Consider the following 144179-nt stretch of genomic DNA (forward strand, 5'->3'; position numbering starts at 1 on the left):
CTCAAATTGTCTTGTTATCATCAATCTGTACTCACCATTTTGACTTAATCTTTTAATATCATACATTCCCAGCAAAGAGGGGTTTGGTCAGCAGAGCTGCTTTGCTGTGACTGCACCTGATAGACCCCGCAGAATGGTGCTGCTCCCAGAAAAGGGTGACCGCTTTGGCTACCATGATAACCATTGTCCTGTCAGGCAATAAATTTCCAACTCCTTTCAGTTTTAAAAAGTTTAAAAGGTGCCCCACTGCCCTATCTACTGTAACCTGTAAATTGGTGGTTAAGAAAATATTCTGAAGGACTACAGCCAGGGATAGGAGGGCTAAGAAGAATATTGAACCCAATACTTCTTTCTTTGCATATTCAACCTTTCGAATGTACATAAGAAGTAGGCAATACCACCAAACAGCTATCCTTTAGAAGAAAAGGCTAAGCCTTGCCCTGCTGTTAATGAATAATGTCAGACAGCTGCCCCAAGGAGATGACTGCACACAGGGTAACCAGAGAGAAGGGCCTCCACATAGGTATTTGTAAGGAGTCTGCTCTGGAACAGCAAGGCAGGACTTCAACATACAGCCCTCTTCCCAGCCCTTCTGGATAGCCAGGTTTAAACAACCCCTTGCTCAGTGCTTTAGTCATTTGGATCTTATTCTGACATGCCAGACGGTCCTCACACAATGATTATTATGACTGTGTACCTAACTGTGCTTTGGGATACTTTATCAGCAACAAAATCCAAATCACAGCATTACAGTATCTCAATATAGCACATCAATATTTAAGTCCTTTATTGGGTCTGTTCCTAATTTAGAGATATCTGGCTTAAAGCAAACTGATTCTACTTCTAGTATAATGCTATTGGCTTCCACAGAGAGCAGCTGTTCCATTTTATTCCAGTAATTTCCAAATTTTTCCTAAATAGCTGTCTAATTCCTAGATCCTTTTGTCATCTCATCTCAGATGCTGGTGAATGAAGAAGCAGCTGTGATAGCTGTGTGCCTTTGCATTTAGCACTTACTCCAGACATGTGGAGAAAACACTCTCTTTAACACGCAAAGCAAAGATAATACAAATTACTAGTGCTGCTGAGGCTGCAAAACCTCTTAGCAACTAGTACAGTTGCTCTTAGAAAAAACTCTTAGCAACGGGAGAGTAGAGGTAAAAGGAGTTGGACAAATTAAACATCCTGGGGGAAAATTTGGATTCCTGTTCCATTCCAATAATTCTCCATGAAACCCCAAAGAGAAGAAAAAGGAACCCTCAAACTCCACAATCAGTTCAGACAGAGTCATCTATCATGGCAAAAGCTTGCCTAGTGTCTTGCAGGCAATGGTGTAGAACAGCTGTCATACACCTGAGGGGGCCCTTCTTAGTTCTGTAAAAATAGGAATATAGGTTTAAGACAGTGTTTAAGCCATGGATCCCAAAGCAATGAATGAGTTAGGAGTGCTGAGCTTTCAGACGTTTATCTGCACCATTCCCCTGTTCATTTTATGCAGCTTTTCTCTCTTCTAACTTTCAGTTACTCCACACCCCACCTGCACGAATTTTAAAACTACATTCCCCTTGCACTGCACATGGGATCTAGCTGCCTAAATCTAGGTCTATTTTGAGTGGTGAGAACTTACAGAAACAACAGTGTTTTAATTTCATCTTTTATAGACCGATTCACTTTGTTATATCTCCTTCCCCACTAAGCTTTGCTCTTGTTAATGCATCTCAGCTGGATAAACTAGAAGGCTAGTCAATCAGAGGATACTATTATTCTTTTCTGCTGAGCACCTTGGTTAGGCTCTGGATCTCAGGCTCTCACTTTATTCTTAGAGCCCAATTATTAGAATACCTTGAGAGACTTTCATAGCTAACAAATGCTTTTCCTTCATATCATTTTTACTATGAGGAAGCCTATCCCCACCCTTGAAAACTTACCACAACTCATTCCTGCATTCCCATTGTCTGCTTTAACTGTCTCCTTGAACACTTTCAGACTTGAAGTCCTTCTCATCTTGACTGTTGCTCATCCTCTCCTAAAGCCTTCCCAGTAAGTACGCTGCATGTCAAGTGGCATATGTTCTATAATCTAGCAGCTGTACCTTATAAATCACTTTCCCTAGCCTTTGTGATATTTTTAAAACCAAATTAAAACTTTTCCTCCTTTTAAGGATCCCCAGTAGACTCTCTGACCTCTCTTCTACACTCTCCTCCGTGCTTATTCTACACCTCTGATCTTGCCCTCCCCCCTCGTCTCCTCTATTTGCACCATACTGTATATCCTGAAGACTTTCTCCCTATCTGAGGCTTTGGTTTATATTAGAAACCTGCTTTACAATTTAGCCTTTGACACTGAAACACATTTTACTTTCCCTTTTCTCTCTCATCATGCAAGTCCTCTCTCACTAGTTCGTTCCTCAAAGTTTCCACCGCTAACTCAGAAGTTGTTAAATTCCATCCTACTATTCTGCTCCTTGCTGTATCCATATAGTGCCAGAACATTTCTGCTGGCATAAGACTCCTATGGAGCACACTAACGTGTTGCTGTACACATACCACACAAGGGCATGGTGTAAAATACATCCCTAACAAAACATGAACTTTTTTCTTACTGCTCGGATAATTTTGTCTGAATTAGCCAGAATGAAAATCATAGCATGGGATAGTAAATCTTCCTACTCTGGCTACCAAAACAATGTGAATAAATCATCATGCTGGAACAAGTGACATCCACATAGAAAACCTGTATGAATTCTACATAATTCTGCAGAAAAAAAAAACAAAAACACGACTGTTTTCAGACCAGAAAAACTTATTTCTCTGCAGCAACTCTCCAATTTTACAGAAATGCAAGCTCTGTTTACTGTATTAGAGTTCCATGATACACTACATGGTGTACCCATTATTATTTTAAAACTCACCAGAGAGCCAATGGAAAAGTCCTTTGGGTCCAATGGCTATTTCTTAACCCATTTCCCCCTTCATTGAGAGTTTTAGTGCGAGTTTGGGATATGCAATAAACGTGAAGTGGGTCTTTTACAGCACAGTGATTTTGCACCTTGAAAATATGACAGTGAACTCTTAAACATAATTAGGTGAGCTCTTCTGCATGCATATTTCACTGTGACTTGCATGCATGCTTCATTACTGACTTCAGAGTTTTCATTACCACATAGGACAATATTTCTGTTATTAAACACTTTTTATGATTTAGAATACAAAACAAGCATCTTTTATAAATCTATTGACTTCTGTGCAGACACAATTAGAATGAAAAGCAGAGAAAATATTATCCAAGGAAACTGAGTTGTAAAATAATCCTGTTGGGGAAAGTATTCCAGTTTTAAGATCTGTGTTTTAAAAGGACATTAGTAGCACTTTTAAAAGTACAATTTTTTTGTCCTGTGGGAAAGGAAAGTTGTGGGGGTTTTGTTTCTTCTTTGATTTTGTTTTAAGGATAAATAGGAATTGTGAGAGATAATTACTGACCAATAGCTCTGCTTTTGTGAAATTACTATCTGATTGCATTCTTTCTCTGGTGTCAATTCACTAATGTGCCACACAGGGACAGAATACCCCAGCTCAGAGAAATATTAGACTCATTTAAGCCACATACAGTTGAACTACCTCCTGTGACTAACTAGTGGGCTTCAGAGATGCTTTCCAGAACAGTCTGTTCAGAGCCACTGCGAAGCCTGTGTAATCATAGATTAGAAAAATCAACATCACTTTCTTGCCAGTAACAGCAGATGCCATGTAGGGCAGGGCAGCTGAATTCAAGGGGCACTGGCAGACAAGCTCTTGCTGACTCCGCAGCAGGGGCTCAAGACAAAGCTGGCAGGCTGAGCTGCTCACTGCCCTCCTCTGCCAGAGGCAGCTCAGCTCATAGCAGGAGCAGCAGAAGGGTGCGCGTGCGGTCTGTCAAATTAGTGTACAATAGCCTATGACCTCTTTTTCCTCTACCATCAATAAACGGCTCGTTCTTCACATCTTTTCCTTGACTCAGAAGATGGTAACTAGCTGTGGTGATTTGCTGCAGCTTCTGGTGCTTTGCAAACTCCTCTTCCACACCTTGTCGTCAGATGTGAGAGCTGCTGCCTGCTCAGGTTCAATATAGGCCACAGCCATGTCCATTTCTTTTTTTTTTTTTTCCCCCTACAAATTTGCTGCAGCACTACCACATCTACTACCTCCAAGAGTCCTTCCTCCTCAATTTTTAAACTGCAACTCACACAGAGGCGTTAATGATAACAGAGAAGGAAATATGAGCTGACTCACTGGCACTAAGTCACAGACAAAACACAGAGCTAGCTAAATGGTAGTATTTAAAATTTGAGAACACAGTTACTAGAAAACTAAGACTATTGAAGTAGGGTTTCAATAATTATGAATCCTTAAAGAATTCTACCAAGACTTTCAAAATGAAGACCATGTTTATTTGCTTTCCTTTGTATGGCTGATCATATTTTATCTTCACCATTTTATATTAGACATCTTACATTAAAAAGGCAAACTGACAGAGTTTCCTGTGAAGAGACAGAAAGGGTAAATGAAATTAAATGAATAAATGAGTTCCACTATTGAATATCCCATAATTAACTTCATGGAAATAATGAAGTACTTTTATTCTTTTCAATTGTAGCACACTGTTGGAATGTAACAAAGGCAGAAATATATATAGGAGTAAGGCTGAGATTCTGTGCTGTATGGAAAGGTTTGGGGTTTTTTGTTGGTTTTCTTTGTTTGTTTTTAATACTTCCCCCTCTTCCCATGGTATTCAACCTATTCACTCAACCGCAAGACAGTTTTTCAGGTGACAAGCGTACTAGGTACACATTTAACGTAAGAGTGCAGATGATATTGACAGTAGTTGTGAATTCATTTCTGAAGTAATAAAACTTATTAAGCTACTCATCAGATATGAGTCTGTCCAGTTCTAAACTCCTGGGCTACTGCAGTTTATGACATCAGTCACGAAATCCACGTGACTCTTGCAAGGGATGTGAATAAAAGATTTATCAAAGTTTTTGTTTTGCAGTGTTTCCTAACATTCATATTTACATGAAGTGTAATTTAAGGGTTTTCTGCTTTTTGTCTCTTAGTTCAATGTATTCACCAACAGAACAGTTTCCCTGTAAAATGCTAACACCAGTTTGGCACCCGCTCTAAAGAGCACTTCATGCATAACGTTGTATAGAACAATTAGAAAAGCCTATTTGTTCTACCAAAAAACCTTTTTACTGCAGAAAGAAGGCAAATCGGTTAAGCTTTTGTGATTTCTGTCATTAAACTTGCTCCTATCAAAGTATGCTAAATAAAATATGTCAGTCTTTCAATGTGAATGAGTTTTGCTCCAATAATCACAACACATCCCAGGTGGCACAGGCTAGAAATGTTTGGAACCAAAAATTACCCAAACATTGTGGAGATTACTATTTTCCCTAGGTTTACTGCATAAAAGACTGAGAAACAAGATGTTGTTGACAGGTGTATTTTCCAAGACTAGGAAGAAAAAGGTTTTTAAGAGAAAGACTTTTCTTACTTCAGACTGAATTTTCTGAACTTAATTCAATATTATCAAGGAAAAAAATGCCCACAGATCCTTAGCCAGTGTAGGTCCTGTTCCCCAGCAATGACAAAAGGCATTATTTAGAAATAAATGCATGGGTTGACTATCATTGCTACACCAATAATCTTTAAAACTTACATTTACATCCTATTTTTAAATTCAGATGTTAGTTTTGAGAGCTGAAGGGAAAAATCTAAATTATCTTTTTTTTTTCTGAGTTTAACCACATAAAGTTATTTCAAACCCAGGCTAGTAGGAACAAATTTATGCAATTTAAATACAGTTTAAATCATACAATCTATTGCAAGCAAAAAAAAATATTGGATGTTTATGTAAAACTATTCCAAATCCCTCAACTATCACGCTATTAGAGAAACTTAATGCCTTACAATGTCTCCAGGGAACACTTAATTATTCCCTCCAGGTAGATAGCCATACTTACTCTCACAGAATACCCTGTACCAGAACATTCCTTCTTTTCCCAGGGCACAATTTTTGGCCTCAGCCTTCTGGAGATCTTTGTCTTCAATCAGATGGGCATCTGTAGTCTTTACTATTAATATTTTTTTTTATTATTTTCTGAGGCCCCTGGGGAGTTGCAGTGTTGTGTTTCACATCCCACTGACTGGTAGCCCCTTTTTAACATTAACGATCAGAGCTCTGTTTAAAATACATCATCACCAGATGACATTAGGAGGAGACAAGATGTACTTCTCATTTCCTATTATTTCACACGGAACATGAAATATATTGTTAATACATTTTTAATTGCATGACCTCCTATAACAGGTTTACAATCCACAAAACATAACACCTACAAAAAGTCCCAGTTGTCTACACGTAGCCCATACCCATCACCTGATGACCCTTCAACAGCCAGGAAAAGTAATTGGGATAAGGAGAGAAGACTCGTGGGTTGAAGTGGAAACAGATGTAATGAAACAGCACTAATAACAACAAAGGTACACAAAGTTATACTCAGGCATGTGAATATGCAGTGGTCACAATCAACAGGAAAGCAGGCCTCAGGAGCAGGGAGAAGCCAGGAGAGGAGCAGGGAAAGGGGGAAACCCCAGCCAGAACTCCAGCAAGAACCTCACAGGAGCTCCCATTAGCCAACCTTCCCCCTTTACAATGACCATGACATTATGGTGTGGGCTACCCCCGTGGCTAACTCAGGTTCAGCTGCCCTGGCTGACTCAAAACTGCTAACGGCCTGCCTGGCATGGCTGGGCTGGGATTCTCTCCCAGCCAAACCAGGACACCAGTACTTTAAATTCCCACATTTTTTTCATAAATACATTAGAGCATGATTGAAATACTAACAAGAAAATACCAAGGTTGAAAAAGGCTATACAATTGATACAACAGCAAAGGATCAAAGCACACATTAAAATAAAATTAAAATTGTGATCTCTCACTCATACCAAAATGCTATTTCATGCATAATTTCATGAAAATCCTATTTAATTTCACTGCATTTTTATGCATTCAGCAAATCTACCATGGAAAGGCAATAAATCAGAACATTTTACCTGAATGTTTCCAATATACTTGTCATATAAAGTCAGGAATAATATGCCTGAAGGATATCATAGAATTGCTCCAATGCTTGATATCATGTTAGACCAGGTCTCCAGATTTATTTGTTTTCTCAGAGGAAAAAAATATATATAATTAAGGGTTTCTCAAAAAGCATAAATAAGCAAATGTGCTTGCATAATAATAAGAAAAAAGTAGTTCATGTATTAATCAATTTGGGCTCCCATGATGTTTCTTTAAAGTGAAACCACATCTATTGATAATTGCCCTATCCAAATTAGAACTGTTGCAAAATGGTAATTAGGAACAGCATTATCTTTTTTGAATCACATATAGTAAAAGAAGCATAGTTATGTGCAGTCCAAATAAGCCATCAACACTTGCGTGGAAGAAAATTATAGCAGGTTGGAATAAAAGGACAGAGTTGGATTTTCACTGAAGTTTGCTTTCTGGACCAATCTTATCGTAGAGTGTAAGTATTTTCCATAGATAACGAAAAATTATAACAAAATCAGTGAACAAGAAACACAAAGTTGGGAAACATTGTCAAAATAGAAGAATGTACTAAAATGAATAGAACAGAGGAGGCTATATGCTTGGGAATAATGTGTTAAAAATGCAGCTAACCAGCTGAAAATCACAGAGGAGGGGTACTTTAAAGGCTTTTAAATCCATTATAGGATAAAGGAACCATCAGTGGGACACTGTTGTGGAAAAGCAAACATATATCAGGGAAAGTATTGCTAAAATAATATACCAGTACAGATTTCCAAGAAGAAACTAGTGAAACCACATCTGGACTGCTGTGTACATATCAGAGCATGTATGTTCAAGAAAGATGAGCTTCAGCTACATAAGTAAAAATAAAGGCTGTTAGGGTGATAGGAGGGAAGAGAGCTTTCCTGCAAGAGCTCAATGTTTGTGCTATTCGAGGCTTGTCTTAAGGTATCAAAAAAAAAAAAAAAAAGGCACATTTTGCACTTGGATCAAAGGGTAGTGAGGTTTTACAATGGTCACTAGCTCTGCTCAGTGAATTGATCCTGAATCAACCTCTGAGAAAGCCCAGTTTCTGTCACACAGAGAACCCCTTTCTGCCCGTTAAGTCATGGGCTTGCTCAGATGCTCAGGATGATCTTTAGATAGGTTGAGCCCAGGATATTCATAGGTGATGGCTTTCGTACTAAATTTGGAGGACAGTCCAAATGTTGAGTGTTCTACTTCCACAGCTTCCTCGCAGGGGGGTTGGACTAGATGGTCTTCAAGGTCCCTTCCAACCTAAACCAGTCTATGATTCTATGATTATCCCATGCCACTCAGAGGGCACTGGAGGACCCTGACTGGCACAGAGCCATGCTCTCTCTGATTTTGTATTTAATGGTATATCTTCTCCCCAAAACACACAACTCTCTTTTTTTTTTTGCTTTTCATTGCTGAATTTATAGCTCATTTGGGGGGACAAAAGTAGTAATTTAGAAAAATAGCTTAAGTAACTGAAGCTATTTGCTAAGTTATTGACAATCTTGGAGTTGATATAATTTGAAAGATCAGTACTCTTCTATGTGTAGGGATTATGATTAAAGGAAGAAGTGAATAACAATGTCTGGAGCTAAATTACGCTAAACTGTTCAGCAAATTAAAACCAAACAATGAATATTTCAAATCAAAAACTGAGTGAATCAACCAATGAATCGACAATAATTTGCTCCTGAATTCTGAAATTATCAAGTCACTGAATTAATACAGAGAGTAAATCATGAGACTGATATAATAATTTATTTTTTTTTTAAAAAAAAAACCCTCATGTATAGAGATACTGCCAGGAGTTGTATTACATGCATTGCTTCAGAAAACACAAAAGCCAAAAACGTGTCCATTCATCTCCTTCTTACCCAACAACTATTGCCCTGTCTGCTACTATGGCCTCAACTTAACAGCTGAAAAATCTGAATGTCCATTCTTAATGTAGCTCTTTGACTCAGTGAGTTCATTCAAAAAGGCAGTGAGATAAATTTTGCTAATTGCATAGAAACAATGAGACTAAATTAGATTGCCTGCGTTCAAATAGTAAAATCTTACTGTGGCTAAAATGAGTTTCTCCTTGTGCTTTTCTAACAGAAATTAACAGACACCTTAAAAATAGAGGCAACTATTGAAAAATTAACGAAGCCAATATTTCTTTCATCTTAAATAAATTATTTAGATAATAGTCTAAACTAAAAAAAAATAAATAAATAGGGGGTGGGGAGAGTTTTCAGGACAAGTAGATGTTTAAGGTCTGAGACCCTGCTTGAACAGTGCTGTTCTTGATGGGAAATATTAGGCACAAATGGGAGGAAGACTTTGAGGCCAAGCCAGGAGTGGAGCCAGAAGAGGCAAAGAACACAGGAGCTTCATGGTCAAGGACAAGCCAAGGCCAAGAAAATAGGAAAAGAAGTCACCAGCCTAAGGATCAAGACAAGAGAGGATTCAGAGGCTGAGATGATTGGCTGACTTTCCAGCAGTCTGCATGCTACTAGGAAAGAGGCTAGGCCAAAAACCAGACATGACTGCCGGAACAGGACCCAGGCATACACTGCCTAAAATAGTATCAGACAGCCTCATAGATGTGGGTAGTAAATTTCCTGAGAAATTTACTGTGATTATTGCTCAGAGATTGCCACTGCAAAATATAACCTCATTCAGACCGTGTTCTATCAGTCTATCAAAACTGCTTCTCCCTTAAAATCAGACTCAAGAAATACGTTGCTACTGGAGCTGTCCATAGAGATGCACATGCCTGTGGCCCCACTGTGAGTGCACTAATACTCACTCAGAAGTGATTTGGTTTTTAATTTTTATAGTATCTGTTAGGAAGAGCACAGAGGTGCGTGTGAGCGGGAATATGCTGAATAACCTTTTTGTTGTATCTTTGAGTCATTGCCTGTAGGCACACATACACTGTGGATGACTCAAAACTTGTCCCTGACATATAGAGCTCAGAGTCCAACCAAAAGAACCCCAGAAAGTACAGGCACAAAGTAGCCAGTGCTTATTTGTCACCCAAAGCACTGAGATATTGTAATGCCTGACAAATTGCGCTTGGGTAGAGGCAGCAGCTTGGGATGATACCTCCTGTATCATTAACACCTATAGCTATCTCTTGATGGAGACAGAGCTTTTATTGAATTCCAGGGAATGCTGAGGATAGTCTCCATCCTGGTGATCTCATATTAGACCTTGACACAACTCATTTATCCAGTTTAAGAGTCTCGAGCAGGAGTTAACAATACATTTAGCTTTCCCAGTTACCAGTGGAAACAACCTTGGGGACAGTTTACTGCGGTGAAAAGCAATACCCTTTTGACACAGAAAGCGTTTAAGAATGAATCTACTTTTGGGATATGAAGTTCTTGGTAGAACACAGGTAGACTAGTTCTCTGAATCAGATAAATCTCAGAAACTGCAAGGAACCCATACATATGTGTCTTTGCAGGGAGAGCATGAACAATAGAAGTCAAATCTTTTCTTCCTTCCTAGTGACACTATCAAAAGTAGAAAGACACTTAAAACCCAGATGCAATGTTGACATTGCCAGAGGATTGAAAAATGGGCTCTTAGACTCCCTTATCTCTTGAAAAAAAATCCCCAGAAAGGGGAATTCTGTGAGAGAGCAAAAGCAAAACACATATAACACAGTCTTAGGCCATGGGATTCATGAATTGATGGGATCATGTAGAAAAAAGCCCTTGCTACTGGGCTACCTAGAGAAACTGAAGGGGCTGGGATCTCCTGGTGCAAGTGGGGCTGGGTCCTCCTGGTGCAAGGTTATTAAGGGAATGACCTCTCAAGGGCTTTCAGGACTTGGAACTTTGCTGGTGCCCAAAGGTATGACACATTCCAGACAAGGAGCCGAAAACTTCCAGCCTCTAGCACTATGCAGGCAGAGGACAACTCCAGCAGCAATTTTTTGAGTTTAGTGTCATTTTCCTGAAATGTTCTTTGGCAAAATAGACACCTAATGTGGTGACTCTGTTCAGACACTATAGGTGGACATCGGTGGTTGATGACAACATAAAAAAAAAAACCCAAACAAAACAATGAAACTTCCATGGTCAAAGCAAACCAGTAAGTGATGAAAGTGAAGCTATATTGACAAGAACAGAAGTGCTAGATATAAAATGTTCCATTATCTTGTAGAATCATAGAACAGTTTTGGTTGGAAGAGACCTTCATCAAGTCCAACCTCTGTCCTAGCTCTACCAACACCACTAAACCATGTCCCCAGGTACAACATCTACCCGTCTCTTAAAACACCTCCAGGGATGGTGACTCCACCACCTCCCTGGGCAGCCTGTTCCAATGCCTGACAAGCCTTTCAGTAAAGAAATTCTTCCTGATATCCAGCCTGAACCTCCCCTGGTGCAGCTCCTGGTGCAGCTTAAGGCCATTTCCCCTTAGTCTTGAGCCACTGCTGACAAAAGGAAATGAGACTCCTCATACATTTTTGTGTGATGTTCTTCCACAGAGCATTAAAGACAGGAATGTTCGAGAAATAACCTACAAATATCACAAATGCAAACAAGCCTTCAGTCTGGAATGGTTTTGCACATGTATATCCAGAAATTCAATGAGTGTCGAGGGTACACCCCACAGAAATTAAAATGCCACTTTATATAACTTTAATATCAGAAAACTCCCAGATTTTTTAATTCTGAACATGGATTAATCCATCATATTTGCCCTCTGGACATTAACTCCTAAACTCAAAGCATTTTTAAGTTTAAGAGTCTGCAACAATAAACTATTTTATTATTCTGACAGATGCTGTTATAACTGTCCTTCTAACTAACTCTGGCTTACTGCTGTGTTAAATGTAATTTAAATTCAGATTTATTTATGGCAGAAACTTATCTTTTTGTTATTGTAAATTCCATGCTCACCTGTAACGCAGTCTAGCAACAGATGATGATACAATTGAGGAGAATGAATGGGCATTCTGAGTAAAATTGTGTGGAAGTCTATTACCCAAGTTATTAAGTATCTACTGACTTATTTGTTCCTCCTCTATTTCTATTTCTATCTTCAGTGGTTGAAGTGGTCTGTTTCACCCCAAACAGAAAACAGTATCAGACAAAAGAGTAGACTTTTCAGTTGAAGCCTGAAATGAGAAATTAAGCACAACCTTCAATGTGGACACCTGGGAATCCTGTATACTGCTGCAGAGATGAATTACTTGTGTTTTTCTCCAGAAGTGCTGGCAATAAAAAAAATTACACAACTGCTACCACTTTTGAACAGCCTATTAAGTAAACAGAGACGCCTCCTCTTCCTTACTTCATTTTCTCCCTAAAACATGAGCATGCCTTATACAAATAAATGGTTTGGACATTTTATCTTTGCTAAACAGACCTTACTCTCAGTTAATTTTTATCTGTTCTTACACCAATGGGTTAAACAGAATGAATGCTTCAAAATAATTTGGGCTTTCTTCTTGTTTATTTCAGTTGAAAGCTCAAGTTTCTGACAGAGAGCAAAGCATGACATAGTTCTGCCTATATTTTGAATGAATCCTTTTTGAGCAGTGTTTCAGCCAGAGGTGCTCCATCTGACAACTCTGTTCTGCCATGCTGATTGAGGCAAGCAACATGGTAAACTTCAAAATGTTACATATGAACCAGAAATTCAGAATCAGCTACAACATTTAAATACACCTTTTATGTACTTGAAATGTACTGTTAATGGGTCCCCTAAGTTTTCTCTTCATTAGCCTAAAGAATTCTAATTTTCCAGTGTTCCACCAAAAGTCATTGTTAGACGCCTAATCATGAAGAAGTTTAAAACACAAACAATCCCATCACCAATTCTCTGCTATTGGTCCTTATTCTTCTTGTGGTCTTCTCAGTATCAGGATGTAGAGAAGAACAATTTTATGTTTTGAAAGGTCACTCTACTTGCGCATTCCAGTCCCACGTTTACCAACTCTGCAACAGTAGTATTACGTTCAGCTCATTTTTCTCAAAAAGTGCTGAAGCTGGCAATGAATTCAGTTTTTATTTAGCATGTATGTTACTTTGAGTATACTTACACTTTTTAAACATTTTTTAAACAAGGATTACTGTTGAATTGGGGTGGAATTACACAAGCAGATATGCCTGATGTTATGGATGCATTTGTATGCTTTATTCAGGCAGTTCCCTGATGCACCTGCCAAAACATTATTTCACTTAAGAAATAAAATGTATAAGAAATGTCATTCTCTTGTGACAGTTGATCACGTGAATGGTCCACTGTTCAGAAGGATCTAAACAGACTGGAAAAACAGGCTAACAGAGACTTTATGAAATTCAGCAAAGGGTAAGACAATGTGCCCCATCGGGGAAGGAAGCACCCCTTGCAGCGGTACAGGCTGCGAGTGTCTGGAGGATGAGCTGAGTATAAGCCTGCAGTGGCCCTGGCAGCATGGAGCACCAACAGCATTCCTGGGCTATGTCAGCAGGAGCACAGATGGCTGGCCAAGGGAAGGGATTATTCTTTGCCCCATGCTCATTAGACCGCATCAAAGCCACTGCAGCCCGTAATGGGCCGCCCAGTGCAAGAAAAACTGGAGCGAGTTGTGGAGGCCACCAGGATGGTCAGGGCTGAAGCACTTGCCCTGTGAGAGAGGAGTTGTTCAGCCTGGAGAAGACATGGTTTTGCAGGGCAGGGGGCCTGACAGCACCCCAGTGCCTACAGAAAGGTTATCAAGGGGCCAGAGCCAGGCTCTTCAGAGTGATGCATGAAAAGAAGAAGAGTGATGCATGGAAAGAAGAAGAGTGATAACAAGGATAAGTGGACACAAAAGAGATTAAGAGTGAGTAAGGAGAAACATTTTCACCATGAGGCCAACGAGACAGAAGAACATGCTGCCCAGAGAGGTCATGCAGTCACCATCCTTGGAATTTTTCAAAACTCAACTAGATAGACTACTGAGCAACCTGGTTTGTCCTTCTAGTTGACACTGCTTTGAGAGGGAAGTTGGACTAGTCCTTTTGAGGTCCTTTTCTACCTGACTTTTCTTGCAGTTCTAAAAACCATACAGACACCTTTTGGGGATTGACTAAAACTCTGAAAAAACAGGGGAATGTCACAACACAGCACTGAATACTCAAGTTCAACATGTACTAATTTTTTACTTAACTATAACCTAGTATATTTACTACTTATGTATGAAGTTGCATTTAAAACTGTCAGCCAACTATATGGGCTTCAATAAGTTTTCTGAGCTCTTATTTTTATTCCAGCGAAGGCTAGAAAAACAAAAGCTGAGCACACAAAAAGTCCCACTCATAAAGAACTCCTTAGACATCTTATTTGTCCCTTAATCTGCCCTTTATTTCTTGCCAGTTGCATTTCTCTTTACATTTAACAAGCTCTACTTGCAAGGGCAAACAAGTTTCCTCCTAATGATGTTCTGATGGAAGAAACATAATTGCACACCATAAAATCTTAGTAGCTCTTTTAATTGCTCCACAAATTATCTTTAAGTGCTGTGCGTGATTTATAGCAGCAAACAGTTCCCCTCTCCAGTACCTAAATAGAGTTGACTGGGAACTTTCAAGAAAACATTTTTTTTGGTAGAAAAATATCCACCTGAAAGACAAGCCTTTTTTTTCAGGGAAGTTTCAATTAGGAAAAAAAAAAAAAAATTGCTGGGAAAGGTTTCTTAAATATTGGTAGAAGTTTGGATCAGATTTAAAATACCAGGTTAATTAGATCTTAACACAGCAAGAATGCCTGAGTTGTGAGAGACAGAGACAGTCAGTTTGTAAAACAAGGCAGACAAGGTGACAGAAACAGGTTCAAGATCTTTTCTGATCCAGATTGCTAAAGAGCAAAAACCTTGAACTTGAGTCTAGATGAGAGATCTGTCTTGGCTGAAGCTTTATCTTTTCTACTGTACTAGAAGGAATTTAATGTAAAACACTTAAAAAAAAATCAGTAAATGAAATTTTTGTTTGCTGATGAGCCCTATCTTTAAATAATAATTAGGCAGCTGTGAGACAATAAGTAACCACATATACTCGCATAATTACAGCAATTTCCACACCCCTTATCACCTCAGCATTTTATAATAGTAAATGAAGTGGCAACTTTGATGCAGTGCAATATCGGTTTTAGACAGACTACTGCTAAAAGTAGAAATATAAAAAGATTAACGTTTTAGAAAGTGAAAGCTGTTTCTCCACAGCAAGCTCTACACTAATTAGGCCATACTTTATCGAGTAGGAAATAGAAATCAGTGAGGCATTAGGAAAAGCTTTTAGAAAGAGACAAACTTTCTAGCTGTTCCATCAGAGGATTATATTCTGATATAATTGCAGCTTATTTATTCAAAGAGTTGTGTATTAATGGGTTCCAACTCATTAATGAATAACATTTGTTTCTATAGAATTAATTGTTGACATGTCTAAACAACTTTGAGCCGCACTTAATGGAATCTGATCTGCTGAATGAAATCCTTAATTATTAGTGCTTTATTGAGCCACTTGTACTCTAAAGCTGTTTTGAATACAAAGTACTGAAACAAACTTGCTCTATATTTAAGTTGGATATAATTATTTTCTGAATGAGACAACTTGACAGGGATGGAAAAAAAACACCTACAGAGTTAAAGCTGGAAATACATACAAATAGTAACACAAAACAGACCTGAGAGATAATAGACAATAGGAAGTATAGTAATTCAAGTAAGCTACGCAAACTTTGTGATCATACACTACATGTGAGAAGAAAGATTCATGGATACCAGACTAGCACTAAGTCCTACTCAAAAATCAAGCATAGAGACAGATACTCTTTTGCTCTTCTGTGCCATAGACCTCTCTTAGGAGACAGTGACTTTAGAAACCCCTCAAGTTTCAAACTAGAGGCACCAAAGACAAAATGGCAACACATTTCCAGCAGAACAAAACAACAGCTACTTACAAGTTTTAAAACAAAGATAAAATAACAAGTCAAACAATAGAAGTTTCAGTTGCTATGGTGTATAAATAGCAAAGTATGTTTGCATAATTTATGTACCAAATTATGGCATGTAAAAGAAATATGTCTAAAATAAAAGTAAATATACAAATAAAATATTGATAAAAATATAAAGGATATGTATAAATATATATACATGTATATTCAAAAAGAGAAATACAACAAATATATAATATACTAGTGAAATTCTGAGGTAAGATTCCAATAGGAATAAAAAAGAGAAACTGCAAAGTTGCAGAGACTATATTCCATGCAAAATAAGTATTATCAGAATTTCATTATAACTCTGAATTAAAGCAAATTTTGTATGTCAGCACTTTCAATTCACTGCATATTCATCATATGCTTTACATATTTTCTTTTAAATTATTCACAAGTCACATTAGTACGTTCACACTTTTTGTCTTTTTAAGTTATAGAGTTTCTGTGGTAGAGCAGGATTGTCCCTAAACTTCTGGGTGACCTGAAGCCTTAATGTGTAAAACTTGGTACTGAGCACAGCTGGCCTCAAGTTTTAGAAATTAAAAATAAGTAAGTTTCAAAATCTGCTTGCTTCTAAGTACTAAGAATCTTGGAAGTTAGTGGCTTTCAAAAAAAGAGATCTTATAAAAAAAATATAAAAACAGACATTGAATGACGATAAAGAAGTTCTAATAAAAGTATAGAATACTATAGCTTCATGGCTTCACTATGGGCAGATAGTGCCTGACAAATTTGGTGGCTTCTGTGAAGGGGTCACAATACTAGTGGATAAGGGAAGGGCAAGTAACATCATCTACCTGGACTTGTGGAAAGCTGTCCTGCACGACAGCTTTATCTCTAAATTGGAGAAACATGGATCTGATGGATGGACCACTCAGTGGATCAGGAATTGGCTCGATGGTTGCACTCAAAGAGTCATGGTCAACGGCTTGATGTCTGAGTGGAGACCAGTGACGAGTGGCGTCCTCAGGGGTTGTTATTGGGACCAGTGCTATTTAACATCTTTGTCAGCGACGTGGACAGTAGGATTGAGTGCACCCTTAGCAAGTTTGCCTGTGACACCAAGCTGTGTGGTGCAATCAACACACTGGAGGGAAGGGACAGCATCCAGCAGGATCTTGACAGGCTGGAGAGGTGGACCTGTGCAAACCTCATGAAGTTCAACAAGGTCAAGTGCAAGGTCCTGTACCTGGGTCAGGGCAATCCCAAGCACAGATACAGGCTGGGTGATGAGTGGATTGAGAGCAGCCCTGGGGAGAAGGACATGGGTGTGCTGATGGATGAAAAACTGAATGTGAGCCAGCAGTGTGCGTTCGCAGCCCAGAAAGCAAATCGCATCCTGGGCTGCACCAAGAGAAGTGTGGCCAGCAGGTCAAGGGAGGTGATTCTCTCCCTCTACTCTGCTCTCGTGAGACCCCACCTGCAGTGCTGCGTCCAGCTCCTGGAGCAGCCCCCCCTATGAGGACAGGCTGAGAGAGTTGGGGTTGTTCAGCCTGGAGAAGGGAAGGCTCCGGGGAGACCTTAGAGTGGCCTTCCAGTACTTCAAGGGGACGTACAGGAAAGGTGGGGAGGGACTCATTATCAGGGAGTGTAGCGATAGCAGAAGGAGTAATGGTTTCAAACTGAAAGAGGATAGATTTAGATTAGATATTAGGATCTCTGGGCAATCTGCTCCACCACTTAGTTCTTTCCTGTGGGTTTGAACTAGATAATCTTCAAAGTCCCTTCCAACCCAAACCATTCTATGATTACAAGAAATATAGACTACTAACTTTAATGTATCAACCTTGCTCTCAACATCTGTAAACGAGAATTTCCCTCTCCTGATTTCATGCTAACATAACAGCACTGTAAAGGTTAATCTTTAAAGTGCTCTGAACAGAAATCTCCAATAACATAAAATTCACAATAATCACAGTTTGAATATAATTGCTAATCAGCTTATTAAAGCTGAAGAATTCAATATTACTTGTATTACCTACTTTTTTTTTGGTTTATGTTTATTTGTCTTCTGGATTTCTTGCACACTATCGAGTGAATCCATCTTCACTTTCAGCTTCTTCCTTTAGTATTTCCACTGCAGCTATTTCAGGAGACAGACTTTATTGAAAAATAAGTTATCTTCTACTGTAACTTTTTCATTTATCATGATTTTTATAAAAGTTTCTTTTTTTCATGGTATACTTTGAGGCCTTGTTCCCACTAAAGTTGTCCTTTTGAAGGTCAAAACAAGATTATCTTCTTTTTCTGAGTGATTTCCCCTCCCTTGAGTCTTAATTCCTTTACTGTCAGCTGCTCCCACTTACAGTTACAATTTCCTTAAGGATGATAAACATCACAGTTGATGTGAGGATAAGATCAGTGGTGCCATCAAAGATTTAAACAGGTGAGGGAGATGGAATCTGAACATATAACGGGACTCCCAGCTTTGATGATCCCCTCTCTAAGCCTGGATCATTCTCCTCTGCCTTGGGAACATTATGATGGCTGTCATTTACATTTCTCCTTTGAAGTTTCCCCTGGGCTTATACCTGCTACAACTTGAGTAAACAAAAAACCAACATAAGTAGCATTAGCAAAAAGTAATGACAAATGTTCATGAATCGTCTGCAGATAGCTATCCTGGTGTGTATTTCAGGAGATGGTGTTAAGACTGACAGTGTTTGATATTGTCATAAGTGATCTGCAGGGAGTAAAGATTGTGTAAGTGATACTCCCAAACATAAGCAGGGCATAAGGCCAGAAATTACAAACCACAAACAAGGCAAAGAAATCAACAAGAAAGATTAACCAGAGGAATAAATAAAACACAGATTTTTTTCAGTTAAGAAAAAATAAAAATAATACCTCCAGGAAGAAAATAATCTTGAATACTTGAGGTTTCAGCCCAGGATGATCTCCTGACTCCAACTGCTGAATTGTGATCTAGCTCCCATATGCCATGTACTTCGGAAGCACAGACACTAGCTCTACTTCTCAGGAATCCTTTTACTCTGAGTTCCCTTCATTCTCCTTCCTGGGAGTTCAGCCCTCATGGCTTATCACCCACCTAAAGCTCTGCTCCCCTGCTTCCTCTAGGACTTTCCCTGACACTCTCTCCAGTCCTTCTGAGAACTTCTGATAACATTCCCTTCTAGACAGGATGACATTCAAAGGAAAGGGCACAAACCTTGTGATGGAATTTGTAAACACACACATAACTAAGTGTTAGGCAAAGCGTAACACATACGCACAAATTTTGGGCAACAGGCATGTCTGTGCAAAAGCCTGTTTCAATCTCTGACCTTAGAAACCTGAGGCTTGCACCAGTGAATTTGAGAGTGTCAGGGCAGAGAAGTTAAATCACCTGTTGCTGAAATGCCAGAACGGTCCCTGGTACCATTTTAGCACTGGTCATCTAGCACTTCCCCATGTGATTCCCTATGACTCAGCCCAAGTGCTGACACAGGCCGGGGACCATCCCTCACCAGCTGCTTTGGACATAGCAACCCCGATTAGGGGACTATGAGAATTTAAGTTTGCTTGATGGCTGGAGGAAGGCCCTGGCACTGGTGTCGTGGCTAGTATAGGTGCAGCCTTTGAATCTTGTATCTTGCACACATCTTGCACAGCTCAGAACAGGAACTGCAGCAGGCAGCACAGCAGGCAGGGAGCTGTCTAAAGCCAACACGCCTTACAAAATCCCACTCTGTGTTAGTCATTGGGAGAGGGGCGAGAAGGATGTGTCTTAAATGTAACCCTTTATGCAAAATGATAGGAAAGTATTTGGGAGCCACAGATTATACCACTTCTGAGAATATTTGTCCAGAAGCCTTTCTTTGTAAGACTGAGCAGGGATCATTGATTTCCCACACTGGGGTGAGTGACCCACCTGGATACAGCATAAGAAGAAAGAATGAATGCCCTTACCGTTGCATTCTGGGGCCATCTTTCAAAACACGGTACCCACAAATGCATTTTGTGAGAAGGCCTACAGATCATGTTGGCTTAGGATAATTTTTTGCACCTATGTGGTAGGTGGAGCAAATAATACAGGTATCTACCACAAGAAGACGATGAGGAAGGGGAAGGAGGGAAGAGAGAGAGGAAGTAAGTGCACAAAGAGGAAAGAAGAACCCAGGAATCAGTAAGGCTGCCAACACACTTATTTTTTCCTGATTGTAGCTGAACTGACTGAAAATGTTGCTTCTTAAAATTACTTCCGTCTGCTCATGACTGCCATTTCCTGGGATCACGATGGCCTACTGAACTGCTCTTGTTCACACCCAAACCCCATCTCAGTTGAAATGAGCTACCATAAAGAGCACATTTGTCCTAGACTGACCCATTTTAGCTGAAACACCTATTTCAGTGTGAAGTAGAAGGGTTTAGCCACTTCTTTCACTGAAAAAAAAAAAGGTGCACATCTAAATCTTAATGCACAAAAAACCCCAGTGGTGTTAGTGGACTTATGTGCCTAATGTATCCCATACAAGATACGGCGTTTCTGTACAAGCACTGGTAACATGCACAAGGAAAGCTGCAATCACACAAAGCAGAAAAGGTACATTGACATACTACTCTCCAAGCATAATAATGGTATTAGAAATTATTATCAAATCAGCTTACAGGATATCAACACAAATAATGCTGCCTGGAAAGACTGAATCTCAGGGGACAGTCAGGAGAGTTAAATGAAAGCAAATGAAGAATATAAGACCCGACCAGGGATACAAAAATGACGTATTCCTGTTTATCAACACTTGATAGCACATTACCAAGACAACATGTAAAATGATCTGCTGTTCATCAGTCTGGAAATTAGTAAGATATTTGTTCACTTATAATTTCTAATCTTCCTTTAAAGTACTGCTGACATGAATTCTGTCACTGAGCCTAAAAGTGGATTTGATGGTTTGGTTATGATAAGCACTTCTCTTCAAAATGTTTTTGAAAATAATGTGTCCATAAGAAATCTAGAAAAAAAGAAAAACTACGCAGGCTTCTTCATCAGTGTCATCTATAAGGTTTTTGTCTTTTCTGCTCTTTGGGGCAGGAGTGCTATGGGAGCTTAGGATTCATGCCTCTGCTTTTGTGTTAATTCCTGCATCATGTATGCATCCTGAAGTTAAAATAAATTACTAAACCAGCAACAGGAACAAGACACCCCCCCCCAAGTTACCCTGAGTAAGGAACGTAAAGTCTAACCCTTAGTTACGTCTGTGTGATTGCAGCAACCAAAATAAAAGTGAAACATCTCGCAAGAACAAAATAGGTAAGAAAACCTTGGCAATGTTTCACTTTAAAGGTGATCACACAATTTCAGTACTTCCTTTCTTGTTAATTGCCAAACGGGTGCAGATAACCTCCCACTGCAGGACTGCCTAACCAAAGCTGAAGGCATGAGGGAAGGCATTAACAGCTAACGGTAGATACGATATCTGTGCAGTCCAGTCACAGAATGCAGCAAAGCATTTCAGCTGTCAACATTTTCCCCTGTTAAAAATGAAAACCCTTAGTTTATTTCAAAATAACCATAAGGGCACTTTGTGTGGAACAGGATCATTACCTTAGCAGTGAAATTACTAGAGTGTAACCTCCATCTAGTGCCCTTTCCAACTTTACTAGAAAGTAATGAGTGAAAAAACAGTGTCAAAATTCCAGTGATATACATGACTGGAATGCATTTCTTTTTAACTTCTTTGTTCCGATTATTGCCTTAACTGATTTTCATACTACAGCATAAATTATTTTAAGCAGATTTTCTTTCTCATTTGTAACAAAAAACTAGAAATGTGAACAGAATCCTGAAGTTCATAGTCAGTTTACTTACAGTTTGGGATGTGAATTTTCATTTATATTATCATTAGGAGGAAAAAAGTGGAGTATGCTGCTCAACAGCACACATTAACACTACACAGAAATGCTTGCAACAATACCTTAGTGCAACAAGCGATTTGGAGTCCAGTGGTATCCATGTGGAACAGGTTTCTTTGAGCTTCTACTAGCTTCTAATATATGAATAGACTTCTAAAGGATCAAATAATACAATCTGTTTTCTCAATAGTAGACCAAATTGCTGCACCAAAAAGCTACAAAAGAATCTGTTATATTCTAATGGTGGCAGGCATTTAAAGTGTTGCATATTTTCTTATAAATTCTCTCTACTGAGAAGTCTTTTATACAAAAAGAGAAAAACAAGGTCTCCTTTGTCTTAAAAAATGAGCAATAATTAATAGGAAAAATTAACACTGAATGGGATTTTAGTAATCTTCATTACCCAGTTATGAGGAGTTGCTTTTATTTTTTTACAAAAACATATAAAAAACTGCAACTGGCTCTGTATTTAGGAAGCAGACTACGCTTAGTTTATTTTAAGAAGCCCAGTAGTGAACTGTCCTGCTAAGTGTCCAGGTGCCTGCCCTGGCCTTCCAAACCAGTTACTGCTGCAGATCCCAGAGGTGCATCGTGCTGAGGACACTGCACTAGGTTGTGGGAACTTTTTTCCTACTGCCCGTGCTAGCTCCTGCCTAATGGCAAGGACCCTGCAAGGCACGATTTGGTCATGCTTCTTGGACCCTTGAAAGAATGACACACTGCTGAAGGCTTTTAGAAAATTTCACTGAAGTTTGCACTTTCTGGGAGGTCTCATCAGGGTTTGTCTTTTTGTTTCTTTCTCTCATCTGTCTTTTTTCCCCTTGTATTGTGAGGGCAAGTCAGCCTCAGAGTAAGGTCTATGTGGAATTATCTCAGCCCTTAGAACTGTTTTTATGGATTGTTACTAAAATAAATGGAAAGATTAGCTGAAAGACACTCTGTTATCTCTAAGGCCTAAAGAACCTTGATCTTGATAGGACTCATTACCACATGAGTAACGAGTACCAGTGAGGTACCAGTGAGGCATTCAGACATCCTATAAAATTCAGGGTCCTGACAACAGGTACTGAGTCACCCTGTGGAGTTAGCCCTCTTCCCCTCACCATGCCCCCCTCCCTCCCCCCCCCCCCCCAAAAAAGTTCAAAGGATTCTGTCACTGAGAAAAATAGTAACCTACAAAATTAATGTTTCATTCTTTTTTTTTTTTTTTTTTTTCTGGCTTGACATATTTCCTCATCTCTGGTACAAAAGACAAAGCCCAGAATACCCAATGGCCAAAAGTAACAGCTTCCCAAAGGAAGACACAGTGAAGGGCTGTGAAGGTCAGAGATATCCCAGTATCTTCCTCAGGTAACAAAATGAGTAGTGTGTAAGTGTGTTCAAAGCCTTCTGCGGATCTAAACACTTCTTGTTAATTCTGTATGTCAGAAAGATAATAGAAAATTAGGCTGACACAGGTTTTACTTGCATTCAGCAGAAACATGAAGTAAATGCTTTACTAAATCAATGGAGCTCATTTACGTTAAATGAAAACAGATTAGGCTCTGTATTTCTCTTGTAGTAATACCTTCGCTTTCCATGTTTTATCTTCTTTCAGTACATAATAGTAATTTAGAGGAGTTTCAGTTTCTGTTGTTTTCTCCAGAGTTTTTACTTCATCATATTCCTCTGGGTGTATAAACTTGCCTGAATGTATCAGGGAGTACACTTATGGAATGTGTAGGTGTCATCATGCCAGGGTCAGGGGAGGACAGTTACTCAGGAGGGCAGTGAAGAATTTCAGTCTCCATAGGCTGGAAAGAAGGTCTTTGAAGAACATAACTAAATTCAACAATGACAACTGCAAAAAGCTATGCTTTGACCGAAGAAACATCAGAAACAGGAGCTGACAGAAGAGGCAAGAAATCACCAAAACTTCTTGGAGGAGTAACCAACATCAGTGCTAAAATCTGCAGTGTAGTTTCGCATGCTGTTGTGATGGAGAAAATACTGATGAATGCATTTGTGCTGCTTTTTAAGCCTCACATGCTGAACAGTTGTATTCTGTAAGGTGTCAGGACTGGCCTTCATCAAGTCATGTGAATCTCTGGCAATTACAGGAATAAGAAAGAAGACTACCCTTTTGAACAACCACAAACAAACACCTTGTCTTGCAACTATTTTTGTTCACTGGAGGACTTTCCTGGCTGGCAGAAACTGTTTCCTCATATATAATTTGAAAGAATTGTCTCAAACATGAATGCAAGCCTGGTAAGCAAGTGATATGAAAACAGTGCTCTTCTCAAGGATGAGCCTCTCTTTAGTGTAACTATTTTAATTATAGTTTTTGGGTCACAGCCCCAAAGACTTTGGGATGAATTTGAAATCACCAAGTTAGAAGAAACCATGTTGAAGGGATGGCTTAATTAAAGCAAGGATGAAAACTAACTTCGCTTAAAAATAACCTAATTTTGCCTCGTCTCTTCCCTCTTCTCGGTGAAAAGGTTAAATGATGTTTTTTACAGTACTGATCTCTCTGTACATTGTGTCTATTTGTTGCCCAGCCATGTGATATTCCCATACTCCTCGTATCAAGCACCCCCAGCAGTGGCAAAAGCTCCTGCTCATCTGTACCTCCTTTGTCTTCTCCCCAGTCTTTTTTTTTTGAGCAGGCTGTTTCTCCTCTTTTTGCAGGATGCTGAGGATAGCTAAAGGAATTACTACTGTGCAAGGGCGACAAAAGCTTCTGCATGTAAATACTGTGGTTTTAATACCCTTACTCAGAAGTCACTGCTATTTTACCTCACACACAAGGACAAGGAGCACTGCAGTGTTCCCTTGCAGTCGGGAATTTTGGAGAATGCCCTGCACTTCTGTGGTGTAAATCAAGTTATGAGTAGGGCTTTCCACCTCCGAGAAGTAAATGTTATTTTGGTCCGCTTAGTTGTCCCTGCAGGCCAGATGTGCCCATGGGTTGTGGAACTAATAAAAAAGCAGAAGCTGTAAGATATTTTCGGTTTGATGAAAACAGTCAGAAATTCTGAGTCGTCTGTTCCCATAACAGCAAAAGATCTAAAGACTAAATTCCCTTGTCTAGATCAATAAAATATGAACATATATTAACTACTCCCAAACCTATAGCTTTCAAAAACAGGCTAAGCTAAGTTGAATTTCAGACTAAATAATTTTACACAAATCTGATGTTAATTCTGAAATTTCAAACCTAGGTCTCTAGTAATTACAGTACTGATGATTTTCAAAGTTACTTACACCATGGTATTTCACAGATGGCTTTCAATCAAATCAAGGATTTACAAAGGATGAAACTTTTAGTGATAGCCGACACAGATAAGGCTGAGGAACTTGACCTCGCCTTTGCATCAGTCTTTAACATCACCTCCTAGGCCCTTCTGCTTAGTGAAAGCATTCAAGAAGAGGAACTATTAGGAGTAGCTGAAGATCAAGTTAGGGTTTTTCTTTGTGAGACTTAAGCCTGGGTATGTCCATGGGATCAAGTGGTCTACGTTCATGAGTGCTGTTAAGGATTGAAACAGTTTACTTGTAAAATATTAGAATTAATTGTATAATTACTTAAAATTAGGTTGAATTGAAACTTGTTTGCTTTGCTTAGCATGAGTGACTGGAGTGCCATGCAAACCGTAGCTGAACTTTAGCTGAATTTTTGCTTAGCCAAATGGAGAAGTACTGGAAGTTTAGAAAGCAAGGGGGTTCAGTCTGAACCTCGTGACTCGGCAGGAGGGTTGTCTTCTACTTCTCTGTAACAAGTGCTCACAGAATTGGTCAGTGTCCTTGCAAAGCAAGGGTAGGATGGGTCTGGATAGGTTAAAAACCAGGTGGGTAAAAAAATTATTTGATGATCAAGCTCACAGTGTAGTGGTTAATGGGTTGTACTTTACCTGGATGCCTGTCACAAGTGGAGTATCACAGGCAGCTATCCTGGGATGTGTCCTGTTTACATCTTTATCAGTGACCTGGAGGAGGACATAGAGTGCACCCTTATCAAATTTCCAGATGACACAGAATTGGTGGTCCTAGTTGATATGCTTGAGGGCAAAGCTGTCATTACAGGGACCGACGCTGGCTGAAAGAATGGGCTGATGGAGACTACGAAATTCAGGCAGAACAAGTGCAAAGTGTCAAAGCTGAGGAGGAAGAGCCTCTTGCAGTGATACAGGCTGTGAGTGCCTGGCTGGGGAGCAGCTCAGTGGGCAGTGAGTGGAGCGTGAGCCTGCAGTGGCCCTGGCAGCAGCAAGGGCCAACAGCATCCTGGGCTGTGTCAGCAGGAGCACAGATCAAGGGAAGGGATTAGGCCGCTCTACTCAGCACTTGTCATTCTGCATCTAAACTACTTCTGCCCACTTTGGGCCCCCAGTAAAAAAAGATGTCGATAAACTGAAGCATGTCCAGTGGAGGGCTACCAAGATGGCTGGGGTGGGAGCATCTGTGCTGTGAGGTGGGTTAAGGGAGGTGGACTTGTTCAGCGTGGGAAACAGATGGTTTCAGGGGGACCTAACAGCAGCCTCTGGTGCCTACAGCGAAGATATCAAGGGACAGATCCAGGCTCTGGGTAGTGGGAAGACTAACGACACTGATCATAAAATGAAACAGTGATTCAGACTATACGTAAGGGAAACATCTTCACCATGAAGACAGTCAAGCAGAAGAGCAGGTTATCCAGAGAAGTTGTGCAGTCTCTGTCCTTCAAGGTTTCCAATACCTGACTGAATATTGAACCAGCAACAGACAAATTGGTTTGACCCCACAGCTAACCTTGCTTCGAGCAGGAGACTGAACTGGAGACCCTGAAGTCCCCTCCAACCTGAATTCTCCTATGATCATGTGAACGTCAGCTGAATATTGTGCCACAGTAAACTATAAAGTGTTACTATGTATCAGCTAGTAATGCATAGATAACTGAAAGAAAAAATAAAATTACAGGATTAAAATATGGTACAATCTCATTTCCACTACCACCAACATATACAAGCAATAACCACCTCAAAAGTAACCAGGAAATCACAAACAGATTATAAAAAGATTCCAAATTAAGTTTACAAAAATATTCTGAGACAGTTCACTTCAAAATCCCACTCACTGCTGTCTACAGGCATATAAAATTCTTTAGCGAATAGAACAGTCAATGGAGCAGCACTAGAATAAACATTTATTTTCCTTGTCTCATAATTTTTCTATTCTTACAGAGAGACACTCTACTGTAAAATTTTTTAAAAATACATGGCGACAGGTACAAAACAGTCACCTGGGAAGCTAAGAATGTGGTAGAGTAACAAATAACAAAATCATAAATTGCTATTAGGCTACTAATTAATAAGCACTGCTAATTCAACCACATAAATATATAATTCAACCATATGTGTGTGTGTGTGTGTGTGTATACATACATAAAAGCCTGAAATTTTGCATTTGCAGAACATCAGCATTTTGCTAAATTCTAAAGTACATGTATTTACAAAAAGGAAATCAGCAAGACAAATGAAATACACTTGAACTGTTAATTCTGAAACTGTAAGGGTAATTCAGGTGAAACACTCCATGGAGCAATGAAATGTCAGACTAAGTTCTTTTTTTTAGTGTTTCCTATTCTTTATGTCTACAACATGTTATGTTCAGCACATGGGACTTTGAGATTGTTCTTCTGAGACATCTAACAGTCTCCACTCAGCAAGGACCATAGGTACTTTCTCTGGATATAGGACTCCTCTCTGGAGGCCAGATATGTAAAAGTTAGAAGCTGACATATCTATTTAGCAAGTACTTTAAAAGTTCAAGCTGCAGGAAGGTTTCTTGCAACCGGGTTGCAAATCCTCACTTGTAACAGCTAACTCCAGGGACCGGCTCAGTCATCCTGTTTTATTTCAAACCTAAAGACAGCAATGTTTACTTAAGTTACATCTAACAGTCAGTGGACAAGAGCAGAAACTGTCTGAAAACCGTGGACTTAAACCTAGGATTTCCTACTCTGAAAAACAGATATCACACAGGTGGGATTTAGTTCTCACATTAAGATACCTAAATGGATGTTCGTGTCAGTGAGCTACATATCTAAGCCCATGCTATCATCACTGCTTGATTCAGTTGCCTAAGGAGACACATTTAGCTACAGTGCCACCAAAGATGCTCCACGGTACCAGAGGCATCTACACGAAGAGAGAAAACGTGACACAGGACTTAGAAGATCTGCAGTCCTTTGGGGTAGCAGCTGGAGATCCAGCCCAAAACATTAGGGCACTTTGTAAGTGTTTCCTAGCTTAGACATCCCAACTACCTGCAGCCGTCTAAATGCACATGTCTACCTTCGCATATCTTCATCTGGAGGCAAGTCCGATCTTGGTGAAAAATTTCTTCAAGAAACACGAGACAACAATCTGTCTAATAACTATTCTGGTTGCAGAGGTTGTTGCTCCCACCAAAGCTGAGATATGCTCATTAACGTGGTTCAACTGCACTATTTAATTTTGCACTGAAACAGATAAGGAGAGCCCGCGTGACCAGTTAATAGCACTTTTACAGAGAGGTTAGTATGTGTCTAAATCACTGCAGTGGCATTACAAGGGGAACTCTCGCTACTCCAACACTTTCAATGCTGCATAATAAACTGTTTCAAATCCCTGTCAGAGCTTAAGTGCCATGTAGTTATTCTGTCTCTGGACACAATACCCCCTCTCTCTGTATGTTGTGAAAAAGATTTCAAAAATCATGTCACAAGTCAGCAGTTACTTCAGAACTTATCAAGGATGCATCTATTTCCCAAATATCCATTGCTCTTCCAGTGGCCTACAAGGCTTGCTGGTGAGAAAATGCTACAATCTGCAAATAAGAAAATATGCATCCCTTTGTGCCGAAATTGCTTTACTAATAAAAATATTTTGCCAATAGATCTGCAAACATGCAGTGGTGTGTAACCTAGTGTTGACACTGCTCTTTAGAACAATAACACATTCTGCTATTATACAGATTCCAGTATCCTCCTGTGTTTTGTACCTTTTCTTTACAAAACACTTTTGAACGATTTTTTTTTTTAAATGAAAATTATTTTATCAATTAGATACCAGTTCCTTTTATTTATTTCTTTCCTTGACCTTTTTATAATCATGCTTTTAGCACTGCGGAGGGAAGTGGAAGAACTGATTCTCTACCTCCATGAAACAAACAAAAACGTAAAGCAGCAATAAAGAGGGCACAGTAGTTCCTGAGTGGCTACCAAACTTACATACTTACATAACTTTATTTTTTTTAATTTGGCTAAATTTATCTGATTTCTAATGTGAATATTCAGTAACACTTGTTTTGCAAATCAAACATTTCTGTTGAAAGAGAGTTTGCTAAAAGAAAGCATTAAACAAATGTTACCATATGACATACCAAATACAAAGTTTAAGAAACAGAACAGTGGTCAGTGTCTGAACAAGAATCACCCTTTGGGGAGCCAATTCAATATCAAAGTAACTTGTTTTGTAAATATTAATATATTTTCCACATATAGAAAACAAAGGTTTATTACCTGAAATAAATGCATTCAAATTAACAAGAGAAATTATTTACAACATTAAAAGAAGTGGCATTCCAGAGAATTTTTCTGATATACATATTGTTCTGATGAAACAAGTGCAAGGGGAACGATAAGGACTAATGCTAAAAATGTTTTATATTTATGGTGAATGTACACCACTAGGTGACATAACAAAACTAAAATGTTGTTTATCTGTTAGACATAAATGCCATTCATCATAACAGTTACCCTCTGGATCAGTTAAGGTATTGTTGAACCCATACTTTAAAGGCCTTTTATGTTTTAAGATGGTTTCCGTTAAAATATGTTACTTTAACTATTACTATGAATATATCTCCTTCAGACAGAAATAATTTAAAAATCAAATAATACATTATAAATATACAGAGGGGATTTTATCAATATTCATTAATTTTGAACAGAAAGGTTTAAAGTAATCATTAAAGCAGTTAAATTTATTCAGATTAAATATTTGAAATCCTTAGTCAACTCTGAGCGAATTAGGCCTACTGTGCCTACGCTTGTGCATACACAAGTCAAGCCAAGCAGTATACGATGAATGTAAGAAAGTTGTAAAACTGAGAACCAGATTTTATTTTGCTCAGGTAATGACTCTTTAGATTAAATCAGAAACTAAGTATGTCCTATAAGAATTTGTAGTGATAAGTTACCAAGTTTAAAAATAAACATTTTTATTTCTGCCAAACAGCCATTGTCTCTAAAGCATGCAGAAGCTACACAACTCTTAAAATTAAGACAGGCATTAGTTTCCTAACTTGGAAGCTCTACATACACATTATGTCTGGACTTTAAAATCCATAGTGTTTATTTTAAACATCACCTGAAACAACTTTGTTGTCATTTTCACTGTGTACACAAACACCAACGTACTGTTTTTCATTATGAGAAACAGCCTTTATTCAAACCGGCACCTGGATTATTACATTTATTCTATATTTAAAATTGGAAATAAATTGCATTATTTCTGAAACGGCTGTGTAGCATAGTAGTTTAAAGTAAACGTTTTCCAATAACGACAATTTTCCTGTCTGGCTCAAAAATTTTCCAATGCAATCCCACAACAAATACATTGTTAAAAAGTAGGTTGCTTGTTTTAATCAATTTCAATTTGAGCTGAGTTCAAAAGAACGCTCACTCTCCATAAATATAAAGAAAACAAAGGGAATTCATCTGAGAGATGAAGAATAATTTGATCAAGGTTCTTCAGAAATTTGATTTTTTCTTCTCCATCATAGTCTGAGCTTGAAACATTACTTTCTTCTGTCTCATTTTGAAGAAGTTGTTCCAGAGTCATGCACAAAGGAAAAATATTCTCATACTGGGTAACATCATACATAGCCTGGGTCTGGGGAAAAAAGAAAAATCAGTCATAAGCACAGTGTGAAAATGTTTCTGCAGCCCACCATCTGAGATGACAGTTTAAGGAATAGTGTTAAAATCTGCAATTGTATTTATATAATCAGAACAGCTATATGCTCAGTATGATTACTTCTAAGAAGTGTTTTCCTTTTTGTAATAAAGCCAAACAACTAACTCTCCGCCATACTACCAAATGAAAAGTCAACATAGCCTCCTGTTCGCGACTCAAAGAGGGTTTTCTCTACCTAATTATCCACAGGCTGTGACATACAATAATGATCTACAGACAAACAATAAAAGCTTTGTTTTAGGCATATAAATAAAATTGACAGATTTCTGTTTTCTGAAGAATTAAAATAACAAGTGAAAAAAAGAACTTTTTTCTACTCTCAAATATAGACAATCGTCAATTCAAGTGACACCTCTAGAAAACAAATAAAAAGTCCAAATTCTCAATCTCAATAGAAAATACACAAGCCAGTATTGCTCACTTTGTCCTTCTGGGCTAGTAGTTCTTCAACCTAAAACCTGTGTTGAAGTTCCCCAGGGTAATGTCTTTCAGGTAACCTGCCACCTCAGGGACAACGCTAAGACACCACAGCCATCCTATTGCAAAGCCTCAATGTAGCAAAGCCATTTTGCTGATCTTGAAAATTAGGTTAATTACTGAAAAATATCATCCCTAGACTTGCATGCTCCAGCTCTTTCTCTCTGGATCCTGGTAAAAATAATCTGCAGTTCAAAAGCTGCTGCCAAGAATTTGTTATTATCATTCTTACCACAACAGACAGCAAAAAATATAAAACGCCAGTATTAAGTATTTGCATACTTGTAAAGTCCAATTAAATCAAATTGTATATTTAGGGAAAACCTCCTTCTAAAGTAGAGGTAATAAGACAGTCTGTTTCGTCAAATACCAAGCATCTGACTCTAGGACAACCATGCCTACATACTGACTGTTTTGACTGTTAACTAATAGTGATGAGATAAATGTATTTGTTTTGCTTACAGCTTTCTAAGTTGAGAAAACAACTGGTATTAATGATAGCCTGAATTTCTAGGGAACAGATGATTCTAAAGGCCTAAAAAGTCTGCTCTTAAGACTTTCAGTGTAGGAGCCTAGATATCTCTTGCCATTTTGGATATCTGAGGGTATCCAAGTCATGTGCATGACCAGAGCTTTACATAAGAGTCAGCAGCTGTAAGCCAGGAGTACCACCTTAGGGCACCCAGTGTGGTATTAGGTGTCTGAACTTTGGCAACTGAGTAGTTCCCAGGGTCTTTCAGGATGTCATCCATCCCATTCTAAATTAGATCCTCAGATGTACCATGTCCTGAAACTCTACAGTGATGAATTATAATTCTGCCCAGAAAAATGTCTGTGTAGGAACATAAATTGAAGTTCTATGCTTCTAGCTGCTGTAATTTGGATATCAGAAGTGTAATGTTAGAAGCGAAAACCTTTGTTTGAGTCTTAAGTGTTTTCCTTGTAAGTTCACTCAGATTTTCCTTTCGCTTGAGGAATCAATAGAAAATGTTTTAGAAAGGCAAATTATGCTGCTTCACTTACCCCAGTAACCTCAGGCTCTTCTAAGCAGTTAAGTAATTGTGTTACTTTCAGCGGGTCTTGAAAAGTGCAACTAATTGCAACTTAGTAAACTATCTAATTGATTATGGGCAATAAAAACCACAAGCTAACTAATTCTCTTTCCTCTGCAAATACTACTGCACTAGAGGAAAATTATTTTAGCCACACAGAAAGCATAAATCTGATGGCAAGGAGGAATTATTTTTTCAAGGTAATTGCTTTTCAGGGGACAAATGTACCTGGAAATAATTGTTTTATAAAACTAAGGAAAAAAAAAATAATAAAATCAGTCTAGAACATTTTCTGGCTCAAGGCTTATTAACCTTTCCAACCCATTTAATAATCTGAACAAAACATGTCTCCATTTCTTTTGTTAGATGTCTTTTGTAGCACTAATGGATGCAACTACTACCAATGCAAATTTATGCCACAGAATTTGTAGATGAATACCTTTACTGTTACCTAATGGTGCAGTCAGCTAACAGACCTATTCATCTTGCTCACCAGTGTGTGTAAGCGGGTAGCGGTGTACGTACATGTACACACACATACACACAGCTAGTCCACCCAGAAAGTTCAGAAGGTATGTCTGTAAAGCAAACCTTATATATAGGCTACAATTCCAGAATATATTAATACCAACTTTAAATAATTTTAACACTACCTCTGCTTTTCAGAAAGAATTTTAAGATAATCACTCTTTTTACAGATCAGATGGGTGTGCAATATGGAATTTAGACACACTTTCTTTTGTGACATCAGTCCTTGCTGATTTTTCCTCACCAGGTATTCGGAAATGTGTTTCTTAGCAGTAAGATCCATTTTGCACACACCTCAGTTTTGAGTTTAACTTCTGAAATTATTGTCTTATGATTTCTCATCCAAACAAACTTTTCAAAGTTAAACAATCTTTAAGAAATTATTAATTATATAAGATTGAGCTTTACATGAGATGGAAACAAGGGGTACAAGGATCTTCTGGCTGGATTTGATGATATGCTAGTCAGAATTCATACATTTACATCACCAAGTTCAGAATGCAGGAAATCTCTTAAGCTTTTGGCTGAAACTAATTCTCCAAGGTTCTCCTACATTACAGGTGGCCACCTAGAATAGCACACATATTTACTACATAATCTGAAAGCAGGGAATAAGTTCTCTGACCTGTCTTCTTCACAATGCTATCATAAAAAACTACTAATATGTTAAAAGGAACTGCTCAAAAATGTACATGGGATCCTTAAGGAGGATGGAGGACAGAACAGAACTGAATCTGTCATCTACCCATTTCCAGCAAAAATGCCCCATGGCCCATTCCCTCCTCAGGAAAACAAATGGAGCTCCTAGAAATTCTTTAGAGCAGGTAGAAGCAGGCAAAGAGCATAAATCTACCTTGAAATAAGTCTATCACCAACCAATGCACCATCTCAGCAAACAGTCCCAATAGTCCCCTTGCTTCCTTGCAGAAGACTGCTGGTACAGGCAGGTCACGTGCAGCCTGAATTCTTGGCAAGAGAATGAAGATTCATGGGCTAGGAGGCCACAGAGTGAATGTAAGATGATGACCCATAAAAAAGAGAACAGGAGACTTACCCAGACTACCTCAAACTGTTTGAAGTGGATCATGCCTGTTAGAAAACGTCTAAGCTTGATTTATGTGTTTTTAGAGATACACAATCCTAGGTATGCTGTTTTACAGTCAATTACCCCAAGTCTTTTATTTATCGATTTGCTGCCTTGGCTTTCTGGAAGTAGGAGGGGTTGCTCCATCTAGAACTAAGAGGAAGGCAGATCTGGGACTGAACAACAAGGCAGTGACAAACTAAATACAGCCATTGATGTCCACAGAAATGAAAAATTTCTTTCTTTCACTATGCCTGCATACAGGAGGGATACTTCTCTGAAACTGTTTTCAGTATTTTAACACCACAGTCTTCCTAACAAGTATATAATTGTAAAAACAAATCCCTAAATGGAGAGATATTCTTCAGTGTGGCATGTACCTTCGGATAATAGGCATTTTACTTCAAAACAACATGGAAAGCCTTTTAACTGGATGTTCCACAAGCATGTAAATAACCTCTGCGTGGATCATTAAAATTTACAAACCCAACAATATCCATGGTATAAGAAAGCACACAGTAGGATAAAAGAGGTTCTCTCTAATTGGTGTTTAGTGTTTAAATAACATGCCGATAAGCATCTCTGAAATATTTAAGGGAGGCATGCATGAAAGACTTTACTATAAATCTTTTTGTTCTGACTTTAATACTATTGTATTTGGTTAAATTACAAATTGCCATGACTCAGGATTGTTTTTAGCCCATTACCATTTCTCTTTAATTGCTTTTTGTTTTGTGATTTGAAATGCATGTTTCCCTAACATCCCTCCCAGTAATCATAATCCTCATTAACCACGTCAATATTCACCTGCCAAGAAAGTTCAAACTGATTTACAACCTCTTTCAGTATCTAAAGCAAAATTCACATCACTTGGAATCCCTTATTTAAATTTATACCACCACCTCAACTTTCAAAGTATTTTGATCTTTTATTCAAAGGGATCAGAAATTCTAGTTGTGTCATCTTTATTCATGCTGACTATCCTTTCTTCTCAAGTATCTCTCTAAGATTCAACACTTCTGCTCATAGATCAAGATGAAACGTGTCTGTAGAAAGGGTCAAGAAATTACTAACATTCGTTAAAGTTGAATTCCAGAGAAAGGACCATCACCTGAACTCTTGGAACAAACGAATCTACAGTGTGTGCAGTGACTACAGTCCTGAGCAACATACTGTCAACAAAACTTTAGATGTCCCAGCTAGCCTCATGCTACAGAGGTTTCAGAAGCAACAGTAAGAATCTTGTGAAAATGATGTCTGCCCAGACATGGTAACTTGAAATACCCTGGAAAATACTTTTGATAGCAAAGAGAACAAACTTTTAAATTCTATCACCCAAGGGGAAGACACTTATCTCTGAGACATCTACGCACCGTGCCTCTTCCACATGTAATTTAGCAGGGTCATCTGTTGCTAGTCTTTAATATGACACACTGCATTACAAGAAATTCCCAAGCCATCTTAAGCAATATTGTACTTATCTACGAATATAATTTCCACAACATATTGTAAGAAATTAAATACACCAGCAGCAGAGCATTCAAGCTTCCATTTTGGAGTAAGAATCGTAACAATTGCCTTGCAAGTAACACAACAAAGACGCAGAAAGTCTTAAAAGGTAAATTCTAATCCCTGTTAACCTGTTAAAGAAAACTAAAATATGAGCCACCAAGAAATCTCAGAGAGAACAAAAGAAAATGAATGTATGAACCTTCTTGGGATAATGGGAATTTATAAACCTATTTTATTCCAATCTACAAGGCATAAACTTCACCTGTCACTTCTGTTACGTATGTTATTTTTGAAATCTATTCCAGAATTTAAAAATTCAATTCCTCATAAGCTGAAGCATGAAATATGTCGGGTTTTTAATTTTTTTTTTTTTTTCCAGAAAAGAATCTGAAGTGAAGATTGTGAAAGTATCTACCATAGTACAGATCCTTTGAAGTCAAATGGGATACTTTCTAATTAAAAAAAAAAAAAAAAAAAAAAGTTATAGACCAGACAGATGCATGCAATGTTACTACCAGGGAAAAAGGATAAAGGAACCACCAAAAAAAAATTAATCGAATTTCTCGGTTATGAACACTTCAGTATTACAGAAAGGTTTTTGGGGTGTGTTTTCTTCCTAGTTGAGGAGGAGGAATTGCCTCCATTCCTGTGAACTCACAGGAAAACAGAACTGTGGGGAAGTGGAGGAAAGAGGCTTGTCAATTCAACTATAAAGCAAAAGCCCCCTGTTTTTAGCTCCCTGAGATGTACGCTTCATTCCAAAAAGGAGCTTTAATACAATTTACATTGACTTTCAACTCTAATCAGTCATAAAAAAAACAGTACCACATACTTTGTTTTCCCTCACCTTCCACCCCATCTTCAAAGTCCTATTTGGAATTTCTATTTCTCTATCCATGTTCTGTTCAGCTTTCAGGGAGTCAAAGGATCAAAGATGGATGATAATTTAGATGTAGTTATGAAAAAACTGCTAATTACTAGTGGAAACAGACAATGACAAAGATGGAGGCCTTAGCACATAAGCACCCAGATTTTATAACCAGAAGGTCAAATACCATATCAAAGTTACTCTAACGTATCAGAAAAACAACCCAAAAAAGCAGGAAGAATATAAGCTGTCAACCCATCAGTCTTCCCATTTAGTAGCTATTGCCCATAAGAAAAGCAAGAAGTAGGACAGGAAAGAGCTTTCTTATTTTTTCTTCTTTTCAAGTGTTCTTAGAAGTGGTAAGGAAGCTCCTTCTGACCAGAAACCAAATAGAGCTTTGACTGCAGATGATGTTTGAATGGGTCTTCCCAGGCACAACTGTGTTCTGTTCACAGGCAGACTTGTCCGTCCTTCAAGATTCTCACTCAATTCCCTGGGTCAGCCTTACACATACCAAACTTGTGCTTTTAGCAAAAAGGTGAGAGGTAACACATTCATAACATCACTTCATTGTCTGATGTGCATTTCTTTCATTTACCACAAGCAAGTATAGGAGTACCATACGCAATAACCGTATCATTAAAATAACAGACATTGTTTGTTGACATAAGAAATTATATTCTCATCTGACAGAAAATGTCAAAGTATACAGCAATGCTAGCAATCTAAGCAAGTCTTGAAAGTAAACATCATACATATAACATTTTTATAAGTAAAGAATGATACTGAGGTAATAAAATTAAGTTTTGAATAACAACAACAATAAAAAGTCCCCTGCTAATTAAAATTGTATCAGAAAACAATGGATTGCTGAAAAATACAGCTATATTAGTTTCAAGAGACTTATTTACAGAAGTTTACATATCTTAGGAAAATGCACAGGAATACTGAAAAGAAACAGCAATTACTTTGCGTTAGCTGCTCTAACAAACACAATCCTGACAGTAATGCAAGATACATGTTCATTAGTACTTAATCATTATTCATTCATTTTTGAAAAGAAGCTTTTGAACATGATTTTCATCTCAATAGGCTTTTTTTGTTTTTCTAAAAGCATGATAACCTTGCCTTACATTCAGCTTGACTTACTAAAATCATCTCTTCCAATACTAGAGACACAAATTATCAAATGAAACTAGCAAGAGGCAGATGGCTGGTCTGAAAACAAATCAAAGTAGTAGGTTATCACAAGCGCATTTAAACTGCTTGCCACGGCATACGGTGAAAGCTGAAAGCTTGCATGGGCTGAAAGGAAAGCAAACAGCATATGATAGTGAAATCCACTGATACACATGTAAAAACAGTCACGCCCCACCTTAGATAGCCCAAATTGATGGATACTGGGGGAGTGTTCCTGGAAACAACTCCAAACTCTTCCCTGAGCATCTGCTACAACCACTGTCAGAAGCAGAATATTTGACCTCTGGTCTGACACCATGGCCATTCCTGTGTTCTCGTATCTCCCAGTCTACTTTTGTGCCCTACCCACTACCAACATTAAGTACTTCAGAGCAGAAAATTCCCACCCCTTTTCCAGGCAAAGTAAAGCTTGTTTTCAGCTCAGGAAACCTGCAACCAATGGCTCTATATGCAGCACAAACTTCTTCAGTTTCAGTGAGTTCAGTCCTTCCTCCAAAGCCTTAGACAGAATTCTCCACTCCAGGTTCAGAATCACAGAGAGAAAAAGCCTGAACAGAAGCAAACCTAGGGGGTTTTGGACTAACTGAAAACACAATACATAGTTGAAGTCTGCATTTATCTGCTGCAAAAGAAAACAGAAAAAGCCATGAAAAACAAGACGGAACAAAACACGTAACAAAGAGCAAGGAAGCGATTCTAGGCACTACCCTACATGAGGAAAAGGACAGTCTTTTGGAACACAAGCCTAAGATGTGTAAGGAAAAAAAGTGACATCTACTTTCTGAATCACTTTCATCCAATGAATCAAAGTCTCTGTATACTTTTAATAAATAAAAAAGGATAATGCTGAAGAAGACAGATTTCCTTCTAATTATGCAGCTATTTTTCTTCTTCCATAGTTAGAAGCTGAATACTGCATAACTGTTCAAGGCAATGTTCAACTAAACCAGCCTTGGTCTTTGGTTTGGGAAGAAGTCTTTTATTTATCTACTTATCCTTCCTCTTGTTTTGGGAAAAAAAATCTTACATTTTATTGTACAGAAAAATTTTTTAGGAAAATATTTATATTATAATGTTTGCACAGACTAGTTGCCTAAAATGGATTAATATTTCCCTTAGATATGAGTATGAAACAAACCAACAAAATATGGTGTTCAATGATTCTAGCACCCGCCTAAAACACCAGCTCTCCACTACAATTATGTCACAAAATCCCCTAACCTCCTTCCAATTTTCAGAGAATATCGTAAGAGTCTTCCAAATTTTAACTGGAAGAAGACTCAAGAGGCATGGTAGGATACAATAATTTCACGAAAATTAGAAAGGATAGACAAGCAGTGCCACTTTCTTATTTAATGTATTGAAAACTATGTGGAATATGTATGTAAAATAAATTTTGGATTGAATAATAGAATATAACTATGAAAATTATGTTGCTTATTCAGCTTAAATGTGAGAAATTACAGAAGCAAAATATTTAATTGAAGATCATACAAAATATAAAATATCACGAAATCCTGAGTACTCCACAGTATCTAAAGTTTGTATCATGCTGTAAAGCTTAATTTTAGAAGCAATTACTCCTTTGACTAAAACATAATGAAACAGAATGGAACAGATTGCTTCCTACAATCTTTTTAGGCTTTCCAGAAACTAAATGGATACGACTGTGAGAAAATATGGTTTCTCTTTCAAATTTTGCTTTTTGATTAATTTCCCATTATATTCTTCTGGAAAACCCAAAATCAGTAGTTTTCCAGATATTTTCACTTTTTTAATTTATTTGGTTTTTTTTTTTCAAATGCTACAGCAGCACAGTAGTGTAAAAGGACAGGTTTTTTAAGAGCTTCAGAGCAGCAGTTTAGAATTTGTGAGTGTCACAGTGAAACCTGTGCTGGAAAGTAGTGATACGTAGTTCAAGATTGGCACTCTAAAATTCAGCACGCCAGGAGTAACTCTAAAGAGAGTAACATTTAGAAAGAACCTTTTGAAACCGAAAATCTTCTGCAGCTTGTGTGAAAATTGCAGCATCCTGACAGAACACAAACAAGCAAACTAAACTTGAAAGGGATTAAACTATACATTGATCATCAGAAGCCAACTAGTTTTTCTTTCGATTTTTGAAGCAGAAAAGAAGGTAAAAAATATTCAGGAAGGATTATGTACAGGAAAATGCTTATAAATCTAAAAGTTATGATATCATCTGAAACAAATCATGGAATAATTATCGAAGAAAGATCTGTGGTCTGAATATTATTATTATTTAGTGAAATACATTAGGTCATACCAAGCCAATCCAACTCCAAGAGCTTCATAGGAAGCTGAATTTGGCCATTCAAGATAGTTTTGGGGAAAGTACTCTACTATGCAAGTCACAGCTTGAGCATGGCTGAACCTGTCATTTGGATTGTCCTGTAAATCTCAAATGTGTCAGCTGGCAATGGAACAATCGGCCTTAATTAAAGGAAAACATTCTGGAGAGTGTAAAGTTAAGCCAAAATTTGGACGTACAGCACCACCATTTTCAGCAAGCACACAGTCATTTACAGCAGGCCTCATTCCTTGTGCTAGCAGGATGCCATCGAGAAATGATGAATCTGGGAATGCCAGGATTTAAAATAACCTAAAAGAAAGCCAAAGAAAATTTAGGAAGATTTATATATGGCAAGAGAAGTATATGACTTTTCATTCTTTGGTATCATTTCTTATGCCAAAGCTTCAACATAGCTCAGTAAGACTACCTAGAATTGACAAGTAGTGGAGAGGTATGGACTCATTTATCCTTCACAGAATCTGTTTAAAGGACAATGTTCTGCCATTGAGTTGGATATCTAAGAGCTGAGCACCCCATCAAAAGTACAGATGATTTTATCAAATAGCTGTGCTAAGCCAAAGACCCAAGAACATTAAAGCTAAAAATGACCAGAAGCGCATTCTGTTGCACTGAGTCCCCCAAAAGGAGACTATTGCACTCAAACTACAGAGACCTCACAGAAGTTTAAAGCAATTAAGTTTGAAGCAGAAGCATCAGTTCAAGAAGTAATGAGAAACACCAGCCCAACTGTAACTCAAAGTCTGTTCAAAGTCAGAAAGGATCTGAAGAAAGCCCAGTGAAACAGCATCTGCATTGAGAAGCCTAAACTACAGCATTTTAGGCAAATGACGGGTGTCTGGTGGACCTGTTACACAATGCTGACATAAATGTACTTGAAGGGGCCCCCATATGGGACCCTGATAATAGTAAGATGAAGTTCCCAGAAACAGATTGTCATTCACATGAATGTGGTACAATTGCTACATAAAAGAAACGTCATGGTGTCAAAAAAACAGCCAGGGAGTAACATAAACAACTGCAGCAACAGAACGATATGTCAGTCTGTGACACCACTGGAAGTCAAGAACATACTTGCACTTGGTGGAACTGAATTTTGTAGAAAAAGAGTTCAAATCCACCTTTCAGCTAAGGTCATGATGTCCTCTAACGGCCTGAACCAGTCATAATATTAGGTGAATTACATCTGAAAACCTCTCCAGTCTTCCTTAGCAGTTACAACCTGTCCTGCCATTCCTTTACCTGTTGTACCCCCATCTCCATCCTTTTGGCTCTTCTCTATTTTCTCCCTCCCCGATCTCGGGAAAACAGAAGGTGTCCCATTGGCATAATCACATTCTGGGCCATGAGTGGAAGCATACAAATCTGAAATATACAGGAGGCTGTATTTCATCGATCACCACAAACTCTTTTGCTCTTAATGTCTCTGAATTCTGAATCTGGACAAAATTCCCACAAGAACATGGTCTTGGGAAAAAAAAAAAATGAAATAAAATCAAAGAGTAGAAAATAAGGAAATCTGCCAACTGAAGAAAAATATACAAATCTCTTTACACTCGCTTCAAAACTACGGATGTTTTGAAGCAGATTGGACTAGCAGAATAAATAGCACCATTTAAAACACTGCACACTGCTCCTGTAGAAAGTAGAGTTTAAAAATGCAATTAGAATATGGTACTAAACAATTTCAGAGCTTACTTCAATTTCAAGAAGGTCACAGAAAACAGTCCATAATCCTCACCACCATTAAGACAGCACATGACCTTTTGCATGAAACAACAAATAGCACCATATTGTCAGAATTAAGGTAACTGACATTCAGAACTGATTCTCAGGTGATTCTTTTCTTTCTGCAGGTGCCAGAGTACTTGCCAAGTACTAAATGAGCACACAGTATGAAAAATGCAATGCTAATGCCAGATTCACTGTGCAATCAGAATGCAATGTTAGCTATAGCATGGTATTTATTAAAAATTTGCCCTGAAAAGATTAGAAAAATTCCAACACTTCGGAGGATGACTAGCCTTTCGAAAGGATAGCTAAGCTTCAGTTCAATACAGTTTTGGTTTTTTTATTAAATCGTCTGGAACAAGACACAAAGTATCTTCCTAACTGTGGCCCTGATGTAATAATTCAAAATACCTGCTACTTCATTTTACACACAAAGCCACTTACAATCAGCTAATTCTATTTAATAATTTCCAGCAGGCAATACATACAAGAACGTCGCAATGCTTCAAGCGCCTTTAGTAACACAGTGGCATTCCCGATTTTCTTTCCTAAACAGATATAGTACTGTAAAATTAATGCAATTTAACATAATTGTTTAATTTATTAGGCAGGATTAAAACCACTGTGAAAGATATTAAAAGATCATATTAACAAATCAAACTAAATACACAGGTCACCTAGCTCTTCAAAATTATTTCAGATGACTGCAGGAAATACATTAACAAATATATGACAGAAATTCATTACAGACTAACTCATTTAAAAGAGGAGAGAAGAAACAAAATCAAATCCTATCAAAATTAAGGTGCACAGATCATCTTTGTTATGTTGTAACTAACTCCTAGCAAATTTCTAGTTATTAGAAGGTCTAGCCTACCTGGTGTAGTAATCATAACGTTACTAATGAGTGAAAGATGTCAGCTGCAATATAAAGAAAATCTCCTATTTTAATGCTCAAACTTACATTATTAGAAGAAAATTACTGTCCTGAATCTGAGCTTTTATACGTTCCATTGCTATCAGTGCTCTTGTAGAGAATATGTATGCTATAGTAGAGGGAAAACATCTGGGACAATACAGCAATTTGCAGACTGTGAACAAATAAGGAGACTACTGCTACATTTTAATAGCTTTAAGGTAGCCATACAATATGTTCCTTTAAGTTTCCCTGATGACAGCAAATTAGCCAATAAGGAGCTCGTGTTGCCACCGTTTCTGCTACTGAACTTAACTCATTTAAATCGAATTCAGGTTCTGCTGTATTGGCACACAGCCATTGATTTAGAAATGTTTTTAAGCTTTCCAGTTGCGAACAGTTAAAAATTTCTCATTTCGTTTTGTCACAGGTCTATCTCTTCCTTAATATTGTGTATTTTATATTCTCCATTGGAGATGGGATTATCACCATGTAGAACTGTGGTTCATTTAATGTTCTTTTTAGTTCTCAATCCTCTGGCCAATAAGAATTGAAAGACTTTGACTTCCTTAATCCTAATGGGTTAATTAGACTTCTTCCACCTACTGTTCCCTCCTTGGGATCTTAGTCTAGTGTTCAGAACTGTATAAGGTCAGCTTTACCACTCTGTCTATTGCTTTACCTTCCCATGAAACTTTCTTTATAGCTATAATCTCTTTCTGGAATAAAATACAGCCCACGATTTGTTCCAAATTCTTTTGTCCCCAGGTGACAAAGGGATTTGGCAACAAACAGGAAATCACTTTATACATATTTTTTGCAGCCCAATGAATGTCTGAGATTATACCACAGTTACCAACTCAAATGCTCATGTGCATGTGAAGGAACTTAGTGTCTGGGTGTCTTAGAAGCAAGAACCTACAAGCTGCAGAGCCTTCTTTCTTTTTACAGTAAATTGCTCCTCGTTTTCAGGATCAGAAGAAAACTTAACCTGTTGTGAAAGATCTTCATGAGCATCGTCCTTGAAAATGGGCAGAGTTAACAGCAGTTCAAGATGACAGCAAGGAAAACTAAATGGAACAGCTTCTGGCTGTGCTAATGCAAATGTATGTACACAGATATAGAGTAAATGCACTCCCTAAAGAAGGGATTGTAGCCAAAACTGGGGGGAAAAAAAAAAAACAACAACAACAGGAATGTATCAGGCCTCTTGGGTATGTCTACAATGCGAGGGTAGGTGTCTTGTCAAACTTTCCTGCAAATTAGGCCCTCATCTGGGTGATGCTAATGCCATTATTTCAGTGGATCCAACTCTGACTGTACTTGCGGAACAGCCAAGAAGCATGGCCTCTCTAAGTATGATCCACAGAACTGGATTCCTCTGAAAAGTGATTGTCATTAAGCCAAGGGATCTTAATATGGTTCTAAAATCTTCAAAGAAAAGAAAGCCTTCATCCACTCTACCACTGGAAAGAATGAAGTTACCAATAGGCAGATGACCATAGGGAAAGCACCTTCTCTAGGTAAGCATACAGACTCAAACTAGCAGGTGTTCCTTGTGAAAACTGTACAATGTCTTGCTTGATGGGGAATATCAGCACAACCATTGCTGCCTGTAACAACCTCATGATGAATGAATAAGCCTTGGAAGGAAAATTCTTGAAGTCACTACAAAAATATTGGTGAGGGAAGGCAGTTTATGCAGAACTTTGAATTTGTATAGACAGCTTGATAATCAGCTGGAGAAGCTGATGATGCAAATACGTAACTTCTTCCCAATTCCATTGTCATACTTCTGGGTCCTACCTCTAGAACTTAACTGTTTTATATTCACACCCATCAACTAGTTCCTTTGCAGCTACAGGAGTAACAACAAACCTCGCTCATCCAAATGAAAAGTCAACCAGCCTATGTTGGTATTTTTTTTTAATCTATCTATTCCTTAGGTAGCTTAAAACTGGGGACATTTATAGTGACCTTGCCAGATCTAAAATGGCATTGTTAACAGAGATATATCCTGGCCAACATCTGATGACAAAGGATGCATTCTCCAAAAGGATGTACAGGGATCTTATGATCAAACAAAACAGAATGACTGGCTGAAAGACCTCAGGGATCAACCTGGGAAAAAAATGTAGGCTCCTCCAAGAAGCATACAGAGTATACACATGCTCAACTGTGAAATGCTCCTTCTTATGACTTTCATGAAGACAACAACTAACTTTCTAGAAGGACTTGTGGCAGATTTAGCTGAGTCTCTAAAGACTGTTTGAAGTGTGTTGCTTCTCCTGTGCTTCCACTTAGCAAACAATTGAAAAGAGGAAGGATGTTTCAGAGAGTAAGAGGCAGAATCACCATGCTTGTGGGAAGTCATAACTCAGAAAAGGAAGTGAGTTGTGGCATCATGAGGAGCATCTTGTCTGAAGGCAAAGAAGCTTCTAAATACCGGCAAATCCCCAAGCCAGCTTTTATACAAAGCTTTGTGAATTTCTTCTTAATGCTGAAAAAATGTAGCAGAACCTGAAAAGTAAGCTTTCTGCCTTCTCCACTCATCAGTTGGAAATCGTCATTGTTTGGGACAAACATCTTTCATTTCACAGCTTTATTTGAACACTAAGTTCATAGTGCCTGACAAGACACAGCCTTACTGTCAAGCAAAAGCGCATAACAGCAAAAAAAAAAAAACACCCAAAAAAACGCAACCAAAAAAAATTATATTTGCCTATTAGCAGGACCATAATAATACCGACAGATAGCCAGTGGTCTTTCTCACCACATTTGTACCAGAAAAAAAAAAACAACTTAACAGATCAGGTGGGTAACACTTAAAATATTTTTATGGAAGTAATTCACATGTATTGTTCCTAAAAGCAACCACCATTTGAAGGTAAGAGACTACTGTGACAAGGAAACGGCTATTCCACTCATATCTCGTCTTCCCATCCTTGCCACTAGGCGTTCCATTTTCCTTCTAAAAAATTGAAACAGATTTGGAAACATTAAGTGAGGGTTTTCAAGAGACAATTTCAATTTTTGAATTCTTTAGCACATTTAGGACTTCTTGTACGAACTGCAGCATGTACTAACAACATTTTCTGAGAACAAGATAAAGGTTAGAAGCATAGTACTTCCTGAATCTACTGTTCTTACTCACCCTTTAGGATCCATTAGACATGGATCCTCAGAGAAGCACAAAGTATTGGCTGAAAATTACTGCCTTAGAGAGAAACACATCTGAAGTGATACCAACAGTCCAAAGATAAAAGTCAGAACAGACAAGAAAAAAAGATTACAGTGAATTAGCTCATTTGACAAGAATTTCCATGGAATTTCCACACAGAGAAAGCAGCTGGAAAGTTCTCGTGGAGGATATGAAGATCGGAAAAGAAAACATACCAGATACTACCTTTGAACAAAGGTGTCTTTCTCAGATGCAAGGGTTTTTTTACCCTGAAGTTTCAATGCCCTCTAGTCCTTCCATAATGAAAAAGGACAAAAAATTTCTCAGTTTATCTTCTTTTCACCATACACTGGTTTATATACTTCTGTTGTAATCCTCATTTATTTCTACTTTAAATGAATGTTTCTTTCTCTCAGAATAGATGACTTTAAAAGTCTCTAAGTTGATTTTATCCAAACCCTTTCTATTTTATTCCACATTTTCTGAGATGACATTATCACATGATCAAGTGTGCCACAACTCATCATCTATATATTTACCAGTTTATTTCATAATCCTAATCATATTTTAGAACAGTTGCTCTGCATAGAAATAATAGCTAAGAACCTATGTTCTGTAGTTGGTAAATGACATGAAATTAAAGAATTCACTTTAAGGGTTAAACAAAATCATTCATTACAGTTATGAGTAAAAATTACACTAACTGCAATCTTTGAAATTTAGATCTACAATAGCTAGCACCACCTTGCTACACTAACTGATGAAAAAATAATGACAAAATATTCAGAGCGGTTTTTAATTTGCTGCTCTTCCACGTCGTATGATTTATCTTAGGATTTAAAACTGTGCTTAATTGCATATTAAGAAATAGCAATATGTGCAACAAGATTTTATTAATACCACTGCATGTCACAGTTCATACTGAAAACAATCTATACTGGCTCACCTATAAAACGAACTCATAACAAAGGCCTACTTCATGCAAAGTAGCGCATTAATATTCCACACAGACTGTAATTGTCATTCTACTGATTTTTATAATATTCATGTTTGTAAGCAGTTTGAATAGCAGTCAATTACTTTTCTTTTGGAATGCTCCCCTTGCATTTATATTGCAAGCCTTTGTGAAGACAGTCACTGACTGGTGGGAATAATTTTGCAGGAACATAGGTACATTTTTTATGTTTATTTTGACTTTGTGCAAGTCGGAAAGTATTTCTTTTGCCTTTGTTTTTGAAAAAGTTAACTAATTCAAGTACAGTGATTATGAGAGTAGTTGCAGTATTCACTACAGAGACAGACAATTGGGTTCTGAATTGCTTTAGGAAGCTTTGCAGCACAACAGTAACAACATTAGAACATATGACACAGATGCTTAAAAGATTAATGCAAATTTGATAGTCTATTTTCAGAAGGAACTCTGGATGTTAATGGTGTGTCTAAGGAAAAGGAGAGAGAGGAGTAAATGCAATACCAGTATGAATGACCTGTAAGTAGATTAGCATAAAGGTAATACATAAAGGGTAGTTTTGATGTGAAACCGTGAGTTAGCAAGACTGGAAAAATGTAATGTGTCAGACAAGAGTCATCCTGTGCTGCTAAAACCCTTGTATGTTGTCCAATCGTTGTGGAGCATGATGCAAGAAACAAATGTTTTCCATGAGTTACATTCCCTGTTTAGTCCCAGACTGGTTTTGCTGTGCTTGTTAATCAAATGTGAACACTATATAAGTGGTATTTCAAGTAGTATGGTAGAGAATTTAGTAAGCTGCAAATAACAGTGCAATCTGATTGTCTAAATCACTGATTAGGCTGTACATACCTATCATTTCCTAAGAAAGTAATTCTTATGTAAGAAAATGGGACATCAGAAGCACTGGTATATACTGACTTCATTTAAAAGAACAAAGCAAATCTCCTTCCCATTTCCAACTGGAAATAAAAGATTCAGCTGCTTCAACTACAGAAACCACTTTGGGTTTATAAACTGCAACCCTACAGGCAAGTTGCACAGAAAAACAAAATCTAAGTAACAGCAATTTCTTTAATTTTTCCTACTTCTTAGTATAGCTGTCTCTCACTCATTGTACCTACTGCTGTCAAGCCTATTCTAAATATTCACCTCTTTCCCAGCACTCTACCAGAAGCATACCAAAAGATTTCACACTGGGAACTAGGCACATACAAGCACTCTGGTATTTTTCAGTTATTATGTCCGTCTGTGATACAGCGCTTAGTCTCACAATACAAAGAATTTCTGTTGGTTTTTAAATTCAAGAAACACACAAGATAAAAATATAAATATTTAATAAAAATACTGTTAATAGCAGTTTCACTTTAAACATAGTCAAACAAAACTGAGAAGTTCTGAAACTAGGAAAATCAACAGGCTTAGAGCAAATCATGCAGTGAAATGACAGGGAACAATTATTAAAAATGCGAAGTTTTTTAAATGCAAAGAATTCAGTTGTGAGAAAGACAGCAAAACCTGAGAGAGCAAAACCTGTCTGACAGCAAAAAGCCACACAGGCAGTGAAGGTGACTCACGAGCCCACCCTGAGAAGTATAGACTAACTAGAAAAATCACATCTATTGCGCAGTCTCAAATATTAGCTACAAGGAGGCACACAAATTAAGAACCAGAAGCAACAGTAAGATGATAATAAACCAGTTATCTTAGAATTTATAACTAGACTTGTCTGTATCCTATGTGTAGCATTTCCTTAAGTTTGTGACAGGCATTATTACTTCTGTTTTGCATGCCTGTATTAGACTGCAGAAGGCTGAAATTCTACACAGCCCATAAAAACAAAACAAAAAGTCCTCCTTTGCTGCTACTTTACTTAGAAATTAATTCTCAAAGGGTTTTTTTTGCTGTTGTTCTTGCATCTTATGACAGAGTTACTTTACCCTTCCTAATTCCAAATTCATATCCATTCAGTGGCATTTCTACAGCACAACTGCCCTTGAAAGGGAGAGAAGGGCATGCAAAATAAAACGAAATAAACAAGCTCATACTTTTCAGAACAAATATGTTGACTTAAAGTTCTTACAGTAAAGACAGACAGACAAAAGCAGAGTAGTAATTCTGCCTCTTAAAAAAATAATTCCAAGTTCTTGGTGATGATGTATCTGAAAGTAATAAATAATGTAGTATGATGTTTTTACATAGCCTTCAATTTTAAATCTAGAAGGGGCCACAAAGATCACACTGCTTGATCCGAAAGTTCAAGGAAAAAAAAAAATTAAAAAAAAAAAAAAAATCAGTCTTTTCCCCACAAAACGAATTTCATCGTCTTTCAGAAAGATACATAGCTTTATCTTAAAGATAATAAACTGTGGAAGTCAATATTTTCCCTTGTAAGCTGTCAGTATGTCAGCTGAATTTTTCAAGTATCAACATTACAAATTATGCCGATGTAAAAATGAATGCTTTAAAAGAAAAAGTAAAAGCACTGATAAAACATTAAATAAATCTATACATAGGGAACAGAAGAGGAGGCAACTAATGGCACTGAAGGCAAGGTAAAAATTTATAATGCAAGGAACTGATGAGAGAAACTAAAGGGATCACAGAATATCGGTAAGTATTACAACTTAAAAAAAAACCAACCCACCCAAAAGTAAGAACTTTAAAGTGTATCAGAATAGAAGTAAAACAACAGATAAAACCAAAATTACCCTAGTAAATATAAGTAGGAAAACTATAAAGTAGTTATACAAAAAACTAGAAATAGTTGAGTGGTTTCTCCTCCAATTCTGAGCTAGAAGAAGAAAAGGCCATTTCTATTCCATAAGATATTGTGGACAGAACTGAAAACATGGGGATATGAAACATCATCTGCAACACTTCATTAGGAGATGCTCTCAAGTTCTTTCCAGAGCACCTTTGTAGTTATTTCTCACAACGAATATTATGCCAAGACTCACATTGAAACATCAGACATATGTGTATATTAAGCACTAGATCACTGCTTGGAAGATCTATTTCAACAGAATATTGCATTTGCCAAAAAGGCAGTGGGACCTGTCTGCTAAAGAACTTCCTTCACGCTCGTACAGTTATGAATTGATTGGAGCACAGTTCTGTCCCCTATGTTCATGCTGAGTATCACAAAAGTACAAAATTTCCTGTGCAAAAAGTGTTATGTTCAATACAAGCATAATATTTCATGGTTTGGACTGCAAATAAGGAGTCTCAAAGGAAGCAGACCTTTCTTCTACCCCAGGAAGTTCTTGGCACTAACAGATATCTCATTAAATCCCAAAATCATAGTTTACTTTTATATAATTAATTAATTTTAAAATAGCATGAAGAAGTGGAGAAGTAAAATTTATTATTATGGCTAATCCTTTCAGGGACTGAAATAATTTCTCAAATAGTATTTGTAAGATGCCAATTTATTTTGAGTATCAGAGTTCACTGCCTGTGTTCCTAGATACAACTGGCAGCTAATAAAACCTGTCTATGTTTTCTTAGTAATTTAGCAGACAGACATGCACTTACTAGATTTCACATTAATTGCTAGTATTTCCCTATAGCAACAAAGCCCTGAAGGTCTTATTAGAAATATGTCAACTGCAACTGGATGCCTATATTTGAAGGTTTTTTTCAGATGCAACACTTTCACACTTAACTATTGAGGCTTCTGGAAAAAAAAAGTTTTTCATTTGCCAGTGACAGAAACAGCTGCAATCTGGACAGAAAATTGTTCATTGCTGCGCCTGAAGACCCTTAATATACCACAATGACAACTAAATCAATATGCCTCAATTTCAACATAATTATAAAAAAATCCAGACTGCACTGTCAGCTAGGTTTATAACTACATTGATAGCTAAAAATTCCTGAAAATCTTGCTGTTTCATGTGATGCATTTGACTGCAAAACCTGACTCTCTTTAAGCTTTCTGCTGAAGGAATGGGTTTTTTTTAGAAATAAGTTGGTCTTTTAGACTCTCAGCTTTACATTTTATTTGTTTTTAAGTCTTCTTTGGAATTGGGAACTTAGCATAGGCTGGTATTTTACAAACAAGGTATTACAGATCAGATGACTAGAGGCATCTCATCTTTGTGAGACACATTCTAGTAATCTGTCTCCTGCTGAGTCAAACGCAATAAAAAAATCCCAAAAAACCAAACAGTGCCTTGTGCACAGATTACAATAGAATTTACCATGTTTATATTATACCACTTCCTGCTTGTTGCAGAAATTCATTGGGAGCCATCACTTCTCCACACATAAACCACCCTCAGTCACTCACAGTGAATTCAGAACTGCACTCTGATACTGACTGAGGAGAAGAAAAAAAAAAAAAGTCATCTTCATTCCTCATACTGTACTGCTCACCAGAAGAAAGAAGCGGGCATGAGGAATGCGTCTTTGAAGATAAAACAACAAAGGAAAATTTGAGATCTTCTTGGTGGAGGTGGTGGTATACGTAGAGTTAAAAGTAACGTTATATGCTATCTGTTATTCTGACAGAATTTCTCATACCTGCAAAAGTGTCAGTGAGGTCTCTTTAAGACTGCTAGTAAGGATATTTAAAATCAGAGAATCATAGAATGGTTTGGGTTGGAAGGGACCTCAAATCTAGTTCCAACCCCCCTGCCATGGCAGGAACATCTCCCACTAGAGCAGGTTGCTCAAGGCTCCATCCAGCCTGGTCTTGAACACTTCCAGGGATGGAGCATCCACAACTTCCTTAGGCAACCTGTTCCAGTGCCTCACTACCCTCAGGGTGAAGAACTTCCACGTATCTAGTCTAAACCTGCCCTCTCCCAGCTTCCAACCATTACCCCTTGTCCTATCACTGCTGACCCTTGTAAAAAGTCCCTCCTCAGACTTCTTGTAGGCCCCCTTCAGGTACTGGAAGGCCACTATAAGGTCCCCCTGGAGCCTTCTCTTCTCCAGGCTGAACAAGGCCAACTATCTCAGCCTGTCCTTGTAGGAAAGGTGTTCCAACCCTCTGACTGTTTTGGTTCCTCTGCCCTCAATTTTCAGTCAGGAGAATCAATCAGGAAGCACCTCAGGATGACAAAAAGTGTGCCAAAAAGCCAAGTCAGCAAATGGTTCTTTGGCTCAAAGGGGAGAACTGCTGCTTGCAGGTATGGCGGCAAGCTGTCTGGGGTGCTGACCCACAGGACCTGAGGCTGATTGGTTACCAAGGTCATAAGGAAAGCAAGAGCCCTCCCAGTTGCTTCTCCTGTCACCAGAAAGAAGAAAATCTTTGTCATGGCAACTATGCTATATTTTTTTCATCTTTGCTATGTTTAGTAGAGCTTATTTTGGTTATAACTTCTGAGGGTTTGTCTTAAAACCGTAAAATTTCTTCCCCATTTCAACTGTTAAGAAGGAGTAAGACTGATTGCTGGTACAACCTCAAATATCTTATTTTTTATATCTTGATAACCCCTCAAAATCTCCACACAATTTCTTCTTTGGATGTCTTATGCTGCAATTTAAAACTGTTCAAAACAAGAGGAGTAAGAGAAAGAAAATATGGATGACACGAAAACGATCACAAAATAGTACAGACAACTTATTAAGGTTTGTTCTTCTTTCTTTAAACCAGACATTTGCATCTGTTACTGAATATGTAACTGTTCCTTCCTACAGGAATCATAACAAAAGTGGACGATAAGAAGTTTAAAAATGCAAGTAGAGTAATTTCAGGTTTGCTTAACGTGGTACACTCTGTGAATAAGGAGACACATATAGAGAATCCTGTTTCAGAGCATCAGGTAGGAGAGACAACCAAGGCAGACATCACTGGTAAGTGCAGGTAGCATTATTTAAGAGTTTATGTTGCATAAACAACAAAAAATGATGAAATCATGCCTTACATAGGGTCATAATAAAAATACTGATACAAAGGGATATGTGAAGTAGAAGAAAAAATTATAAATCACAAGATATAATTGTTTCCTTTTACTTATGTAAACAAACTCTCAATTCTTGCTTTAAATATTTATTCTATTATTTTAGAATTACCCAAACTCAGCAAGGGTGTAATATTATTCTATTATAAACGCAAAGGTTTAATGCAATTTGACTGAAAAATGGAGTCATCTAGTGCTCCCAACAGGTTCTGAATCTGGATTTTAACTTTTGAATTAGAACAGGACTATCAGCATACAGAATGCTGTTAGACCACAACGTAGCCACGGCTGGATAATTCCCCACTATCTTAACTGATACTGAAAATTTTGGGAGTATTCTAAGCATTTTTAGTGCTTCTTTCAAATGAGTTCTAGTAAAAGTTTTGTTTCCACCAGCTGGATTTCTTCCTCAAATAAGTATTTCAACAAATATATAATTAATAACAAAACAAATCAATATTTAGTTAATACTATTGATTCAAGTTGATTCAACGTAAAACTAACTGCTTGGACAATTGCTTACACTTCATTCATAATTTATCTCGCTTACTGTGTAACTTTTTATATAGCACTGTATCACTTTACACAGCTGTACTACTATTTCAGCATATTCTATCAATCTTGATGAGGGCTTTTTTTTTCCCCCTTAAACTATTACTTCAGGCAATAAAATTCAGATACAGAAAGCCCAAACTCATAAAAATCAAAACCATTATTAAAGAAAGAAGAGAAGAATAACTGCAAAAAAATCAATACAATCAATAACAGATTTCAGAGCTGCTGGAAAAATATATCACCTGTTTAGAAAGGAGTCTGGACTCCCTCTGACCTCAGAATCTATGAATCAATAATATAATTTAACTTTCAAATGCATTTAAAATTGTTTGCAAGGAAGTTAAGATGTATTCTGAAATGGAAATGAATGCTAAAATACATTTTGAAGAACAGCTCTTATAATAAATAGAAATATTTAAAAATGAGCAAAAAGGCTCTTGACTATTATTAATTTTGTCATTAGCATAAAACAACCCAGAACAGTTCATATTATCTGAAATGTTATTCAGGTGAACACAGATGTAAGTTAGTCATTATTCAGATCCTTATACATACGTACAGCACCACTGTAACAGAGCACAACTCTATAAGGTCTCAATCAGTGGTGTAGTCCAGTCTTCAGCTGCACTTTTCTCCATTTCCAAGACCTCTCTCAAAATTAACATTTTCTCCATCTTTATAGATAAAATACATTATACACAGGAGTTACAGTGAATACTGAATATAAGTGGGGACATGACAAGTAATCTGCCTGAGAAATAGAGTTCACAGGACCCCAAGAGGCTTCCTCTGATGCAAATCAGTCACTTTTGTGCAAAAATCACCTGTTTAAACTCCCTGCCGGGACACATCTCATCTACATCCTGGATTTTTATTACTGCCTGAAGAAGAGAGTTTTAACCTCCTGCACTTTGAAATCCTGACTGTTGGACATGTTAGTAATTTTAAAAAATTAGTCAAATTTTCTAAGTTTTCTTTCCTTTCCTCTTTCATGACCTACTAGCATTAATTATTAAATCCTCATTATACCAATCCCCCCCAAAATTAGCATCCACACATTCAATTAGAATAGTACTTCAATTTCTTCCAAAACAGGAGCAGAGCAGAGCTGCAGTGGAATCTTCCCTCTTTCATTCCTCCCCTCCCTTGCAACTGATTTAAATTTTCACCATAATTATTAATGATAACATAATATATAAATAGGAGTTCAGAATTCAGATTTATGGCTGAAAGGGTCCTCAAGTGTTCTAGGACCACCTCTCACCCTGAGATAGGTTCAAGTATACTTCAGGTGACTCCCAAAAGATACTCATCATGAACATACCTGAAGACCTTCAGTGAAAGAAGTTTTGATACCTAACCTCAATCATCAAGTACATTTCTTCTTTTTCCTCCAGAAGCCAAAAGGACTACTCCTTGTGTAGCAGCTTTTCACATTCTGGATGACTATCACAACTGCTCTTCCCCTCTCAATCCTCTCTTTTTTATATTATTTTATGGAAACACACATTTTGTCAACAGTATCTTAAAATACATTAAAGATACACACAACAAATCATATGCAAATTCCCTATCAAAGATGAAAATACCCTATTCTGTGATTTACTGTACTTCTAAATAGATCAAAAACTTTAAAAACAAAACCAAAACACAAATTACCAATAATATTTTTTTTTTTTTTTTAGTAAACAGAATATATTCCTATATGACATTTTGATCAACTGGTTCTTTATTATCACAGCTTCCCTAGTTACATACTAGCACAATTGTAACGAATGTTGGGCAACATTCCACACTCCCCATCATAAAGCACCTTTTGCAGTTCGGCCTATTTAGCAACACTATCTATGGAAAATAGATGAATTTTGAGCAAAATATTAGTAAGCCATCCACCATTTCACATCACTCTTTAAAGGTGGCTAGTAATGCTTTACAGCAAATAACAGTATTACACACATAAAAAAAAAAAAAGATAATTCTATAAGCAGTTTAATTTCCATGTGCCTCTTCTAAAACCATGATGGTAGCAGGAACCCTATTCCATTTCATTAGTCTTAAATCATGCATAAGGAAAGTCTCCTAACTTTCGCTGAAAGTTAACTTCCTCCACTTTTTCTACAGTGGTATCTATGCTTAGAAAAACAGACAGGCATAGTTTAGAAAGAGCTGTCTTTCACATGATAACAATTAATTTTAAGAATATGTGACCATGGAAAACTATCTTAAAAAGGTCTGGAACTACAAATGAATCAGCCCCTATGTTACAAACAGGAAATACAAGTATAAACTGCTGATACATTAAAAACTCAGACACTAATCAAAGCATACCTTCCTCTAAGTTAAGTAGCGCCGAGTGATTGTTGAACAACCACCATGGAGAATGAACAAGTGGAATATATGCCAAAGGTTGGTCAAAGGATATATTAGCAGAATCATGAAACACTAAGGAAATTAAGGTCTATGATTCAGACTATGTTCTTTAATATCACAAATTAATTCCTTCATTTATTTTATATAGTTTCTTACTGTACTACTAGCTACCTGCTTTTGATTAGGAATGGCAATTTTAAGTCAATACAATGACAGTGCAAGCCTGATCTGACTGTCTTATGCCTACAGTTTTAATTATGTGATCACTCACTGTCTGGTTGTGTTAGGTGGTTTTTTTTTTTTCCTTTTTTGCAAGGGTACTTGCTTCTGTTACTACAGAGGATGGATGATGCTGAATTATTAGAAACACTATTCAGTACTTTTTCTGTCCTTGTTATATGCATGGGCATAAGATGTGTAGCATTCAGTTTCTGCTCGAATACAGAATCAATACTTTTTTCTTTTAATGACAATCATTGCTATAATTCCACGTATATTATAAATATTACTTTAACGGCACGACTGTTTTCAGAGAGAGAGATAATGCTTTTGTCCTTTTACAAAAGAATCTTTTCAATACTCAAAGTAGTCACTGATGCCAGTCTTGGCTGACTAGGACATGATTTTACAATATCTGCCATTACACAGAACTGCATGAATTCACAGAAAGCTCCTACTGGCTTCTGTGAAAGCTATGGACACTTATGCTGTCTTCCGTAAATTTGTACACATGCACTCAGAGAAACAAAATAAAGTAAAAAGCAATGGCCTGAGGCAGCCATCTATAGAAAAAAAGTTTCAGCCTGGACAGTTAACAAAATTGCCAAAATTTACAAAATGAAAACAGGCTCTTATGATAGAAAATACTATCATTTACCTGATCTACAGTGTGGGTGAATTCTCTTGTGAGAGTTGTTCCTTTTGTCTTGCTACTGAAAGAGAAAAGTATTCTTTTCACGATATACCTGAAATTTATTTTGTTTTCAGCAGATGGTACAATAACATCTTTCAACTATGCAGCACTTCTCTGACAGAAGCACAACTCACTACTCTAATTTTGCTATCCATTTTGGAAATACCAAGGGGAATCATATGGCATTTACTTTTTGACAAAAAATATCCAGAATTACTTCTTATTTTAAATGAGAAGGAGTTTATTCTTTTAATTTTAATAAGAACTTTTCAAGCTTAAAAGCTCCTTGCCCTCTTCAGTACCATACTTCTGGTGCTACCTCCTCCTGGCTACTCTGGAGCTAAAAGTCTGTGGAAGACAGACAAGGATTGGTATGTAATCAGGGCTGACAGAAGTAAAAGGAAGATACTGGAAGGAAGGTGTGATAACATCAATGATCTAGCTGTAACACAATGGTACCAGACAGAAACAACTAAGCAATGAGAATTCATGAAATCTGGATGAACACAGAAGTGAGGTTAATTACAGTGAAGGAACCACCATGTTGATAACACACTTGCTACATATTACAATTTCCCAGTAATCCTTGGTGATTTCCCTGTTCCCTGCACATTGCTGAAACAGCAGTACTACTTCCCCAGAAGCAGAAAGAATGTATGCTTTCTGACCTGAGCAGACACAAAGGTTTGTCAAGCTTACAATTCACACTGCAAGCTACCCAACTAATCCACACATCCTGATGAAAAACAGAATAGCTCCTAAAAGACCCAAGTACTAAGGTTTTTAGAGAAATAATTTTGCTTTCTTGCTTGCTCAAGTTATTCAGGACCCTTCTTAAAATCAGACAAGTTCTAAATTACAACAAACAGTTTTTAGGAAACTAACACATTAGTTTCTCTGTTTCCTTCATTAAAATAATAAAAAAAAATAACAACAGCAAAGATATGGAACATACCTGAATATACTTTGTTCTTTGTTATTTAAGGTCCCTTTGAAATATCTTTTAGCCCTGGACCAACTTAGCAGGTAATGTGCTATCCACCATAACAGATCCCAGCCTCTGTTTCGCCTTCTTTGGTATATGCAAAGGTTTTCTGAAGGGTATTTGAGAAAAAGGAGGAGTTTCAGGGCATGCCCCAATACTAATCTTGTGTTCGCATAAACTCAGTGGGCTTCATTACGAATTGTTACCTTCCTATAATAATGATAATCATTATCTTCACTGGTTCGTAACTCAGAGCATTACTGAAGCTCCTATAAGCTTTCCTGAAGAGGATTACTCCTTGGTAGGTAGAAAAGTGACTTGCCTCTATATGACTTAACACTTCTCTGAGGAACTCAACTAATTTGCAACTATAATCTCACCTATTGCCAACCTGGGCATCAGGAGAGCAGACTTTGGCCTCTTCAGGAATCCATTTGGGAAAATCCAACATGCTATGACCCTGGAGAGAAGGGGGACCCAGAAGAGTTAGTTGATTTTCAAGGAACACCTTCTCTAAGCTTAAGAATGGTTTACCTGATGTAGGAAAACAAAGGTGGCAGAAAGTCTGCAGGGATGAATAAGGACCTCCTGACAAAACTAAAAAGGAAGCATACAACAAGGTCAGGTGAACTGGCATGAATACGAAGACACTGCCTGAGTGTGCAGGGAGATAGTTAGGAAAGCCAAAGCCCAATTCAAGGAAGGTGAAGTGCATCAAGAAAGATTTCTAGCGGTAAATCAGCAGCAAAATGAAAAGAAAAATGTGGCAGGGAAACTGGTAACAAAGGACATAGTGCTCTCTTTGCCATGATCTTTACTGGTAAAACCAGCCTTAAGGAATCCACATCCCCGAGACAAGTGGGAAAGTCTACAGCAAGGAATACTTCCCCACAGTGGAAAAGAATCAGGTGTGGGAATATTTAAAGAAACTGGACATACATAACTCCATGGGACTTGGTAGCATGCACCTGTGATTGCTGAGGAAGCTGGCCAACATCATGGCAAGGCTACTCAGAATCATAGAACACTTTTGGTTGGAAGAGACCTTCAAGGTCATTGAGTCCAACCTCTGTCCTAGCTCTACCAACACCACTAAACCAGGTCCCTAAGTACTACATCTACCTGTCTCTTAAACACCTCCAGGGATGGTGACTCCACCACCTCCCTGGGCAGGCTGTTCCAATGCCTGACAAATCTTTCAGTAAAGAAATTATTCCTAATATCCAGCCTGAACCTCCCCTGGTGCAGCTTAAGGCCATTTCCCCTTGTTCTATCACTTCTTACTAGGGAGAAGAGATCGACCCCTGCTTTGCTTAATTATCTTTGGAGACTCATGACAATCAGGGGAGGTTCCTGAGGACTGGAAGAAAGCAAATGTCTCTTCTGTCTTCAAGAAGCAGTATACAGGGAAATACAGGCCCGTCAGCCTCACCTTGATTCCTGGGCAGGTGATGGAGCAAATAATCCTCGAAACCATTTCCAAGCATAAGATGGACAAAATGGCGACTGACAGCAGTCAGCTCAGATTTACAGACTCAGTAACTGCCCAGCAAGGTGGACTGAAATCTGCGTGAACCGCCATTCTCAGAGTTGTGACCAGAGGCATAAAATCCAGCTGGAGGCCACTCACTAGTGGTGCACCCCAGGGGGCTGACACTGGCACCAGCACTGTTTAACATCTCTATGAACAACCTGGGCAATGGGACTTTTGTAACATCTCTGAACTCAGCAAGTTGTTCCCAGCAAGTTAAAGGAAGGGATCCCTTCCATCCTCTCAGTACTGGTGAGACACACCTGGAATGCTGGGTCCAGTTCCCCAGCACAAAGGAAACCTGGATATACTGGAGTGGGACCAGTGAAGAGTAACAAAAAATAATGAAGGGACAAGAACACAGAAGGAGAGGCCGAGAGCGCTGGAACTGCTTCTCCTAGAGAAAAGAAGACTCAGGGTAGATCTCATCAATGTGTATAAATATTTGGTGGGGTGGAAGGTAAGGAAAACAGAGGCAGACTCTTCTCAGTGGTATCCAGTGACAGGACAGAAGTAAATGGTCAAAACCTGAAATACAAGAAATAATTTTTCTTATGATAAAGGTGATCAGTACTGGATCAGGTTGCCCAGAGAGGCTGTGTAGTTTCCATCCTTGGCAAAATTCAAAACTTGGTTAGACACAGCCCTGAGCAGCCTGCTCTAGTTGAGTCTGCTTTGAGCATGAGGGTTGCACTAGATCATCTTCAGAGGTTGTTTCCAACCTCATCCATTCTGTAATTCTATGATCATTTGATGAATTCATTCTGTTTAAGGTAGTCAACAGGATTGAATTATAGTTCACATAATCAAACTGTGCAGGAAGAACTCAAAATGAGTAAATGAATAAGTTAACCTAAACCAAACTAAGCTCCGTATATAATTTATTCCTACAGGCAGAACTACTACTCAGATTTTTATCTCTATTACCACACTCTCTCTCGTACTTATCATACACAATTCCCTATAGTATATTCTGCATTAGATGTAGTAGCTAGGCTTAGTAAAAGAGCTTTGATTAAACAGGGCTACATGAAACAGCATTCTTTAAAAAATCAACTTCAGCTAGAAGTTTAATACACTGAAAACTCAGAGAGACTAGGAGCAACTTTTAATGAAAGAATTAATTAGAAAGAAGAAATAGAGCCAAAACTATCCTGTTTCAAGACAGTACACCTAGAGGTTTAATTGTGCTTTGCCAACTCAATTCAGGGATTGACACATGCCAGGAAATTCAAAATACGCAAGCTAAATCTTCAAAGGCTGCAAACGGAATCATGCAACTTAGGATGCCATCATTTACAAAAAAAGAAGAAAGAGAGACACATTTTTTATTCCACTTTCCCCATTTTCTTGCTCTATGCATTTGATTTCAATTTATTCCTCCCTGTGTGAACTGTTATTGAATCAAGCGAAAATAATAAATTCTTATATCATAGGAAGTTAAAATGGAGTGGATTCAAGAACAGTATTTCCTAAAACTAGTTTTAATTCCATAATGTTAGTGCTACATGCATTTCATATGTGTACTTCAGCAGGGAAGAAATAATTCTAAAAGATACACAATACAGATTGTGCTGGCATAAATTATCCTGTGCTCTGTGTGTGTGTGTGCGCAATGTGTTTACAGTTGTGGTTCAGCCCAGCAAGGCTATCTGGTTGCACATTATTTCAGCCAAGTCCAAGACTGCAACCCACAATGTCTTAATCCTAAATCTAATGAAACCATATAAATCATAGCCTGCCAAAGCATACTTCAGCTTCCCTTTCTGGATACTTCCAACTTCAGCAAAGCATTGTCTGCTGCACAAATCCTGGACATCCAAGCTTTGCTCTCTACCTTAACACCAATCCAGCAACTCATGCCCCTAACACTCAGTTCTAAACACACTCAGCTGCTGCTCCCTTTCTCCCTCACCACAAACCCAGCCCAGCACCTTATTCCTATATCTCCAAAGCCCCTATGAGTCTCAAAGGCATTCATAAGCTCACTTCTCACTCTTACACTTACCCAAGCCCACCGATGCACTACCCCCATGGAATTAGCTGTGGATTGAGAAGGCTACATCATCAACGCCTGCCTAAAACCAAGATCCCAGACTCCTAAGTTCTCAGCGCAACAACCCTAAATCTAGTTCTGTGATACCTTCCGAAAACACGTTCAGCTTTAGCTCATCACATTCTATCTCCAGACCTAAACTAAATCTGTATCAGAAATACTATCAATCTAATAATGAATAGGAGTTGCTACTGACACCAGTACTTCCCCCTCTGGACACAGCATCAGTAGCAGTTTGCTACCTTGCCAGATCAAGCCTTGAACAGCTAGGTAGAGTGCTGTCACCCAAAACCTAGAATAAGTCTAAGATAAGCTATGGAACCAGATTTAACCTCCTGCACGTCTCAGCCATGAAAACCTTAATTCCAACCCTAGCTACAAAACAAACTCCAGGTAGCCGGTCTCTTTCATCCCAGACATAAACCTACTCTAATAATGACTTGTACATCAGTTAAATCCTAGCAAGAAAAACTCTGCTTGTTTCTGAGCCAAACTTGGGACAGCAGCTCCTTCTGGATGTGGTGGCATTCAACACAGCTCATAAGCACTCAAACCCACACCACCACTACAGCTGTAGCCTACAACAGCTTCAACTGAGGACTTAACCAGGGAGTTTGTTCTAACACCAACTCTAACCTGATTAACAGTGAGCTAGCTGAACAAGTGTAGTCTGCTTGGTCATGACAAACACTCCTAAGCACAGCCTTTCAAACATTTCCCTCTGTGGTGAGGATCTTATCTTAGGATCCATCCTAAACCTAAACCCTATTCTAACCCTAAAACTAACTCTAAATGCACTACAGTCATCCTTCCCAACTAACAACCTAAGCTAAGCCATATGGTCTCTTGAAAACCCTGAGTTCAACCCAAGCACAAACAGAACATAAACCAAAACCACTGCTTATCAAAAAAGAACATGCAAAGAACAAAAGTAGTACTTCTATGCTTGATGGCAAACCAGAGCATACTGCAGAAGAAATGCCACTCTGCAAGTGGCTATAACATCTCAGTGAGCTACATAATGAGTTTTTAAAAGCACTTTAACATTTCAGAAAGCACTTAACAAACATCAGTTAATCTTCCTGGTATTGTGATTTAAAGTAGTGATGGTTATGTGTAAGTCCTACAGGTAGATAAACACAGCTTCAATAGTTTTAGCAAAAAACCCCAAACCAATAAATGAGGTCCCAACGGGGCAAGCTCATGTTCTAAGTCATTATGTACGGGACTTCCACACACTTTCAGAAAGGCAAGTGTGTGTTAAGCTAAGAAATCCAAATATGTCGATGTGTCCTGTAAAATGAAAAGCATGTTTTGAAAGAAAGATGAAGTGATGACTTCACTAGTATCCACTATCATTCCATAGTTTCCATTTACATTTTACTATATTTAACTAGGCTCTTATTTCAAGACAGTTTTAATTATAAACTGTAATTACTCTTCCAAACAAAAATCCAGTGTATCAGTTATTTCTAGTTAGAAGTTCTAGGGCTAAAACTTCCCTTTTCCATTTTATGAAGATACGAAATACTAAAGCAGCAAATAAGCTGCAAAGCCATTGACACAGGAACTGTGCATTTATACTATATCCCAAAAAGCATTTAGTGAAGCTGTGTTAAAGCACATCCTAATAAAGTCTTTAAACAATTCTCCAAAAGAAAAAAAGAAAATCAGAAGGTAAATCTGTAACAAAATATTATCTTGCCTGTAAACTGAACTTTTAAGAGCGCATATGGTATATACACCAATTCACATAGACAACTCCAATATCCAAAAGCATTAAGGAAGTGGTGCTTAGTTTTCTGTAACATCATTCTGTTTTGCAAATCACTGTCAGTAAGCAAGAATAGTCTATGAAGAAAGGAGGTTAAGAGGAGCATTAAAACTACCTGTTTGGAAACACAGATTAAGTAATAACCAAATGGTCTTCCAGACCAGCAAGTATACCGCATATGCCGCAAAAATCAGATGCTTCTTCCTTATTCTCGTTCTGCTTTCAAGCATGCAAAAGGATTAACTATGCTGTAAAGAAAGCAATAGGAAAAGGACAGAACACAGAGAATAAGGAAATAAAAGCAGCAGCAACCCAGATAAGCTTTCATGGCACTTTTTTTTCTTTGCTGTATCAAAAATTCAAATAGGTCATTTTAATTTATAATCATGTTATTTTTGGGTTGGTTCTTTTAAAATCCTGGATTTTGTGCACAATCTGAAACAAGAAGATTTCCAGAAATATTACTTACTTGTTGAGGTATGATACATTCTGATTTCTGTAATTAAGCATGTTTCCTTTTCCAGTATTATGTTTCCATGAATGACATGACACACTAACCTTAAGAGCAATAATTCTCTAGTCGACAGTAGAGTTCTCCTCATGTAATTGATATTTGCTGCTTCTATTCCCAAACACACCTGGTTTTCCGATTACATGTCATCCTTAATTTTGCCAAGCACCCAAGTGCAGTCAAATCCCTGCTATCTTTTAGCTCTGTAAGAATACTCCTAAACTCCTTTCTCCTTAGCATTATCATTTTATGATATTATGAGAGGGAAGAGAAAAACTGCATGAACCATCTAGTCATTTTCCAGTTCTGACATGTATGCATCTTAAAATCTAATCTGTAATAGGGGATGACATATGCAGCAAAAGCAAGTATATGCTTCAAGGGTGTATGGCACTCTTCTGACATACACCGTGTCTTGATTGATTCTTTCACTCCTGCCTTTCAAGGGAGAGATTTATGTTTTCACAAGTCTGTATCTCCAAACCAGATATATATCTATGAGACCAAATGCAGATCCACTGCTTATTCTATCCAGATGTTGTTTCCTTTGTTACCAGTAGCATCAGCAGCCTCATGGAATTAAAAAAAAAAATCCTACATTTACCTAGAGCACTATTTTGCAGCATCTTTAACCACTGACAATTTGAAACACGTTACAATCTGTGCTTACCAGCATAAGAAGGAATGAAATGACATCTTAAAAAGGATGAACAGATGTCCAGATACAAGTTTAATTATTTTCATGAGGTCTACATGGCATCATTCTCTTTTCTTTTACCTGGCTGAAGTATTAGTAGCTTGATCTGTTAGTAAAAGTCAACAGTAGTAACCACAAAAAGCCAAATATGCTGGATATCCATTTTAGTAGTTTGAACAACAGTGGACTACAAAATGCATTTAGCTTTTCTAGTTGCATAACACTGTCAGCTATTTTTTTTCTAATTAACGATTTTAGCCATTTTCTACCATATTTGGGAAAAAATAATATAGCTTTTTTTCTAACCCATAAAAAAGTTTTATCACAACATATATAAACTTATGGCTGAAGAGATTAGACATAGTGCATAAACGAAGTAGACTTCTTTGAAAGAGGAGCTTATCTGAAGAATTCTCTACATCACATCAGACACACCCACATTTGGAATAAAGCATGTGGTGGCTAACCCTACCTGCCCAGAGTATCCACTGGATACAGAATGGCTGCATGGAGAAAGGCTTATGAAGACAAGCCCTGACACCAATAGCTCAGTTCTTAGCACTTTAAGCCTTCCTTTATCTAGCTGGACACAGCTCCAGGCAAGATCCATTTTCCCCGATGGACTGATTCCCAACTGAGCTACTCTATCCCGAAGTTTGCAATGACTCTAATTTGCAGATCTACTAGAATAAAATGGCTCTCCATCCACAGGAATATTTCAGCCCTTCCTTTGCTTCCACATAGAGCTGTCGCTGTGACATTTCATTGACATGACTGTTTGCCACCGCAGTGCTGAATGGCAACAAAGATCTCAGAAAATGCCCCCAAAAAACCAACCAACCAAACAAACAAAAAAAACCCCACACTGCATCTATGCTCCTCCTTGTTCTTTTTCTTCCTAAACACACTGCCTGCACAGACTGTTAGTTTAACAGATTTTCCTATTTAGATGCATCAGACACACCATTGCTGAACATGGGTTACAAGAAGTTCCAATACATGTATCCTGCACCCCAGCTCATCACCAGTGTCTTCCAACACTGTGTACACTTAAAGAATTTGAATACCCGGGAACTAAGTTAACTTATTAATTTTCCTAACTGAAATATAACTTGTTACAAACATCCAATAAGGTTACTTACGCAAGTTCGTCAGTGTTCACACAGAAGTACAACTTGCAGGACTACCTGTTACAAGTGTTCTGCAGGACCAGGCCTTTCCTGGCATAACAGCTCTAGCCCAGATCATCCAAGAGAGATCTTCAGAGAGATATGATGGGATTTTCCTCCCTTAACTTTAGAAGTCTACAACATAAATATCTACATTTCAGATGATCAACTTAACTGTCCTTCCTCATAGCCGGAAGGAAGAGGCAGACAACTCTAGGGCCAATTATCACAATCACGTACATTCAAAATAGGCTGGGCAAGAAACGCCTCTTTCCCTCCCTTGGCTATAAAGGATAACTAAAGTAAGCCAATCATATTGAAACATCACAGAAAACTGAAGTTAAGTGAGACAAATGTTGACACCGTATGTCAACCTTCTTTGGCTCATTAGAGCCCGATTCTCAAGAACTTAAGTAACATTCAACAAAGCCTTGGAAATATCTCCACATCAGCAAAATTTTTTAGTTAACCTTAACTGCCTGGTTAACTTTATAAGAAGTAGACAGCAGTTTCTACTACTTACATCTAAACTAAATAGGATGAATCCCACCCTGTATTCTGTGTCAATGTCTAATCACATCATTCATTTCAGGAGAAAAGTTAGCACCCACATTTGGATTCGAACTTAATGCTTACATATAACATTAAGAATTACATGTAAGTTCGTGTCTTCATTTTTAAAAAAACCCCAATTATTCAGTGTACAGTGTTTGTGATAGAAATAAAGTTTTTAAAATGGAAAAATAGTATACAGAAAGCAATGTGAAATAAAAACATAATGCTAGACAAGCTATGTATCAGCAATTACTAAATAACAGGGCTTTCCAAAAACCTCCCAGTATGTCTTCCTTTTTCTATTTTCAAATCTGTTTTCTGGCTTTTATCTTTCTTTTTCATAGCTCTTGGAATTAACACGTGGGGGGTTAGAAATTGGCACTGAATCAATATGTGTTTTCCATTTCTAGTCCTCTGTCTTTGAAACTATTATCATAAAGTAAGATCTGCTATCACAGTGATGAGCTCAACATTCGAAAAATAATCCATTTTCCACAGTATCATTCTGAAATCTTAGTATCTTAAAATCGTATCTGCTCTGCATTAGAAATCCAACTGGAGATCAGAAGACTTCTATAGGAAGATAAGGTTCAGTTACTGTATTCATATAAACTGTATTTATGAAACACGAAAGATTCCTATTAGAGATAAAAATGAAAAGTACACATCCAACATCAGTAAAAATTAAGGGATCCAACAGAGTTTATATTAAGATGATTTGCCTAGAAGTCAGTATTCTGATGTCAGCAAAGTGCTGAAATATGAGCTTCACTTTAAGGACACAATGAAGTAATTAAATGAATTAAAGCAAACTACTAACTTGCTTGAGAGTTTACTACCGTAAAATTCATCTTAATGCGGTGAAAAATCAGGATAACTATACTGTTTTACACGCTACCTAGCTGCTTTTATTCTCTACATGTGGGAATATTGGTCCAAAATGTTAAAAAAAATCTATTATTCAGATATTTCACATTAATTTCTCATATTCTAAGATTAATGGATTTAGCCAACTAGGGAACAAAATAAAAATATTCAGAGTAATCTCTGTATTTTTCTGGTGTAGTTCATTAGATATACTCTCCTACAGTCAACTCTCCTCCAGTGAACCTATTTTTTTAATTTGTAAAGCTAGGGACATAGATAGCTTTTCAAAACTGAGTGCCATAGACAGATCAGCTTGCTCCAAGAGGACACAGATACAAACTCACCAAAACCAGTCTGAATTTTAAAGTAAAAAATTTTCAGTATTTATCAAAGGACGTATGCACAAACCTACATAACTTGAGCTAAGCATATTTCCTATTGAAAAAATGACTGATTATAAAGTTGCATATTCTGGAATGCAAATATTTTAGAAACTATTTGTAGTTTAGCTCAAGCCTTAATAAGAAAGTCAAAATAAAAGTGTTAAGATATCTAGATGATTCACTTAGGAAAATTAAAAGGAATTTTGTTTTCAATCGAAGTCAGTGTTGGAAAACACCTTCAACTTCAAAAAAAAGTACAATTATACAAAAATAAAACATAGAAATAAGCTTGGATGAATAAACTATTTTGTCAATTTCTGGTTTTCACCAGATGTTTAAATTTAATTGCAAGCAAATCTGAATACATGCCTTAGATTATGTCTGTATTTCTCCTATGCGCCAACAACAACAAAAAGAAATAAATAACAAAACAAAAGGAAAAACAGGTATTTAGACACCTCTAATCATAACTACAATTCAGAGTCCCTGATTTGATTGTTTTAAGTGAAAGACTTGAAATGCCTTTGCAATTAACAGCAGTTTTGCTTAAGTAACAAAACACAATTAGGATACTTCTCAGCTAATTAAGTTTGATTATATGAAGTATTATCCTTCTGCAAATTCTAATGTAAGTATTTATGAAGAATTTTTTTTTAAAAGTTGTCATCATTTGGTATATTTCAAACTGATACATATTGTTAGTTTTGATTCTAACATAAAAAATATTTTAATCCTTTTTAGAATGACACCTACCAAAAGTTATGGTACGCAAAGTCAGAAACATTCAGAAGCAGGTCTGTAAATCAGGCTGTCAGAAATACTAGATTTTAGTGTCCTATTGTGATAAGTAGAAAGGTTTTTGTTAAATAGCATTTCCAGACCTTTCTACTTATAATGGCTAAGATTAGCATCAAGCACAAATGCAAGGTAATTAAAATGAGACAGATAGAGGGCTGCAGGTAGCAAAGACTTAACCTGAAAAAGGATTTGGTCCTGAAGCTGAAAAGGTCAAGTAACAAATGCATTTTACTGTCCTGAATTTCAGTCCACACATACTAAGTATGAAGAAACAGAATAAATTTACAAGGTCAAAAACGTCTGTCTTTCTTTCTTTTCAGTAAACAAGTCTCTGTTCCCCCAGAAATTGTCTCTCACAGTACAGGCACCTTCTTGGCAGCGCTAGATACAACTTTCTTCAGTTGCTCCAGGAAGTACAACTGAAAGTTTCCATTTCTTGGCAGTAGGGAGAAGCAGGGAGGGGGGAAAAAAATCAAGCAGAGTGATAAGATTTCCCAGAGGTAAAAAACAAAAAACAAACAAATGAAAAAGAAAAAAAAAGCAAAACAAAGCAAAACTGCTGTACCATCAACTAGGGGTATCAAGCCGCCCTAGTGAGTCTAGCATTTAAGCAATTTATCATACCAGCTGCGGTATAAGAACTGTTCAGTGACTACCAGCTTCTCTATACTTACGTATGAATCAAATCTTCTACTGTCTTCCCATAATATACAAATTACACTGCCAGTAATAAAACAATTTGCCATTAAGAGAAATCGAAATCACTTGTATAGTTAATCTTTTACGGTTAAGATCATAGGATATTCATTTACATCCATTTTCTCAACTGCAAGTTACACAGTTTTGTAATCTCTCTCATTATGATCTTAAAACCAAATGCATAATTCTTTCCAACATAAAGCAAAGCTAAAAGAGGAGTCAAACTTCTCTTAGAAATTTTTAGGAATAAATTTTATGTACCATATTACGAAAGCAATACTTAAAATAATTACAGTAGGGCAAGGTTGAGTAGTACTGTAGTAACTAACTCAGCAAAGTGTAACGCTGAATGTAAGCTTTTCATCAGTGTGGTGCACTGAAGAGTTCTGTGTTGCCAGTGGCAAAGTTCTGCTGAAAGGGGGGATAACTAATTCGGTTAAACAGGTGAGATTTAATAATGTTGAAAAAGAGCAATTTGTTTGAAGCTAAAACCAAAATTTTTTCTTTTTTAATTACACACTTCCTTACCCTTACATTTGTTTAAAGTCTGTTGCTTTTGGCTGCCATCAATAACTCTGGTATGCCACTAGTGACTTAAAATAAGACACAGCTCATTGTCTAATTCTTTCAAAACTGGCCTTTCTGAAATCTTTTCAGAATATAATCCAAACATACTAGAAATTTGGGTTGGAAATCAAATATTCCCTCTCCACCAGTCAGAACTTACTCCCATATCACAGCCTCGAGAGAAAAAGAATAAAGTTAAGATGGCTTGAGCAACACTTAAAACATTTGTTAAACTGGACCATCACTAGACAGACCTACGATGAATGTTTTCTACATATATCAATGACTTTATTTGCCACCAAATAAATGGCTGCATGCTTTTTTGTCATTGAGCCTTCTAGGATAGTGTACATTCAAGTCATAATCCCAAGTGAAACTGAACAGTTTGCATTAAATATGTACCACCACACACAAATACACGAAAAATCTATGAAAAAAACTCAATTTATTTCATACATCTCTTCTCCAAATGCTAAAGGCACATCCACTTACTGTCTCTCTTTTTTTTTTTTTTTTTTTTAAATTCTACTGGGAAAAAATAACTTAAGAATAAATTTTACCAAAAATATTATCAACATTTTATTCTGTTCTTCATCTCCTACTCATTGCAACAAACTAAATGCTACCTTAAGTGCTGGATTACTTTTGCATCATGAAAATTAGTATTATAATGTGAAACATGAAATCTAACTCTGAAATAAAATAATGCAACTTTCTTTCCAGTTTGAGCTGGATAGACATAAATTTTGGGGGGTTCAGATGAATACCTAAGTTGTTTTGCCTGCATAACCAACCATTTACATGTTGCAATAATTGTTTTAACTAATTATTTCAAGTATTTTCAAATCATATAGCATGATCTTAAAATCTACAGAGTATATTTATTACACAGTCTGATAATTTTACTTTTGTCCATAAGGAGATTTTCATTTATTTTAGATCTCTTTTTTTGAATCTGCTATTCAAGTTAGGTGCTAGCACTTTCTGAGTTCTTAAACCTGCATATTCTATAGATTGATCCATTTATTTAATTTTCTGAAACAACGAGATGCAGACAAAACACTTCCCAACACCACTCTTCGGCCATTCTCCGAAAAGAAAAGACGACAGTACCTGATGAGCCTGCAACAGCTGCTCAGCAAATTGACGTACTTCTGACAGTAGAAGAGAGATTAAAGAATTTCTTAGTATGTTGTTCCTTCCTAGCAAAACCAGCGTGTGTGATACAGCATGCAGTGCCTGAAACTTAAGAGAAATAACAGTGAATTTAATCTTTCAAAATACATCTCCATCTTTTTTTTACTCAAAACAATTACCTTAAACAGAGATGGGATTTACACATTAAAATTTTAAAGAAAAAAGTAAAATTCAAAATTTTAGACTTTAAAACTCTATTAATTACATATGAGATCTATGAGAAACCCACACTCATTACCTAGCAACTTTCCTTTCTCAAAAGATTAGCACTACAAGAAACCGTTGCATGGATAAACTCCTCCAAAAGCGTGAACTCCCCAGGAGACAGCTTTTCACCATTACTGTCATCATGCCCATCTGCTGTCACAGAAAGTGGGTGACTACCCTGCACAAACCGTAATTCTGTTTGTCACAGGTAGACAAATGAACAAATGAATTCTTTGAAATTCAAACGCATGAGCAAGCGAAGAGCTACACTGGAGTTTTCTGTCAATAGAGTCATCAGGAATAAACTTGATTAAATGCTAACTGATAGAAGGTACATTTTATTTCCCAATTCAAACCAAACAATTCACTTTCACGTTGTTGTTTAACAAGTTGTAAGCACAGCATTTCTCCTGAACCACATGAGGAATGTTAACTTACATGAGAATTATATTAGTAATTTTTTTTTTCTCACCATCACTTCTATCAAAACAAAACAAATCTGTTTTGCTCCCTGAAATGGAAATGTGTAGCTATTATGTAATGAAACATACCGCTCTACAAAATAAACATTACATTATTTCACAAAACACTATTAGAAGTAATTATCATTTCTATATATAAATCATTTCTATATATAAATGTGTTGGAGATTTGTCAAAGAAAAAAGTAATACATATTAAATATAATTACTACAATTTATATTTTTATATAAATTTATACCCCTACAACATTAATATTCAGTATCTCTTTGTAAATGAGTATTTTGGACTGACAAAAGGATACTCTGACGCAAATTTGTATGTCTAAGAATAACTACCATGTCTTAATCACTCGAAAGCAGATCACTGCATCCTATTTATTGCTCTAGCCAGCTCAAATGTATATACACACACACACGAATAAAATTACCTGCCCACTATTTACAGGCTTGCATAGGATGAATCCTCTTGAAAATCATTTCCAAACACATGAAAGGCAGAAAGGTGATCCAGAAGTAGTAGCCAGCATAGATTTGTTAAGGGGAAACTGTATTTAACCAAGCTGATAGCCTTCTACAGTGAGATGACCAGCTGAGTGGATGAGGGGAAAGCAGTGAGTATTATTTACCCTGACCTTACCATGGTTTTCAACACTGTCCCCCCTAAACTCATTACTGACAAAATTTTGGGCTAGGTAAGCAGACAGTGAGGTGGACTGAAAACTTTTGCTGTAAAAAAATGTTAACTAGGCAGCTTCCCATTTACAGTTACCGCTTGTCTGCCTGATCAGATGGTCAAACTGCCCTGCCTGTTGATCCAATGCCTATTTACCAGCCTCTTACAGCTGAGTTTGATCAGCTTGGTTATCATCTGCCCAATGAGACAATCTCCTATTCACACTTATAACAATCAAACTTTAATAAATCTTTGCTGTTAACCAACTCACTTTAGCATGTAATCCCACAACAAATATAACAAGAAAAATATAAAGGACAGACAAGTCTTAGATTCAGAATCAAATCGGCAGTCAGAGATACAAAGTGAACTCCTCATATTGAAGAGAAATCATAAATTGTACCTACATAACTGAAAATCTATGAGATTAAAATCATTCATAAATGCATACACCAAAGAGTCTATTAAAATGAAGTAAGAATAAAGGTGAGATAAAAGTATGCTTCTGAACAATTAAAATGGTATGGAATGATAATATAATGCATGCACCTACACATGCTTTGAGGATATATGAATTAAAATCAGACTTATGTATACTGGAAATGTACACCCTTCCAAACAAAGCAATGGCTCCCCTTCCTAAAAATAATCTATACATTTGCAGTTTTGAAATATCTTCCATAGTTTCTACTAAAACTGTATGCCAGAAACAAAGTTTGCAACACATAGTGGTTCTGCCTTGAGAGCGTCTACGTTCCAAAAGGGTAAAATTGCTTCAAATCACTACTCGAAGTTTAAACAATGTTAAAAAAATAGCACATTTTTTCATTAAAGCCCACACTCATTTTTACTTCTTTTTATAAATTAAGGATAGATACATATTTTAGAGTTCTATATTTTCAGAGTGTAATATTGAGTATACTTACTAATTTGCCTTTGGCAAGCAAGCAAACTAGACAATTCAGAGTACTTTTTCAATGCTATCTCTCCCAAAGAACACACTACATGTATATATTTACACACAGACACGATTATGATTGTTCCTTTTTAAGCTCTCTTCTATTTGCTTACAAGATTTTTAGACAGTGAAACAATGAATTATTGTTTTTTGTAGTTATTTATGCTAACAGCTGAGATTTAACTACAATCGGATCTTTCAGAAAATTTCTGTATCCTTTCTAGTTTGGCATGAGTTAACATTTTCTAGTCAGAATTCTGTAGGAATAGATAACGGGGAATCCTCAAATTTAAAGCCTGAGTCTCTACTTAGGGAAGTAAACAGGAATTTTGTAATGATGGTACTTAGGGTTCTTGAGATATGTGTATTGATCCCACTGGAAAATCCCACCTGATAACTGATTTATTAAAGAGTATGGATTTAATATTGTATTTTGGTGGATCTCTTAGTATATTTTTAATAAAATAAGGAGACAACAAAGAATTAAGGTTAAAATACTGCTCTCAGACTGTATGCATTAAATGCATACGGAACAAATATTTAGCATATAAGCAATAAATCTGTAAATAGCTATCAAAAGTAAGACTATGTTTCAAAGCAACGCTCATGTATTGCTAATTAAACTCTGGAAGCATTTGAACTGATAATAGTTCAAATAGTATGCAGTTTCATTAAAGATAAAAGCGTATCTTCAGGTCTCAAATCTATCAAACGTTAAAAAAGGAACGGAAATCTTTTAATCCCTTGGGCTTGCTTAATGGTATAGATGAAATAAAACATATGCTCTTCAGGGATTATCAAGTAAAAGCAGTCAGAAAATTAGATTGTAAAAAACATACCATCAGAAACACAAAAAAAATGGAGCTTGCTTCATTGTGCAAGAACTGCATCACCTGTCCCTAACCCTCCTCCCACACCCCTGTTTCTGCTCTTTCCATGTTCCTCAGGATGCAGAGCAAGAGAGAGTAATGCTGTGCCAGTAGCTGAGAAGGTTGTGTGGACTGTCGACCTGGCTGTTGCCAAAATTAATATATAATGTCAGTGTTCTGCTTTCCTCAAGCATACTGATTTGGTCTCTCCTACACCCAGCCACCAATTTTAAAGACTACTGGAAGTTATTTTTGACGTTCTACTTCTTTCCAAGTAATTTCAAGTGGGCTATCAGCTTCAAAAATTACTAGTAGAGGAAAAGACTGACAAGCAAAACAAACAGCACACTCCCATAAGTCAGGATAAAAATCTTTACTTGTTTAGAATTCATTTATCAGAATGAGTTAGGCTTTTCTTTAATAACAGTCATCCAAAACTTGTGAGTATAACTCCTTCACGAGTTGCACAATTCACTACACCCTGCAACTATGAAAACTGCACCTTAGTTTCTCTTTCACTAGGTTACAGCTTTCATGCCAAGTAACTGCTCTCTTCCCCAAATGACTGGCATATCTGGAAATACAGGACTAAGGCAAATAATTATTACAGGCATCCTCAAACTGCGTGGTGTTAAAAACAAAACAAGTGGTTTTGCCTTTGAATTCACATCACTCTTGCCCTTTGTCCATTCAGTCCAACCTGACTGCTACTCCTAACTCATAGATGTCAACTGAAAAGTTTCACTTTTATACAGAGAGCATTATTACCCTTTATCTTACTTTTACATTGTTTCCTTTGTTAATTAGACAGTTGTCATTTATCTCTCCTCCTGTTTATGCTGCAGTATCTCTCCTATCTTCAAGTCTTAGGATTTGATCTGTAAGCCTCATCTCAAGTCTTTGCTCTGCCCTTACCACTTCATAATCTTGTTCATGCTTCTCTCCACTCTTCTAAACCTGATGTTCTTTGCTTGGACCATCAGATAGCTTCACTGCTGAAAGATGCCTTTTATATTAAAGTGTTTTGGTGCCTTTTTGCAGAGCTTCAGCTGAATAACATTCTTGACGGACTGTGTGATATACAACAGAGGCAGATCTACTTGCAACATGTTCGACTGCATGCACCAAAAATGTTTACAAAAACCAAGATAAAATGCAAAAGGGATAAATTTTTTTTAATTTTTTTTTAAGGAAAGATTCAGAAAAGGCAAAAAAATATAATTAAAATTAAACCAAGATATTTCAGTATCTGGGAAAGAATTATTGTAATACAACACCTGCATGCTGTGTAGAGGATGGAGATGGAGAAACAAATAACCTGCGGTCAGCCCACTAAATATTCTGAAAACCAGAACACTTTGATGAATGATGCTGGAAAAGCCAGAAATGACAGCAGTAGCTATCACGGTACTTACTGAAAGAAACGTACAACCTACCGGCTTAAGTACAGCTTTGTTGAATTTTTGGAGTGAAGGGGGAGGGGCGACGATCTCCATGGAAGTGTACTACACTAACTCCTGCAAGTCATCTTTGCTGGCCATGAAGCTGGTATGTCAGCCTGGGAGTGCGAAGGTGCAATTTTTTCTGCTCACAGTTTGAAAATATCTTTCTTAGGTTTATTTTTCCATGGTTGCATAAAAGTGACTGTCTGATTCACTGACCAGCATGTTCCCTCTGGCTCCATATATGCTTTTATCCAACCCTATACCAGTTCTCTAGTGAAACATGCAGTAATTAATGCACCTGCTCACTTCTGTCCACAGGTTAAACTAAGCTAAGTCAGCTACTGCTCCCACATCATCAAGATGGAGAGCGAAGAGGCTGCAGAAACTGCTGTGAAGGAGAGACACACTTGCAGACACCTTCCTATTCTCCCCCCACCTTTACTGCTTACTTACTACACCACCAAGCCCACTGGCAGAGGCAAATTTCCCAGACTATTTCCTAGGTGTTTCCCCTCTCCTTCCCAGTACAAGAGAAATCTGTTACTGCTGAAATAAGGACAGACTCACACCAGACCCATCACAGTCACAGAGTTTGCACTACCCTTAAGTGGTATGTCCTCTGATTGACTGACCTACGCAAAACCTTTCCCCTCCTCTCCCTGTCAAGTATAAAGTACATAGCACAACTTGCTGCTACTTCTCTAGCTGCTTTCTTATCCAACTACAAAAGACGAAAGTATTAAAGAATGTCTTTTTCAGTTTCATCAATATTTTTCTAGTATGACTTCCATAGCAAATGCTTTATTGAACACCATAGATAAAACCTACCAAATCTCCCATCTGTAAACATGCTTTATTTTACAAAGGATGCTCTTACATTGTTCTGCCACAATTTACCTCTGGTAAACTTTTGCTGCATTTTATATCATTTATCTCTAAGCCTTTAATTATTCTTTTAACTTAGATATAAAGCTTTGTATGTTATTGAGATAAACTGCTAACCAGGTAACTTCCTCTTAACCTTTACTTTCAAACACAGAGCATGCTGTATTAGAAATTCTACAGTTACAATAATACCATCTCTAAGTCTTTCATTGTAAACTTATTGCACTTTTTTCTTTCAGTTTCATAGGATAAAGACTTATCTTGTCTTTCCCATTTTGAGCATCTTACATTCTCCTGAGTTGGATAATATATATAAAACAATGACACCTAATTGATGGGATAAAATACATATAACAGACCCTGTTGTGAGTTTCTGGGGTGGCAAAACGACCAAACAAAAATCCCCAACCCAAAACTAATGTACAACCTGGATATCTTTAGAGGAATTCAGGGCTGCAAATCACTGTCACATTTAATTTAGTGTTTACCTCAAAATGGTAATATCAATTTCCACACACTAAAAATAAGTACCTTGCTTATACCAGCTCACCCCAATCACTTTTACAGAAAAGGCAACACTTTCCTTCAGGGCACGCAAACACACAAGTCATCAGTTCATCTGAAGACTAAGTACAAGCAACTGATATATAAAGAAATCCAGCTAATTACTAAAGGCATCAGTTTTCACCAATAAATTTACTTTATAAGCAATGCTATCTTGGCAAAGATCAACAGTATCTGAGTCTTCTTGGGATTCATTAACTAGGCATCTAAATATCTAATTCATCCAAGAGGCTGGATCCAGCATATATCGTCAACAGGAAGACAGTATCACTCCCAGTTAAACAGACAGCATTTTTAACAGTTGCCACAAACAACTCTGATGCTACTGCTGCTGATTTTTTTAATACCTATTGTAAATATTCTATTGATTACGAAGAAGCAGTTCCAGATACAAAGTCTTCCCTGCCTGTGAAATTAAAATTTGTATTACTCTTGATTCCTCCTTCTTAACTAGCCCTGGTCAGAAGCCTAGAGGAGTGAAGAACTGCCTATCTGCCTGCCGATGCTGAGTTGCCAAGCCTTGTCAATGGATGCAGAAGACAATAAGAAACAAGTGTGAGTTCACTCAGAGCAGAAGAGTTACAGATTCAAATTTTTAATCTGAGGACTGCTTAGAAAAAGTCACTGGATAAATTACAGAAAACAGGTATTCTTTAGCTTTTAGGTTTTTAAAGTGAAGAGTAAGCTGGCCATCCTTAAAAAAAATTCAGGGATGTAAATCAATGTCTCATTTAAGTGTCTAAAATTTAGAGACAGTCCCTGCAAATGAAAATGGATTTCAGTTGTTTATTTCCCAATCCTTCACTCTTCTTCCCTCTGCTCACAAGGTGCAAGCTACTTTGAGTATCACTTAAAGATGCCAAGTACCTGGCACGAACACCTAGGAAGAACACAGGTACCTTGTTTAGGGTTGCAGATTTCACTGCAGGAGTTGAGCACTAAAAAGTTAGGCAAGGAATGCTCAACTGTCTTTGCAACTGGCTGTAGATAACAGGCTCTATGGAGCTTACTTTTCATTTCTATCCTACCACTGCAACACAAACACACACCCTATTTGGGCACACAAAAATACGTTTCCTACAGAAGCATGACAAATTTAAGCCATGAGAAGAGGTTCATTAGTAAACAGGCAAAATAACAGAGAAACCCTAAGATTCTCATTATTAAAGTATGTACCCACATTTTAAGTAATGGTTGAGGAGTACTACCAAAAAACCCATGGGATATTCAGCCATCTTCAAAAACTAAAGGATGCAAAAGGTAATTTTCCCCCAAAGACAAAAAAATACATCTCTGTTAAAAGCAACAAACTGAATTTTTCCATGAAGACAAAGACAATCCTTACAGCAGGAACAGCCCTAGACCTCCATCTGGAATTGACCAGAATGGAACTAAAGAACCAGGTTAAGTAATGATGTGATGGAGCTAAGGTGGTCATATCATCCCTTTTAACAACGACCTACTATGATACCCCTGAGACGAAAAAAAATTTAAGTCCTTTTGTTCAATAACACGGCTAGAATAACAGAAAAGGAGGCCTGGATAGGATTCAAATGCTTTTACACAGGCATGATAAGTGAAGGACTGAGGGATGGGCTTCGATGTTGCTGTTTCACACAGTCTTGGCTGCAAATGCCAGAGATGCCAAAGAAGCAAAATGACTCTGCTAATGCGACACTACAGAAAGTTAAGAGAGCTCTGATAGAAAGTATTCACTGGAGAGAGACTAGGAACAGACGAAAGAAACAAGAAAACAGCTTTTGATACGTATTTCCTAACACATTCAACAAAACCAAGAACTTTCTGTATTCTTGCGTTAAGGGCCGCCCATACATTTAATTCATAAATCAAGAGAACAGCAAAGGCCTATTCCATTCCTTTTTCCTTCTCCTAGTGGAAACAATCTGTAATGCCCTGATTACAAACTAATTACTTGGATAAAAACAGACAATGACAGTATTCATTATCAGGGAAAGAGATAGTCTTGACATAACAGCATTACAGCCAGGTTGGAAACCATAAATAAAACTTTTTTGCCCTAATGATAAAAGAAATAATCCTGCTGACTTCATCCTGTAACTTTAGTGCAAGATGTATATCAGCTGAGGCTGGCTGAGGACTGAAGGTGGACAAAAGTCTGAGAGGCAGACAATATTCTCTTTCATTCATTCCTGTCAAGCTACTCCTACAATCCACTTTACTGAAGTAAACGAGAGTCAGTCAGTTTGGTGATTGCTTTAGACTTCAGTGACTTACAAGACAATAGATTTTGATTACCACTTGATTTAAATAGCTTTCTACATAGGGCAACAGATTGCTGAGAAAATTTGATTCAACAATCAAGAGATTCAAACATTGACTCTTTCTAGATCATAGAATCCTGGAAAGGTATTTTAATATTCATACGAATGAACTGCTCTTTCCCTATATAAGCAAAATTCTTTCGCTGATGAAAATGCAGCATGTCTCAAGAGCCATGATATTCCCCTTGGGACTCAATTAATTTAGGAAAACTGAAGCCCACTAAGTTTTATACTTGGGAACTAGCAGTGACATGAATAATTATTTCTAAATCTTATTTGTCCCCAAGCAGGCAAGACTTGTAAACTGATGAGTTAAGTACTGTCCTGGCAGTTGCTGACAAAAGATACTGCAAACTATACACAGCTGGGGCAATATATTGTCACCTACAACTAGTTGGAGCATGTATTAAATACATACTGTTGCATGTATTAAAACCATCAGAGTAAGTTTGATTACTCTCTTCCAGGCAATTTCACCCATTAATGAATCACAGAAATTGTATCCTAGGTAAGACAAGATTCAAAACCATGCTCCTGATTAATGTATACTTTTTCAATTGCACAAGCACACTTCCATACATTTCATTATATAATTGCCAATGAGATTTCTCTCTTTCTGCTTTTCACTGTACTACATTCCAACTTATTTCCAGGAAGAATTGTGAATCCTTTCTCACACAAACAACTACTACTTAGACTTCTTACGTTCACTTTTCTGCTAAATATAACAGTAATATTTGAGCATTTGCAAAATTTTACATAAAGACTTTTAGATGTAACATAAGAGAGAAAAAAAGAAAAACGGGCAGTAAAGTCCCAAACAGGGTAAGAAGGGTTCCTAGAGAATATGTTCATGTCTCCGTATCCATTCAGATACTGATAACGCAAAACCAGCTTCAAAACAACTACCCTAAAGGTAGGGTAGCCAATTTCCAAAGGGCACAGGGGTTAAAACAAAGGAAGGATACAGCACATAACTTTTTTTTTTTTGGCTTTGTTTGAACGCAGCAGGCAATTCATGACTCTTGACAGCATCTTCAAAGTCAGTATTGATGATTTAAATATATCATGAGAAGAAGCAAACCACCTTAGTTCACTGAAACACATCCCTTTTCCTTCTGGGTCTTGTTTGAGATTATGACTGAGGCAGAGCAGATGAATGAGGTATTTGTTGAACAGGAACAAGGCACCAGAAAGCAGTCTCTTTTGAGCACCCTACACAACTCAACTTTAGAATCCTGAAGGCAACATACCATTGTCTTCTATTTTACTGTTTTGACTAACTCCTTAAAACAAGAGGGCCAAGAAACAGACAGAGATCTCTACAGAACCCAGGGTGAAGGCCAGGATCTTCTGGCATATAATTGATGCATTAGGCATGCTCCAAATTACAGTATCAGCTGCAACTAAAAGAAATACAACCAGTGAACTGAACTTCTGTCAACAATGCTGATAAACTAGTGCGATACCACTAGGGATCACATCACATAAATCCTACATAATGCAGCATTGTGTGACTGTATTTGGCCGTGACAGCTTTGAATAGAGCTGAACTGCACTGAAAGACTACAGATAGAAAAGTATTTTTCTTCTATTGCCAAAGTAATAGATGAGACTCCCAACCCTTAACAACAATTGTTTTGAAGTTTTACACAGCTGTATAAGAGACAGAAATAAGACACATATGAAATATCTTAATTTCTGTTACAGAGATTTGATTTCTAAAGCTAATTCCATATACCATGAAACTACAGCCAGCCCAAGTTCACTATAGAAGGCTTCCAGGCAGACTCCAGGATGCTGCCCATGTAAAAGGAATTCAGTGTCCTCCCTGAAGTGCCCTCCCTACTGCAATGAGCTGTGCAAAACCTTCACCTGAAAGATAAAGCACACATGGTATTCTGAACAGCAAAGAGTTGGGAATCCCCAGTGCCTCCGAGTGTTGCATTTTTCCAATATAGGAGAAACGATCCCTTGTTCAAATACACCCTGGGCAACAGAGACAAACCTCAACAGAATAGGCACATCTCCACGCCAGTGAGCAAGTGATGCATCTAGGAGCGAGAGATGCACATTTTCTATGACCCTTTGCAGGTGGATGGAGATAGCTGTTGTCAAATCCCAAATGGGTAGATTAAGGAAAAAAAGAAAAATGTTCCTGTGCTTCCTTTCTGAAGGAGAAGAGACAAACTTTCTACTCCACTGGAGCTGTAATTACCCACCATAACTCCTACAGACACTTTCCATGGGAAGCATTTTCCCATTTTATCAGGTCATAGAGAACAGTCCATTTGAAAAGTAGAGCTGGTGGCTCCGCAAACTGAATACAGTCTCACAGAGTTTTCTTATACACTTGGGTCTGCTTGAAAGCAGGACTTGCAAAGAACTTGCATAAATAGGATAGAGGTTCTACTGACAGCGAAATGACATGAATGAACAATTTGTACATCTAAAGGCAACACGCCAACAGCAACACACCCATACAAACCTCCAGGAGTCTCAGCGCTGAGGACTCGAAAACTGGTGACAAGCAAAGCGCTTGCTCCGTAGCTCAGCAGCAACTATCACACATTTTGCAACATGGGAGCAACAGCTCATCTGCACCAGAATTAGACACAGGATCCTCACAAGCTTTTCTGTGGCAGCTGTATAGGGATGCAAGACAATGCCAACAGAAGGTACAGAGGCAGGCCTTAAGCAGATGATTTAACCTCAGAGCATTCATGCTTCACCCTTAGCAGTCATGACTTAAGGCCTCTTCTAGGTATTTCCAGAAAGCTTCTTCCAAAAGACTGTGTATCTGACAGTTACTTGCAGACTTCTGAGCTGCTCTCCAAACATGGAGGGAGAGGAGAAAAATTAAAAAGGGAACTTCAAGAAGCTACTTTTAGTTGTAGTTCTTTGATTTAAATGGGTTTATATTTTTTAATATTTCTTTTTATTTTACTCTCATATATTAAATTACAGATTTTTTTTCCCCTTTTGATACTGATGTCAATTTGGAGTTTCAGGTGAAAAATTATATCCAAAATGCAGAGCTTTAGGCAACTGAATCCAGGCAGAAAAGCTCCAAGTACATGCCTTTGCTGGTTCCTACAGCTTCCAGTGCTTTATAATCAGAAACATCTCAAACAATAGGACTCAACAGCTACAGCAAGTAATTCTGCGGCTGTTTTTCTTCCTTTAAATCTAATGTAGAGATAATTATCTCTTTTCCAATTCTCAAATGCTTAAGTTATTTGCTCTGCAAAATGCTGGGACTGCTTTTGAAGATGAAGTATTAAGTGTAATCCACAGCTGCTTCTCTCTGTTCACTTTTTGAAGGTGTTTCTCACAGCCCTTTGTCCTCCTTGACAGCTCCTGACAGTTTTAGAGGTAAGCATGGCAAAGGGAAAGTTGTGTCAAATACTGTAGCTACACTGGTGGGGGTCTGTACAAATGCTTTTTGACAGTTAGTAAGGTTAGATACAATAAAATTCCTAATGTTTTTATTCTGGAGGGATTTAAGCATCCTCCTGGAACGAAAATTCATAGTTTGCCACTCTTTCCAGATGACAGCCTTGTAATTAATGGTAATTTTATTTTAAACCTATAATCTTGATATTTCAATCACCACTTGAGTAAACAGTGATGATTAAAACTGAAGCATAAAGTGTCCCTGGGAGATATCTGGTACACAGCACATGAAGAATTAGTTATATAATTTCCACTACTAATTCTGTATTCTACATATTTATTTCCATATTCAATTTAGTTTAAAGAAAATCAAACCTCTAAAAAGGATTTTTCAATAAATCTTTATAAACATCGAAATTACTACATACATTTTCCCTTTTTCCCTAGAAATCTGGAAACTACCACAACTATTGGTTTATACAATTTTTAAACTCTTTGAGTCTGTTTGATTGAAGGTTGCCGATAGGAACGACTTAAGTCAATATTTTGGTGGAAGCAAGACATAAAACATCTCATAAAAAGCCATCTGTTTCAGTGAAGTCATTCAGAGAAAAGATCCCACTTGCAAATTATGTGGACACACTCCACCTTTCCTGAATGATTTATAAAAGCACTTTGCAGACTTGAAACATCCCTGATCTATCAGGATATTTTCTCTCATTTAAGATGTGACACCTCTCACATAAGCTTTACCAGGTTCCTCCAATCAACAAGTAATCCCTCTCTGGATAACCTCTTGGTTGCTCTCCTAAAATTAAGATTATTTTATTTATTTATTAACTTCCCATTCAGGTAGAGGAGCAGAACAGATGGAAACACTGGACATCATCAACTATGAAGAAGTCCTTTATGAATGCCTGCTGGAGTTTTCTTTGTTCTGTATCCTGCAATTGCACACAAAAAATAAAAGGAGTCACACCTGCATGACACTATTCCTGATACCACAAAAGGGTATGTATGCTCATATCCTTTCAAAACACTGGCCAGGGACACCTCTAATTAAAAACTAAGTATCACATCATGGTGAAACTGAGAAATAGAAAGCACCCTGAATTAGGGACACAAGGATCTAGTCCTGGAATATCTTCAGCACTCTTCAGTGAAGAGATCCTTCTGAATGCTTTCTAACCAAAATACAGGCATATCCATACACACCCACTCACCCCGCTTAGTTTGGTAATAAATATCAAACAAATGTTACTTTCTGGGGTAAATACTCAATACACTGGGAGTGGGATTAATTTTAAATTAAGACAAATGGGTACATCTGTCCACAGGTGTACCGATGTCCAGGCTATCATTTTGCTAAAGGCAACTTTAGAGCTCATGCCAAAATAGGGACCTAGTACCTGGTCAGCACTCTCTAGGCTCCATGGATTATAGGGATACGATCTTCAGTTACTGAAATGGTTGTGGAGTTACATGCATGCGGACACTAAATTGGTACATCTAAGTCTCAAACAACTGCACCATTGTGTCTGTTCCAAGTTACTCTAAAGACAGAATGAAAACCAAAAATCCTAAGACAGACAATGGACTTCATTACTTATGGGAAGTCTTGTGAAGACAGACTAAAGATATTTCAGTTGAATGAGGAAACTAAGGAGATGATGCATGGAACAATGCAGAATGATGAATACAGACAAAATGCAATTCAGGCCTATTTGCTGTTTGTGCTGGGGACATGTTATTTCTGAATTCTTCACTCATTTGCTGATTTATTTTTAAAACACAAATTTGCAAATGTCTAGAGAGTTACAGAGATCTGAAGCAAACCAACCTATTTAATCTAGGCACACAAGAAAGAATAAAAATATTTTATAGTCATTACTTTTTGAATATCTAAAATACTCATATAGCAAGAGAAACAGAGTGTTTTTCTCTTATGCTTTCTATACAGTTGTTTTAATCTGCCTTTTAAACAGTTTTTAAAAGTCCTATACTCAGGAATAGACTAGAAGAACTTGCATACATGACCAAGAACTTTTTCAATTGCTTTAGGGCATTTATTGTCCATATCACCAAAAAAAAAAAACCAAACCAAACAACAGGCACAAAAATCTCTGAGAAGTACTCTTCAAAATACAGCAAGACAAACTAATACCAAAAAAGTGCATAAAAACAGGAGAATATTACAGTATCTGAAATGGCATAGGAAAGATTGAAGATGTTTTAAACTTACCCTATTGACACTGCTGTTTCTTAAAACAATCTGAATTAGATGTTTCTTAAATTCTTCCAGCTTCTTGAAACACTTCTTCAAAACATGATTAGATAATTTAGTATCAGTTATTAAACGGATCAAAACGCAAACTGCTTCAGTAAGAAAATTCGAAACTGGAAATTTAGGACTGTTGTAAAAAACAGTCAGTCCATCAAGCAACTGAGACACTGAATTGCAGATGGTGAAAGAATCATTCTCAAGCTCTGTGAAGTCTGCTTGAAGAATTCCTCCTTCTGACAGTTTTCTTATTTCAAGCAGATGTTGCAAAAACTGCACTGGAGCAGCCAGAGATTCCTCCTTGCTAGTACAGCAAAGATTCAGTGGGGGAACTCTTTCCAACCAATGTTTAGAAGTGTCAGCAGTATGCTCAGATTGATGAAAATCAGAAGCTATGCCTAAAGAATCGAATGCATAGTCATTAGAGACATCACACCCAGAGTCTTCTAGCTGGCTTGAGTAACTCACAGAGTTTATACATTCCTGATCCAGAAGAGTTTCAGCAGAGGCATCTGGTTTTCCTGAAACACAAATGTGAAAAAGTTATGTTTGTGTAATACTTAAATACATGCTTATGGAAAGCGTTGTGTAATCTTTCTTCTTCTGCTTCCACGGAAAAAAAAAAAAAAAAAAAAAAAAAAAAAATCACATAATACATATATGTATGCTTTCTCCCCAAGAACTTCCCATTTATCGTTTAATTCTTGAAAGAAGGTAAACTAATCACTTTGTACCTACCTACTATTTAAATGAGAAAGCAGTCTTGATGTACAGACCATGTAGTTATCAAGTACAAAAAAAAAAAAAAAAAGACAGCATTAAGCCAGCCTCACACTAACAATCATCTTTAAACAGTAATTTCAAGAACATTTGACTATAAATATACTGGAATAAGAAATACAAAAATTTAGTGTGCATGATAAACTAACCACAAAATTTTATAATGACTTTATGAAATATAAATGAAATGAAAATGTTAATGAAATATCTGGTCATGTGCAATTTTACATCCTCCTTAAATACATCACATCAGATTCAAGAAATTTAATTCCTATTTAGGACTTTAGCTCCTTACTACGTTAAGATCCTGAGCTGAAAATCAGAATTGTGTGCTCCCCAAACAAAGCATGATAGGGTCACAAGAACAGCCTTGGGGTGCAAAGGCTGAAGAACCGACATCCCTCTACACATACCCACCACCACAGAAAGTGTCTGGCCTGAAAAGCAGCAGTTGTTCAAGGAACGAAGGAATGACTTGCATACTGTCTACAGTACATAAGCAAAGTTTGTAAGCACTTCTGTGAAGCATAAGAACTCAAACGCACATACTGCTGTGGGACACAGAAAGCAGAGGGTTTTATTTAGTGGAGCGAAATGAAAATCAGTCTTAATATTAGAGTGTGGAGTCTTCAGCTAGTCCTGAGGAAGCAGAGGTCTGGCAAACACCAAAGTCCATCCTATCTCCCAAATGAATTCTGTCACAGCTGAACAGCCACTTTAATACAGACACCGACACTCAGTTCAGGGACAAGAAAGGGAGGCGGAAGAGACAGTTGCTTCATCAGGACAGGAAAACACCTTTTGTCTCCCAAATGCCTGTTTCCAGCAGCATGGTCACACAGATTCTGAGAGCTGTGAAGAGACAAGGGAATGACCCAGCTTCTGGTCCTACCCAACACGGAGTAAGAGAGGCAGCATCTGCAATATCCACGCAGCAGCAGCACAGATGGTGGAAGATGCTTTCTCAGACATGTGTGCCAGACTGAATGAGGAAGGCCACATGCTATATGTATGTCCTGGGTTACAGTGTAAAATGTGCCAAAAGAAAAATATATTCTATTACCATCTTCAGGAGCTGTTGAGACCAGGTGGGGCGGTGCTCCCTGCCTCCCCCCCTCTGGACTATCTCCTGTTACTGGGCACAACAATGCCTTATCGCCTGACCCATCGGTAACTCGCTCCTGGGCTATCTCCTGTTAATGGCCCATCAAGGAACTGCCTCACGACTCCCCATCCCATTGTGAGATGCTCCGCCCGGGGAGGGGGGGGGAAGGAGCCAAGCAGTCCATGCCAAATAAAAACGGAGATTTTGAACACCCTAGCAGCCTTTCTTCCACTGGATTCCCAGAGGAGCTTTTCCCCCCACCTGAGTTCCAGAGGACGAGAGCTACCTGCCGACCACTGGACCTTCGGAGGAAGACCAGACTCTTTTACCTGATCGCTGCTTCCACAGAACTACACTCATCACTTCAGGAGGACTGCAGCCAGCATCTTATCGGACTGCTACTGCCACCCTAACAGGGTGTCAGGTTGTATTCCTGACTCTTGTCAGTGTAAACTAGTGGGTTGTCTGTTTTTTCCCTGCCTTGTGTTATATACATATATATATTAGTAAAGAACTGTTATTCCTATTCCCCATATCTTTGCCTGAAGGCCCGCTAATTTCAAAATTATAATAGTTTGGAGGGAAGGGGGTTACACTCTCCATTTCAAGGGAGGCTCCTGCCTTCCTCCACAGACACCTGTCTTTTCAAACCAAGACAATGTAGTTCAAAATTTAAAAACAGAAGGATCTCCAACAGATGAAATTGCTGCAGAATCGTAAAATGGCCTTGAAATCTTTTGAAAAACTTTATATACCTGCAGTTACAGCACCAACAGGGATTGTAGAATAGAAAACAGGCTTGAAGGTGGCAGATCTAAGAAAAAAAACGATGATTCGAATTCCACAAAGAAAAAGCTACTTCTGTTTCAAGCATTAGGAATTGTTTATAGTCTCTCACTTTGTGAGCACACATATGGTTTATCACTTGAAAATCAAAACCAATGACATTATACATGTAAAGCTCTCTTAAAACTCAGTTCCAATTGATAAGCTCAGTTCCACTTCAAAAAGAAAAAAAAAAAAAAAAAAAAAGACAACTGAAAATGAGACAATCTTAGAAACCTCTTCGGTGATACTGCATTCTGCTTTCCAAGCAGGTGTTCAGTCAATAACTTCCGAAAGGAAATGAAAACCTAGGTGAAATTATTCATATTTTTCTGATCGTGTTCACTTCTCCACTCTTCAGGACGCAGTTACTCTTAATTTAATATTCGTCGACTGGTTTGTTGCAAGTGCACTTTCCCATGAACGATGCATCGTTATTCTTTTCTTTAAAAAAAAAAAAAAAATAAAAAAAAATTCTCCTCACACATATTAGCTGTTTTCTTTACCTTTTCTTCATGTGTAAGCCTGTCTCTATTCTCCTGGTTTTGTTCCTAACCAAGCTGGCTGGTTGAGAAAAAATAACTCTCCTCCCTCATGAAGTCCTATGTGTTTAGCACACCATTCTTGTCCTGATCTGCAATCAAGCCAAACTTCTGTATATATCAAAGCAAAGAAATACTGTCTCACATATTTGAATATTTTGAAATAATAATGAAAAAATAATACAGAGCTTTCAAGATACTCCAAATGAAGACATTTTAGAAGCCATGTATCCCACACTTTGCTTCTGTATTTGCATGGGGTTTTTTTATAACCAGTTTGGAAAAGAAAGCTCTTCTATTTAAAGCTAAGGTATTTCAAGCTGACATACTTTGTCCCATTTAGGAATAATAGAAATTAATATAGGACTGAGTAACTAAAATTCTCAAATTAATTGTTCAGTGACAGGATTTAAATGCTTTTGGAAGGATTAGAAAGATATACTTCAATTTGTTAGGGATTTTGCTTACAGAAAGCATCTAAATCTTCAGAATTCAGTAAGACCTGAGGAGGATTTTGAGGATATAAACATTCATTCTTAGGAGATTTCTGTAGAAAATGGCACAAATTTTCTATAGTTTAAGCCAAATAAAGAATACTTGCAGTAAAGATATGGAAGGATTGATAATCAGATGATGAACGCACAAATTTGGGTCACTTAATGCTCATCAAGCAGCTTTCACAACAAAAAAATTAACATATGCTTTACAATATTGACCATCCCAATGAGAGGACTGAAATTTGAGTTCTAAGCTAGATAGCGGATATTCCAAGATATTAATTGAGTCAGTGTTACCTATGAAGGCTACCTATCTGAACTGGTAGTACTGAACTGGAAATACTACGTCTTACTAAAAACGCTTTGCATCATCAAACAAACTGAGCTTCCCTAAGACACAAGCATTACCAGCCAATGCAGACAGCAATGATCTGGGTGCAACTGTAATGAGCTGAAGGCTGAAATGAGGTGGACTCCCTAAGAAACCAACTAGGGTGAGCATTCCTAAAAAGATCTCTTTTCTTGAATATGAGATCTCTTTTCTTGAGTCAATATGGTATAAATATTTGAGGTTTCTGTTTATATACCCAGAAGCCCACAAACAAAGATCTGCTTGGGGAACTCAAATCTGAGTTAGGTTAAGGTTGCCCAAAAAGGTTGCGGAACCTCCATTCTTAAGAGATATTCAGAAGCTGTCTGGACATGGTCCCGCACCTGGCTTTAGGTGGCCCTGCTTGACAAGGGGGTTGGACAAGACAACCTCCAGTGGTCCCTTCCAACCTCAACTATACTGTGATTCTCTATTTCCAAGAAAAATCTGACTGATCCTTAGCTCCCTACAGTAGACTTCTAGGCAAGAGGATCCTAATTGCCACAGACACACTTCTTAACCTGTTTTTACCATATAGGTTCCAGTTTTCCCCAAAACTATTACTGTGTTACCCAGAAGAAAGGAAATTAATCTACACTATATTATGAATCCCATTTCCTTTTATGAAACTTATTCCTAAAAATCACTACGGATCTTATCAGGAACTTACTATATACAGGGAATTTATAAAACAGTAACAAACCCTCTCTTTTGCTGGCACGATTGGGTTGGTTTTGCCTCTGTGTTCCTTATACAGAAACCTGGAAAGAAAAGGATGCTTCTTGGGTTCCTTTGCCCCAAGTATGTGCTTAGAACAGCTGTAGCAATGTCATCTGATAAAACAGACAGCATCTGCTTTCAAAGGCAGAAAGCTTCCACAACCAAAACAGACCTGTTACCCATGGAAGGAGCAGTACTCTGAGACTTCAATGAATCATTACACTCCAGCTGGTGCTTTTTCCAGATTGCAAATTAACTTATTTAATTATCCTGAAAAGGCCTCAGTTTTCATAAAGTTCCCCATTGTGTCACTACAATTATAGGGAACAGGTTTATCTCATCATCATATTACAAGAGCCATATTCTGATAACTTTTTGCTAAACACATTTTAACTTCATTTTTGTTACCTCACATATCTGTTCTCAATTCCCTGCTCCCCTCCTAAAAAAAAAGGCCACACTTTTTATGTCGTGAGACATTACTTGCAATGCTGCCTACTCGCATTAGTACCACTGGTGGAAGCATGGGAGTACACCAGTACACTTAAGATGTGAAATGGCAGTTCTTTTCTGAAGTACTGTCTGTCTGACACCATCATGCCTTAGAGAAAATGCTGAGATGACACTTAGACTCGGTAGCCCTTATGGATCTGTATGAAGAGAAGGCCACCTTCTTGAGGAGGAGGGGTGGGGGAAGAGTAAATGGAGAGAAGAAGAATCTCTTTATGCAGAAACATCACATCCCTAAAGACCAGACAAAAATAAACAGATCTGTTTTCCATGGTGACATCAAATTAAGTGTTGACTCCTGCCCAACAGAGAATCCTCTCACCTTGGAAAAAGGAAGCTAGAAAAATAAAGAAGCCAAAAGATATCCCTCAGAGGCTGACAATTTCTCTGCAACTGTTGTTCTTTTGCATTCCTTGCTTCCTGCCAAATACCAGTGTGGGGGGAAAGTGGTGACAGGACACAGCATCTATAACAGCAGCTCATTCAAACATATTTACCTGAAGAAACAACTTTTACATAAACATACCATGATAAGTTGAAAATTCTAGTCTGTATTCCTCTACCTTACTACCGTGCCATAGGAACTAAAATCTTTGCTAAGTACTATTCGGGGCCGCTGTAAACATTTCACACCATTTCATTTCTTTCTGCGGAGGGAAGTAATTTCTCCTACCAGAGTAATGTCCTTTTATCACTATTATTCTGTCTGATTTGGGCTGCTGCTCCCTCCATTAATGAAGAGGATTCCTTTACGAGGCTGCAGATAACATATTCACTGAGGAATCTGCATACGTTTTGTTCTGTTCTTTCTGAATTCATCTGATTGGTTTCTCTTCAAAAATGAGCTTAAAAAAAAATAATCTATTATCAATTATGTTCTCCCATCACTTCTTTTAATGTAAGCAGGCAGAAGAAACATCGCAAGTTATTTAAGTCATAGCAGAGAGTTTCGTCCTTTCAGAGGTTTGAAATCAAATTATTCTGAAAAGATTTTGACTGGCTATCACTCTTCCTGCTCTCATCAAAGCAGGACTTGCCTGATCCCTTCTTTGCCTACCAAGGAAATGCTGGAGCTTTAAGCTGAGCACTCAGTTTCTGCCTCTCCCTACTGAGCAAGAAATATCCAAGCCATGACTTACAGGCAAGTGGAAAGCAAAGAGGTGGCTGAATTCTGTGGCCCAAAACAAGGCCACTGGTAAACTGGAGTTGTGTATCATTTATAATCAGTTTTACTTCATCTGGTGATCTGGTTGGTTCCAATTCCATATGCTTCTACTTTTGCAGCAATTTTGAACTTCTGGCAAGAAGAAAGGAGACTGAAGTATGTTCACTCATACTAATCTACCAAGGAAACTGCTCCCTTTTCCACATGTACAACTAAATGCTTCAAGAAACACACCAAGTTAAGGAGTGAAGCAGGAGATAGAAAATTCTTTTTGTCTCTGGCTTTTACTCCCTAAAGAGATACAAGTTGCTTCAAATGTCTTGACACAGGGAGCAGAATTTAGGGGACAGTACACAGCCTCAGGACACAGTTAAAAATTAGACATTCACGTTCATCACTTCTGACTCAGCATTTCCCTAAACACAGACACACTCTGGTAAGGTGGGCTGGCACCCATATGCTACTGTGGAGGCTAAGAACACAGGAGGGGACTTCAGGGCATGTGATCTATAAAAAGAAGAATAAAATAATTCTTAAAAAAGAAGGGGTGAGGAGAGAATCTGGTTTTGTTGTTTTGTTTTGTTGGGGTTTTTTTTTGGTTTGTTTTGTTTTTTTTTTTTTTTTTTTGTTTTTTTTTTTTTTTAATTAAAGGAGCAAGCGGTTCAGTAAATTCCTATCCACTGCTTAAGAAGGGAAGAATATGAACCAAAATCGAAGGTGAAGCTAAGGAACGGAGAATACATACTCAGTATAATTTTTACTAAAAATAGACCTTGGATAACTGAACCCTTCAAGAGTATCAGCCTAAAGCAACCAAGGCAATAAACATCTATCCTCTCAACTGTCATTCCTAAAATACATGCTTGGCAGAAATGGTAGAGTATCGTGTTTATGCCTTCTTAGGTTGGAGTAACAGCTGCAGGCTTTTCAGATCTCTTTAACAGAAGCTGCCAAGAAACAATATGATTTTTGATTTGATGAGCTGATAACAGCTAAGGAATTGTCTTAGAGGACAGGTGCTTCACTCTACCAATTCATCAATGCTTTGTAAGACCCTTTGTCTTCTCATGTAATTCCAAAGCAAAGTGATAACAGAAAGCACAAATACTTCATATTCTTATTCTTGGAATAACACCAACAAGCTTTTCTCCTCTTTTCTGTGAAATTTCAATCACAGAAAGGCAAAAAACTTTGATTAATATGAAATTTGATTATTTTTTTATATATATACCCATGGGCATAGTTGTCAGAACAATACTAGCAAGGCAAAAAATAATGAACAGACAATTACAAAAATATTCGCTTCTCCTCCTCTTCGGACAGCTGATGTACAGCTAAAAGCACCACCATGTAAAAGAAAAAACAGTGTCCTTGTATTCAGAAAGACAGCTACACATTAAGTCAAACAAGGAACTTCACACAGCACAGTCAGTGAATATATACCACAGCAATTTTACAAACACCGCATTAAACTGTAACAACCCATACTACCAGTTTACCTGTAGCAAAGCATGCTCCTCATCCTCAGCAAGGAACCCCAAACTTTTTTAGGGTCTCTGAGGACAACGAACTACTCGGGTGGGACAAAAATAATTTAGACAACATATCTTTTAAAATAGGTATTTTGTTCTTTCTCCTTCATGTGCTTGCGCATCCATACTGTGTGCAGCTTTGTGTGGAGAAGGAAAACATTGCACCACAGCTCCAAAGAGCTCACAAATTCCTCACATCAGGGAAATAAAACTCCATGGGCAGTCCTAATCATTCCTGAAGCCTCTGAAAGACCTACTATTATTATTACAAACAGCAGGTGGGTGAAGAAAGCTCTCACACTCAGAATGCAGAGCAGGAAAGATACAGCTGTAAAGTGAACCTTGGCTGAAGGACTCAAACTCTTCAGCTTTCAATAGGCAGCAGCAGACACAAATGCAGTATCTGATCCTTACTGCATGAGATTCAGTGGTGAATTTTGTGAAACCCTGGTATTCTTGCATCTATAAGCTGTTAAGTAGAACACAAGAAAGCCAACAAAAAGCTGAGGGTTTGAATTCTTTTAAGAAGTTGCATTGCTTTAAGCAGAACTCCAGCTCCAAAAATGGAGAGAGACTGGAGAAACAAGTAGAGGAGGAAAAGGATCCATACCTGTAGACTACCTAAGAACAAGCCCAGTTATCCTCAGCCCTAGAGAATTTCTCTGGTGTGATATTAACTAATAAATGTGAGCAATATACCATCAACAACAAACCATAACAATGGGTTGATGGATCTGTAGTAGCCTTCAGGTGAACAGGATGGAACACCACTTATATCACTTTTCCTCTCAACGTAGATTCAAGCTCCTTGTGCCTTCTTAGTAGCCAATCAAGGCTGGCACTAGCCAGCCTTTAGCTTTTAATCTCCATGGGCTTGAAAAATTTCAAATCTGGCACAACACACAACAGAGGAAACTGTTTTTTCCCAGAGCAGAAGACATCAGTGGGGGCGTGGCCCCTATTCAGGCAGGCTTTGCTTGTACAGCCACCTCCCTTGTCAGCTGCAGGTGTTCTGCTACTACTACATATTGTTAACTCGATCACCAGAAGAGCGCACAGATCTCACCAACAGATATCGCGTCAGGTATCGGTAACGATCTTTTACGCAAAAGCAAGAGACTGAGTGTTTGTCTCCAACGTAACTGTAATCATTAATGCTCACTCAGCATCTGTCTGATGAAGAACATCTTTCCAAAATAACATGTGGCTCAAATCCATTATGAGGAGAGTTCACATATCATACCAAGGTTTAAGAAGGAGGGGAAAAAAAAAAAAAAAAAAAAACACACCAACAAACAAAAAAGAAACAGTCAAAAGAAATACCACAAAAAATGGCCATCTCTGAGTTAGACTCCAAGAGCTCAAAAGCATCCTTTCAATGTTAATGAAAACTTGTATGAAGAAATAGGAACTATAACAGTTCAGATTTTCCACACATTTGTGCTCTTACACCCAAGGGGTTAAAAGAAACTGAAGGGGAAGACTATGCCCTATTCCTTTTGAACAGCACCTGGTGCATTTGGGGCTGATGTGAACTCCCATACATATTTCAAACCTCAAAAGGTTTTCTGCCTAATAGGTTTATCAACAGTGTAATCATAAATATAAACAAACATTTGAAGGGAAAAGCAGCTACACATTAATCCTTCAAATTCATAGGGTGTTGGATTTGTACCCTGGAGAATCTGAAGGAACATAGAAGGATTATAAATACCAGGTACTCATCTCTACTATTTACGATTCCATTAGCTAAACATAGACTGAAATTCACTAAGACACGAGACTTGGTCAGCTACCCAAAGTATGTTTGAACAGGCTGCTGAGAACATAAAAACCAAAAAGAGCCATCTATGAAAAGCAGCTTATTGAAGTGATTTAGAAATCATGGAATGTTTTCTAAGCCGGTGAAAAGACCTATTGCTAGCAGACAATTCACCATATCCATACTAGTGAATATTTCAATGGGTCAAGTAAACCATACTGTAGAGTAGGCAGGCTATTTACCTGTACAGGTATGACAGCATAGAAAATTTAGTGCAGCCGTAGTCATCTAAAATTAGACAAGATTTATCACACTTTAGGTCTGTGAACAAACTTCATCGTGACTAGGGCAATGAAAATTGACATCCTTTGGAAGAGGTGTTATTTGCTAGGGACAGTGGCTTCCCTCTGCCTGTCCTGCAACTAAAAGAGCTTACTTTGGCAAGTGAGATATCGGTATTGCTCAGTCCAACAGCTTGGGGTAAAGATTTTCTTAAAAAGTTAGACCTGGAACACAGAAGTTGCAGATGAATTGATATAATTTGTAGTGTTTGATATGTTCTGCTTAATCCAAATTAGAATATCCTCTTCAGACATCAATTGTTAATAAATCTCTCCTGATCATTTGCACCACATGCAATCGGTTCTTTACAACATTAAGACATCTGTTACAAACAGCAGCTTGAAAGTCACTTTTACTCTTAAATAAACTTCACATTTGGAACAGGTGGCAGAGAACAGACACACAAACGATAACTAAATACGAATAGTCAGTAAATCACTTCTATAGAGAGAAAGGTCTATTATAAAAAAAACAAACAAACAAACAAAACAAAAAAAAATCCAACCAACCAAAAAAAAAAAAAACCCAAAACAAACGCACAACATTCTTCCTTCTAGCTACAGTCTAACATGTCCCCCCTCTCTGTCAGAGTTAGAATCCAGAAATTTTTCATAAGACAATAAAGAAGCTACTGTTTCAGTACAAAAGCATTCCAGTAAAGCCTCATCAAGCTTTCTGTCAGGGAACCTTCTAAAGATCTCAAGTCATAAAGCAACTAGCTATACATTTTGATTTTAGAGATCTCCTCAACAGTGAACAGCGCCTCTCTCCTTCAGCCCAGCACATTTTGACCTCCATCTCCCAGGAGAAATATCTCCCCAGAGCTAGGAGACATCCTCCACTGCCTGATTTCCAAGCTCGTCCTGTACCATTAATCTCTCAGAGTGAGAATGACTCACTCCACATGCACAAGTCAGAGAAAAAGTGCTGTTTGAGCTCATCTTTTTTTTTTTCCTTTCTTTTTTTCCATATTCTTTAAATAACAGCTTTCCTGAATCATACAATATCAGACTCACAGTATTTTTATATGTCACAGTAAACATTCACAGCATCCACAGTCTAAATATGTTAAAAGAAATAACAGACATACAGTCCTTTGCCTGCCCAACCTTCCCATTATACATATTAGGGATTCATGCTTTCTACACATTAGGCTTAAATTCTGAATTCTGATTTTAAGCATCTTTAAAGTGTAAAAAAAAAAAAAAATGCAGCATGTCTTTAAGACATATTCCAAATATAAATAGGGTACATCAATATTCTTACAAAGCAGCATCTCTGAGGTTATAGAGTAACATTTTGTAATGGCGATTGTCTGGAATTACTCCGTAAGATAAATTTTTAACCTTCAGTATCAATATGTAAATTCTGAGTAAGCATCAAATTCTTAAGCTCAATCCCATTACAAATAAATTAAGTGTTCTACTTCAGAGCTTTGGGAAAAATAGAAAGCTGGACACCCAGGACTCCCATATCTAGGTACAAGAAATCGTGCAGGCAACAGGAAAGCTGTTTGTTTCCTTCCTAGTGCAATACAGCCAGAAATTATTTCTGAAACTTACCATTTTCCAAGCAGTATCTTGGACAGATCTTGTTCAAAAGAAGTTCCTGACGTAATCGAAGAACTTCAGCTTCCAGCGCTCCAACTTTCGATTTCCATCCAAAATCTTGTTCGGATACCGTTTTGGCCAGGTGCTCAGTGTATTCTTTGCAACTCTTCCCTGGTGGTTTTGAGTGGATAATTGCAAAAGCCAATGCTAGTTTTGATATTTTCAAATACCAAACTTGATTTTCTCTTCCATCTTTGGTTTCTATTACATTAGAAAAACAGAAAACAGAAAAGTAACTTCACTATGACTCTATCAAATTACACACAGTATCTTCTTGGCTTTGAAAACTGTTCAACAGGGAGACCAATTATTTTATTTCTAGTGCATTCCTACATCATCAAGGAAAAGAGCAGAAATACAAGCATCTGTGCATAATGTGAGAATAAAACATCCATAAGCTGCATTCCAGCTATAACAATAAAATTCAGGCAGTGTTTGAGAATAATTGTGGAAATAGCCTATTTGAAAATAGGCTTATCCTCACAAAATTTTAAATGCAAATGTCATCTTCACTAAAACAAAGATGAAAACACTAAAAATACTAACCTCAAAAAAACCCCTGACACTCTGCCCCCCAAAAAATCCTAAGCCCATGACTGAAGAATGTATATGGAGTTATTTATACTTGGCTTAAACACAATACATAAAATTTCTTGAAAGTGTACCAAAAAGCCTCAGTGTTCAAAAGATAAAACTGAAGTTGTTGTTAGTTTCTGCTTTTGGATACTTGATACTGCTGCATTTGCAGTTCTAAGTCTACAATTAAGCCTCAAGCCTGCAGAAGGGTCTATGCAGACAGCTTCAAAGTGATGCAAATGGCTAGCAAGACAAGTGAAGAAGACAGTTTTATCAGCTCTGTTGCAAACTGTGAGGACAGGGCTTTGGACACTAAGTTGCAAACCATCACAGGGACACTTACAGAAAGAGCTGCCTTTTAAATATTACTCTCACCTTTCAAATACTTCTGAAATGCATGAACAATTCCTGTACAGTCCTTGCATCTTGTCCACTCAGACACACCAGTCAGTTACACTTTGAACTGCACAGGGCACAAGGGATAAGACAGCTAAAATTCCTTGGGATCTATCTACCTACAGCTATATTTTAAGCCACTGTTCTCCACTTGAAACACTATGTTCCTGCCCTGTGTCAGGGCAAAACCACCTTGTCTAAGCCACCAGTGCACTCTCAAAACTAATGAAAGGGTAAGCTCTTAGAAACTGAACTATACTATCTCTATCCACTGCTTAGAGCAGTTACACATTAAATACGCAAAAATTCTTGCTTGTTAAAATCTATTTCACCCAACTTTTCCATTCATCTTTATGACTTCCAGTGAAAAAACAGAACCCAATTCTCTCAGCCTCGAAGGATCAGCACCTCTGTGGGACAACACACTGATTTAAGACTCTTGTTTGCCTTATACATAAAGGAAGTTTTACAAATACAGAACTATGAAAGTAATTGAACTGCCTTCAAAGCTACGAAGAAAATGAAACACATGAAACCACACTAAAAGAAGAGTAAGTAGTAACAGTAGGGTATCCAAAATCTTTGGCTTTGAACCTGAAAGATGCTCCCCAGATTATCTCATCTTCCTAACAGATCACCCAGATATTTCTCAAACAGTGTCTACCAAGCTCCATTCTTACAAAGTTCCTTTGCAGAGCAGAGCCACATATTAAGGCAGGCAGAAAGATGTCTTACAAATGGCTTTCGCTGCTGGTTTATCGTTTTGATATCTCTGGAGACTACTTTGCAACAGCTTTCTGATTCACCTCCTTTTAAAAAAGGACAAATAGTCACTTTGTGCTTTATAACATGCATTTTCCTTTAAATTACATTCAGGTAAGCTGCAGAAGGACCAACATTCTGGTATGGGTCAGGAGATAGTATTTAATTTCAGCATTTCATCAATCTTCAGGTGCCTTTTATCGTTAAAGAGTCACCATCAATACCTTCTTTTCTATCACGCTCCCTTTACTTCTACTTATATGACACACGGTTACAGAGAAAAGTCAGTTAGGTGTTTGACCACTGATGCTTTACCACTATGCACTTCACACATCTCAGCCCACAACTTTAAATCAAGTGATATAGAGTAAAAAAAAAAAAAAAAAAAAAAAAAAAAAAATCTAGTAAGTAGAGAAAGTAGAGAAGTGTTATAAGGAACTGGAATGAGAATAGTTGAGACTAAATGTATACAGTTCAAGGAAATCTGTAAGTGTGAAATGCTACTTCAGTAGCATTTTTTCACCACTCATTACCAAAGAGAGTCACTTTTCTACTTTGTTTTAAGGGGGACTACTGTATTTTAAGCAGAACAAAAACCTTAGTGCACATGTTAATAACACACACACACGTAAAAGGTTCTTTCACCCTCAACATGCCAAAATACTATTTCCTAAAGGAGATATATCTCTAATGAATCACATAAACCATGGTATCTTACTTAATTTTGCTTTAAATCACAATGGTCAAAATCTTAAAAAGTATTCCACCTTAACACTTAGGACATACAGTTAAGTAATGAAATTTGGATTTTGAGGGAGGACTTTTTCTCTTTAACGTCTTGTACAGACCCATTTCTACAGTACTTGTGCCTTAAACTGAATGAGTTTAATAAGGTACTCTTACTCTGGGCAGAATTACTTTTAAAGATCCTGCTAAAAAAAAAAAAAAAAAAAAAAAAAAAAAAAAAAAAAGCAGCAGCACATATCACAAACTTGGTTCATCTTAGGAACAAAACACAATCCAAGCAGTTTTTGGAGAAGTAATTCCATGGTAACGTCAAAATCTTTTGTTTAAAGCCAGGTAATTAACAACAAATGGTAATATACCTGCATTTAATGTCTAGAAACAGTGGATAAAGAGGAGTTTGTGGTACAAAAAGCATAAGTTGTAAAAGTTGATTCAAGTTTTTCACAGTTCCCTAAAGGGACAACTGCTCTTTCAGAAACCACTATAAAAAAATCTCATAGAAAATAACACACCAGATGAGGTTTTTAGAAATATGGGGATGCTGGCCAACTATGCATTAGCAAAAAATCACACAGCAGTCTGTTGCTCTTAGGAAACATTGCACCAAAGACCACCAAACGCAAATGCATTCCACTAAAAGCCTATTGGCAGCTACAGAGTTATCAATAATATTTTTGCTCATATCAGCACAGAAATTACACCAATGGTTAGGCAGAAAAAACGTGTAGAACTAAGCCAGAAATTTTCCTTGATTGGGAATAGTACCTGGACAAGAGCAGAAAGAAGTCACCAGCCTAACCCAAAATTATGTCCAACAGGAACTGGAAGGATCAAGGATTATCCACCAAAACATATCCGGTACCCAAGTTACTCAGCAAGAATAGCTACTCACTAACAAAGCTCCATTTTTGTGTTTTCTCAGTGTTAAGGAAACCAGTAACCCCTTGCGAGCCCTGCTAGAATGGCTGGGATACGACACCAGATACCGTCCACTGACAAGCTTCCTATACAACCCCCTCAATCCACAATCTGTTACTGGAAGTGCACTCTGAGTACCAGATTAGCTAAAAATCACTGTCAAATAGGACTAGGTCTCCAGATTTCTGACACAAGAAAGAGAGACCCCCTCCCTGCTTCTCTACAGCCTTCTAACTCTCATGCAGGGAGAGGGTACTGAGGACCCACAGCGCCGCCAAGGTCCTGGCCGTGGAAGGCTGACGAGTAATCACTCAGCTGCTGAAATAATTGCAAAAGTCATGAACTGTCCTGTACAGCTTGGTGTTACATAAGTAACAGGTCTGCATGGCAAGGTTTTGGTAGCGGGGGGGGTTACAGGGGTGGCTTCTGTACGAAGCTGCTAGAAGTTTCCCCTATATCAGATACAGCCAATGCCAGCCGGCTTTAAGACGGACCCGCCGCTGGCCAAGGCCGAGCCAATCGGCGACGGTGGTTGCGCCTCTGTGATAATGTACTTAAGAGAGTGAAAAAAGTTGTTGGGCAGCAGTAATTGCAGCAAGTGAGAGGAGTGAGAATAGGTGAGAGAAACATCCTGCAGACACCAAGATCAGTGAAGAAGGAGGGGGAGGAGATGCTCCAGGCGCCGGAGCAGCGATTCCCCTGCGGCCTGTGATGAAGACCATGGTGAGGCAGGCTGTCCCCCTGCAGCCCATGGGCGGTGGAGCAGATGACTGCCTACACCCCGTGGAGGGCCCCCACGCCAGAGTACGTGGATACCTGAAGGAAGCTGTGACCCCATGGGAAGCCTGCACCGGAGCAGGCTCCTGGCAGGACCTGTGGCCCGTGGAGAGAGAGAAGCCCACGCTGGAGCACGTTTGCTGCCAGAGACCCCATGAGGGGGGCTCACGCTGGAGCAGTCGGTTCCTGAAGGACTGCACCCCATGAAGGAGACCCACATTGGAGCAGTTCATGAAGGACTGAACCCGTGGGAAGACTCACGTTGGAGAAGTCATGGAGGACTTTCTCCCATGAGGGGGACCCCACATTGGAGCAGGGGAAACATGTGAGGAATCCTCCCCCTGAGGAGGAAGAAGCGGCAGAAAACAACAGTGTGATGAACTGACCCCAACCCCCATTCCCTGTTTTCCCCCTGTGCCGCTGGGGGGGAGGAGGGAGGAAAATCGGGATCAAGGTCATGCCCGGGAAAGGAGGGAGGGGTGGGGGGAAGGTGTTTTAAGATTTGGTTTTATTTCTCATTACTCCTCTCTGAGTTAATTGGTAATAAATCACATTTCCTTTCAGTTGAGTCTGTTTTGCCCGTGACGGTAAATGCTGAGTGATCTCCCTGTCCTTATCTCAACCCCACAAGCCTGTTGTTATTTTTCTTTCCTCTCCTCTCTCCTGTCCAGTTAAGGAGGAGGAGTGATAGAGTGGTTTTGGTGGGCATCTGGCATTTTGGCCAGGGTCAACCCACCACAATAATCAAGGGGAACAGAGAGGTGGTGTAAGATCCTTTGAGGACCTTAAACAGGAAACAGGGTAACAGAGAGCACCAGGGTAAATCAGATTTACAAACCACCCTACTCTACCAACCTGCCAGTCCCGCTGTTTTGCAACCTGCATCTGATGCAGCACATTACACCATTAACTACAGCAAGACATCTTTCTGGTAAGTCTCACTTTGTTTTTGACACTGTCTGCAACATGTGAAAAGGAAATCATTCCCACTAATTAGAAAAAAATTCCACTATTTTCAGATTATTGCCTTTAGTTTGTTTTCTTCTCAGTTGGAAACTTCATATATTTAAGTCCATTCCAAAGGTCAAAGGTTTCACATTATTGGTTAAAAACCCAAAACAATTCAAATGATTCAATGTTATTAAAAAACTGAAAACATCCATTAAAGCCATGAAACTTGCATCTAAACTTAAACTATTCATTAAAGTCATTTTAACAAGCTATAAAATCTCCTCATTCCAAAAAACCTGCAACCCCACAAAAGGGCTGTTTATGCACCTTGCTAGTTAGTGGTCACCACTTTCATACAGATAACACGTTGTCAAAGTCTGGAAGTTGAGGTCAAACACATGACATCTTCAAAAAACAAAGACAATTCCCGGAGCCCACTATGGGCACAAAAGCATCCCTTCCTGCCCTAGCACCTTCTTACCTGTCTGAAGATACTTTTCTGCCTCTTACTTCTTCATCATTTCTTTTTCCACTGTTAAATACACATAACTGAGCAGCCCAGTCTCCAAATGCACAGCAGTTGCCTTCACTGCTGCACACAACACCAAATTTAGTCGCAGGAGGAAAAAAAAAAAAAAAAAGTACTCCTGGATGCTATTTGGGTTTTTCTACCTCATGCCAGGATTGCCCCAGTGTCAACAATGAGCTGACAAGGATACTAATTTTCTGTCTTTAACAGAAGTGCAGGGACCATCTCTTCATTATTCTCTGCATTCTCACACGTGAACTAGAGGAATCTGCCTCCCAAACAGGACAAACCTAGAAATGGGTACAGTTAAGTCTGCAGTCAGATCAAAACAGACTGTTCCCTGAGGAAGAGCCCAGTGATCTCGGGACGAGCCTCGCCCAGCTCCTAGGCACACCTCCACTGGTCTCTCTCAGCCAGCTCTAGGTTCCTCTACCCAGAGGAATGGCAGCATGTGCTGCACCCATCCATCAAGGGATGAGCTACTTTGTTTGCACAGGTGAATCCTCAGCTCTGGAGCTTTTAAGTCTTTCAAGGCAGGGGGTTGGGTTGGGTAAGGGAGGTGAATAATTTTAGATAATTAACCCGAGCACTACATAGAGTTTTCTGATTGACCTTGGAAACAAGGAAGTCACAGAGCGATGGAGTGAAAAGGGCTAAGTTCTACTGCAATTTAAAACTATAAGGTACCTCAAAATAAAACCAAAACTTGTTTTAAATAATTCAACATTTGAGTAATACTCATTTATGTCACAGGATTGCACACCTTAGGCATAATCTCTAAGTTTGCCAATGAAATCATGGCTAATAATGGAAAAAACTTCAAATGTCATAGACAAAACCTTACTGCTTACAACAGGACATTTATTTGTTATTCAGATTATTATAATTTAAGATTGAATGTTTTAAAAATTAATAGAGTAAGACACAAAATGGACTGTAACTTACTTATCATCCAGGTTATTCAAGGGCTCGGTTTTCTTCACATTTGAAATAGATGTGACATATAAAAGGATTTGTCAAGACAGAAATGAATTGCCATTCACCTCTACTACACAGCTAAAAATCCTCATACAGTCCTAAATAATAGTATGTAACAAATATCCGAAAAATGGTTTTCCTTCTAAATATAAGTGTATGGTCTGTCTCTAATGGCACAAACATAATAGGAAAAACTGTTTTGTTACCACGATTTTTACTTTAACTGGTCTGTCAATTACATACTGCAGATAAAGGTGAAAAAATTACCCACACCTTTGTAACCTCATTCTGCATTATACACCAGCAACCAAGATACTGACCCATTATAATGGAACACAAAATGGGTCACAAAATTATGCAAGTGCTTTAGCGGAACTGGGCTGAGCTGCAGACACATAAGGCCATAACACTAAGCAATAGTAAAATAAACTTGATTTAATTGGTATGCCTAACATAATACTGTCTTTCGTTTATATAATAAATAATGATAATGGGACAGCTGCATAATCAAGATGAACTAAAGTATGCCTTGTGTTCCATTTTTATTGTAAAAATGTATATTAAAGCAAGGCTACTCCACAGTGTCATTCTTAGACAACCTATACTCATAGTACACAAAAGATATGTAATGCGGACATGCTTACTGACAGAAAAGCTGGGATTTACTACCACAAGCCTAAACAATACCTCCAGCATATTTTTTTTTAAATGGATTCAAGATGCTAAAATTATACTGAAAATAATAAATATTTAAAATATGTTACGTCAAAAGCACAAGGAAGCTTGATTAAAACGCAAAATGATTTATTTCTTCAAACAACTTAACTTCTAAATAATTTTAAAATAATTACAATTTAAATATTTTTAAGTAATTTTAGCTTCTAAAATCAAGCCACATAAATTCTCCAAAACCAAATAACATGAATTAATTGAAAAAATATTTTAGAGCTTTTTAATATTCCCCAATTTTATACATATATAACACCATTTCATAGCACTTAAGAACATAAGCAAACATAATCCCTCAGGATTTCAGTAACATTTTAGAGGTGGATTTATCTCCTCTTAACTACAGAAATCTACAGTTTAGAAGGCTACAGCTGAGCTAGCTGCCTAGATTTCCTTTATGATCAATGCGCAGAAACAGAGATTTCTAACGTTAAAAATAAGTCAAGTGACTTGTACACCTACTTTCCGATGAAGATAAGTCATGACCCAGAAACACTTGTTTCCCTCCACAGACTGCAAAGGGAGTTAAGATGACTAAATCGGATGCACATACATGTATTCTGGACAGCTAACTTCAGCAAGATGAGCTGGTAGACCACAGGCTTGTAAAGCTAGATGAGTCATGCAAAAAACTGTTTAAGTGCTTAACTAAGATAAATGTTGCAAGGCTAAAATCATTACCTTTTAAAATAAGGCTGTAATTCTAGATCTTTTTAATATCTCTGAGAAAAAAAAAAATCTTTCTAGAAGAAAACCTAAAAATCATGGAAAAATTCTGTGAGAATAACCTTGTGAACATTTAAACATTGTCCATGCACAAACAGAATAGCATATAGGGGCAGAGTAAAATATACGGGAAGCAAGTATGCCCAGAATTAAATGAGCATAGAACAATCAGTTTGGCCCCTCATAAAGTTACCGTGCATCACTCTTCAGTGAGATCATGAGGAAATTATTTCCTCTCATTTGAAAACTTCTAATTTAAGATACCACAAGTATACCAATACTCCCGTAACTGTATGCTTAGATTAATTCTTTCCAGGTTTGGACTGTTCTGGCATTTTGCTTTCTGAATGCAATCATTTGACAGGGTTTTTTTAACTGTCTTTTTTTCTAACATGGTGTTAGAGTGACACATCTAGAAGAGAAATACCATACCAGATTTAACACACAAGAATCCCAAGTCACTCAAGAGTTCAACTCTGTCAATCTTCTTAAAGAAACATCACAAAGTATTGACAGCAAGGACATCTTATGCACCATAGGAGCCTTAAAGAGATAAAAGGATTCACTTCTCCTCTACTCCCATTAGAGCAGGCCAAGTAAAAAACACTAACGTAAGCCTGAAATATCTGGCCGTGTTACACTACGTATATGTTCTCGCCACAAGCTGAAAGTTCTTCCTTTTGCACTCTTTCCTCCTCCAACAGGCTTTTTTTTTGCTGGGTCACTGACAACGATATCTAATCAATCTGGCACACAGTACCATTAGCACTATCATGTTTCTCTTTCCTGCTCTCACTACTGAAGACAAGCATATATTTGCACAAAAGGGAATTTATTCTATAAAACCTGATGTTCAGAAATTGAAGTATATAACTCAATGGTGTAAATTTATCTATTCTTATGACAGCACATATTTCTTCCACTACTAAACCAAAAACTGTGAACGCTTAATCAGCTGGGTGTAAATTCATTTGGTTTAGAAAGTGAGTACATACTTTTCATTACGGCTTTATGAGACAGACCATGAAATTCAGACCCTTATTAATTTACAAAGATTCATATGTGATAATGATATTTACATAAAGTGTAAATTTACAGTTGGCATTTTGGACTGTGGAAAATAATCTTAGTCTTTATATACTGCCAAGTTACAACAAGAAAGCAGCCGTTATCGCCCGAGTTTTACCTATTGCAAGGACTGCATTAGCTCTTGATGTAGAATTTCAAAGCGGAGTTCAAAAAAAAGGCAATCATTAAGAGGTTTGGAGGATTATCCAGGGATTATATTGCATCTCTCCTCTTCCCATGTTAAAATATATTGACTAAAATACAATAATTTCCTTTTCAATTTCACACTTTCAGCCTTTCCTGAATACTTCCATTTCCACAAGTTTTAAATCTGCAAGATCAGTATCTTTCAGTGAATAAGCTTCCTTCAGCTAAGTTACCAGAAAGGATCTGTCATGTTTTAAAAACCTTATTCTGGGCTTTCTTACACAAATTTTATACCGTGAGAATGAAAGATGAGATTGTTCAAAAGAAAGCAAATGTTTGTAATACAAGACAAGGAAAAGGGACAATAGTAGGAATACTAGGAAACTAGTACTCTAAAAAGCATACAGTATGCAATGAAGAACGAAGTCTTACATATACTATAGATACTAACATAACTGTAGCCTCATTTAAATATGTAGTGCCTGAATATTAGTTTATGAAGCACTGGAAGTTGTAAAAGACCGTGAACCACAGAAACTACTTGCCAAGCATTCACAGCCAAGTCCATAGACAAGTATTTTTAAACTTTAATTCTGCTCAATTACTAGTGTATTTAAATTAAGAAAACAGTCTGGAAATAAGACAAAATTAATCATTACTTTCTTCCATCAGTCACTGAGAAAAAATGTAGGAGACTGAGCACTATGATTTCTAAATTCCTAAGCATGGGGTGATCAAAAACATTGATCATTTCAATTCACTGCCATGAGAAATAATCAATTTCAGGTAAAAATATTGGTAATGCTTTGGTAACTCTTTTCTGTTCTATCTGCGTATTTCATATAACCTTATTTTAACAAGAAAAGCACTAATATTAATTGAATTCCAGCCCCTATCCAATACCACTTAGCAACAATACAGCATTCTTACTTGGAGCAGGGAAAAAACCCTCCAGATCTGTAACATATCAGAAAAGAAAACCAAGAATCTGAACAGAGAGATAAGTCACTCATACCTTATCTTCTTCATTAATAACAAAAAAAGTGGTGCAACTTTCAGGTGAAGGCTGCCATTTCCTTCCAAATAAACTGAACCTTTCTGCAGGGAACCACTCCCGGAACGCCCGAGCCCGCCCGCGCCAGGCCTCCCGCTCGCTGCTCGCACGGACAGCCGGCCCCGGCGGCCTGACCCGGCCGGGACGCCCGCTCCCACCCCTGCTGTACCAGGCAAACCCCCGGCCCCCAACTCGAAGACGCGGGGTTTACAAACACGAGAGGTGCCCCCGAACACAGCAACAGCCGCGGCCGGAAGAGGGAGCCCACCGACACCCCGCGACGGGGTGGGGGCACCTCCTCAAGCCGCTGCCTCCCGCGCGGAGCCCTCACCCAGCCTCCCACACCGCCTCCCCGGACCCCTAACGGCCTCCGGCCCCAACCCACCTGCAGCGGCAGCCCCGCCGCGGGGGCCGCGCCCCGGCTCCATGGCGAGGGGCAGTACCCGGCGGCCCGCAGCCGCCTCTACAAGCTGCCCCGGGGCTGAGGGGCCGCTCCGGGGGCAGGACACGAGGTCACCGCCCGCGCTGGGCCCCGCCCCAGCCCCGGGCAGCGTTGGTGAGCGCCCTGCGGTGCAGGCCCTCCTCGTCCTACTCGTATCTATCTCGGCCGAACGCGGGTGCCTCCCGCGGGTGTTGGTGGAGCCCGCTGGCTCATGCCCGGGGGCCTTTCCTCCTGCTCGCGGGGCTGGGAAGGGTTGAGGGATGAGAGGGAAGGACGAAAGCCACTTTGCTGCAAAGGCAAAGACTGCCTTAGTCGGGAAGGTGAAGGAAGGGGAGACCCGTAAGAGACGCTTGAAGGCCCCTTTTGTGCTGCTACCTGAGGGAGGGGAGTGCAGCGTGGGCAGGGGCTGGGTGAGCAGGGCCCTGCGAGGGGTGCAGGTCCAGCCCCGGGGTGCCCAGCCAAACGCTTGGTGTTCACACCTGGCCTGCTGAGGGTCGAGGTGACCAGCTCACTTGAAATGGTCCCCCACGCTTTTACACTGATCTGTGTATGGTCTCAAAACTGTGGTGTTTGTACTTCTATAAATTGCGTGAGGTTCTCTTGAACTGCTCTGTTGATTAATTTAGGCCTCTTTAAACATTCCTTATGTTCAGATATCCTAAGAGCAAAAGAGACCATAAACCTTCAGAACACTTATTTCTTTAACAATACATTGGAAATAGAAGCTGCCTTTTAGCTGAAACACTGATCAAAGCTCACCAGTTAAGAGATTATTTTTGCCTGTAAAACTATATTCTTTACACAAACTGTGCTGAAAAGGCTGTGTTAAGTCTTCTTGGCCAGAAATGGAGTCTTTTCAATTGAGGAAGGTGAGGAGGGAGGACAAGAGGAGAGATAAGAAATTAGTAATGCAGTCAGATGCATTAGATGCAGTTAGCTTTATCACAATACATCAAGTCCTTAAGTAGAGGAGGATTGATTTTTCTCAACACGGAAGTATTTGCAGGTGACAAACAATTTTAAAATTCTCATCCCCATTCTTTGTTCGTGGGTAATCTAAACCGCTTTATTTTTAACATGTTAATTTATTTAAAAATCTAACTTTTTTATCAATATACATAGTAGTAGGCTTCTGAACTCATGTACTTATTTTTTTTTAGTTTGAAAAATAAATTTACAATCCCAACTGCAGAAAACTTAACACGCTGGAACTTCCATTTTAGACTTAAAATGCTAAAAGTAAATTAGACTGAATAATTTAGAGACTATTTTCATTCAGGCAGCACTACTTCTCAGCAAAACCCAGGGGAAAAAATAACAAAATATTATCCAGCCTTTATATTACAGTGACATATCAGCAGCTACACTTTGTTTATCATTTTCTGTGGAGCTTTTGTGCATGTAAGTGATGCAGATGCTTTGCAAAGTGGACAGTCATTATGTAGATCAGAACATCGATGTTTTCATTTAATTTTTTAACTGTGACTCAAGTAAAAGATTCAGAGACATCAATGCTTTTACCTGCAAACCTGGGGTTTATATAGAGAGGCCTGAATCTAAAAGGCAGAATTAGGCAGAGGCAACATTATTACTGCCCTAAAAAAGAAAGTGGCTCTGCTTTTTGTGAGACCACCCATCCTACTTGCAACTGTAGGCTTACTGAGAGGCACCTAACAATCCTGAGACCTACCATTAAACAGCTGCCTGGAGGGAAGTTTTTCACTTGATTATTTTGTACTTAAACATCTAAGAACCACATAAATTTAGTTTTAGAGGCACAGCCTGTTTTATTTTTTCATTTTGGAGCTAGTAGTAGTTAAAAGGAATATGTCTTAAATTTATAGTTACTCTATGCAACTTTCAGAATACCAACCACGGGACACCTTTTTACAGTTTTTAGGTTTGCTTTTAAAATAAATTAAAGCATCCCAATATTTTTAAGGTGGAAAAAAGCTGATTTCTGCCTGCCCCCCCCCCCCCCCCTTAACAGAGTATCTCTAAGAACATTTTTATTCATCTGAAAGCAGCAAAATCTAGGTACAATCAACCGTAGAGTCACTGAGATGTGTGATCGTGTTCTATTGAAGAACACTTCAAAAATAATGTATAATACTTGTATTAACCTTATGCACTGAGTATTCTCAGTGATTACATAATCTGATATTAATTTTTCATAAGTGAACAAGGGATGTGTGTGTGCACATGCATTTGTGCACATATACAAATCAATGTCATAAATAAACAATAAGATACAATTCCCATTTTGATATCAGAATATGGGATGATTAGTGCTGTATGTAATCTCAAGTGAACCAACAGTAAAATCAAACTTTGATTTGAAATAAGCAGTTTGTAGATCATGAAGGAAGCTGATTCTACTAGTTGCAGATAAATTCTTTTGATCTCAGTTTCTGATGATGCCTTTTGATCTCAAGAACAGTCAAAGGATATATTCGTAGCGAAAGGTCATGCAAAATAATTAGCTGCTTTTATTGATAATTAAATGTAAAAGCAGTGCAGGTGTTTAATCACATTAGAAGTCATGAATTCTCAGTATTTAACCAATCCACATGCTGAATAGTTACAGACAAGTCAGTGGTCAAGGAAGAACAAGCTCCAAAACCACAGGCTTCAATCAGTTGTTAAAAGTAAATGGATTACTTTACTGTCAGACATACAGGTCCTGCTCTTACTGAATGCCTACAGTATCAACAACAATTTGAGCAAACATGAAATAATAACTTTTCGTTTGGAGAACTACAGTCTGTCAGAATTCATCAGACGTCTTTATATTTTAATGCATCTCAATTTACCTGAGAGCTGGAGGTGTCTGAAAACACGTATGAAATACTCTGCCTCAGCTGTTGCAGTTTGCAATTTTGTTTAGCTGATGTGGAGCAAGAGATAGACTGTCTTGAGAAGAGCGTGTAAACGTCATGAGCAGGAACATCGGTGTCTTCATTTGAGCTTCGTTCTTCTGTTACAGAGCTATATTTATTTTAAAATAGAAATTTTGGCATCATGATTCTTTATTACTCAGCATCATGCTCTTTTCAAAACAGATTATAATGTGTTTGTGATGGCTCTATTTTCTATGTAATCCTGATGACAGAAATGTGACTCAAGTAGTCCCTTTGATCATAATCTGCAATTCTAAACAAATCATCTGATTTAGGATGTTCAGGGAGTTATGCAATGACTTCTTTGTTACTGTTCAGAAATAAAGCATGACCATCAGGAAAAAAAGTTAACACTCGGCATCTGATGCCATGAAACCCTCATTCTGCAAAAGCAAAATAAAAATTTAGACAAAGTGTGAGGTGAACAGGGAAACAAACAGAAGTTGCGACCATTAAGAAGCAACATACCATCAGTCATGATGGTATGCTCCATTATGAATAGAGACTTTACAGTGCTTTATTTAAGTGTTGCCACTTACATAACACTGTAAAATTAGATGTACACACATGATAATGACAATGGATTCCTTCTGTTGAATCTTCCGTTCAGTATATACTAAAGAAAGAGAAAACCTTTCCTTCAAAGAATTTCTTCATCTGGAAATCAATACTAAAAGATTCCCACACCAGCAGGTAAGAAAAAGGGTAAAAGCATGTTAGCATTGATGGTCATACTTTAGTGTAGAGATATTTAAAAATGAATGTGACAAAATAGCAGACAATTTTTTGCATTTGCATTTTATCATTGATCTAAGACTAACAATGCTGTTGTGAGAGCTTTTTTTCCATTATCCCTGTATAGAACAACAGACATCTGGGAAGAAAGAAAAATTAAAGTAAGGCTATAGAAAAAGAATTTTCATTTAATTTAGTACTTTTTATTGTAATTCCACAAGGTTTTCTTTATAAAGTTTATAGAAAAGCAGAGAGAGGAAGAGCTAATTGCTATCAAATAGCTGTCCTAGGATATACAAAATTCAGATTACACTTCTACACATGGGGCTAGAATCAAAGAGTATCTGAGCAGTCCTCCCTAACTGCCTTGTAGGACAGAAAATTGAGTGCATTAAAATATCCACATTATTCTGATTTAATACTGAGACATTTTGATTGGCATTCCTCTGTGCAAATGTTGGGTGTCAGCTGAATCATGGGTTACAATGTCCATTTCTTTCTATTGACTTGAATGGATCCGGCACACGTTTTGAAGAAATTGGTTTCATCTCTTGGAACATACTCACTTAATCACACTCCACACACAAAAAATGCCAGATGCTACCCTGCTTCAGACACAGTGGTTGTGCTAGTGCTGCTAGCATCTTACCTGTCTAACCAGTAGCTTATTTTTCAGAACTTGAAGGATAGAGAGTCAATTCCTTTTTCTGGGGAGAATTTGCACCTTTTTTCCCCAACAGGAGCATTGCACCCAGCAATCACAGTGGTGTTCTGGGAGAGGTTTGTCTCGATTCTTTTTGCCAAAAATGCTCCACTTTGGATAGAATTAAATACTTTCTAGGCTACAGGGATCTTTAACATGGTGAAAGAGCAATTACCTGGCAGGAAGATGAGGGCTCCAGTTTTGATCCCTGCTCCAGGTAATGTGTAATTTTCTGCAGCAAAAACTGGAATTTGGCCTACTTTCAGGTAAGAAACCAAATTACCTTTATGCGAGGAGTCATATCCGATACCATGTAATATGCTGTCTTGGCATATCTGTGCTATATTGTGTCGCTATCCAGATCACGCACTGTGCAGTATCGGTCTGGTTGTACCATGCAGCTGGTGTCAAGCACAAGGAAGCCCTGCATGCTAGGAAATCCACACGTTGACCAGGCACCAAAGTACTCTTCCTCCTTTGGTCCACAAAAGACAACATAGACATTTCCTTATTTTGTGGAAGCTTAGATTGTTTACACACACTCATGTGCACACAGATGCACACATAACTAGTGATTAACAGACCAGTCCTGGTTTAGCTGGGATAGAATCCCAAGCCAGCTGTGCTATGCAGGCTGTGAGCAGTTTGAAGTCAGCCAGGGCAGCTGACCTGAGTTAGCTACAGGGGTAGCCCATCCGATAATGCCATGCAATCCCAAGCACAGATACAGGCTGGGCGATGAGTGGGTTGAGAGCAGTCCTGTGGAGAAGGACTTGTGGGTGCTGGTAAGTGAAAAACTGAAGATGACCCAGCAATGTGCACTCGCAGCCCAGAAAGCCAATCACATCCTGGGCTGCATCAAGAGATGTGCGACCAGCAGGTCAAGGGAGGTGATTCTCCCCCTCTACTCTGCTCCAGTGAGACCCCACCTGCAGTACTGTGTCAAGCTCTGGGGCCCCCAGCATAAGAAAGACATGGGCCTGCTCGAGTGGGTCCAGAGGAGGGTAACAAAGATGGTCAGGGAGCTGGAGCACCTCCCCCATGAGGACAGGCTGAGAGAGTTGGGGTTGTTCAGCCTGGAGAAGAGAAGGCTCTCGGGAGAACTTAAAGTGGCCTTCCAGTACTTCAGGGGGGCCTACAGAAAAGATGGGGAGGGACTCTTTATCAGGGAGTGTAGCACTAGGACAAGGGTGTGGAATGATTACTGGAGGTGACTTGGAAATTAAACTTATATTAAAGATACAGCATTGTTCACACGTTAAGGAAAGATACAGAGCAGAGTACAGTGCGTACGCAAGGAATCCATTCCACAGAAGTTTCCCAGGCAACCTTGGGTGTTGGCAACATCAGGGGAGCTCGATGTGCCGACTCTAAGAGAAAACTGCATGGAGGGTAGAGCAGAGTGAAATCACTGCAGCCAGGCTCTATGATACCACTGCCAGGATAGGAACTTGATGGTACCATGGAACTGATAAGCTGCATAGTTTCTGCCCTGGGCCAACACTGTCATTTTTTGACAAAATACCGTCCTTTGGGTGAACTTTGCTCATTATAATCTCATCATAATACCAAAGCACACCTCCATCCCAAAAGCTACCCACCTTCAAGGTGAGACCCCTCACTGAGCTGGCGTCCTGAATTTCTTTAGTCTATAACTTTAAAAGCAAAGCGAGAGAATTTTACACCAATCGTAATAAAGGTATGTATGACTGGAGTCACTCAAGCTCCACCTGAAAGGTAAAAAATAGTATAAAAATGGCCTATGAAAGAAGGATGTTAGGCAAGATACCATCAATGACAAGTTATGGACTATCTTAGACTTCTGGGATCAGCCAGCAGGCTGAACCTCTCTTCCCCCCCATAGGGATGCCTTTGGGTAAGACTCAAACACTCAATTACACTGAGTGCTCCCCGGGAAACTTAGAAATCTCTATAGAGCTGCTTTTACAACTTAGTGTGTTTTAAAGCCAGGCTGTGTTATTCTTATCTAAACTTGCATGTGCTTTGCAGACAGTGAATTTATCACCAGCAGTCCAAAGAACTTGTGCATCTGTCGCTGCTCTAATAAACTGCGCTAGCATTAATCTAGACATGTGAGCTCTTTTGAACACTCCTAAATGTGGCTGTGATAATTCTTCAAGCACCACTAGACTGACGATACAGGGACATCGTAATCATGATAGTTCAATTGTCTATCTAGCCATGTGACCTGTTAAGCGCCACTAGACTGATACTGGACATGACCTACTCCTAGAGCCAAATTGGGCATCATGCAGAATCTAAGCCTAGCTGCTCCCAGCCCCTCTGATATCTGAGTACAAGCTGGAAAGCAAGGGGGTTTATTTTCTTCCAAATTCCTTTGCCCTTTAAGAGACAGAGGGGTAACAGTTTCAAAATGAAACAGAGTAGATTTAGATTAGATATTAGGAAGAAATTATTTACTGTGAGGGTGGTAAGACAGTGGAACAAGTTGCTCAGAGAAGCTGTGGCTCCCCCCTCCCTGGCAGTGTTCAAGGCCAGGCTGGATGGGGCTTTGAGCAACTTGGTCTAGTGGAAGGTGTCCCTGCTCATGGCGGGGGGGGTGGAACTAAATGATCTTTAAAGTCCTTTCCAAACCAAACCATTCTATGATTCTATGATTATAAAGGGGGAAGGTTTACTGAGGAAGGGGAGCTCCTGTGGGGTTCCTGCTGGGGTGACTCCTGCTCCTTATCTGGCTTCTCCCTGCTCCCGAGGATTGCTCTCCAGTCAGTTGTGACAACTGGATATTCATTTGGCTGAGTTCTGTATATCTTTGTTGGTATTGGTGTTATCTCATGAAAAATCTGCTCTCATTTCCACCCGTGGGTCTGCTGTCCTTTTTCCCAGTTCTCCTCGCTGGCTGGTGAGGTGTTGTTGGGTGATAAAGTGACTGCTATAGTTTGGCCCCACGTACAGGCTAAACGTAGACAAGACCTATTCTTACAGACTAAGCAGTCCAGTTTAGTCTTCAAAATTGGGTTAACTTCTCCCCTCAAAAGGACTGTACTGTACTGCTCTCGTAGGTGAGGAGAGGGAGGGCCATCTGCTCAGCCATGTAAATTGTCACCATTTCATCCAGTTAAAAGGGGTTTTGTCAGTTTGCTCTAGTTATAAATTAGTCCCACTGAATTTAACAAGCTTAAACCATTAGTTCATTTGTTTTTCCTGGTGTGAAATGTAAGCTTCAGGTTAAATTATTTAAAATGTAGATTAAAATGTAGAGCCCGGAATTCCTTGTATCTAGCAACTACAGAAAGGAGACTGGAGAAAGAAAAAACACTCCTCAGAAAAATGTGAATATTTTAGACTGGTAAAATGAATATCTAATGCAATATGTAGTACAAATAGAATAGATCATATATAGAGGTATATACACACACTTCTATATATACACATTTAGATGGATAGATAGACAGACAGCACATAGCTAGACACAAATGACAATGTGAAACAGGTTGTGGTAAAGAGGAAGAGAAAGTAATTTTTTGTTATCTGATTAATATCTTTCAACTATAGCAACTGGCTTCCAAAGATAAAACACTTTGTCTCCTCCACGTGCAACTTTCCTTACCTCAGAAAAATCCCTTCACATGTCCTCGATCAGTGTTTACTGAGCTTTACAGCTGAAGTGTTGAACATAATTTTAACAGATCAAGGGAGCTGCAATCAATACTGTATCTGCTTTGAAACTAATCCTGTGCTTCCCAGGGTTCCTGGAGCCCATCAGGGAAGAGCACTGGACCTGACTTTCTTCCAGCAGCTGGGCTGTTGCTGCAGAGAAGAAGAGCATCTGCTTACAGCATGAGAGGGTCACACTACCATGGTTCCCATGCCTGAAATAAAATGGTGATGATATACAAAAATGAGCATCAGTAGATATAAATGATGATGCCATTTAAAACTTGTATGGCATGACTCAAGTGACACAATTTCAAATTCAAATAAAATCCATACAATTTATGTCCTGATGAAGCTGTCCAGAAAGCTGAAAGTCCATACATGGGCCTCAGGCGTGGATTAGAACCACAAAGGCTGGGCTGTGCATATTTTAAGGGGAGAAAATTGCACGTGCCCATAAGTCTCCACAAATATCTGCTCTGTATGAGGATTTAAAAGGCAATCACCCATCTGCCAAAATGTGTGTGCTCTTTAATCATGTTTCTGCTGAATGAGTAGAAAACATCAGAAGAAAATAATAATAAAAAAAAATAACAAGATTGCCACTGTGTAATTATTAAGAAAACAAGTGATTAGAAGCAATTGGCTGCAATAAAGGTGAACTTAAATGTTATGATATGTGTAATTTTGGAACTAGACCAAATTGTCACGACTTACAACATCACTAAAACCTTTGTTAGAGGGAAGGACGCTTCATTTAAATCCATGAAAACTGTGTAAGTATAGTTCATAAAATGAACTAAATTAAGTTCTAACTAACTAAATTCTATTTAGTTTAGTTCTAACTAAATTCTAGACTTTTGTCGAAATAGTTCACTATTCGATTTTTCAGTTATGATATGTAAAACCAATGCACAGTTTTTCATTTCAACTGTAACATTTGGTTGCTCTTTACTATAAGCTTGACTGTCTGTGTAACTCAAGGTCTCGAGGATTTGAGGAACAATGAAAGTAAAAAGCAGCAAGCCAGCAGAGTGAAATTCTTATGTAGGTTACTTGGATAATTCGTATCTGAGAATAAAGAAATCTGAGTTCTGTGGAGTACGTGTGATACATGTGCTATATATTTCCTTAAGGTCTATAAGAAAGTTAAACTGCAGTTTAATCAGAAGTTTTGCTCTGCACTGATAAATGAGAACCTAAGGTGAAATTGGACCTAGAAATGTATTTATGGATATAATCCTCTTGTGTTCCCATTCACCTTGCGTTTGGAGGGGAGTTATTTTCCAATACCATTTATATTTTTCATTTCTTCTTCAACTCTACTATTTTATTTATGCTTTATCACCACATTCTACACACAGATATGTGCATGACTTCATTGAGAGTCATGCACATATCCACATATTTCTCTCAAGGGAAAATGTAGCCTTTAATAAGTATGCAATGTGGCACAGCTGTGATTGAGGTAGACAGTTTTAAGATGCATAACTTGATTATTTCAAAAAAAAAAATTCTTCAAACATGCCAAAGGCAAGCTAAAAGTTACGTGAATTGGAGTGTAAAAGGGCAACCTAAACATGTTTCAAATTATGCAGAAGTCTGTTTGCTCATATTCCATAACTCAGAACCAGCCAGGCTGGATTTTTATTATACTTTCATAATAATTCATATTTGTGTAGTGAGCAAACATGAACAATATTAGCCCAACAGATCATGTTCTTAAGCCTGTAAATGTCATAATAGAAATACTTTAACTATAGTTATGGCCGTTACAAGTGAGACACTATAAAAAGTAAAAAAAAAAAAGTTTTCCTGTTTGTTTCCTCACTTGAAATGTTTATTTAGGTAGCCCTCAGAAACTATTCCTTGCTATTAAATGTCTTCAAGTAATAATATTTTAAATACTCCAGACTGCTCAGAGGTTTTGAAGTACTGTCAAAGTTCGAAGAAACCTGTATTGCCACTGGTGTTTCTTGATATGTTAAGAATCCCTCTCTTTCTCAGAAGTACTTCTACATTTGTTTTCATGGCTAGAAATTGTTCTGCCAATATTAATGAAGACCAGCTTGTCCTCACTGCTTTTATTTTATTTGAGGAAAACAGATCAGAGAGACTGTGAATGCTCTGGGAGTTTAGTTCAGTTTAAAGTCAATACAGAGCCAAAGAGATGATCCCAGTGTCCCACAAATCATTCCTTAGACTGTCAATCAATAGGATTTCACTTGGCTCTTCCTGTCTGGTAAGTCCAGTAGCAAGTAGCACCAAAGCACACATCAGCTGAAAACACAAGGACTGCTGCAGTGTGTGAGACCAAGGGTCTATCTAGCCTAGTTTTGTCTCTCCTACAGCAGCAGTGAGAAAGGCTGTTAGAATATTTAGAGATTGCTTGCTGTCATCTGTTTTCTCCATTGTGTGTTGTTTCAACCTGTAGACACTGATGAGCCCTTCATTACTGCCATAGCTGAGCATCCTTCTATTTTCCTCAGCATCTTCGAAAGTGCCATTGCTTAAATTTTATTTAACAGAATGACACAGGGAATCCACCACAGAGCGAGAAATTGAACTTTCATCTCCAGCTTCTTTACTAACACTCGGTCTAATAAAGTCAGTTAGCCTGTTTGACCCATGTCATTAACCAACACTTAGCAACTACCTTGGACAAAAGTCTTGCCAACTGTTTAAGCTAGCTGCTTTCATGGTTGTTCACTTGTTTAGCTTTCTTCAGTGCATATTTATTTCTTTCCAAGATCATCTATTAGGTTTTCTTATCTGTTATGTTCAAAGCAAAAATGCAAATTATACAGATAGTGTTTACTATTCTAGGTAATGGTTTTTAACCAGAGCTCATTTCAAGTGTTAGTGATCATATTCAAGATGACTTCAGCTGACTTTCCACAGGAAATAGATCACCTGTTAGCCATTAGACACTCCATTAGCAGTTGAAATAGATCAATAGGGGAAGATTGCAAACCTCTTTAAATTTAGATAGTGAGAAACTGTCTTCAATAAAGCATAAGAGTGGAGTTTAGCAAAGCTGACAGAGAACTTGAAGGATTTGGAGGCATCACTGATTTGCCTTTCTCTCTCAAAAGTGGCTGCTTTCCATTTTATTGCCCTCAAGCTCGTTAGCTATAGTCTACTTTTACGGAGCCTTACTTCACTCTTTTCCTGGAGGACTTATTTCAAAGGGTGGAAATTATGCACTGTGTTTTTCTCCTTCTTTGGTGAAATGACAGCTGTAAGTCAGGCTGTGGCAATAGACAATGTCACTGTTTCTATTTTCCAAAGACACTGATGCAACAGAGATGCTAATTCAGTTTTCAAAAACTAGGTGCTTAGGTAAATTGGTTATAAATTAAATAGAGTAGGTTTTAGCATGTGTCCAAACCACTGTTCCACAATTCTAAATTTTTAGACTATTTTTTCTACACTTCTAGGATGGAGTATTTACATTTTTCTAAGAGAACTCCTAAATAAAGATACTACAGCATTTGTAACTGAAAAAATTGCTATTGAGTACTGTGTCAAATGTCATCCCATACTGATTTTCTATGCTTAAATTAGAGTTTCATGAGTTATCTTCAGTCAGCTTGCACTACAGGGCTAAGAAGAGCCCTGTGAAATATCTAAGTAACTCACAGAAACCTTGCAAAATCCTGTCAAATACAGGAAACCCTAAAAGGATCATTCAGATGTCCTGAAGGAATTCGAAGATTATGTAAATGTCCTTGAAAATAAAACTTCATAATTGAAAATCTGACAGGTCCTTCACTATAAAATCATAAACGCAACTCAAATCAGACTTTTACAAGGGCTTAGACAGCGAGTTTTAAAAGCAAATCTTTGAAAGGAAATGTTGAGTTATTAATATCAGAACATCATGAACAATGGATTATTAGGTGACTAAAACAGTTCGAGCTAAAAAAAAAAAAAAAAGATAAAAATATGGATTTGTATTTTCAATTTAAAACAATGAAATAAGAAGGTCTTAAAATAATTTTGAGCCTCCGCAAAACTCACAGAGAAAACCTGTGCATTGGAAATTTTTCCATCTTCTTCCATTATTTTTCCCTGTATGACAAAAGTAGGGTCAATTTTTAATTTCTATGGTCATTAGACGCTAAAATGTCTTGCGTGGTGATTGGATGTTGCTTTTTGGTGAGAGTACATTGAACGATCCCCTAACAGTTTCAAAGAGAAAAAAACAATAAGCAGTCTTCTGCTTAGTAGCCAACTCTCCAATACCCCAGTTGTAAATACTACAAAAACTATGTTGTTACAAAAATTATAAAAGTAAATACACCTTTGATTCAGAAAGATGTTAAAAATATTTGGTAGCTGTGGTGGGCACACCAGGTGCCCACCAAGCTGCTCTGACACTCTCCTCCTCAGCGGGATGGAGGCAGAGAAAATAAGATGGAAGAAATCTCATGGGTCAAGATAAAGGCAGTTTAATAAAGCAAAAGCAAAGGCCGTGTACAGAAGCAAAGGAAACCCAAAAGTTTTATTCTATGCTTTCCATCAGCAAGTAATGTCCAGCCACTTCCTGGAAAGCAGAGCTTTAGAACACATAGTGGTTGCTCTGGAAGATAAATGTCATGTCGCAATAACGAATGCGCCCCCACCCCACCGCTTTCTCCTAGCTCTTACTGCTAAGCAGACATCATATTTCCTGGCTGTGTCCCCTCCCAAAGTTTTGCCTACTCCCAGTCTACTGGGTGAGATGGGGAAATATTGGAGAGACAGCCTTGATGCTGTGTGAGCCCTGCTCAGCAGTAGCCAAAACACTGGTGTGTTATCAACACCTTTCTAGCTACAAGTACAAAATACAGCACGATGAGGGCTGCTATGGGGAAAATTAACTCCATCTCAGCCATACCCAAGACAGTAGCATCTCACTTTAAAATATGTTTTTAAATCTCTTCAAACTAGTCATCTTCTTCTGTTATCTAACATGAAAAAAAAACCCACCAAAGCCTCATACAGAAGAGTCTTCTTGTTTAAATAGTCACTAATAATATGACAACTGAAATCAACACCAAGACTTAGAAACTGGATATAAGGAACTGTAGAAACTTTCTGCATAGAAACTGGAAACAAGAATTATTACAATTTCTTTTATTGGTTTTCTTGATGCAAGTCTCTGCACAGTATGTTTAAGCACAAAAATACGCTGCTTGGGTATGATTGAACTGATCATTTTTAAGATCAAAGAAAGTCCTTTCTAAAAATAAAAATGCTGCTGCAAAGACATACACCTAAATAATCAGCGAAGTGAAAAACAGCTGAACCTGTTTTTTTGATGCCATTTTCTAGGAGAGTGATCTTCAGTCACAATCCTGGGTCAATGAATAAAAAGGAAGTAAGTAATTTCACTGTTGATCAGTACCTGCCATCCTTACTTGTTCTCCCTAGTCTACTGCCAGTCTCACTGGGGCTGAAAAGTAATCCTGAAGGAGCACAAGTGACACTGTAGTTTTGACTTCATTTCTGTCATTGAGATATAACACTGTATAAGGTACCCAGATATTCTGAAGATTGTAGGTTATGTGTCTCTTCAGGTAAATGTTCTGGAGGTCAAGGAGTTGCTTGAAATATCAGTAGATGTTTAGAATAGACTGTTTTCAACAAAGATTCCTTATAGGTTCCAGTCAGCTCCTTCCACATATCCCCTAGAGCGGTGGGCCTTTGGGTCAGGGCCTAGGAAACTGGTATGTTTCGTTCTGAGGTCAACAGAAGAACTTGCTGCTTTTCATTTTCCAGCAGCAATCTGCCAGGCTTCCATGTAGTTGCTGGGCCAGGCGAGCAGATAACCGAGGCAAATGGACACTGTGTGTGCAAACTAATTCACACAGTTTTGCATGTACAGCAAGTTTCAAGCATCAGGCAAATCTTGTCAGATGGACAAGTTGTTGGTCTCCTCAGTTACTCACTCTATAGTTAGCTCGAGTGAGACATTACCATCTTCATTAAACTCCCCTTAAACAAATTCCTTGCAAAATCTTTATCATGAGTAAGACCAGCCAGGAATCACCTGTGAAATTAACAGAGAAAGGGAGGAGGGAGAATACAGAAATCTGAAAAGTAATATGAAAATTGAGATGTTTTTACTGGTATTTTGGAAGCAAGCCAAACTTCTCATTTGGATTCCTATTTACACAGTTTGTCAGTCTTCCTTTTACATCCTGTAAGATAAGAGATTAATAGGAAAAACAAAGACATGGAACAGAGTTATAAAAGTGCTGACAATCCAAGTATGATACAGGTCTAGTCCCCCAAGCAGTAACTCCCTGCTCCTACAGTGGGCAAGCCTCTCTGCTTCCAAAGAGCTTGAGGAGAGCCATAGGATGCTTTAGATCCAGCAGGATCTGTTTCATAGCTTTCTCTGCTAGAAAAGAGCAGTAATGTGCATTAAAGGCAACCTTTGATGGTGGATTTGGATATATTTTTACTAGTGAAATAAACTGAATTTAGATGTACAAATAAATACTGTACCTCTGTTTAATAAGTGGAGGTAAGAGCTTCACGGCTGAACATAGCAGGCCAAATTCTGGTGTTCCTGAAGTGCTAAAGCTTCTGCCAGGTTTGGTTAGAGTGTTGTATAAGCTGTAAAACACAAACTGAAGAAAATCTTAAAGATTTGATTCACTGTACCTGTTAATATCCCACACCCTTTCCTTTTGCAGTGTTCTCCCTATGAATGAAAATGCAAGTTGAAGTCAAGTTTTCTGGCAATTACCTTCCTAAGGACAAATGAGCAAACAAAAGAATCATCAACAAGCAGTGCAGAGGCTTTCAGGAAGTCATTTTGGAGCTTGAAATTCTGCCTGAAAGGAGGCTTCCCTTTCTTATTGAACTGATTGCTTCCTCCTTTGATATCTCCTCTTCTGCCCTGAAAATGAAACATCTGGTCGTGTCTTGCTGGAGAGAGTGGATGGAACAGTTTCATACTGGAAATGATCTCTACACTGCTAGTCAAGCTCTTTTGGTCCCAAATGGATTCTGCATATGGCTGATTTTCCCCATACAGATAAGAAGTAAACAGATACTGATAGATACTGGCTTTGCATCATCTGAACTGTCAGCTGCTGTACATTGAGAAGTTATCTATGCCTTTAATTGTGAGTAGGAGAGGGATTTAGAGCTTACAGGAATGTAATTGTTTCACAGTAAATCTACAGATAAGTCCCTCTTCCTTACTGCCCACACACAGTTCCACTGACTTTAAAATATTAAATTGTCCCTTTCCCTTGAAATGCTGGTGCCTAAAGCAAGATCTATTATCCTGAAGCCTCCTTTGTAGCTTAGACTCTAATGAGATGCCCGTATTGCAAACCAATAACCAAAATGAGGAAATACTAAAATGAAGCATAAGGCTGCCTTTATTACTGCCGTATTTCTTTACTGTATTGGTTTTGGAACAAGTTTCTATGTTCTGTCTAATCCTAGTCTTAGTGTTAAAAGTCTTGATAATTGACAAGTTTCTTTCTCATGTGACATATTCCTGGAGACAAGGTGTAAGCGTGTGGGGGAGAGCAAAGGAGCGGAGGAGTTTTATCTTTTAATTTGCCAGAGATTGCAAAGTTTTCTTTTCAGCTTACTTAATCAGATAAAACAGGCTTGTTTTGATGTCTAAATCTCGAAGTTTTGCAAATCGCTTATTCCTTGTTGTGGATGGGTTTGAATTCAAGTGAGCAAATAGCTTAAGAAAAATCAGGTAAATGGTCCTGTGATTAAATAAGTATCTGCAGTCCCCCTGGGCTTGTCTTTGTTTCTTTGAGCTCCAGCAATCTTGTCTTGTTCCTGCAGGGAGGATACAAGAATATGTGCCTATTTAGCAAAAAGTACTTGTGTAAATGAGCTAATGAACTGTCGCAGTTGCTTGTATTCCTCAGCTTGCCTAAAGACAAGTGATTTTGCTTATTGATATTATTAATAAAAGAGGAGTGCGCACCAGAAAAAAATTCCTCTGTTTATCCATCCTCTGTTCACTGACTGTCATTTACACTACAATAACATTGCTCACGATGTGTGGTTTCTCATTTAGGGTGAGTTTAATTGCATTCTTTGAATCAGTGGGTGATGCAAGGGGATCATGATATAAAAAGAGACATACACTGCTTGCACCAGCCTCAGGTAGGATGTGCTGTTCCTGTCCTACCTCTCTAAACAAGCAGGACAAGTCACATCCTCAAGAGGTTTCATGTGACAAGAGTGATCAGGTCAGAGGACACAGAGATGTGGATGGAACTGCAGCTCATCTCCAGGGGGGCTTCATGCTGCAAGGACCCAATAAGCCTCGGTATCGCCAATGAAATCTGTTACAGTTTCTGAGTGAGCTGGTGCCCCCTCTATACACTTTGTCACACAAAGCAGCCAATTATCCCAGTGCCAAGGATATTTGGCCTTTTTACAGAGAGAAACATGACTATAGATAATTTATTTTTGCCTTGACTTCCATTTTTTATTCCTACTGTCCGCTTTCTTTACATTCATTTCAAGAAAAAAATCTCTTAACACATACAAAGAGGCATACTGAAAAATGTCAGATAAATTATAGGAATAAAACATTTTGACATTGTGCGACTTCTTTTAAAATGAGAAGATGCAGTAATAGCATTTGGCTTGGTATTTCCTCCAACAAAGAGGTAATCTACTTTTACAGCTACCTTATAGGACAGGATGATGTTAAAGGAATATTTAATAATTTGTGTGATTTTTTTTTTTGTGCTTGACATCTGCCTTTCCATTTTACTTGAGTTAATAGAATTCTCCTTTGTGTTCTGTGTGTATTTCAATAACCATTTAGTGCTAAAATTTTCAGATAGAAGTTCAAATAGCTCTGACTAACATTTTATAACAATGATGAACAGAAAATACAATTCTCTTTCTTTTCCCTCCTTATTTTTCTAAGATGGTGAAGTAGAGTGTACACTGTTACAGAATCAGCAGAAATAACAAAGTCAGGATGTGATCCCTATATTCTTTATGATTGATGCAGTCATATAACTTCATGAATGGACCAATCTAAGTAGAAAAATGAGAAGACTTTGACAATAGCATTTGAGATTGGCTTGACTCCATATTTGCTGGCTTCTGAATCCAAGCAATTTTTGTGTGCTTAAGCAAGCATTCATAATGACACTACATTTTAAAGAGAATAACATTTCTATTATTCTGTGGGTACTTGGCTACAGGGAACAGAAGTATATCTACATAGTGAGAAAAGAGGTAAATGAAGGTTCAATAAAGCATTGATATCACTAGTGACAACCACAAAATAAGGTGGTGGAAAAAGAAGGGAACTGACCACTGACATTATTCAACAATCCAGAACAGTATAGTATTAATCTTGAAACACTGACTTACGGACTAGCCAGTAAATTACATATGTTACTTAAGGGCCTTTAATATTAAAGTGTTTAATGATTTATGTCATTTGCAGTTCGCAGCATGTCACATCCTGTTGCAATACTCAGTATATTATGTGTAACGATCTATCCAGGCTGTTGTTGCTAAATTTTCCTAGCTCCTGGTTGGTATATGAGTGAATAAAATTCCATCTCCTTATATAATTTAAGGAAACAAAATGAAAATTTAAAGCTGCATAGAAACCATTTGGTATTTCAATGTTGAAATTTCTCCTCTAAGGATCTATCTAGAGCCAAGAGTTTTCCGAATCAGACACCAGGGCTGTTGTTTACAACTGGTTGTCAAGAAGCTGACTAACAAAAAAGCAGATAGTTTCTGATAGCTATTAACTTTATTCACTTAGTTTATTATTAGCTTAGCTTAATAGCTTTTCAGTTTTATTGAGCACTGCCAAGTTAGTTAATGGAGAAAAAAGTCTTTGAACAAATCTGGTCTTCTAAGAATTTGGGGAGTTTGGGAAATTCCAATGGCTTTCTTCAATGATGCTTAATTTGTTTGTATCAATCAGTAATATTACTGTACCTTGATTCTTGCCACTGATCTCAAAACGTTTATAAGCAGACGAAAGAAAATCTTCAGATTCTTTGGTATTTTCCTCATGAGTAAATGAAATCTGAAATGATGAAGCTGGCTATTTACTGAAGTGGTATGTAACTATGGAACTTCCTGCCTCCAAGACTTTTGTTTAAATCTAGCTTTCACCTACAGCAATTAAAAATTTAATTGATGATAGATAGGAGAGCTATGTCAGTTATCACAGAATCACAGAATCGTAGAATGGTTTGGGTTGGAAGGGACCTTAAAGAGCATCTAGTTCCAACCCCTGTGCCATGGGCAGCAACAGTTTCCACTAGACCAGGTTGCTCAAAGCCCCATCCAACCTGGCCTTGAAGACTGCCAGGGAGAGGGCAGCCACAGCTTCTCTGGGCAACCTGTTCCAGTGCCTCATCACTCTCACAGGAAAGAATTTCTTCCTAGTATCTAATCTAAATCTACCCTGTTTCAGTTTGAAACCATTACTCCTCATCCTATCACCACAGTCCCTGATTAAGTATTCCATCTTTCCTGTAGGCTCCTTTGAAATACTGGAAGGCCACTATAAGGTCTCCCCAGAGCCGTCTCTTCTCCAGGCTGAACATCCCCAACTCTCTCAGCCTGTCCTCATGGGGGAGGTGCTCCAGCCCCCTGACCATCTTTGTTACCCTCCTCTGGACCCACTCGAGCAGGCCCATGTCTTTCTTATGCTGGGGGCCCCAGAGCTTGACATAGTACTGCAGGTGGGGTCTCACTGGAGCAGAGTAGAGGGAGAGAATCACCTCCCTCGACCCACTGGTCGCACATCTCTTGATGCAGCCCAGGATGTGATTGGCTTTCTGGGCTGCGAGTGCACATTGCTGGGTCATCTTCAGTTTTTCACCTACCAGCACCACCCAAGTCCTTTTCTGCCAGGCTGCTCTCAGTCTGTTGTAAGGAGCCTCAGGCAAGAACATAATCAAGGATATTTTCGCCACCTAGACTGGCACGTTCTGGCAGAGTGCAGATAAACCAACAGACACCAATTGAAATCAACCATAAGGAAACTGAGGAGTCTGCAAACAGAACAATGAGGCAAATCCATATATGGAATAAAGACTTAAGAGTTTATGGAAAGGACACTAAAAGACACCTCTTCAACGGCCACCAGAACCACCAGAGACCACTAAAGACCCCCATGGAAGTCCCTCAGAGACAGTAATAACTATGCAAATATAATAATTAGTTACAGGAAATAGAATGAATATGCATTAACTTTCTGGGAAATCCAATGCCTATGTATGTAACAGAGGGATATAAGCTTTGGTTGATGCAACATATGGCATGCACGTTGGGCGGAGTGATCCGCCATGCATCCGGCACCACAATAAAAAAATGTCTGCCTTTTAATACTGCATTGGTGTTAAGAGGTTTATTCCTGATTTTGTCAACAAATCCACTCATCGCCCAGCCTGTATCTGTGCTTGGGATCGTCGGTGGTCACAGTAAGAGGAATGTTTTTAGTAAAAGGTATCCTCACCTTTTCAGTTCAGTATGGGCATTAACGTATTCTTGTCTCAAACATTCTCTCTTTTTAATTTTCGGTGTATATATTAGGAGTCAGACTGATGTGTACCTTTTAGAGCCCATGTGTGTGGATATGTATGTGTGTGTGTGTATACACACATTCACACTCAAACAGTTAGTTCTGCACCTTCTGGGATGAATGCACTGTAAGAAAGGAACTTTGTATCAACAAAAACTTTCTACAATAGAAATAAAGAAAAGTTACTGGAACAGAAACAGCTAGGGATGAGTTTTGTAACACGCTGAAAACCTTTACTGTGATACATGGGACTGGTGCTCTGCTCAGAGTTGTGTATGTCTGATACGAGTTTGCTGAGCTACAGCTGGAAACTGCATTTTGCAGGATCAAGCAAATCCCAGTGAGATTTTGCCCACAAAGATTTGACGCTTATTCAAACTGATAATATATACTCTGAAATCTTTTTCAGTTGAACATTTTTACAGCAATAATCTTCTTGCAACAGGAATCAACGTAGTCATGAAGACAGAAGACAGTGCTGATTAACCACTGGAAAAGGCAAAGGTTATGAAAGTATTTGACCTGGAGAGCTGGTTTTCCTCATTTCAATAAATGGTCCATATGCTAACCCACCTCTGTCACCAATCAGCTCAGAACCCTCAATCCACAAAACACAAAGAGGGAAGCAGAATTGGTCTGCTAAGGATTTTAATGAGAAACTAAGAGGTTTTTTATTCTTTTTTCCCCCTATCTTTTTCTGCTGTCCCAGAGAGAGCCCTCATCTTCTCCCTCCCTCCAGTCCTGAGTTCTTTGTTCATGAACAGAAAAAATGGTGCTATATTTATTTCAGCTTTAAGAAGAAAAAGCAGTGCCTGATCAAGGCTTCCAATTCAGTGAAACGGAGGTTTTTCCCTGACTTAAAACTATGAGATCAGTCAAAACAGCTCCATCAAAAAAAAAAAAAGGTACAGAAGGTGTATTTGTAAAAAGTAAATGCTACTGCTAGAAAGTAAGCAAGTGATTTTTTTTCTCAAAAAAAAAAAAAAAAGAGTTTAAATATCATTCACTATACTGGAAGGGCTTCACAATCATACTGGTACCATATTTCCCATTTGATGAAATGTGTTTAATCAAATTTCAAATTATTTCTTATTTGCAAATGAAAGATATGGCTTTGGCTTTCTATTCAGATACATCTTTTACATAAAGAATCAAAGAGTAGTGACATGAGAAAAGAAGTTTGAAAAAGTTTAATTCAGCACTAAGCAAGAGCTTCATATTGAACACTGACTGATGTTTTTTTGTCCCACTGATTACCTCTGTCTTGTGCTGGTTATGAATGAGATAGATTTACTCAGTGATTCACTTATTTATTATGAAGCGCTTCATGTAATGAGAGCACTGTTCTTCTATGCTATATGGCTTTTAAGTGGATCAATACTCAATGAAATTACTAAAGTAATTACTTTAAATATGCTGATTTATGAATAATATCAGTTTCAATTTAATGTTCGTGCTTATAGACATAAATACACTTCCAGCAACAATCTTTGAGAAACGCAAATAATCTGCTTCTACTTTTCTTGGTTCCACCTTTGATTTTGCTCAGATGTTAGTGTGGGTTTATTTATTTATTGTATTCATTTTCGAAAATCAGTATTTATAGTGCTTTTGAGTTAGCTCAGTCTGGGCTTGGGCTATTGGCTAACTGATGTAAAATGGTTTAGAAAGTTATTTCATTAGCTTCTAAAACAATATTTCTTCATCATTGAGAACATTTTTTGTTTGTGTTGCTCTTGCATCTTATAATCTGCAAAAGAAATTTGAAATACTAGGATTGGGTGCTGGGAGGACCATGTGCAGATCTTCCCTTATGCAGAGAAACTTGCTTGCCAAGAAAGGTTCTCTTAACGCTAGAATGATTTTGGTGCACATTAAGGTCAAGCTCTGTCTCTGCGAACTCTCGAGACCTAGCAGTGCCACATGCAGTTAGTGTTAGCCAACTGATGTCCCTGTACGTGGAGGACAGACACCTTTGGAGAGTGGTGAGGTCCTCCCAGAGCTTTGGCTCTGAGCACAGCTGTTCCTGTCTCCTTCCATTAGCTGGGAAGGAAACAGACCAGTATCTAGGTCTCTAACCTTTATTGAAAGCTGGGGTTAGGTGAGAGGAATTGCAGCCTCAGGAGCTTAATGTGTCATGGCAGACCTTGCCCCAGTGAGGTACATGTATGGCTGACAGCGTGGTGGTACCTCAGAGCATGTGGCTGCAAAGGTGCTGACCTGAGTGTTTGGATGGAGGTGGCAGATGGTGATCAGTGAGGGTGGCTCACTGCCATGTACCATGGCAGCCATGGGCACCCCAACATGTCCTGGCACCAGCCTCTGTGCCAAGGTGTTTGAACGTGGGAGGACATTCACTTCCAGCATGCACTGCCAGCAGCATGTGTCCAGGCTCCAGCTTACTGGCTGAGCACGGGGCTGGTGTGATGGCAAAAAAAGGGCTTGGGGTGAACATGGCAGGTGAGTGCATAGATGCAGCTGGGTCATAGTTGGTGATGCTGGGGAGAGAGCTGCAGAGATGGATTATGTATCGGTATGAATGAACATAACTGGTGGGTTGTCCTGGTTTGGGCTAAATCAGAACTAGTTCTGTTTTAGTGCTTTTAACTTTTCAGTTAAGTCTCCTCTAACTAACAGCATTTTCTGAAACAGCAGCCTGTTTTTCCAGACAGTGACTGCTCCCAGCAGTGATAAGGCCTGGTGTTTATAGTTCGTACCAAGGAATGGTATGCAGAGAGGCCCTTGCTTATACTTGTTCTTATGGTGGCCAAGGTCACTGCTAAACCTTGTACTCCGTGTTGGGGTGCCGGGAGTGAAAAGGGTCACACCTACAGGGAGGAGCGAACCGGACAGGTGACCCAAACCTGACCAACAGAGTATTCCATCCCATATACGTCATATTCAGTATAAAGCTGAGAGATCACGAGGGTCTCGCTCTCTTCGCCTCTTTATCTCTTCCTCTCTTCTTCAATGGCTGACATCTGAGGAGGACTGATCTGTGCATCCCTGAATCCAGTGCCTGAGTCCAGCTCCTGTATCCCATCCCTGTCTGCTGCCGAGTCCAGCTTGGGACTGCCCCAGTGCCAGCCTTGCGGTGTGGTGGTGACGTATTGTCATCAGGGTGGGGGGAGTTGGGTTCGGTATTGGTTTTGTATATATTTGTACATATTGTATATATTTCATATTTTTCCTTATTCTTATTATTTATCTTTTCTTTTATTGTTATTGTTCCATTAAAGCTGTTTTAGTTTTCTTTTCCAAACCGTAAAGTCTCTCTCTCCCTTGTTCTCTCTCCTTTTCCCTTTTGGGAGGGGAGAGGGGTTAGTAGAAAGTGTCTGTCATTCATTAGTGGCCGGCCCAGCCTCAAACCGTGACATGGGTGGGGAAGGAAAGGACAGTGACACATTTTTTCCTGCACGCATGCACGACCTGATGGAGAAAGAGGAACTGCTGTTATCAGCATCAAAGCTACCTTCAAAGACAACTCAGCAAATTAAGTTTGAAGTGCCCTGCTGTAATATTTTCCCAGTGCCTCTCACTCCCAGAGCACACATTAGGACCAAAGTTCATTTTCTCACACTGAAAAATCCTGACACATATGATATAAAGTACTGCTCACTACGATTTCATTAAATAACTAAGAATTCACTGCCAGAGCTGAACTTATTATTCAAGAGTTGTGCTCTCATGAAAAGGCTTTTTTTCTCATCTTTAAATCTTCTTTTAATGCTGTGGTTTTCATTCAGTTTTATAAGGAAATTACTTGAGTTGTCTCAATAAAAGTTTAAGCAGTCTTTATTCTGTAACTAAAAGGACACACAAGAACAAATCATTCCAAAGATATATATCAAGTGTGTGCACACTCTACAGAATCATGTCTTTTGAAGCAATTTTGACAAACCACTTAAAATCATAGTGAGACATAAGTCTTGTAAAAGAAACAGATAAAATGAATTTAAAATATGCAGAATGAACTTCTTTATGCCTGTTTGTGAACATTTGCTACTAAGAGATGGTAAAGCAGAACGAGTGATATTTACAAACAGCTTGCTTGCTCTCCTCTTACCACTTCCAGCATTTCTGTAATGGAGATAAATTTCTGAAAAATTATTATTATTTTGCAATGAGTTGTTTTGGGCTAAATTCAGTCATGAGATAAGTGGTACTTTTAATTCCTTAAAATTGCAAGTGTGTATAAGTCACATGAGGGTTCTAGTTCCGGGTTGAATTAAAAAATTGTAATCCCTGTTTCACGTCAATAAAAAAGTGAGATATCACATTCAGCAAAGCTCCTAATGGTCTTGTATGGCACCTGGCTTCTAATACTGAAGTGATTGTGGTAAAATATAAACCTTGTTCAGGAAAAAGAATGGCGCGTAAGAAATCCTGCTGTACCTTACCCCGTCTTCAAGATGGACAGTTTTTCTGGAGTCAGTGCAGGAAGCCATAAATGGTGACACAGTGAAAGGGAAGATCTCAAACCAGTGCATAGAGGGAAAACTGGCTGCTCTGTTCACTTGGTTGTATCATGGAGAACTTGATGGCCATCTCTACACGGGCTCACGTACCTTACTAAGGCCTTGTGGAGAAATCTTGGCCAGCATTATAGCTAGGGCTGTAACTCCCAAAGTAAGCTCATGCATACTTGCTCTTTGATATAGCTCTGAGGAGATGGTCAGGTCTCCCTGCTGAGGGGGGAAATCTTCACACAATCTCAGAGTAATTCAGCCCAGGCAAAGTCTGAGTAACAGATACAGATATTTTTCAGTGATTTAGGGGCCCAGCTTTCACTGGTAATAGACAAAGAAGGGATGTTGCCAGTTTTTATTGCTTAATAGAGCTTAACTTGTTTGGCTTAGCCCAACGCATAGGACAAACCATAATGTCTTACCAGATATGCTATGTTAAAGCCTGGAGAGCATTATTGTACTGAAGCATGAGAGTTCTCAGGAAATTGAACTGTGCACCAGACAGAAAACAGAAGAAACCAGAGGTGTCGGTGCACAGGCCAGTATAATAGCAAAGCAGCGGGTACCTGTGCCAGGCAGCACTCTCCCTCTCTCCCTCTGCGCCCGCTTTCCAGGTGAGTAAGGGACAGTCCAGCATCTTCCTGCACTAAAAGCACTTTGCATTCTGGACCAGGTTCCACCTGGAAATAGATGGGCATGCATGGCAGCTACAGAGAGCACGCAGAGCAGGTTCTCTGGCCATTCCCGCTGTAGCCTCTGTCTTCAAGAAGTCCTTAGAGGCCACATCAAACCGATTTTTGATCTACACGTGGCTCATAAGCAATGGATATGTCCTCCAGCCTGAATAAATCTCTCTAGCTGTAGCAGATAGGTAGCTTGCCCCAAGACCTTGCTTGAATTCTCCCCAGAAAGAGAATGCTTTTCATCCCTGTGCACCCAGCACTGTCTGTCATGTTTCTGTGTCCTCAGACATTTCTGTGACACTGGCTGTGCTGCACGCATGGCCAGCTGCCCTGAGTGCCATCCCCATCCCTGCACCAGGTGGCGATTCAGACAGCTCTGTGGCTTTGTGATTACCCTGAATTTCATTCTCAGGTATGAATAGCTTCCTCACAGAAAAGAAAATGGAGGCAGGAGTTTAATCTCTTTGTATTGAAAAATTAGGACAGGCATAGGTGATCTGTTAGGTGCTGCCAGGGGGTGAACAAATTCAAATGTAAAAGTCATGACAGTGTCAGACTTTCTAGTCTTAATTCTTGCTTTGAGCCAACATGTGAGCAATAATTGTATTCTCTGGTGAGCTGCTTTATGGACACAAGTAATTATAATCCCTGACCAAAAAAAAAAAGTTTATATCTCATTATAATGAAGCACAGAAGTAAACAAAAACAAAAGGACTAGAACTAAATCATAGAATCATTCAGGTTGGAAAAGACCTTTGAGATCAAGCCCAACTGCCAACCCTGCTCTACCAAGTACACCCCTGAACCATATCTCCAAGCACCACATCTAAACGACCTTTAAACACATCAAGGGATGGTGGCTTAACCACCTCCCTGGGCAGCCTATTCCAATGTCTGACGACCCTTTCAGTGAAAAAATTTTTCCTAATGCCTAGCCTAAACCTGCCCTGGTGCATCTTGAGTCTGTGCCCTCTTGTTCTATCATTAATTACCTGTGAGACAAGCACCTGCCTCTCTACAACGTCCTTTCAGGTAGCTGTAGAAAGCAATAAGGTCTCCCCTCAGCCTCCTTCTCTTAAGGCTAAACAGGCCCAGTCCCCTCAGCTGCTTTTCATAAGACTTATTCTCTAGGCCTTTCACGATCTTTGTTGCCCCTCTCTGCACTCTCTCCAGCATCTCAATGCCTTTCTTGTATTGAGGGGCCCAAAACTGAACACAGCACTCGAGGTGTGGCCTCACCAGTGCCGAGTACGGGGGCACGATCACCTCCCTGCTCCTGCTGGCCACACGATTTCTGATACAGGCCAGGATGCTGTTGGCGACCTGGGCACACTGCTGGCTCATGTTCAGCTGCTTGTTGACCAGCACCTCCAGGTCCTTTTCCGCTGGTCACCTTTCCAGCCACTCCTCCCCAAGCCTATAGCGCTGCATGGGGTTGTTGTGGCCCAAGTGCAGGATCCAGCACTTGGCCTTGTTGAAGCTCACACAGTTGGCCTTGGCCCATTGATCCAGCCTGTCCAAGTCCCTCTGTAGAGCCTCCCTGTCCTCAAGCAGATCAACACTTCCACCCAACTTGGTGTCATCTGAAAACTTACTAAGGGTGCATTTTATCCCTTCATCAAGATCATTGATAAATATATTAAACAGAAATGGCCCTAGTACTGACCCCTGTGGAACACCACTTGTGACTGGCTGCCAGATGCATTTAACTCCATTGACCACTGCTCTCTGGGCCCAGCTGTCCAGCCAGTGTTTTACCCAGCAAAGCTTATGCTCATCCAAGCCATGAGCAGCCAATTTCTTCACTAGAATTCCATGGGAAACAGTGTTGAAGGCTTTACAGAGGTCGAGGTAAACAATGTCCACAGCTTTTCCCTCATCTATTGAGTAGGTCATCTTGTCATAGAAGGAGATCAGGTTCATTAAGCAGGACCTGCCTTTTATAAACCCATGCTGACTGGGTCTGATCACCTGGTTGTTCTGTAAATGACTCGTAATGGCACTCGTAAATGTTCAGAATGTCATTTATATGCTTGGCTTTAGTCAGTCAGCTCAAGTTTTACATAACAAGGAAGTCTGTATGTGGAAATCTGGCCTTATAAGTGGAGTTTAGTGTGTGAAGAGTAGTCATTAGAGGTATTTGTCCAATACCTGAAAATAAAATGGTTATTCAGTTAAATATTTCATTAGGTAGTAATCAAAGTGAGAAGTTTGCAGAGATACACTGCTGCTAAAGTTAAAATACAATTCTGTGCTCGCATTTCTGTGATCTCAGTAACGTTAAATAATTCAATCTTCTAGCCCTATTTCATTAAAATTCCGAAGTACTTACCAAAAAAGTAAATATAAAATTATAAAATTCACATGACTGATGTAGTTAGTTACTGTAGAGTCCTCTTAGAGTCAGTGCAGATTTAGGGAGCAACTCAGTTCATCCTAGGGCAGATGTTTTAAATATACTGTAGATCTGAGTATTTAATCAAAAGAATTTACCCTAGCAATATGAAAAGTTTAGACTTAGAAATCGGATCTCCATGCATTCAGATGTCATTAAAATAAATCTGATACCAAACTTTCTAGGTATCCACAAAATGTGTAAAGCTAACCAAGCAAAAAGCTGCAGTGGAAATCCATGCTGGCCATGCAACTGTCAAGACAGATTTGGAAATCCATCAGTTCAGTTCAGTCTGATTTTTCTATTTTTGTAGGGAAATTGACTACATGGCCACAAAATTCACATAATTTCATGAATTTCCGTTTCCTTACCTGAAGGAATATGGCACTGAAACACTTTCCTTTCCTACGAGGACAGGCTGAAAATGTTGGGGTTGTTCAGCCTGGAAAGGAGAAGGCTCCAGGGAGACCTTATAGTGGCCTTCCAGTACCTGAAGAGGGCCTACAAGAAGGCTGGGGAGGTACTTTTTACAAGAGCATGTAGTGATAGGATGAGGGGTAATGGTTGGAAGCTGAGAGAGGACAGGTTTAGACTAGATACATGGAAGAAGATCTTCACCTTGAGGGTGGTAAGACACTGGAACAGGTTACCTAAGGAAGCTGTGGATGCTCCATCCCTGGCAGTGTTCAAGGCCAGGCTGGATGGAGCCTTGAGCAACCTGGTCTAGTGGGAGGTGTCTCTGCCGTGGCAGGGGGATCGGAACTAGATGATCTTTGAGGTCCCTTCCAACCCAAACCATTCTACGATTCTATGTATGTGGTGGAAATCCTTGTTCTACTGAAGTCAAAGGGAACATTTCCTTGATTTCAGAAATGCCAGGATTTCACCCAGGGACAAGGATGGTTGTGCCATGTCACCACAAATCTGCACAGGGAATGAAGATAATCCCTCAAACTTCAAAACAAAACCAAACACACCCCCCTTGTCTGGCGGGTTCCTCATTTCGCGTTCCATCAAGGCATCTGCAGGCAACTCTGTTGTAGGGAACAGGGCGTCTTGTGCTTGAAATGTGAACAAAGAAACGAGTGCTGGAGTTCAGTGATGACTCACATCTGGCAGCACATATTCCTGTCACTTCTGAGTGGCACTGCCCTGCTCTGCTCCACAGAAACATTTTAAATGATGTGGGAGATATTTTATATGTAGAAGCAAAGCACTCTGTACGTGACTTACAAAGATCTCATTATTTTATCCCTTATTCAAATTACTCTTTAGATCAAGATTGTATTAATACTCATAATTAATTTGGCCTTACATAATGCTTTTAATCCAAGTATCTCACAACACTTCTTGAGCATTATCTAATTAAGCTAGTCACAATAACCCTCTGATGTAGTCAAGGAATCTGTGTGGCTCGTTTCATCCACCGCCAAGAAGCAGTAACCTCTGGGGTCAAGTAAGGCAGCTGTTCAATAATGCATAGCGGCATTGCGCCACACTTTGGGAGAGGAAGTGAGAAATAGCATCCCTAATTGGAACTAGAGGGGGATTAAGGGAGGAAAATGTAATTATCTGTAATTTCAGATTTAAAGGTGATAACTCATCCTTTCCTCTGAAGATTGTCAAAGGCTTTTTAATGTCCAGTTGTTTTTTTAGCTCATGGTACAGATGTCTCATAAAATTCCACAGGTCCTCTGGTACCTTCCTGCCAGAGTCTGAGAGGAGTGCCTTACCATCATGATTTCATTTTCACTTTGAAATTCTGTATCTATACATAGCATTTACTTGCCCAAAGTAAATAGCTAGTGTGATTCTTTGATCAAAGTTGTAAGCAACTGCCAATAGTTAACATTTCTCCCTACAACGCTTATTTCAAGTAGTGTTATTACCCCCACTGTGCAGAAAGAAACTGAAGCACTGGGAAAATAAATGATCTTCCTCTACATACTGAGAAAGCTAGTGATTAAAAGGCCATCAAATCTTATTTTCCAGGCCTGTATTAGTTTGCTAAGCTCTCAGTCATCCTTCTTTCTGCCTGTTAAAATATCCCTAACGTTTAGTCTGCATGACAAATTCTTTCTGTATTTTTGGTACCCTTGTAAAAATACAGCTTGAGCACAGACTCTAAAATATTCTGCCTAACAGAAGAGCTTTCACATATCCATTCTCATTTATTCCTCTACTAAAACAAGATTTAAACAAAAAAAGCTACTAACCCTACTGATGCAGAAGTTCCCCAAGTGTCTTTTTGGACAAATGCTCCCCAAAGCAGAAGGGCCCCATTTATGCCTAATGCTGCTTCAGCCCAGACCCATCCCTGTGGGGAAATGCAACACGCACCAGTCACCCAGGCTGTTCAGGGCTTTACAGTCTGAGGCATGCGGGACATGAGGCTTTGTGAGTCTGACAGAGGGGGACAAATGGCTTCACATGCAATTCCTTCTTCTTTGGAAGGGGCAGGAGGAGCAATCCCATGGACAAGATAGTCACTGAAAACAGAAACTTTCCACAGGTTCTTGCAGACAGATCAGGCTGTAGTGATCTCCTGTAACCGCCTCTGTAGCACAGAAAACAGTAGATACCACTAAGGAATTTTTGCATAAAAACCTGATCTTAATTTAGATGCTGAGAGACAAAGGAACCACTGTGTCTCTAGGTAAAGTATTGGAATGGAAAATTACACTCACCATGGAATAGCAGAGACTTTACCGAATCTCTGGCCACTCAGTCTTAATTATAGGAAAACATGTCCCTATGTATAAACAAGTTTGTTGAGACTGGGGAGGAGACTGAGAAGCCCAGATATTTTTGCCAGGGCCTAGAAAAGCCAAGAGGGCTGGAAAAATCACCTTTCTCCATCCTGCTCATAGTATAGGGATTTTTCGTACCTTGGCTTTCATGTGCATATCTTTGTTTTCCATTCCTCTGTAAGAGAATGCGTATTCTTTATGAAGCAAGAAAATAAAGAAAAATTATAAGGGACATGCTAAGAATTCCTGATGATTATTAAATTTTAAGAAAGCACAGCCACTACTGTAGCACCTGGAAGATACAGCTCTTGAAACACATAGAAAATTGTATAAAAAATCTATAAACCAAATATTTTTACTATCTAGTAATGATATAATCTGCAGTGACTTATACTGTCCTCCATTTTATGAAAACCATGAGAACTGACGTACATTATTATCATCAAGGGAGCAGGCAGCTGACATGACCAAGATGAAAACACCTTTGCAAGATAACCCTTTAAGTAGAGGAGGATGGAAATTCTAGTTCTTGGATGATTTAATTTCTCCCCAGATCCTGATGCTTTCAAATACTTTATGAAAGAACCATTCTGGAAAAAAAAAAATATCAAAAACATAAACAAAATCAAAGTTCATTTTTCCAGTGTTCTGGTTATAGAATAATTATAATTTTGAGACAAAGTAATTCCTGAAGGGAAAAAAAATACAAAGAAGTATTTCAGCCTGCAAATGTATTGTAACAAAAAGTTCTGACGTGCTCAATCTATCTCTATGTTATTTGGGTTAAAATTAACACAGTTTCACATTTCACCAGAGCAGAACATCTGTCAAAGTTTTAATAGCTTTCATTGTGCTCTTTAAGCAACTTCACTCACTTTAAATAAAAAAAAAAAATTACTCTTTATTTCAGGGAGAATTCTTTAAAAAGGAAGTTAAATTCTCTTTCCAGTTATACTCAAAAGTATCCACATCCCCTTCACAGTATATAGTAAATTCCAGATGACTGTATTAATCATGTTCACTGTGGTGTACATCGTGAACAGCTGTATCTTCATGGTCACAGTGGCTGCGCTTATATTTTCTTTCTAGAAAAATGCATGCCCTTTCTCCTCAGGAGAGAAGGAGAACATCTCTCGAGCCAGCTAGTAGTAGCTGAAAAATTCTGAGTTCCTTGCATTGCAGGCCAGGGAAATACACAGTGTGGGGGGCATGAAGTGAACTTCAGGGGGCTGAAAGTTAGAGAAGTCAAGGTTGAACTCTTCATAGTGATGAGGGGTGTGGGCTCCTAGATGACTCATCTCACTCCAAAAGAAGTACCTAATTACACACCTTCCCTAAATCAGGGAAAATAGTTGCAAGTTGGAAATTCCTATTATTGTCTGCTGACACTAAAGGGAGCAAAAGGTAACTAACTCACTCCTTGAAAACTAAATTTGTCTAAATATTGGTGAGATAATCCTACTCTAAGTGCCTACAATTATCTTCAAATGCTATTTTTAAACTGCTTATGGATTTTGATAACCATTCCTAAAACCGACAGAAGCCATCCAGCCTGGGCAACTGCCAGAGATTACATGCCTAAGGGTAGTGCTAGAGCAATGACATTAGCAGTGCCAAGTGTGCAGTGAGAGTTTCTTATAAACTCATATTTCAGGTTTAATTCTTCATGCAATATTGCATCTGAGTGAATGAATGAATAAATGTGTGGTTTGAATATTGCTATAACTGTACCTGCTGCTGTACATAAAGTTGATGAAACATCAAAGCACAGTAGATGTAATGAAACACAGTGTCATAACCTAAGCAGAATCACCAGATGTCAAGGCTTGGTGCAGATTTGTGAATACTTTGCTATATGCAGGGTATATGAGACCTTTGATCTTATTTGCACGAATTTATACAAGAAGTGAAAGTATTATTTAGAGCCAGGTTTAGGATTTAAATGTGTCTGTGCTAGTGCAAAAATCTAGCTGAGGCAATCAGTTGTTGTTAGAAATGTTAAATGAAAGTACTGCTGCGTATCATTGCTCTGATCGAATTTAGAGGCACTCAGGGAAAAGTGGAGACAACGAGCTGCACTGATACAAAGGGACCAAATGCTTCTCTTAATAGTATTGACACATCACGGCTGGCATAACAGTAGAAATACCTAAATTAAAAGTTAATTTGGGTTTCTCCACATTGTGCGGCAGTCTGACATATTCTAGGTTGCCTTCAGTGGGACTGCACAGATGTTACAGAGGAGATGGTAAGCCAGTTCTCATAACTGTACAGCATATGTTCTGCTGGACTGCTCACATCCACTTGGCTTTACTAGCCAAATTCAAAATGCATGAAATGTCACTGATTTCTCTCCAGTTGTAACCATTTACTCCATGGCAAAATTGCATCACTGGTAGAAAGGGAAAAAAACAGGTGATGAGGGAACAAGAGAAAACAATAGAGAATCTCCTAGAAAAATGTTCAAGAGGGTTATTTGCACTGAAGCAATAAAGGGTATCTCAAATGCTAAACAGTTCAACATCCCACCCAATAAACCGTACTTAACTGACTATACTTAAGACCATTATAAATAAATTCAGCCCCCACTCCCCATACAGTATTAATCAAATATAGAATCAAGACAGACGGAACCCCGAGTACAAAAGGAAACATCTCGTTTCTCCATCATACTCAGTCAACCAGTAGAACAGATGGTCCTTAATAGCATGCCCTGAAACGCCTAATTACATGAGAAACTTTGTATAGTTTTTCTGGACTTTTAATTGGTCTCCCAACTGTATGTGAAGACAGCCAAATATTTTAATAGATTTAATAATAAATATCAAGACAGACTGTGTTACAGCATGTATAAAACCTTGCTGGGTTATTGTTAATGTGGATTTAAAAAATACGGCAAAGCAGGGAGGGATTCAGCCCTGCAAGTCCAGACTGTCATTCAGGCAAGCTATACTCATTTCTTTGGAAGGATTCCTCATAGTAAGTTGACTGTGAGGCCATCCCACAAAATAGAAGCAACAAGATGTGTTTGATAACAGGTTTAGGGTCACTATTGATTTAGCCGACATAAACGACATGAGAGGATCAATGCTCGGTAACTATAGCAACCAATATAACCTTAAGAGGAGAGGGGAAGGGACATTACACATCAGCATGCCAAACTGAAATTTAACAATATAACTAAAAGATTAACAATATATTGCAAAGATTTAATCTTCTGAAATAATAAAATGTTTTATTTAGAATTAATGTATATTTAATGACTGAGGTGTAGTTAAATACCTGAACAGTAGCAAAACAATGTATAATCAAATTCACAAACTCTTGTTAACAAAAAACAGACACAGAAACTAAGCACTGAGGCAAGAAAAAAATCAGCAACAGCAAATACGTTTTTCAATGTGCATTGAATTCAGAAATTTATCTAGAGATATAAGATCTATACCTCTATTGCCCAAAACTTTGTATAATATTTCCCTCTAGTAATACAGGCCATAGGAAAGCATTGGAGTTCTGCTATTTTGGTCAATCACATTATTTAATCCAGGTTGTGATCATGCTGTTTAACCACATTAAATTTTGTGCTGCAATTAGAAAAGCTGTTCCAAAACATTGTTGCTCTGATGCTTAGAAACCTTCTTTTCAGGATAAATTTATTAATGGCCAGTTTATACCCATTTGTTCCTGTGCCAGCAGCAGCTATTAGTTCAAATAGCTTTTCTCCGGTGTGTTAACACGCGATATTATAGACATGCAACATTTTGTCAGGCTGTTAAAGCCTAGTTCCCCTCAGAAGACAGAATCATAGAGTGGTTTGGGTTGGAAGGCACCTTTAAAGCTCATCTAGTTCCAACCTCCCTGCCATGGGCAGGGACACCTTCCACCAGACCAGGTTGCTCAAAGCCTCACCCAACATGGCCTTGAACACTTCCAAGTGTGGGGCATCCACAGCTTCTCTGGGCAACCTGTTCCAGTGTCTCATCACCCTCATCATAAAAAGTGACTTTCTTATGTCTAATCTAAATCTATCCTCTTTTAGTTTAAGATGTTACTTCTCATCCTATCACTACTGGCCCTGGCAAAAAGTCTCTCCCCATCTTTCCTGTAGGACCCCTCCAAGTATTGAAAGGCCACTGTAAGGTCTCCCTGGAGCCTTTCCTTCTCCAGGCTGAACAACCGCAACTCTCTCAGCCTTTCATCCTAGGAGAGGTGTTCCAGCCCCCTGACCATTTGATAACCTTTATTTCCCCTGATTATCTTAGAAGTCTTTCTCTGCTTTTCAGCATGTATAATTCACTTGTGTAGCCAGCTATAACTGTACATTACACTCTAGCTAAACTCTTGCTAGCTTACTGTTTAGTACTTCCCTATCCTTGAGGGTATGTTTTCTTTCTATATGGCTGCATCACTTCAGTCTATCACAGGATCACTACCAGCTATCTTTTTTTTTTTTTGGTCTATTGTTCCAATAGGTGAGCTAATTTGCTGCAGAAACTCTAGAAACTAATCCTTAATCTTTGGTCTTGTGTTTTGTGCTACTGAATATTGTCCCATTTCTATTAACTCAATCATCAACTCAGCTCATCATGGTGCAGAAACCTGTATCCCAGTTATAGTTATTATTGCATTGTGCTTGTTATTTCTGTACATTTGGCTATGTAGTAATAACTGAACCTTATCATTATTTTTGATACATGTCCTCCAGCACATACCTGGAAAATTGTAATCCCAGTAATAAGAATTTGCTTAGAACTGTAGAGATCTCTATTCACCTGTCTTCAGGATCTGTGGCAGTACTTCAAGGACTGCCTCAGTGAAATCTCTTTTGCAATCCTTGCAGAACACAACTAATAAAAATCTTTTCTGTTTTCATCCATCTAACCTTTATTTCATTGCTAGTTACTACCTCAGTGATTCTCAGCCCCAGCAAGTTAATGTTATCTTTCCTGGACAGCACACACCTATTTTCCATTGACGATTGTAGTTTCATTATGCTTCTTGTTTCTGTACAGGAAAGAATCAGATGATTTAAAAAGATCCAGATTGATCAGCAGTATTTTACACGTATTTCCAAGAATGCAGAAAGATACAAGAAATTAAAGACAATGAGTGATGGTGACCGTAAGGTCTGTTGTGCTAAACTGAAAGGAAATCCTGTTCCGCACAGGTGCAAAGTGTTACAGAGGTGAAATAACCATGTAGAAGGTATAATGACTAAAGTGATAGTGCTTCCTCTTTTCTTTCATATAGTTAGCCGGTATGACACACCTATCTTTGCTATCTCCTTATCTCTGTTCACAGGGGAATCTGGTTGAATATCTGTTTACAGTGGTTCATAACGGTGTTTTTTTCCTCTTAAACAGAGTAAAAAGTCCTATGGAGCGAGAAAATTTACAGTGCTAGGCCTGTTACCAGCCAGCAGTTAACCTAAGAGCTCCCTCTCTGGATGGTACTATAAATGTTTTCTGAACCGTCTGTGGTGATTTGTCCCTGAGGTTCCTAGTGGTTATTGCCCAAGTACTGGGACTCTCTGTAAAGTCTACTCCCTGTCCTTTCACGCAGATCCTAGTTGCTACCTGTATATGGACTGTAATTTTGCAAAAAACTGGGCTTTTAGGCACTGCCCCCTCATGCCCTTTTCAGGCACTTCTGCCATGAAAAGAGCTAAATTGCATTTGATGAGGTTGTCAGACACCACTCCTCCACCCCTCCCTGAGGATTTTGTCTGGCTGCAGTTCTGCAATGCATACCCAAGCACTCAGTAGACAAGATGGTTATGTCTAAACCAGTAAGCATACCAGTCACGAGGTCCACTTGCTAATCCCCAGGCCAACTGGCTTTGACTGGCTGTGCCCATACTTTTCATTTTTTTCAGCCTCCGAAATGGGGTGGCCACTTCCAAACTGCCTGTTGTGAACAGACACTGGCACAGGCCAGCCTGTGCTCTGGAGCTGCTCAAGAGCGTACTGGTTTACAGTTGGCACAGGCCAAACTGTGCCAGGGATTGGTTTAACAATTCATCGATTCATGCATTTGATTACATCAGTTTAAATATCATTGAAAATAGCCACAATGATGCTCATACTCTCACCATTTAAGTTACAGCAACCATATGCATGTATTTTCCTTTGAGCTCCTGAGAATTACCCCTTCTTGGGGCTGGGTATTAGAATTAGTGCCAAAGCCTTTATTTGCAGTTATCAGAAGGTCTGGGAGCTCAAGAACTTCTAAGATTATAGCTCCTTAAGTACAGAGATTTATGCCTAGCAATTAGCATTTTTGTGGCCCCAGATGTAACCTGTCCCTGGCATACAGGCCACCTGCTTGTGGTGCAGAGGCCTATGGGCTCCATCCCTTTGTCTAATGATTTCCAGAGCCTGGAAAATTTCCTTCTATTTTAAAAAGTCTACTTTCAAAGAAGTACAACAAAGATAGCCTCATTTAAAAGTGTAAAGAGCTAAAAAGTAACTCCTCTACACTTTAAGTATCATGACAACTGCGCTGCTAGAGGCAGAGCTGTACTATTGGAAGTATTCCAGAGTGGAGAAACAGGATAAGAAAAGGATAAGAGAAATAGCATTAGAGAACCCCATATTACTCGCAGGATGCTTGCTCTGCAAGATGTCCAAAGGAAAGAAGATTGCTAAAGTGATGGCAAAAGGAGGGGGCAGAGGAAAGCTGAGGTTGAAGGAAAGAAAACTAGTATCAGCAATCCCAAATACTTAGATATATTGTCCTGTTCTTATGCTGAAGGGAGAGTGAGACCATGTGAATTCAAATAAGGAAATTTTGAAGCAGTCAGAAAGGGCATGAGAAAGCAAATTATAGATAAGAAAAGAAGAAAGTTATTTGGAAATACTCTTTTGCATGATAATGGACAAGCCAAGCAACATTCTGGATGAAACCACCTTACACAAATAGGGAAGATGAAACACAACAACCCTATAATTGAATACAGTCCTAACTAAGATGACTACTTCTGATAAGTATTCAGCACACAGGATTGCAAGCTCATTAAAGAAACAAGTGGAAGCACATCCCAGAGACAGCTACATGTGTGATCACTGTTTGACCAATCAAGCAGATGAATAAATCAAGTGAAGATTAAATGTCTTAAAATTCTTAGCATTAGATTAGAAAAAGAACAGGAAAAAACTTATTTGCAAGAGAATAGATTTATTCCTTTGGAATAAGAAATATAAACTTGCCTTCTTTGTAAACTATGAAAACAGTCCTTAACTAGCAATACATAGCGTAGTTCTGCAGGTAGTTACTCTGCATCTAAATTAGATGTATGCAGCAGTTAGGAGTTGCTATCAAAATAGGGTAAGTCATCTGAGTAGTGTGACAATTTGTTTGCTATTTCCTATCTAGTTGTGTATTTGCTTTACTGTTTTTTAGTTTTCATTCCGTATCTCC

General features: G+C 38.4%; 1 protein-coding gene across 1 annotated transcript; it reads right to left on the reverse strand.

The window, feature by feature from the left end:
• Positions 1–30584: 30584 nt before the first annotated feature.
• MEI4 (meiotic double-stranded break formation protein 4) lies at positions 30585–106918 on the reverse strand. Its single transcript, XM_086460465.1, has 5 exons — positions 106876–106918; positions 96085–96333; positions 84334–84893; positions 70227–70358; positions 30585–30836 (listed from the first exon to the last, which is right to left on the reverse strand). Exons 1-5 carry the CDS (start codon positions 106916–106918, stop codon positions 30585–30587), a joined length of 1236 nt encoding a protein of 411 aa, XP_086316591.1.
• Positions 106919–144179: the final 37261 nt, after the last annotated feature.

This window comes from Leptosomus discolor, chromosome 2 (assembly GCF_034619465.1).
Source record: "Leptosomus discolor isolate bLepDis1 chromosome 2, bLepDis1.hap2, whole genome shotgun sequence".
Lineage (NCBI taxonomy): Eukaryota > Metazoa > Chordata > Aves > Leptosomiformes > Leptosomidae > Leptosomus > Leptosomus discolor.

What these genes read in the sequence shown, in the direction of transcription:
- MEI4 (XM_086460465.1), bottom strand. Translation starts at nt 106,918, where the DNA reads ATGGAGCCGGGGCGCGGCCCCCGCGGCGGGGCTGCCGCTGCAG. An exon ending in CGGCGGGGCTGCCGCTGCAG is followed by an intron (nt 96,334 to 106,875) that starts GTGGGTTGGGGC and finishes CTAATGTAATAG; the next exon opens with AAACCAAAGATGGAAGAGAA. An exon ending in AAGATACTGCTTGGAAAATG is followed by an intron (nt 84,894 to 96,084) that starts GTAAGTTTCAGA and finishes TTTGTGTTTCAG; the next exon opens with GAAAACCAGATGCCTCTGCT.